The sequence below is a fragment of the Garra rufa genome, chromosome 5 (genome assembly GCF_049309525.1).
Source record: "Garra rufa chromosome 5, GarRuf1.0, whole genome shotgun sequence".
Taxonomy (NCBI): Eukaryota; Metazoa; Chordata; class Actinopteri; order Cypriniformes; family Cyprinidae; genus Garra; species Garra rufa.
Genome location: NC_133365.1, coordinates 3,848,492 through 3,976,178, shown reverse-complemented (window position 1 = coordinate 3,976,178; position 127,687 = coordinate 3,848,492). Strand labels below are relative to the sequence as shown.

At 34.9% G+C, this 127,687-nt stretch overlaps 2 protein-coding genes across 3 annotated transcripts; one reads left to right on the top strand and one right to left on the bottom strand.

The window, feature by feature from the left end:
- The first annotated feature begins 56,155 nt into the window (after positions 1–56,155).
- On the top strand, positions 56,156–57,830 carry LOC141334350 (uncharacterized). Its single transcript, XM_073839403.1, has 5 exons — positions 56,156–56,237; positions 56,358–56,638; positions 56,721–56,835; positions 57,406–57,452; positions 57,558–57,830. The coding sequence occupies exons 1-5, from the start codon at positions 56,156–56,158 to the stop codon at positions 57,828–57,830; spliced, it is 798 nt and encodes a 265-aa protein (XP_073695504.1).
- A 15,909-nt stretch (positions 57,831–73,739) lies between these two features.
- Positions 73,740–127,435, bottom strand: ephb4a (eph receptor B4a). 2 transcript variants are annotated; one of them, XM_073841447.1, is made up of 17 exons: positions 126,491–127,435; positions 104,818–104,888; positions 104,453–104,734; positions 101,873–102,263; positions 91,001–91,156; positions 88,384–88,719; positions 88,169–88,293; positions 86,197–86,365; positions 85,874–85,973; positions 81,058–81,122; positions 80,843–80,956; positions 79,805–80,052; positions 79,503–79,718; positions 77,106–77,255; positions 75,913–76,106; positions 75,158–75,316; positions 73,740–73,954 (listed from the first exon to the last, which is right to left on the bottom strand). In XM_073841447.1, the coding sequence occupies exons 1-17, from the start codon at positions 126,567–126,569 to the stop codon at positions 73,846–73,848; spliced, it is 2,964 nt and encodes a 987-aa protein (XP_073697548.1). In that variant the 5' UTR covers positions 126,570–127,435; the 3' UTR covers positions 73,740–73,845. The 2 variants fall into 2 exon arrangements, with proteins under 2 accessions (XP_073697548.1, XP_073697549.1); XM_073841448.1 differs by having other exon boundaries at positions 85,874–85,970.
- Positions 127,436–127,687: the final 252 nt, after the last annotated feature.

Below are 127,687 nucleotides of genomic sequence, written 5' to 3'. Positions count from 1 at the left end.
CCTCATGCTATTAATTAAAATGTAATTTTTTTGATAACTATTTGATAGTGTTTCACATGTTGAATTTTCATCTCTCTACAGGCTGATTAGTTGTGGTGTCACAGATGAAGGTTGTGCTGCTCTGGCTTCAGCTCTGAGATCAAACCCCTCACACCTGAGAAAACTGAATCTGTCTGGGAATAAACTAGGAGATTCAGTGAAGATGCTTTCTGATATCTTACATAATCCTCACTGTAAACTGGAGACACTGAGGTAAGATCATACAGTATATGACTCATACTGTACATGCTATGTAGTGAATAGTGTCATCAATAAAGACATTTTGAATGAGAGACATTTTACATAAAATACAGTGCATATAAGAAATGTTATTTATCCTGTTTGAATGAGACTTCAGATGATTTATGATCATGTTTTGTGCTCTGTGACATACTGATTTGTGCTTTAAAGTGGAAGTTAATCAGTCATAAAAAACATAATTAATGTAACCATTTTAAAGCAAAAGGTTTGTAATAGCTTTTGGAGTAAAGGCACAGCCATCTTGCTGTACCACGGCATGTGACGTCACACGGTTTGTTTGCTCCATTGGCCAGTAAAGTAATATAAGCATTTTTTTATTTTTTTAACATACAAATGTTTTGGGTTTTCACCATAATTTGGATCAATATCATCAAACTGACTATATCACAAAGTTTTGATTGTGGTATCCCAACAATTGTTTTCATTACACAAGGTGCAAAATGATGGAAACAAATAACACTTCATACAATATAGTTCATGTTGCATCTTATTATGTAGGACCTTTCAGACATATTTGCATTACACTGGCTCGTTCACCAGTAGTGGTATATAAGATTAGTATATTAGCTGCTGCGGTTAACAGGACACTAAAACTATTCACAATATACAAACTATTCTTAACGATGTGCTGCTTCCTCAAGAAAGTTAATCATTCCCATGTGTTTTAAGTCTTGTCAGATTAAACAAAAAAGTGTTTTAAGCCATTCAAGCGTAAAACAGTGTGAAAGAGATTTCAATGCGGTACTCACTCGCTGTGATACATCATTAAGACTGCATGTGAGTACCAAATTGAGTTATCTTTTGCGTCTGCTCAAGCAAATGCACACAAAATGATGTCAGAATGACTGTCTTGATGAGTATCCACATAAACAATGGTATTGTTTCCAACCCGCTCTTCAACCTAATCCAACAGATTTATATGGCAAGCCGATTTAGCCTTAAAGGAGAACTCCGGTGTGATATTGACCTAAAGTGTATTGAATCATGATACCGAGTGTGAACGTACCTTACATATCTCATCTCGGTTTGTGTCCAGCTGTCCGAAATCTGGGGTCAGTTAGCCGATGCTCACAACAGGTTGTCAATGAAAGTCAACAGGGAATCGGAATAGCCATGTAAATAAATCACTGTTTTACGCCATTTACGAGGCACAAAGTAGCTCCACACTTCATTGGTAAACTTCCAAGGGCCCTGACATTTAAAACGAGACATTGAGAACTCAGAAAAAGCACCGGTAGTTTATTTACAAGAAGATTTATACAGACAGTACCTGGAAGATAAAATCCGGTCGCCGCCATCCTGGACTTAGTCACGATAAGTCGAGTGTAGAGCACCAAGGAATTTATCAGGTTATCAACGTATCAGGTTGTAGTTTCCTTGGTGCTCGACACTCGACTTATCGTGACTACATTTAAGATGGGGGCGACTGGTCTGTTCCTGGTGGAAAATGTCTGTATAAATCTACTTGTAAACAAAATACCGGTGCTTTTTCTGAGTTCTCAATGTCTCGTTTTAAATGTCAGGGCCCTTGGAAGTCTACCAATGAAGTGTGGAGCTACTTTGTGCCTCGTAAATGGCGTAAAACAGTGATTTATTTACATGGCTATTCCGATGCCCTGTTGACTCTCACTGACAACCTGTTGTGAGCATCGGCTAACTGACCCCAGATTTCGGACAGCTGGACACAAACCGAGATGAGATATGCAAGGTACGTTCACACTCGGTATCATGATTCAATACACTTTAGGTCAATATCACACCGGAGTTCTCCTTTAAATATACTAAGTGTTACTCATCGTAATTGCATTTTTACTAGTAAGAATTAAATTAGAGAGCTCTATAATTTCATTCCTACTAGTAACAATGCCAATTAGAGAGCTCTCTAATTAAATTCTTACTAGTAACAATTCCAATTAGAGAGCTCTACAAATTAATTTTTACTAGTCATATGTTTCCATTGACTTCCATTCAATTTTAATTACAGAGCTCTACAACAGAATTTTTACTAGTAGGAATTTCAATTAGAGAGCTCTACTATTGAATTCTTACTAGTAACAACTACAATTAGAGAGCTCTCTAAATCAATATTTACTAGGGATGGGACAAAAAAAACGATTCACCTAACTATCGCGATTTTTTTATTTACGATTTTAAAATCGATTTTTTTTTTACACCAGAATCGATATCAATTCATATTAAATACATTGCTTTATTTTAGCACTTACTTATAAACGGGGCGGATGAAAGTTACGTCTTTTATTTCAGCAGAGGGCGATGTGTTGTATCGGTTACATGATGTCACATCTCTTACTAGCAAACACGAAAAATTGAAAAAGGCGGAAGGAAAGACAGTAAGAGATATACAGCCTGTACCATCACTAGGGGTGATGATACGTGATCCGTACAGACCAGCCCCCACGGTTCGGCACGCATGTGATTCGCGGATTAACTGTTAAATTTATAACCATCATAGAGTAAAAGTTTATAATTTGCACGTTTTCTTTTATTTAGCTTCTGATTGGTCAGTTTAAAACCATTGCAGCAAAAGAAGACGCGCGCTGTTTTATTTTATTATTATTTTTTTTTACCGCTGCCGCTTCACACACCAGAAGCGAGCACGCGCACAGAGAGAGAGAGAGAGAGAGAGAGAGAGAGAGAGAGAGAGAGAGAGAGAGAGAGAGAGAGGCGATTCACACAGATTGATCCCTCTTTAACTTCTATTTGAACTTCTACCGAAACAGCTGAGAAAGAGACGCGTGCCAGTATTAGGTGCGTGCATTTGGCCTTAAAGAGACAGCATCCTATAAACACCTGCAGTGAGAAGCACTAGTTATTTTACAATTAAATATTACATTTCTGCACCTGAATACTAGGGTTATTTAATTAGTGTTAGTATTAGTAACTTGCTTTGGATCAGAAGTACTCAAAGTAAGCATTCAGTAATTAATAAAAAACTAACTTTTTTTTGTTTGTTTTGTTTGTTTTTTGCTGATCCGAAAAATGATCCGATCCGTGACTCAAAATCCGTGATATGATCCAAACTGTGGGTTTTGTGATCCGTTGCACCACTAACCATCACACTTTAAATCCAAAGTGTGGAAACATTTTGTGGCTGTTTGTTTATGCTGAAATATTTAGTTTGTTATAAACTGAAATAAAACAGGAAAAATGCTAAAATGTTTTTTTTTTATTGTGTATATATTGTGTACTATTCACATTTTTCCATATGGTCTAGAGCAGTGTTTCTCAACTCCAGTCCTCGGGACCCACTGCTCTGCACATTTTGTATGTCTTCCTCATTTAAGGCACCTGATTTTGATCATCAGCTCATTAGTAGAAAGATTCATGAACTGAACTGAGTGTGTCAGACTCAGAAACATACAAAATGTGCAGAGCAGTGGGTCCCGAGGACTGGAGTTGAGAAACACTGGTCTAGAGAGAAAGAAACAAAATCGCAACACATTACAATATCGAATCGCAATACTTGTAGACTCTGAATTCTTTAAAAGAAAATCGCAATAGATATCGTATCGGCACCCAAGTATCGGAATCCTATCGAATCGGGAGGTAGGTGTATCGTTAGTCTCGCGTAGCCAGACCTTCAGACTGACGTCTTAAGGTCTGGAATACATGGCAGCTTTAATTGGCCAAGGCCCGCCTATAAGGCCGTTTGACCGACATGTCAAACAACCAATCACAGTTCGTTTCGTTCAGCGTCACGTTTCGGGGCGTAGAAATGTCCCCACAACAACTGACTGGCATGCAACAAGTCAGTCATTGAAATAACCAGCATTGAAAGTTAACGAAGAAGAGGGAGAACAAGCAGTAAGTCAGTAATTTGTTCGCGAACGTTGCAAATGTGTATAACAACAACGGCGTCTGCATAAGCACCTTTTAGCAAAACGCCGAGTAAACCAGTCTGCGCTTTGTTTCCCGGCGGACCGAAAACAAACGCGACACTCGCGTGTTCCGGAAATCCGGTCAAATTCAACTAATCAGATGACGACTTCGACATTCCTGAAGTGTTTCCAGTTAAGTGTACCATATGCATCAGACGTTTAGCCAACCTTCCGTGGGCGTGACGTCTGAGGCTGAGACTAGTGTATCGTCCCATCCCTAATATTTACTAGTAATAATTTAAATTAAAGAGCTCTCTAATTCAGTTTTAACTAGTAACAAGTTCCGATTAGAGAGCTCTCTAATTTAAATATTACTAGTAAAATGCAATTACAGAACCCTATAATTCAATTTTTACTAGTAAAAAAACACATTAAAGATGTTTAATTGCAGAGCTCCATAATTGAATTAAAGAGCTCTCTAATTCAGTTCTTACTAGTAACAATTAAATTAGAGAGCTCTTTAATTGGAATTGTTACTAGTAAGAATTCAATAGTAGAGCTCTCTAATTGTAATTCTTACTAGTAAAAATTATGTTGTAGAGCTCTGTAATTAAAAATAAATGGAAGTCAATGGAGACATATGAATAGTAAAAATTCATTTGTAGAGCTTTCTAATTGTAATTGTTACTAGTAGTAATTGAATTAGAGAGCTCTAGTAACAATGCAATTACGACGAGTAACCCATAGTATATTTTAGGCTAAAACGGCTTGCCATAGATTTATGACTTCTTCCACTCAATACTATTCACCGTAATGACTCAAATGTATAAGCAATTGGACTAACTTCACCTTCTTCCATTTCAAAACAAGTGTGTGTTCATGTCCCGTGACATCACACACTGTAGTGTTGCAAGATGGTGGCGCCCTTGCTCCAAAACCTTAAACAAAACAACATTTTTTCTTTAAAATGGTTACATTAATCATGTTTGTTACATATGTTTTAATCAAAGTGGAAATCAATTTACTAAATAATGTCTGCTTCACTTCTACTTTAAGTTCTACTTTCTCTTTACTAAAAGATTCCGAGCTAAACTGATCTGATCTGAGAGAGTAAAGACTGTGTCATTGTTCTCTACAGGTTGATTAGTTGTGGTGTCACAGATAAAGGTTGTGCTGCTCTGGCTTCAGCTCTGAGATCAAACCCCTCTCACCTGAGAGAACTGAATCTGTCTGGGAATAAACTAGGAGAATCAGTGAAGCTGCTTTCTCAAGAACTACAGAATCCTCTCTGTAAACTGAAGACACTGTGGTAAGATCATATATGACACAATGTATACAATACTGTATTTAAGTGCAAAACAAATGACAATTTTCAAAACAAATGAACAAATCCAAAAAGAAAAGCAAAAAAAAAAAAAAAAACCTTTTTGAGTAAAAAAAAACACTAAAATCGCAAAATGTCTTACCTAGTTACTTATTACAAACATATGCTTATAAAAATAAACGTAACAGTTTTAAAATTTGTATTTTTTGTATGAGTGTGTGCAGTTTACTTTGTAGAAGAAAACATCAGAGTATTATCAAAGTATTGTATATTGAATACTTATCACTGATTGGACAAGCTTTGTGACCAACTTTGTTTATAAGGTCCCAATCAGGCAGCATCCATTTATGATTATAATAAGTATAATACACAACAAATATATTATTACATGGGGTGGATTAGTGGCTAGCGCTGTTGCCTCACAGCAAATAGCCTTTCTGTGTGGCATTTGCATGTTCTCCCTGTGTCTGTTTCCTATGAGTGCTCTGGTTTCCCCTGCAATCCAAACACAAGCAGCATAGGTGAATTGGACACCTCATAAATTGCCTGTGGTGTATAAATGCCCATGTGTGTGTGAGCCTTGTAATAGACTGGAGATCCATTCATGGTATCCCCTGTCTGTGGCCTGAGATAGGCTCCAACTCCCCACAAACCTGCAGAGGATAAAGTGGTTTAGAAAATGAATGACTGTTATTATATACTGTATTGTAATGGACTGAACTACACTGAGGTGCAAATATTTGCCAAAGTATCTCACAGTCCAGGTGATCTTAGGTTTTACTATCTTAGGTGATAAAGGGGAAACCTGTACACACACACACACACACACACACACACACACACACACACACACACACACACACAAATAACTACTCCAGAACATTATTAATACAGATCTGAATACCATAGTAAAAATTGTGTAGAAATCTAAATGATATGAATTGAATGGTGTCATTTACAAAACAAATGAAAAAGATGACTCTGGAAGTTTCTGTCTCTTTAATGAGTGATTCACTGATCTGAGAGAGTGAAGAGTGTGTCATTGTTCTCTACAGGTTGAATAATTGTGGCGTCACAGATGAAGGTTGTGCTGCTCTGGCTTCAGCTCTGAGATCAAACCCCTCACACCTAATACTTCTGGATCTGTCTGAGAATGAACTAGGAGATTCAGTGAATCAGCTTTTTGCTGTACTGAAGGATCCTCACTGTAAACTGAAGAAACTGTGGTAGGATCATCTCTCTGATAGTCACACGTTATCAGAAAATGTGCATTTTTGTTTTAAAACACATAACTTTTGCAATGGTTAAGCCTGACGTTTACACTACTCTGACGTTTACGACCCTTAAAACAGAAACCTTAGAAAATGCTGCAGACCCCATTTTAGTTTAAAAACTCCAGAGTTATGTGTTAGTGTAAAAGGACCAAAATGGAGACTTTTGTAAATGATGGCGTAGCTGCCCACATTTGTTCTGTGTATCCTTGATGACTGTAAACAATAACATGATGCTCTTTGTACCTGCTAGTGAATAGCAACCAACTTGGCAACTGGTCATGTGACATGCGTTTTCGGTTGTAGTTGGTTTTAGCTAGTGGTAAGTGGCCAAAACCCCTCTAAAACCAGCCTGCTGACCAGCTATGACCAGGTAAAACCGGCCAACCAGCCCAGGCTGGTTTTAGCTGTTTTTTTTCAGCAGGGAAATTTCTACTGAGGTAAACACATTCCTATTCAGATTGGAAGAGTTAATAAATGAGATGTAATGGGGAAGACTTGCCTACTGTAAAGCAAATGTCCTCCTGTAGGTGTTTATTAGAGGAGCAAGTAACTGTTTCTCCAGACAGATCCGTCCTTATATCACTATGAAACAATATCACACATTCAGCTCTGTATGTCTGTTCAGTCCTGAAGCACATGACAGTTTCAAACAGCACCATTGAGCATCAAAATTAATACCAACACTTTAACTACAATTCACATTGTGTCATTGTTCTCTACAGGTTGAGAGATTGTGGTGTCACATATAAAGGTTGTGCTGCTCTGGCTTCAGCTCTGAGATCAAACCCCTCACACCTGATAGAACTGGATTTGTTGGGAAATAATCTAGGAGAATCAGGAGTGAAGTTACTGTCTGATCTGAAGAAGGATCCACATTATAAACTGGAAATTTTCAACTGTTGTGAGTATATTATTATTTAAATATTTTAAATTGACCCACATTTAGTAGAGTTGGGGTACTCAGACTCGAGTACAATTTTAGCGGACTCGGACTTGTCTCAGACTCGGATGCATTTTGAATTGGACTCGAGCTTCTCGTACTCGGGAATTATCGCCGACTCCAGCCGAGTCCAGGGACAGTTGACGGAAATTTTACTGACTCGATGCATTATTACGAAAGTGACATTCAGTATTCACACGTGTTTAAAAGTCTTGCCAGTATTTTACTCTTTTATGCCATGCCAGACTGCTACTTAAAAACTGTCATTAACCCTTACAGCCTCATTTTCATCCAAGAAAAAAAATGTTCAATGCCATCTACCCTTTCTAAGGTCTTACCGTTCATCATATAAAACCCAAAACACAGCCACAATCAGAGATAAGAGGTGTATTCTCTGCTCCTCAGGTCTTATTCACTAAGCTTCCACCCTATTGAATTTATACATTTACTATATAACAACAAATAAAGTCCTGTCCTATAATTTGTCACCATTTAAAAGCTTCACTCTGAAATATGTCACAATAAGCTATAACTTCTGTTACATGACTTTAAGTTTGCTGAGCAGGACACTAATTATGAGATGGTGTGAAATCAAAAATCAAAATGGCAATATGCAATAGAGGCTTTTGTCACATTTAAATTGTCATTGCTTTATTCTAGTTGTAAAGGTTAAAACAAGGTTAAGATACTGACAAACTGTAGTGTTCAGTTGGACTCGGACTCGACTCGGACTTGACCCATTTGGACTCGGACTTGAGTCTGACTCGCCCCATTTTGGACTTGGACTTGACCCGGACTCGAATGGTTAAAGACTAGGACTCGACTCAAACCTAACACTAACATTTAGTAAAAAACCTCCCTTGTGTATAATTGGAGAATATAAGACAATGATTAAGCATTTTCATATCTTCCAGTGTCTCTTTGTGTTAATAAAGAGACAGTTGTTGATAATTTACTGTTATTAATGTATGATCAGTTTTTCATCTATATGTCGCTGATATATGAATATACTAATATCACTGGCTGTACTTTTTCTAAAATGAATCTGCTGATGTGATGTGACAGCAGTAATGTCTCATACTAATATGTGTCTGTCTGCGTGTTTTATTGTAGGACTCTTAGGATCAGCTGATGGTGAATAAGGAGCTGTTACAGAGGCGTCACAGTCAGACACAGAGACACACAGCATCACTGTCACGTGTGCATGACTTCACATCACTTTTTTTTTTTCCCTTACAAGTCTGATAGATTCTGTAGCTTCCTCCCACTCTACTGAACCATCCTTCTCTCTGGTGGTATATACTAAAGCTGGCTTCCGGTTCCCACACAGAGGTGTGAAATCTCATTTCATTTGGCGGCATCCGAATTGAGCTGCCAGCCCTATTTAGGACTACTCTACTACTTCTACTACTACTACTATTTATACTATCCACAGGATAAGAAATCTATTGAGATTTCTATTGAGAGATGAAGGAAGTTGTCCAAAACAGGGATTCACAAGACAACAAATTATTTTAGATTGTGTTTTTAAAATCTCTTAAATGGTTCAAAAGATTAACTATGCAAAACATTCGTTATAGTTTCATAAAGTTTAATAAAAGCTAAAACAATGTAAAAAAAAAAGTTTCCAAAGAAATGTGTTCTCCAAAATACCTTCATATTTATTGATATATCGTAATTTCAGAAAATATTTGTCAAATTCTTCCAGTGGTAATTGGGTGAAAATAAGAAGCTAATTCCACACTGAAATGGTTTTTATGCAGTTTTTCTTAACTGGTGGGTCGCAAGACCATTCTGAGTGGGTTGTAGAGTGTACAGTCAAAGAAACAACATCAACAACAAAACCGTGCTGTCCCGGTCTGCAGTCATATGAGAGGTCGAAAGACTTAATGTCAGTGTCATTATTCTATTGCTATTTTTGTAACTTGTTATAAAATAAAATAATCACTCTCCTCAGGAAAATGAACTATCCTGTCCTGTCAGACTTTACTCTTCAGTTGTGTCGTTGCACGCTGTATATCACTTCACCAAAGCACATAAGAATCTATGAGCATGCAATGTGTGAAATTAAAGTACCAACCGAGACTTCACAATTCCCCCTCCCAAGAAAAAAACAAAAACAAATCTGAGATTTGCATTAATCAACAAGCATCATCAACATAAACTTTTGAACATGGAGCACCTTTGTAATCCCCTCAAGCTGACCTGTTTAACAACACTGTTAAATTGGGATCTACAATACTAATGCCAACCCGGGATGTGTTTCCCAAAAGCATTGTTAACCAAAGATATGTCCATATTTAATGTAGTCATCAGCTGCCATGTTCGTTACAGCAGCATTTCGGAGATCTCCAATCGATGAATTAGTAAAAAATTATTGCTCCCCCACCTGCATGTGATGTCATTTATGACCGACCTATATTGATGAACCAACGTGGTTCAAATGACTGAAATGCGACCATGATTGGGAAACAGTCATGACTTGTACATGATGGCCATTACCATTCATATTTCAACAAAGCCCTGGTTGTGCAAAAAAATCAGACCCCTAAGTTCCTCACCCAAGCTCTTGTCATTTCAAGCTCTAGCTAAACTGCTGCAATGCTCTATTGGCTTGCCTTACAGCCAACGTGACTAAACCTCTTCAGATGATTCGCTCAGAAAAAAACAAATGTGCAAAAATTGTATCCTTAGGGTTACAACAGCTTGTCACTAGGGCAGTATCTCAAAGAGACACCTTTGTACCTTCTTTACCCCTAAAGGGAACATTTAAGTATTATAAGAGTACATACCTTAAGGGTATATATTACTACTCTAAAGTACTAATAGTTAAGAAGGTACAAATGTATCCTTTCGAAGGATAACAGTGACAAGCTGTTGTACCCCTAAAGGTTAAATTTTTGCACATTTTGTGTTCTTACTCCACTGGCTCTAAATGAACACAAAAGATTAATTTTTTTGTGCTTCGACACTGAATTTCAGAGTTGCCACTGGACCCACACCACCCTTAATTAATACACTTTTACAAGTGTATGCCATCAGTTACAATCACTGAATGAGTGCCTCCTTGCTGTTCCTTTACATCAAGGCACAAAGTCACTCTTCAAAACCTTTCTGGTGAAATGAGCTTCCAACCTCCACCCAATCTGCTCAAACCATCACAACTATAAAGAAGCAGCTGAAGACACACCTCTTCTGCAACCACTTAAAAACTCCACAACCTTAAACCAATGCACATTTTAATCTTCTTTTCTGAATTTCACTTCTGCTATAGATAGTTTTATTTTAAGGGTAGACACTGCAGGCAAAAACACTGTTTGTTCACGCACCTGTTAAGTTGGAGATTTTGGGCTTTTTGTTTTTTCATCAAGTTTTTTTTCAGACTAGTGGAAAGAAAACATCCAAAAGACACTGTTAAGTATTTCTTTTATAGCACTTTATCTATTTGTGTCAATAGATTTCAATTACAATACAGATTTTTAAAGACCGTTTTCTCAAAATGAGTTTTTTCTCCTACACTGAGCCATAAATCTCCACTTCAGTAGCACTTACACCACACTTTACATTTTTATTCCTGTCTATATCCTGAAGGTTTTTCCAGAAGGACTTGTTCAAATATAATTTATATTTGAACAAGTCCCCCCCCCCCCCCCCCCAAAAAAAAAATTGCTAAAATATATTGTTTTCTGTCTAAGTATTTTCTGGAAAAAAAATGACAAAATGAGATACCCAATACCAATACTCAATTCCTTCTGTAAAAACATTTGACTCTATGTTCAAAATATAAAACAAGAATTTTGAAACTGAATTCATCCAGGGTTTAGATTTTTGTACTAAAAATGTATTCAAATTAGCACATATTTCATTAAATAATACCTCATTTGCATTTTAGAAAACTTGTAATACAAAAAATGTTTGCAATTATCAATGTTATCAATCAACTGGGAAAGTAAGGTGAGAACGATAGTTAATTTTTTTGCCGTATTTACCTGAAGTGTCTCACCTTAAATAAACCTGACATTGTATAGTCTATGAAAACTTGCTTATGTCTCTCTGTTGTAAGTCGCTTTGGATGAACATATGTGACCCTGGACCACAAAACCAGTCTTAAGTCGCTGGGGTATGTTTGTAGCAATAGCCAAAAATACATTGCATGGGTCAAAATTATAGATTTTTCTTTTATGCCAAAAATCATTAAGAAATTAAGTAAATTTCATGTTCCATGAAGATTTTTTGTAAAATTCCTACTGTAAACATATCAAAATGTAATTTTTGATTTGTAATATGCATTGCTAAGAACCTAATTTGGACAACTTTAAAGGTGATTTTCTCAGTCTTTTTGATTTTTTTGCATCCTCAGATTTCTGATTTCAAATAGATGTATCTCAGCCAAATATTGTCCTATCCTAACAAACCATACATCAATAGAAAGCTTATTTATTGAGCTTTTATATGATGTATACATCTCAGTTTTGTCAAATTTAACCTTATGACTGGTTTTGTGGTCCAGGGTCACATATTTGCTCAATGCATAAATGTCAATGCAAATGTTTTATGTTAACACTATGTCCTACCTGACATTAGCTATATAATCAGCCATTAAAGGCATTATGCATATTTTACACAATTCACTACGCTGAAGAAAAATCACGAAACAGCTTGTCTAGAGGGTCAAACCTCTCAAGTCCAAGTAAAAAAAACCTATCCAGCCATGTTAAACAAGATACCATAAGAAACTAGTTGTAGATGGGGTTTCCAGCAAGACATGGGAAATGGAAAACCCTGTGGAGATTTTCATATATACAGTTATTTAAAACAGATCTCAATTCATGGTTGATAGATTTCGAAGCCAAAGATGACAGTGCCTGCAGGGGTGATCTCTGCTCAGTTTTACAGAACATCATATTTCATGTAGCAACAGTGATGTTTGCAATTACGCATGTGTAAGACAGGCTTGCTTCTTGTAGGGTAATGTATGTTTTCAGCTACAGTTTGTGACTTCAAATGTTAATCATGGAGACATGACAGGCTCCCAGGGCAGCTGGAAAAGTAAATGATACAGTAGGCACAAAGATCACTCCTCTCTATTCTCACAGATCATTCCTGTAGCCCCCATTTCCCACTCTTTTCCTCTACTGGGATGTTTTCTAGGTCAACAACAACTAGACAGAAACAATACATTCTTTAATAACTGTCCATTAAACTTCACGCACACAATGGGAGGTCCACAGGTCCCCAGAGACCTTTGACTATGTGTGTGACGTCTATTCCATATTTGAGCTTATTTTGGCCAAAGAACTGCAAACTTGCATGTCATTACTTTTACTCATTTAGCAGATGCTTTTATCCAAAGTGACTTTTGAATAGTCAATTATTATAAGAGGCAACAATGATTGTCAAACACAATGGCAGGTTTCAGGTATACTGAACAACTAAAAAATAGGAAAGTATACTCTTATTCTACTTATTTACTTCACAGAAATTTGCTTTATATACTTCTCAGAAAAATACTTAATATGACATTTAAGTATACTTGACTTATACTTAGAAAAAGTCTGAGAATCAGTGTTTTCATTGTTATATGCTAGGGGCGCTATTACACATCTTCTGAACAGAATTTCCAAAACACAAGTGAAGAAGAAACCGAAACAACAGATGCTTCCACATGTAATCTAACACAATCCTCAGACATAAAACAGCATCAAAACCATAGATATGCAAAACTGTGTAATGTTATGGAATAAAATGTTGACTCATGAAGAGGTAATAATGACTGTCAAGCTTCGGGGCGTTGATCAACTCCATCTACGTTTTGATTATCATCAATAGTCTTTTTTTGTTTTCGCTTTTTGTTCAAAATGTTGTTTATATATACAGTATATTTTTTATTTATGAAACTTACCCACGTTCAAGTGTTTATAAAAAAAAGAATGCATGAAGCTATAATAAAAGGTTTTTGTTTACAAGTTTTTGTTCAGATACTCATATAACAAAATATATACAAATTAATCCCTAAATAGGGACATACAGTAGTAGTATACTTACCCCCGGTTTCACAGACAAGGCTTAAGCCTAGTCCTGGACTAAAATGTAAGTCTGAGCGGTTTCAACTGAAACAAAATTGCACTGATTGATCTGAAAATATATCAGTGCCTTTGTTTTGTCTCAAGATGCACACCAGTAATGTATTTTTTCTAAGCATGTTTATAAAAATGACTTAAATGTCCTAATTGAACTATGGCCTAATCCTGGCTTAGTCTAAGCCCTGTCTGGGAAACTGGGCCATTAAGTATTATATAAAGTTCACTTAAAGAAAACATGCGAGTATACTTGCGGTATAAAACTACTAACTTCGTAGTTTACTGAGACTATACTTCAAAGTGTACTAAAAGTGCATAAAAAGTATTTAATTAGTAAACTATCAGTATACCTAGTAAACTAGTCTTAAAAGTATACTTTTATATACTGGAAAGTGGGACAATTTAGTCCCAAGGAGTATTGAAATAGTACACTTAAAGTATACTACTAGTACACTGGTATTTGTATATTTACTACATAGAGTATACTTATAAATATACCTGATCTTTACTTATACCTAATAAAATAAACTTGAAGTATACTTTTTTTTTGGTAAGGGTATTCTAGAACAGAAGCAAAATGTAAAGAAAAAAGACAACAAATTATTATAGGAAGTGGCTTTGCTTATGATTGTGAGTCAGATCAGTGGAAGTGGTATATCTCAGCTGTTTCTTGAATGTAATGGTCTAAGCAGATCAGATGGAAGTTAAAAACAGGAACAGTGTAAAGATTCACATTGTGTAATCAGATTGCTTTCATCAAGATACTAGTAAAGTAACACATTGCTTTTTAATTTACAAGGTTGCTTTAGTTTAGAGAAAACTCTTGCCATTTTTTGTTTGCAGTTGACTGACTAAAGCTGGAAGTCAATAACACAGAGAAACAGAACTGAAGACAATAGAAGGGTATCTTCAGTTCATTATAAGTAACAATGCAGTCACTACAGCTGACTGTGACACACAGTGGCTCTTAGAGCAATATTTACAGGAGCAATTCAGCTGTGTTCAAGAAGAGCAGTTAGGGAACCATCACAGGGATGTGGATGTGTTTGCAACAGCACTGCAATTCGGCAATTTGTGTTCAGGTATTTCTTGTGTCTGACTTCTGAATGAAAAAAGGATTTTCCAGAGCACAGCCACACATTACACAATCGTCATAGACCAACAGCGGTTCAAAGGTGTTTAACAGCTGACGCAAAGTTTTCCATAAAGTTTGGGGGGCCCGAATCCTCTGCTGACCCTACTAATTAAGAGCTTGAAAAATAGGCGTCCACCCCCGCCACCCAAACACAGTCACAACAAAGATGTGGAGGTCTAAAAAAGGCTGTATACGAAACGGTTATAATTCTACATAATGCATGAGGAATGTTTCGACAGTGTTTCCAAACAATCTTTTAGTAACCACAAACGTTAGATCGTAGGTTGGACAAATAGACTTTAAATGAAAACCCTAAACCGTAAGGTAAAATGATTTACATTCAAAATGATTTTATTCACTATTTCACAGTTTGTAGCAACAGAAAATAGGTCATTAAATATGGACTTAAAAAAAAAAAAACTAAATCCAACAGTTTTTAATAATTTATGCAATTTTAAATAAAGGATTACTCCACTTTTAAAATAAAAGAAATCTGATTATTTACTCACCCCCATGTTGCAGTGTTGGATTTCATGATGCTTAATGGATTTAGGGTTAAAAATGCAGCTTCAAAGGGCTCAAACGATCCCAGCCGAGGAATAAGGGACTTATCGAGCATAACAGTTGGTCATTTTCTAAAAAAATTACAATTTAAATACTTTTTAACCTCAAATGCGCATCTTGTCTAGCTCTGCGATTCACATGCGTTAGGGTATATCTAAACGCCCAACTAATTTTCTCCTCCAACTTCAAAATCGTCCTACATTCCTGTAGAAGTACCGACAAAGATAGGTCAAACACGCTTTACAAAAAAGAAAAAAAAAAAAGGGTAAAACAGTGATGAGGGATGATTTTGAAGTTGGGAGAGAAAATGAGATGGGAGATTTTCACAGAGCTAGACAAGATGAGCATTTGTGGTTAAAAATGTATAAATATAAATGTGTGTGTGTGTGTGTGTGTGTGTGTGTGTGTGTGTGTGTTAATATATATTATTTATTTTTTATTTTAAGAAATTGACTGATTGTTTCGCTAGAAAAGACCCTTATTCTTTGTCTGGCAGCCCTTTGAAGCTGCATTTAAACTGTATTTTTAACCTTTAATCGGTTGGAGTCCACTATATGGAGAAAAATCCTGGAATGTTTTCCTCAAAAATCTGAATTTCTTTGCGACTAAATAAAGCATGAGTTGGGGTGAATTTTTTATTCTGAAAGTGAAGTAACCCTTTAAGGTAAGACTTGCATATTCTCCCCAAATTATTACCACCAGAATCATATTTGTAATCATATACTCTACTCAAAAATGAACATTTTGTCATCCCACTTAGCTTCACAATCATTAAAGTACTTTGCACAATGTTATTTTTTTATTTTTGCATGCACTTTTTTTTTACCCTGTGGTTCCGGTTTTAAAAAAGTAACATAAATCCAACATAGTTTTGAATAATTTATGCAATTTTAAATAATTAAAGGATTACTCCAATTACAAAATAAAAAAAAAATACTGATAATTTACTCACCCCCATGTGTCGGACTTCATTGTGCTCAACGGATTTATGGTTAAAAATACAGTTTCAATGCAGCTTCAAAGGGCTCTAAACGATCCCAGCCGAGGATATAGGGTCTTATCCAGCATAATAGTTGGTCATTTTCTAAAAAGAAAAATACAATTTAAATACTTTTAAACCTCAAATGCTCATCTCGTCTTATTTGTCATATTTGTAATTATATACTTTACTCAAAAATAAAAATTGTTATCCCACTTAACATTGGCTTCATAACCATTAAAGTACTTACATTAAAGTACATATTTTTTGCACTATATATATATATATATATTTTGCATGCACTTTTTTACCCATGTGGTTCTAGTTTTAAAAAGTAACATACATCCAACATAGTTTTCATAACTGACGCGATTTGAAATAATTAAAGGTTTACTCCACTTCCAAAATAAAAAAAAAAAAACCCTGATAATTTAAATGTTGCAGTGTTGAGCTAGACAAGATGAGCATTTATGGTTAAAAAATGTATAAATATAAATTTATAAAAAAAAAAAAAATTAAGAAAATGACAATGTTTCGCTAGAAAAGACCCTTATTTCTTGACTAGAAGCTCTTTGAAGCTGCATTTATACTGCATTTTTAACCTTCAATCCATTAAGGACCATTGAAGTCCACTATATGGAGAAAAATCCAGGAATGTTTTCCTCAAAAAACTTAATTTATTTGCGACTGAAGAAAGAAAGACATGAATATCTTGGATGACTTGGGGTAGTAATCCTTTAAGGTAAAACATTTCGCTGACAAATGGCATATTTTCCCCAAATTATTATAACCAAAAATTAAAATCGTGTCATCCCACTTAAAGTTAGCTTCATAACCATTAAAGTAATTACAAAATATGAGCATATTTTTTGCACAACATTATTTTATTATTATTTTTTTTTTTTGCATGCAGTTTTTTACTGAAATTTTGTTTGCTTTGAGGAAATAATCATACCGGTTACAGTACACCACATGAGTGCTTTCTGTTAAGATCAGTATCAGATGATACATTGACAAACAATAAATACTGTCATTGTTTAATTAGACTGACATATCTTTGAGTCTTTTGAAAGTATGTTTTATCTTTAAAAGTGTTGACGTTTATGCAATTGTTAGAAACAAATCTCACCAATTACTCCACAAAGTTAGAGATAGAAATCGCTTTAAACAATCCACCCAGAAGAACACCCTTGTAAAATTTGCACGTTATTACACATGAAGAACTGCACTGAAATGTACAAAGAAAAGCACACACACTTTGAGTGTTTGGCAGTAGCCCAGTCTCCTATTGTTTGTGGTTTCCTGGTTTGCTGTACGGTAGAGGTTGATTGGCTGCAGATGTGACATTGTAATCACACACACACACACACACACACACACACACACACACACACACACTGGATAATCCTTACAGGCAAACAAATACTTAACGCATTTTTGCACACACAAATACTCAGATTTCTCATTACTGAAATCTCCAGCACTTCTCTCCTCAGCAAAATCCCCAATAATCCTCTCACTTTCCTTTTCTTGCTGTCTCTGTTACGCTTTACTAACACTGCAACACAGGCATTTTCTCTCACTCGCTCTACATTTCTGTCTCTATAACTGAAATCCATCCACGTTTTTGTAGAAGCCAAATCTGTTAATGACTCTATGAAAGCAAAATTGGGGTTTTAGCCCAATAGTTTTAAGACCATGTATATGCAGTGTGTGAATCATATGGGTTTGGGCGATTAAGTCTGTTATATAGACAACACTAAGCACAAATTGAATGTTTTCAAACACTTGTAAATGCATGTTAATTGCAATTAAATGACAATGCATTAAAGTTTACATTATATTTAATGCACATTTATAGTGCTTTTTTGACCCACTTAAAGGGGTCGAATGTCATTTCTGTAGAAACTTGTATGTTATGTACTCTAAGTAAACTGAAGCGGCCTTTTATTTAATCAGTATTATTTTAACTGTAAGTTCAGTTTTTTGAAAATACTTATATATACTTAAAAAAAAAACCTACAAGTGCATGTTCGACACAGTTAAGCACACTTATTTTTTACAAGGACATGCACATGTAAATGGATCAGTTATAGGTGGGTCACTTCCGTATTTCTGTAATAAACTAAAAAAACTGCAATTCAAGTGATTGTATCTAAAACAGATATAACTCATCTGTAGTAATACTTACTTATAAAGACAATTTAAAACTTTTATAACGAGAGACTGTGCTGTTTTGTGTGTTTAAGATGTGTTTAAAAGTTTTAGACAGGAACTGAATTGGTTTTGGACAGTGTTTCAGTAAGTTACTCTAAAAAGTAATTAAAAAGTAAAGTGTTACCAATGTTCTTATTAATTCACAAAACGTATTTAAAAGTGAGAAGGGTACATAAAAAGCATGCATTTTAAAGTTAAACTCTAGATTTTGATGTTAAATCCACTATTGCAGTGTATATAAATGTATATATACCATATTAAGTTCAACTAGATAAAGTTTGTCAAGACAAACTTTAGGTTGGCTATAGAAAGCCTATCTTGAAAGTTTAAAGCAGCTGTAAAAGCTTAAAGTTTTGAACTTTATATAGATAGATTAGATGATTAGCATGCTGCTAGCATGTTTAGAATGTAGTTAGCATGGTTCTAACATTTTTCTAGCATGTTTAGCATGTTTCTAGCATGATTAACAAGTTATTAGCATGTCATTAGCAAGTTTCTATCACGATTACGAAGTTGCTAGCATGTTTCTAGCATGATTAGCAAGTTGCTAGTGTGTTTCTAGGCTGACTAGCAAATTGCTAGCACATTTTTAACATGTTTCTAGCATGATTAACAAGTTGCTAGCATGTTTCTAGCATGATTAGCAAGTTGTTAGCATGTTGCTAGCATGCTTCTAGCATTATTAACATTACTTGCATTATTAGCATGTCATTAGCAAGTTGCTAGCATGTTTCTAACATGATTAGCAAGTTACTAGCATGTCATTAGCATGTTTCTAACATGATTAGCAAGTTGCTAACATGTTTCCAACATTAGTAACAAGTTGTTAGCATGTTTCTAGCATGATTAGCAAGTTGCTAGTATGTTTCTAGGCTGACTAGCAAGTTGCTAGCACATTTTTAACGTTTCTAGCATGATTAACAAGTTGCTAACATGTTTCTAGCATGATTAGCAAGTTGCTAATATGTTTATAGCATGATTATCAAGTTGTTAGCACGTTTCTAACGTTTATATCATGAATGGTAAGTTGCTAGCATGTTTCCAACATGATTAACAATTTTCTAGCATGTTTTTAATATGTTTCTAGCCTGACTAGCAAGTTGCTAGCATGTTTCAAGTATGATTAACAAGTTACTAGCATGTTTCTAGCATGACTGACAAGTTACTAGCATGTTTCTAGCATGATTAGCAAGCTACTAGCATGTTGCTAGCATGAATAACATGTTTTTTAACAATTTGCTAGCATGTTTTTAATATTTTTCTAGCCTGACTAGCATGTATATAGCATGATTAGCAAGTTTCTAGCATGTTTCTAACATGATTAGCAAGTTTGCTAGCATGTTTCAAGTATGATTAGTTACTAGCATGACATTACCATGACTGACAAGTTACTAGCATGTTTCAAGTATGATTAACAAGTTACTAGCATGTTTCTAGCATGACTGACAAGTTACTAGCATGTTTCTAGCATGATTAACAAGTTACTAGCATGACATTAACATGACTGACAAGTTACTAGCATGTTTCTAACATGATTAGCAAGCTACTAGCATGTTGCTAGCATGAATAACATGTTTTTTATATCATTAGCATGACTGACAAGTTACTAGCATGTTTCTAGCATGATTACAAGTTGCTAGCATTTTTTTAACATGATTAACAATTTGCTAGCATGTTTTTAACATGTTTCTAGCCTGACTAGCAAGTTGCTAGCATGTATCTAGCATGATTAGCAAGTTTCTAGCATGTTTCTAACATAACTCATTTGAACATTCCGTCAATATAAGTCTATGGGATTTTTATGATTTTTAATCTTCAATTTGATGAAAACTATAGGAGGAGTAGCGTTCAGAAATTTTGTCTAAATTTAACCAACCTAATTACATAAGTAACTGTAATAAAATTATGGAACATTTAATTTAATTTTTAATTAATTTTTTTTTTTGTTATCAGTCCACCTTGGGACCATGATTTGACTGTTAGCAGATTTGGCAGACACTTTAAAAGTTATTGACTGATTTATCTCGCGCTGAAGAGCTTTTGAAGTTTTTTTGCGACCAAGCTGTAAACTCCATGTGATTGATCACTCAGAAACTCCAGAAAAATGATGCTTTGAGATGCTGGCACAAACTGCTTGAAGCAACTTCCTGTTTCAGTAGGAAATACTGAAACACAAGAAAGCAAACCGCACTCATCAAGCGTCATTTAAACAGTCTTTATAACCTACTAGGATAATGAGATTGTGAGATAAAACAACACACGCAAAACAAAAACTCTGCCATTTCTTCATTTTCATGTTTGGAATTCTCAAAATCGCATTCGCGATCTCTTTGTTCTTCCTTTATCGTGATCTTCCTTCATCCATCACTGAAGTCCAGGGCCGGCGGACCACCCGCTGCGAGCAATGCCCATTAAAATCCCTGCGTAATGAGAATGAGATGGGCTGTTATCTGGCAAAGGCTCTGCCATAAACACTGGGCTGCAGTGCGTGCGGCTGGAGCTGTAATCTGGCTTCGGGATCAGTGAGGAATGCATCTGTGCTGCTTTAGTTGATGTAAAAATTAAATGGCTCAAATGAGTGTGTCTGAATTTAATGAGGCTTACTGGTATTTTTGTAATAGGAAAGTGGATAATCTAATGGCATTTAGATCTCTGGAGTGAGAAAGGGAGATTTTTGTCTCTAGAGATCCCATGAAATGGTTTGATGATTGTGGGTTTCTTTGCTGTATTGACTTATTGACAGTCGCATCACTTTTATTTCATTACCCAACAGCCTTTTTTTAATAATGCTATCTCTGTATCATTAAAATGAAGTGATTGGAATTTAATTAGAGTTCTTCAAAACAGTGGACACAACAGTGGGTACAAAATCTACAATAGCATAATATTTTCAGTGTATTTGAACAAAACGACAAATACAAATAGCTCCTTTTTTTAATAAATGTAAAAAACTACACTACCAGTCAAACATTTTTGAACAGTAAGATTTTTAATGTCTTCTGCTCACCAAGTCTGCATTTATTTGATGCAAAGTAAAATTGGAAAACTGGTAAAAGTGTAACAAATTTTGGAAATATTTTTAATATTAAAAATAACTGTTTCTATTTGAATATATTGTAAAATGTAATTTATTCCTGTAATTTCAAAGCTGAATTTTTAGCATCATTACTCCAGTCTTTAGTGTAACACAATCCTTCAGAAATCATTCTAATATTCTGATTTGCTGCTTAAAAAAACATTTATTATTATTATTATTAAGGTGCGAAGGCACCTATTGTATCCATTAGCGTTCTTATTATTGTTCCATTTCTTTTCCCGCTCTTCAGTGAAAGTTGTGAAATTTGGCACACTGATAGAGGACAGTCTCAACATTAACCATTGTTAACCATAGCAAGTTTCTAACTCTCTAGCGCCACCACTTGTCCAAAGTTTCATTTTCTTTATGCTAATAACTTTTGAACAGCAAGGCACAGAATTAAAATTCTTTTTTCTCTGAATCCCTGGCTCATGCTGAGTCAAATGAAGTTTAAAAATTAAAAAATCGTAACCGTTTAGTTTTTTTTTTTCCTATTTTTAATTGTTTGAAAAACCTACTTTTTCAAACTTGTCCTAGACGGTTTGTCTGATTTTCACCAAAATTGGCTCAGATCATCTTCAGACCATGCTGGAAAAAAGTTATGGAATTCAAGTTGATTAGTCAAACCGTTCTTGAATAACATGCAAACGAATTCTACGAAAAGCACGCAAAAATGGATGTGAGGCTATATCTCCACAACGGTTTGGCGTATTGAGACCAAACTTGGTGTGTGTTATAACAAGCATGACCCGAGGCTACCTGCAATGTTTCAGCGCAGTGCCACCTAGTGATCAGGAGATACAAAAACTGGCTATTTTTGATTATAACTTCTCAATGGTTTGGCCAAAAATCTCGAAATTGGTCTCTTGGTTACAAGTCCAACCATACCCAATTTTCCTATGTCAGCTATTTTGGGTGTCGGCCATTTTGAATATGGTCAAAAAATTCTATATTTTATGAACACATAACCATATCACTACAAGGTGTCTTCGGTACAATGCCCTGACAGTACTCTAAAAGTTCTTGTGGTCAAAAGTTATAAAGAATTTTTTAAAAACGCTAATAACTTCTGATAAAAATGGTTTATTGTAATGAAAGTGATATCAAAATATTCCTTGGGTTATGCTGAGAACAATGATACCAATTATGCCATAAGTGGATGAACTTCCTGTCCGCTATTTTTTGAAAACCTACTTTTTTTAACTCCTCCTAGACCGTTGGTCCAATTTTCACCAAATTTGACTCGGATCATCGGATTTTATGTTGATATATGAAACGGTTTTCAATAAATGCATCAACAAATTTGCTGGAAAGATGCCAATCTGCATCTGAGGCTGTATCTCTGCAAAGCTTAAACATATTTGCACCAAATTTTGAATGTGGCATTGTCACGTCAAACTGATTACACCACATCAATTTGGTAACAGCGCCACCTATTGGTCAAGAGTAATAAACCATTAATTACCCATTGGTTATGAAATTTCCAAAAATGCTAATAACTGTTAACTGCATTAGCCTATTGTAATTAATGTGGTCTCAAAATATTCCTTGGGTCATGCCAACAACATAGACACCAATTATACCATAGTTGGCCAAACCTCCTGTCCGCTATATTGATTTATCTTGAAAACCTACTTTTTCGAACTCGCCCTAGACCGTTGGTCTGATTTGTGTGATTTCACAATATTACTGATTTTGCTGTATTTTGGATCAAATAAATGCAGGCTTGGTGAGCAGAAGAGACTTTTTGAAAAAACATTAACTGACTGGTAGTATATAATTCAAATACAAAACTGAAAATATAAAAATAAAATTAAATATTAAAAATTAAATTTAACTAAAACATTAAATAATGAAAAATAGTATTAAAAGAATACTATTAAAACAAATCAAGTTTATTTTGTTCCTAGAACAAAGATGATCGTACACCTAAAGGCATCAAAACTGCTATTTCAGTATCTGTGATACCAATGTCATGGTATCAGTAATGAGAGAGATAGAAAAGTGTGGGCGAGAGAGGATCAATGACGCAAACCAGATTCGAACCTGCATCCCACATGAGCACACAACCGCATGCTGTGCAAAAAGTTCATTGTTTATTTTCATATGATTGATTGCGTACACCCGATTGCTGCCCCATCATGACAAAACATGACATTTTTGGCCTCCTACGTAGATGTCACTGCCAGAGGTGCATGAGGCGGGTTATTGTTTCCTTTCAATCTCCGAACAGGAAATGTTCTCATTGTAACTTCACAGAGCGTCATTTGCAATTTTGTTTACAATTTGAGGAGAGCCGAGGAAGTTTATGCATTTTTGTAAGCAAGTAACACGACGCCCAGCAGCGTGCGCTCAGGGTTTATGAGTAAACACACAAACCAGCTCAGTTTGACAGATAATCTATAGTTAGAAACTGTCTACATAGCCATCACACACACACACACACACACACACACACACACACACACACACACACACTGGGCTGGGTTTGTGTGTGTGTGTTCAACGACCTCTGTTCCACACCAGCAGCCACAGCTCTCGATTTGGCTACATCTTAAACATCTCCTCTCAATTTTATTTCAATCTTACTCTACGCAGGGAACACAGGCTCAATTATCGGATGTAATTTGCTGTAAAAACAACAAGAGGCCGAGGGGATGAGGAGAAGTGTAATAAGAAGTGGGACTGGTGGAGACGAGCGAAATGAAAGTCTCTCTCCAAGAGCTCCTCGCTGAGTTTCAGGCTTGTGTTTTGATGTGTCTGTAATTATTAATTTGGGTACTGTAAGCAGATGCGAAACTGTAGAAGAGTTAAGTGGAAAAAATAACAGCATATATCTTTATTATACTATTTTTTGGTTCTCGATGCTGGAGAGAAGATAATTAAGGCCAGACACTGCAGGTGAATAGGGTAAAAAAATCAACTAATAGTTGTCACCTTACTTACTCAGTTGATTGATTACATTGATAATTGCAAACATTTTTTGTATTACAAGTTTTCTGAAATGTTACGTTTAAATATGCAAACGAGCCATTATTTAATGCAATATGTGCTCATTTGCATACATTTCTAGTACAAAAATCTAAACACTGGATCAGTTTCAAAATTCTTGTTTAATTTTTGACATATTAGAGTCAAATGTTTTTACAGAGAGAATTTTGGGTCTCATTTTTTCATAATTCTGAAAAAATTTGGACAGGAAACATATTTTTTACCATTTTTTGAGACATAAAATGTTGTGTAAAATCAAGCAAATTATATGTATGAACAAATCCCTCTGTAAAAGCCTTCAGGATATAGACGAGAATAAAAAAAAGTAAAGTTTAGTGTGTGTTAGTGCTACTGAAGTGGAGATTTATGGCTCAGTGTAGGAGAAAAAACTCTTGGGCTTTAAAATTTGGATTGTAATGAAAATCTATTGACACAAATAGATAAAGTGCTATAAAAGAAACACTTAACAGTGTCTTTGGGATATTTTCTTTCTGCTAGTCCAAAAAAAACACTTCATGAAAAACCAAAAAGCCCAAAATCTCAAATTTGACAGGTGCATGAAAAAACAGCATTTTCGCCTGCAGTTTCTCCCCTTAAACAAAGACAAAGAACAGTGAAATCATGTAAACCAGGCTATGGATGTAAACTTGGACATATGCTGTTGACAGCTGTTTATAATTATAGTTCTGCTATTTACTATTTTTTAGTATATATAGTTTTATATATAGTATATATAGTATATATATATTTTTTATATATATAGTTTTCTACCTGTTCTAAGTTTTTTTCTGAATCATGGAGTGACTATGAGATACCCAAAATCCCCTCTGTAAAAACATTTGACTCTAATACGTAAAAAATAAAATAAAAATAAACAAGAATTAAAACTGACTTCATCCAATTTTTAGATTTTTGTACTAAAAATGCATGCAAATTTGTGCATATTTCATTAAATAATGCCTCATTTGCATATTTAAACCTAACATTTTAGAAAACTTGTAATACAAAATTTTTTGGGAATTATCAATGTAATCAATCAGTTGAGTAAAAAAAAGCCTTTTTGAGGTAACACAGTATGAAATAAAAAAGTGGGTGAAGATAAAAATCTTCGTCATTATTTTATCATTGTTATTTAAAAATAAGAGCAAAGATCTTGACATTACAAATGAACATAATACAAATAAAACAAACAGTGCTTTATTTTTCAGGTACAGTAGATATATGTAGCAGTAGCATTCAAGAAACTGAATTAACAAATATAGAAATAAAACACTATATACTTATACACGATACACATCAATTGAACATTGATTCTTATTAAAGTTTTTGTTTTATTAACATTAAAATAATAGTTACCCAAAAATTAAAATTCTGTAATCTCTTTGTCAATTCTGTCATGGTGTTTTATTTTATAACATCCTTTATTCACTCTCAGGTTGTTTTGAACCTGACAGAATTCAGTTCTGTTGAACATTGTCTATTTGATAACTTCTATTATTAAATTCAATGGGGACCAGCAACTGTTTGGTTACCTGCGTTCTTCAAAATATCATATTTTGTGTTTAGTAAAGGTTTTTGGGACAATATGTAAATAAGTAAATAATGAAAGAATTATAACTTTCGGGTGAACTATCCATTTAATGACAAGCGGCAGCATGTTAATACTGTCACTTTAAGAGCTGCACGCATCTAATATACATTTTTTTTAATAACAGCTATGTCCTAATTATTCAATCCCTAATTAAAATGGCTGTTTAAGTCACTTATTTATATGGTGGAGAACAAAATGGTCTCAAAACACAATTAAGCTTTTAGAAACTCTATTAAAAACAAAATTAGCTTGAGCTGTTACACATACATAAACTCAGCTCATGCATGTGCTGAAGTGGAGTAGCAAAAATGGAGCTCTCTCAAAAGCTATAGAGAAGATTAGTTTTAATACATTAAAAAGCCTAAGGCTACATGAACATTTCCAAGACTTTAAAAGTTCTTAGAGACACAGCTGGCAGCCTTATTCCTTAGCTTAAAATATGTTGCACCATGAAACCTCTGAGGCTGTTGAAGAAAAAGCACAATATCGTAATACATTTGATCAGAGCAACTGAGAAAAACCTGCAATGTACAGCCAAAGACTTGCTAGATGAGCCAATTAAAGGTGGAAAAACAGTTCAATACAGTGTATAAGATAAGTACACAAGACAAGTATGGTCTCATGTTGAGGAATCCCGCCGAATACCACTCTAGACCAAGAAGAACAAAAAGGCAGACTAAAACAAGCTCAGATTCATTTGGATAGATCTATGGAGTTCTGGAAGAATGTTTTATGGAGTGATTTGACCAATGGTCCAAAAAAAATTTATGAGCAGAAGAACACCATCTCCATTGTCAAACTTGGATGTGGGGCAGTCTGGTTATAGGGTTGTTTTACCGTAGAAGGAAGTGGAAATTATGGCTGGATGAAGGACATAATGGATTCCTTAAAGTATCAGGCCATTTTGGCAAGAATTGTGATGCCTTTGGTGCAAAGGCTGAAGCTGATGATCAATGGACTTTCCTGCAGGACAATCATCTCAAAGTATATAGCCAAATCTACTTATGCTTGGTTCAGGGATCAGTCACAGAAGTGATCTTGAGTGGCCTGATCAGTCTCCAGATTTAATTCTCATTGAAATATTTGGTTGAATTTGAAGAAAGCAGTGGCAATGTGAAAACCAAAAAAGTATACTTCAAGTTTATTTTATTAAGTATAGTTAAGTAAAGATCAAGTATATTTTAAGTATTCTTTATGTAGTAAGTATACAAAAACCAGGGTACTAGTAGTTAGTACAGCAGTAAAATACTAGTTTAGTAGATTTATACTACAAGTATGTTTTCTTTAAGTGAACTTTACATCATATAGCTTCATGCATTCTTTTTTATAAACACTTGAACGTGGGTAAGTTTCATAAATAAAACATAAATAAATTACATTTTGAACAAAAAGCTAAAAAAAAAAAAAAAAGACTTTTGATGATAATCCAAACATACACCTCAAAGCTTGACAGTCATTATTACCTCTTTATGGGTCGACATTTTATTCCATAACGTTACACAGTTTTCCATATCTATGGTTTTGAAGCTGTATTTAAGAGTGCATTCAGAATTTACAGTTAAAAACACTTTCTGTTCACAATGCCAAATACACAGCCAGAATGCTAATTGACTATATGGACTACAGGAGCAAAGCGTAAGCAAAGGATCACATTTGTTTACCATAGTGAATACATTGTTAGAGAAGCAACAACAGTGTTGACGAATAGACAGGCACTTTTGTTGCAGATGGAGTTAATAAACATCTGTAGGAGTTTCCTTTTAAATCTGTCATGGTAGGACAGGATAAACAAATACATTACAGAGGTTTTTTTGTGTTTTCTTTGGATCACTAAATTCACTTACGGTTTATTGTTTGTGTAACCAGCCTCACCACTTTCATTAGAAGCTTCAAGCAATCAGGCTCTATTACGTTTATTCCCAACGGATGTGAAGCTACCACATACTTTCCTTTCTTTTCTTTTTTTCCCTTCTTTTTTATCATCCTGGGGCTACATAGCGGACCAATCACAACTGTTGTTTGTATAACTGAGATACTGAGGTTTGTTATCACCACAGTTATGCAAGCCCTTACGAAAAAGAAGCTTACTCAAGTGTGCTATTAGTATACTTCTTTGAAACTATAAAATAAGAACGTATACTTTCAGCATACTTTTAATGTACTTCTCAGAAATGTGCTTTATAGACTTCTTAGAAATATACTTAAAATGACATTTAAGGATACTTAACTTATACTTCTAAGTATATTTGAGCTATAATTGTGCTCTGAGAATGCATGTTTTCATTGTGATACGCTATAGGAGCGCTATTACACATCTTCTTTACAGAATTTCCAAAACACAAGTGAAGAAGAAACCGAAACAACAGATGCTTCCACATGTAATCTAACACAATCCTCAGACATAAAACAGCATCAAAACCATAGATATGGAAAACTGAGTAACGTTATGGAATAAAATGTGAACCCATGAAGAGGTAATAATGACTGTCAAGCTTTGGGGTGTTGATCAACTCCATCTACGTTTTGATTATCATCAATAGTCTTTTATTTGAGCTTTTTGTTCAAAACGTTTTTTTATTTATTTATTATTTTTGAAACTTAGCCACATTCAAGTGTTTATATAAAAGAATGCATGAAGCTAGAATAAAATGTTTTTGTTTACAAGCAGATACCGTTGTTTCTTTTGATGTTTTGTTCAGATATTCATATAACAAAATATATATGATGTAAAGTTCACTTAAAGAAAACTTACGAGTATACTTGTATAAAACTACTAAACTAGTAGTTAACTAGGGCTATACTTCAAAGTGCACTAAAAAAAGCATTTAATTAGTAAACTATCAGTATATCTATAAGTTCACTTTTAGTATACTTGTAGTTCAAACTGAAAACACAGATGTAAACTAGTTGTGAACTCAAAGTTACACTGTTATGCTTAAAGGTATACTTTTATATACTAGAAAGTGAGACAATGTAGTCCCAAGGAGTACTGAAATAGTACACTTAATAGTATACTACTAGTACACTGATATTTGTATACTTACTCCATAAAGTATACTTTATTTAACCCCTTAAATGTCACTCTCATTTTTGAATATAGACGTGAAAATGCAGCATTCAAACTTACATTTTTATAATTCATGAATGAAAACATTTTGTAATTTTCAAAGGAAGAATTTTGAGATTTTAAGTTTTCAAGTGATATATAATTTCTAAAGCAGGCTAGGGAAAAAGGCAACAATGAAGTCTGTGACAAAGTAGATTTTTGAGGTGCACTCCTGTCATAAATGAATCTATTACATTTCCTAAATAATTTGTAACACAAAAAATGTAAAATATCTATTTAGGAGCCTTAGATCTTTCCAACCATATCTAATTTAACAAGATTAGATTAGGATTTATTTGTAAAATGGTGAACTTAGGACGGTTGACGGTTAAGGGGTTAAGTACACTCTTAAAAGTAAAGGTGCTTCATGATGCCATAGAAGAACCTTGAATGTCTAAATGGTTCCATAAAGAATCTTTAACATCTAAAGAACGTTTTGTGAAAAGGTAAGAAAGAGATGGTTCTTTAAAGAACCTTTGACTGAATGGTTCTTTGTGGAACCAAAAAGGGTTCTTCTATGGCATCGCTGTAAAGCACCTTTATTTTTAAGAGTGTATACTTAATAAAATAAACTTGAAGTATACTTAGTGTTGGCTAAGAGTTTTCATTGGCATACTGTCCTAAAATATATGTTTCTGCCCCAAATTGTAAACAGCATTTCATTCATTCTCATTTGTTGTGTTTGTTCGGAGGATGTGACCAAGAAGGGTAAAAACAAACATGCTTTCACCACAGGCTCACAGCAGCAGGGCGAGACACGGTGAGCGAAGATTCAACTAAAAACACACACAAACACACATTCATTAAAGAGACAAAACAACCTGAAGACACCGCAAACACTCTTCCTCTTTCCCTCTCAGTCTTCAGTCCTTCCCCCTCGAGTGTGTCCGTTTCCTGAACTTTGTCCTCGACCTTTTCACAAACTCTTCAAACTGCCTCTGAGGAATGTGTTTTCTCATATTTGGTTTGAAGTTCCCTGTTTCCCCTTTCACCCTCCGACAGAGAGCACGGAGGTGGCGGAAAAGAAATCGCACACACGCGGTAACACTGGACATGGGTTCCCTGTGGAGAAGCCCAGCATTTTTAGTTTACGATGGGTCAGTTGGCAGTGAGAGACTGCTGAGATGCAGGACGACTCCTGCAGGTCTTGCGAGCTCAAGGGCCGTGTGGATGAGTGACCTTTTCCTACTACGTGTGCAAACATTTCAATGCAACATTTTATAGATCTGTGCTGGAGACAACCCTCAGCCCTTTGTGTCGGGTGAATAATATTAGCGCTGTGATAATGCCGCCGGGGTTTTGCGTTTCAATATATGCGGCGTTCCTCTTTAATAAACCGCTATCAGAATGCCAACATGCTGTTTTAATCAAGTGCGTTAAATAAATTGATTTTGGAGTGCAATGTCTGGGTGACCTGGTGACTCACACCAATCACAGGCCTTTTGTTCTAAGGACATTTCAGACGGCTGCAGTGCTCTGTGTTTATGCATTGTTGGTTCACATTTACATTTGTTCATTTAGCAAACGCTTTTATCCGAAGCCGCTTGCAAATGAGGCAAAATGCAAGCCATTTATCTTAAAGGAGCCGACGATGTTAGCGGTACTGCGTTATTACAGTTCAAGACAATAGCTCAGAAATAGCAGAAGGAAAAAATAACATTTGCGAACATGTAATTGGACAAGGCACGGCGGACTGTAAAGGTTCAACCGCACACCAGCACGCACTGGAAGGTCAGTGCCAATCAGAGCTGTTTCTAGACTGACTGATTGGTTGATCTTTCTCAGATTGGGTTTAAATTTGTATTTAAAGAAAGTAAATAGCAGCTGATCATTTCAAAAGGAAAATGGACTCAGGTGAAAACCTTTATTAAAGCGTGGAAGAAAGGTAAACGTTGACTGAGAAGCACTGTTGGATCTCTCCAAGATGAAAGATGAGGGAAGTATTGGCTGTAGAGCTTAAAGGCAATGTAAAACATGGATCGGAACCCATATTGCTTTGATAATCTGGCATATTTCAATGGAAAATGTGTAGGGCGTGACCTAATTGTATCCATCTGGAATTGAGTTCCTGTAGGGATGATGTATTTTTGCAGGTCTGAAGACGGAAACAAGTTTGCAGTACATCAGTAAGACTCCTTCTCCGGTTTCACAGACAAGTCCTAGACTAAAATGTTAGTCTGAGCTGTTTTAACTAGAGGTCGACCGATATTGGATTTTACCGATACCGATTAATCGACCGATAGTTTTTAAAGTGGATACTAAAAGGAAACTAAAATAGTGGTCTATTATTTAAAATAAGGGACTGAATCATACTTTGTAAGAAAATGTATTAATATTAATAACATATTAAGCATTAAAGTTAGTTCATACACTGCAAAAAAAACACTTTTTTTTTAGATTTGTCTTGTTTCCAGCCAAAATATCTACGAATTCTTACATCAATAAGGATTTTCTAGATGAGTAAAAATTTTTGTCTTGTTTTCAGCAAAAACAAGTCAAAATTAAGTGAGTTTTTGCTTGGAACAAGCTAAATAATCTGTAATAACGGACTGAATCATACTTTGTAAGAAAATGTATTAATTATATATTGAGCATTAAAGTTAGTTCATACATGGCAAAAAATGCTTACTTAGATTTTTGTCTTGTTTCCAGCCAAAATATCGACAAATTCTTAAATTAAGAAGGATTTTCTAGATGAGTTTGTCTTGTTTTCAGAAAAAACAAGTCAAAATTAAGTGTGTTTTTGCTTGAGACATACTAAATAATCTGTAATAAGGGACTGAATCATACTTTGTAAGAAAATGTATTAATATTAATTATATATTGAGTATTAAAGTTAGTTCATACACGGCAAAAAATGCTTTTCTTACTTGGATTTTTTGTCTTGTTTTTAGCCAAAATATCTACAAATTCCTAAATCAAGAAGGATTTTCTAGAGCAGTAAAAATTGTCTCGTTTTCAGAAAAAAACAAGTCAAAAAAGTGTGTTTTTGCTTGAAACAAGCAAAATAATCTGCCAATGGGGTAATTTTGGCTAAAAACAAGACAAAAAAATCTAAGTAAGAAAATAATTTTTTGCAGTGTAGCTTGTTAATGTTAACAAAAGCAACTTAAACATTTAAAAATATCAGTAAATATTAAAATGAACATTAACCATGATCGATCTTAGTTAATGCTACAAATGGACTCTTATTGTGAAGCGTTACCATTTCATATAAACATTCAAGCTAAATATCTAACAGTCTTTGAACATCTACACAAAAGCCATAGTATTGACATTACATCATATTTGTATCATATTCTTCTATTCTACGCAAAGTACAGACTTAAGTTTGCTTAACAGATTATTTTTCTAGTAAAAAAAGTAAATATATATACATATATATAAGCAAATTTTTATATAAAATATATATTTTATAAAACACACTGAACTCAAACATTGTTAGAAAATAAAAGCCATAAATCTAAACAAGTTGCACTCTATTGATTAGATAATGAAAACTGGGTGTTACATAGCACCAGAATGGAACTAAGTCTTTGAAAGGGGTTAAAATATAAGAGATTTGTGCCATCAGCTGAAAAGGAAATGCAGATCAAGTCATTGTTGTGAATAACACGCACCTATGAGCATAATAATACCTAGAATATGCATCAAGAAAGCAATCTTTAATCCATGTTTATTTCATATCCAGTGTCTGAGCAAAGACAGATGTCTATAAGAGCTCTAGATTATAGCTATTTTCTCCATTCAATTCCATGCTAATGCTCAGTGAATATTGTGGTGCAAAGATGAATTGCAATACAGTATCCTTTACATGCTAAAACCAAAATTCCATAAAAATGTCTACATCCATACATATGCACTACATTCCAAGTCTTCTAAAGCCACACCATAGCTCTTATGGAGGAAACAGACCAAAATTATGTTTTTATTTCCTGAAAATGCCATGAAATCTTATTTGGATTCAAGACCAGATTCATATTTGTTGAGGGTGAGTATGATGACAATATTTTACTTTCCATGTGAACTATCCCCTTAAGTTTAAACTCACAATTTTGTGAATAAGATGACTCCTGACTCCTGAGTTTTTATATGCCCACACACAATCGTATGCAGCACATGCAGCTTGTAGTGATCAGAGCAGTATTGTTCTGGTGTGCTTGTAGGGTTTGCTAAGAGTGTGTGTTTAATGAGCCATGAACTGCTTATCTGACATCAGACATGAGGCTGGAAAAAGCTCAGCGCACGGCCTATGTGCCCTAGAGACTCTGGCTTTCTTTTTCTCCAAATGTTGGCAAAAGGCAGAGATCCTTGAGGGCCATCGCCCACATCGCAAAAATATGTGGATGTATCAAATTTCAAGACCAAACTGAACTTCAAGGAAAAGTTCTTCAGAATGTCATGGTCAAAGGTAAGACACCATAACCTGCCCATAACCCAACCAATCAGATAAAACCGTAAGGCCTAGAGACCTGAAACTTGGTCAGAAGGTAGAGCTCCCTGGGGGGACATTCTGACAAAGGCTCTCCACAATCGGCCTAACGGGGGCGCTACAGCGCAAAAAAACAAAATTTTAGACATTTTTGCCCATAGCTTGTACACCGTTCTTCGTAGACTTAAAAACTTTACATTGTTGCATTCCTTGAGTCAGCACGAACAAAATAAATTTGGACTCATATCTGAAACCTTTTGCGTACTAGTCCTAGGTTTGCCTCAAGAACCATTGCTGTCAATCAAATCGTTCATTAATGTTTCTTAATTATGTTAAAAACATACTTTTGCAAACTAGTCCTAACTTTTTCACTCAGTCTCGATCAAACCACTGCAGCGCAGTTCTCTGGACTCTCTAGATCAATAATTATGTCATTTACTTAGCTATAACAGGGTAATTTAAAAATGGGGCATGGTCACATATACCCAAAAGCCTATAAAACCTAAATAAAAACTCAAAACTTTACAAAAATTGGTAAAAACATGTGTCAGATGACTCTTAAGAAGCACACAAAGTTTAATTGAGATCGGACTATAAGTGGTGCTATAACTTAATTAAAATGGTGTCAAAACATGGTATTTATTGTAAAAGAACTAAAATCTCAATAAAAACATCCATATATTCATGTGTGTTGTATCATACATACACATTACCATATATTTTCCCATAATTTACAGAAGACACCCACTAAAGTGTCATTCAGTGTCAATCTTGTCAGGCATATTTACAACAAAAATCAATTTATGACATATTAAAAGATGAATTACTTTCACCCCAAATACTAATTAGTAGTAATTCTACATTTTTAATGTACATTTTTCAGTAAGAATTTTATACTCATTTAAAACACAATTAAATATGCTTCCTTATGTTAAATTTATATAGCTTTTCCATTGCGCTATTGTTGGCAAATTGCAAGAAAACTGTAGGTCAGTTTGAGCCAGACAAAAATGGTTAAAAGACGCATTTTCTATGAGTGCATGGATAAATGTCATAGACTATGAAACCAGAACATCAAGTCTATATCCTTTGACTTATCAACCATCTAACAACTTATTTTGCACCACTGGAATTTGACATTAATATTTTCTATAACTGGGAGCGGTGAACTCAGGAACAAGTGACACTCTTCAGGTTTCTGAACTGCTGCCAGGCACCAATAATCAATGAAATCACTTCACAGCATCTGTGTGATTGTATCTTCAGCTCCAGCTCACAAAAAGACCGAGTCTGGAAGGACAGTTTCACTGAACCTGTCCTCAAAACCAGATTGCCACTTAAAAGTGAAAAGTGTGCTTTTTCCTGCCACTCAGAGACATTTCTAAACATTTCTATTTTTAGCCGCTGGCTCTTTGATTGGGCATAGTGATGCGTGTGTTGCATACATAAAAGGAAGAGGGTTTTTTCTTTTTTTAAAGAAAGTGAGAAAGCCAGACGTGTAGATAGAAGTAAGATTCTAGGGTATCTTCACAGATGACTAGGCCAGAAAGTGCTGAAGAGTGGCAAACATTAGCTGCAGGCAGCAGCGGGAGGGTAATGGTATCTAGACTACCTGTGATGTGTCATTCTCACAGAAGCTTCACATTTTCCCTCTTTTTTGCTTTTTCTCTTGCTGAAATGGCTCTCTGTGATATTAACCCAATTAAGTGAGGTGTAGGGGTGCATTCTGGCTTCTTAAGAGTTGTAGGTTCATGTAGTACATCCAGTATTCAGTGCAAAGTAGTGCAGCCGTTTATCTACACTGACATTAAGTTAAAACATCACTGTTTAACAGTGTGCTAACCTAATAGGCTTAGTGGTTTATAATGCCTCTGAAATTATTTTGTGAGTTTTGTGACAGATTACCCACAAATCAACATTGGCTAATGCCAAAAAAACTCCAAAAATGCACCTATGCATGCATTTCATTGCAGTTTGCATCTGAAATGAACAGGGGCAGTAAAACACCACCAACAATCTTTATTCCTTTTCACATTAGTTACGTTTACAGGACTTGTAGAAGCAAGCTAACATTTTGTGTTCACTTCAGCAAATGCATTTTTATCTCATGCTTAGGTTTAGTATAGATGGTAATTTATCTTCAAATGCCATTAACCTTTTAGCGCCACTCACTGGACGTTTAACTTTGAAAGTGTGACGAAATGTACAAAAAGCCACATAATATTATTTTGCAGAAATGTCGCCGCAGGCACCTTTTCCATTGAGCCTCAGGTTGACAGAAATGAATGGGTAACATCATTAACCAAACTATAGGTGTTTCAAATCTTTGAATACTGTTATGAAAAGCTGTTTTTGGTTGCAGACTCCAATATACCTCACTATAAAATAATTGTATATAACAGCACAACTTGAATGGAAGACCAAAGAGTAGGCATACTAGATGCCTGAATAAACTGCTTTTATCTGGAAAAGTCCATGCATCATATAATAAATAAAGATCTTTTATTGAACTTTTTAAATATTCATTGGTTTATAAAAGCATTTACGGCAATCTTGAGACGGGTAGGATTTATTTGCAACATCTACTTACAGTCTTCAGTTACTGACTCTCATAAAACTCCATGTTCACATCAGATTGGCTAACTACATTTCAATTACAAAAACTGCACTGTTATTTTTTTTTTATATCTATTTAATTTATACTACTCAGGTAATAATTTATGTAATTATCCATCTGCAGCACTGATCCCACCTCTTTTAATAAACACATATTAGAATTTGATTGTAATATTTCACACACAAAAATGAGGTCACTTCAATGCCTCAAGCTACTTTTCCCATGTGACTTGTACTGTACACTCTTTAAAATAAAGGTTCTTTATTGGCATCGATGGTTCCATGAAGAACCCATGTCAAATCAAACAAATTTCAAAAACTTCCCCAGCTCAATTTTTTTGATTTAGTTCATATTTATTCTGAGGAAAGATAGACATGTATAGTGATGAAAGCCAGAATATTAAATGTCATGGATGAATATTTAATGAGTAATCCACTATTTTGTAGAGGGAGGTCAAAATGGCAATTTTCACTTTTGATTCAGAGACAAGTTACAGGGGCGTAAAAAGGAGTTCAGAAAGATGGCAGCAGCATTATCTTATTTTTACTCAGAGATTGGTAGTTATATTAGTAAAATCTGTTGACTTTAGCAATCTTTGTTGCATTATGTGCCAATGGTGTCCATTCAAAAATGGGGAAACAGCACTTTTCAAATTTTCCTCCAAAGTTTGCATGCCTGTAACTCAAGACGTATTAAAGATATTTGAATGCCCTTTTAGATATTGGGTCTTAATAAACTTTCCTTTTGGCATCTTTAATTGTAATGCCCTATGAGATTTGGTTTCAGAAATACTGGAATTTCAATATGGCTCCGGGAGTAAATAATTAAAATATACACATTTGGATTTCGACCACTGGAAATGGGTAACATTCAACAATCTGGAGATTAAGCCTCATTGAGATCCTCTTATCTCAGGGACTGAATGGTGTAGGGCCTTGACAATTAAGATTCCGAAAGAAACGTTTATTAACAACTAGAATCTAAAAACATATTCCAATATAATTAATACTTCTTAATTTATAGGCATGCAAACTTTGGAAAAAGAATATTTATGGCACTCAGACTGGTATGTTCAATCGAGTCATCTTGAAAGAAAGAAATGAAATAAATCTCCAGTTTGAACATTATTTGTTCTTCAGACATTCCTTTTTAAAATAAAATAAGTATCATATTTTTGACCCACATTTGGCTTTTGACCACTGAAAATGTGTACATTTTTATGATTTACTTCTGGAGCCATATTGAACTTCCAAAATCTCTGGAACTGAATCTCATAGGGCATTAAAAATATAGATGCCAAAAGGAAAGTTTGTTAAGACCCAATATCTAAAAGGGCATTAAAATATCTTTAAGACATCTTGAGTTACAGCCATGCAAACTTTGGAGAAAAACCTTAAAAGTGCTGTTTCCCTATTTTTTAATGGTCACCATTGGCACATAATGCAACAAAGATGGCTAAAAGTCAACATATTTTATTAATATAACTACCAATCTCTGTGTAAAAATAAGATAATGATGCTGAAATGATGCTATGTTTGCTAAAAATCAAACTTTTTTTATAATAAAAACAAACAAGAAAGCCCTGGCCAGATTTAAAAAGTAATGCAAAAGTAATGTAACACATTACTTTCTATAAAACTAAGTAACATAATTAGTTACTTTTTTAGGGAGTAACGCAATTGCAATGCGACACTGTATATATGGATAGGTATGAACGTTTGACACAGAAATATCCACATAATGGACAGATGTGAAGACCTAAAAGGACTGATGTAGAGTGAAAGAAAGAACGAGAGACCTCCTGTTTCATTGGACTATAGGGTTTCGCTGCCAGCGAACGGCTGAGAAAATGTTTTCACTAGCAAAGAAAAATACCTCCTTAGACTAATAGAAAATAACGTCTGCATTAAACTCACAAGCTATTTCTGACTGGAGCTCAACAGCGGCAGTTTGAAGGTCGTTTCTCTGCAATATGTGTGAGGTTGGCCGTGAAATGAATGAGGTGACATTGAGGAGCATTAAATGGCTTCATTCATTTATCCGCTATTAGAGAAACACGGGTTGTTTTGTTTCATAAGCCTCACAATTTGAAACTGGCTGTTGATTCAGTGCTGTGGTAATGTGGGAAAAAGAAAAAGAGAACGAAAATTAATTAGGAGAAACAAAACGGGCAAGGGAAAAACACAAGAAAAGAAACAAGCTTCAAAAATAATGAATTGAACGGAGCAAATAAAGACGTCTGTTTACTTTTCCAAAAGCCACAGTAATCTGACATGTGTCTCCTTTAGATCTTCAGAATCAATCTCAGGAACGTCTCAAGCTGTGCTCAGATTTAGCTTTCAAAATGAGCATTTCTCACCAAATTCTTCCTGGAATCAGCATTAGTTTCTGTTTAATGACAATCGTAGCTTGGCAAGTGTTGCCATTCACCATATTCTCACAAACGGATACTTTTACATGACTTTTTTTTACATGAATATACTCTGTAAAAGGTTTTTTACCAGTTTCAACTTAAAAACTTAAGTTTATCAGCTGCCTTAAAATTTAAGTTAAATCAACTTAAGTCCTTTCAACTCAAGTTGAATCAACTCATTTTTATTGTAATAAGTTAAAATGACTTGTAGTTTTAAGCTGATTTAACTTAAAATTTTAAGGCAGCTGCTGAACTTAGGCTTTTAAGTTAAATCTGGTGAAAACTTTTTACAGTGTAGTTGTACAGAAAATGTGAACAATTGTCTCATTGAGTCTACTGTATTTGTATTTCTCCTAAGAGATTTTTTGAGAAATGTCTGAGATAAGTTGATACTTCAGTGAAGCATAACTGAGAATTCTGCATGTGAAAAATGCATCCTCTACACTAAATAAGCACAGTGTTCGCACACACACACAAATCCCAACAGGGATTGGGGTTTATTGGTATGAGGGGCTTCAATTAGACAAACAAAGATGAAGTCATTGCAGTCAATTACTGTAATCATCTACTGGAGCGTTCCGGAGGGAACACATGAGGCTCGAGCGGGAGGAGGAAACGACAGAATCACAGGAAACCGGGAAGAAAGCACGGAGAGGGAAATCTGCAAGAATAATACACGTCATGTTTTTAGAGCAAATTGCAGATGAAATGTTGACGATATATAAAGCTGAGAGTTTTTAAATTAAATTAATATTTTCATTTAGTGACAGTACATTTATGTATATTTAATATAAATGCTGTTCTTTTGAACTTTCTGTTCATCAAAGAATCCTGGAAAAAAACTTTACAACTGCAAAAGTTTCAAAATTGATAATCTAAATTTTTCTTAAGCAGAAAATCAGCATATTAGAATGATTTCTGAAGGATCATGTGACACTCAAGACTGGAGTAATGATGCTGATAATCCAGCTTTGATCGCAGCAATCAATTACATTTTAACAGATATTCACATAGAAAATAGAATTTTTACATTGTAATAATATTTCACAGTATTACTGTTTTTGATTCAATAAATGCAGTCTTGTTGAGCTAAAACTTTTCTACGGTACATCCTAAAATATTCTAATATTTTCTCTTAGGAACCCTGCTGGGGGTAAAAAAAACACTGTTTCCGCCACTGAATAAAAATGTAAAAAAAGTGAATGCAACATTTAAATTAATTCCCAAAAATTACATTTTTTTTCAATTGTAAAAAAGTTTACATCTTACAATTCTGACTTTGTAACTCACAATTGCGAGTATATATCTATACCGACTTTTTTATATCAGACTTTATACTTTTTAGTTCATATCAGAGATGAAAAGTATAAAATAACATTTTATTTTATTCATTTAATTTATTTATTTTTTATTCAGTAGTGGAACCGGGCTTACATACACACCGGCTTAAATTGATAGTTTACAACAAAATGGAAATTCTGACATGGAAGCTTTTATATTTTTTTTATGGTAATATATCTGATTTCATTTGCAAAAACAAATTGTGCATTCCAATTAATCTCAAGCAAACTGCAGTTGGATTATTTTGATATAAAGTAAAAATAAAAAAATGCATTAACTAATACAATAAAACATGATAACATAATTAAAAAAAAACATGATTTGAACATTTTAATATTTATATTTAATCATTAACTGGTCCAAGATTTTTTTTTTTTTAATTCATCCAATAATTTATGTATTTGTGAATTACTCATTCTGACTTTGTTCCAAACCCACTATATATAAAGTCAGAATGAGTAATTCACAAATACATAAATTATTGGATGAATTAAAAAAAAAAAAATCTTGGACCAGTTAATGATTAAATATTATAAATATTAAAATGTTCAAATCATGTTTTTTTTTTTATTAAATTTTTTTTTAATTAATTTTCAATTAATTTAATTAATTGAATCCAAAAAAGGAATATATATATATATATATATATATATATATATATATATATATATATAATTTTTATTATTTTTTGTTATATATATTTTTTTTACTTTTTTGATTCATCCAAAAATGTATGTATTTGTGAATTCTTATTGCAGCTCTTTTTCATACAGTGGCAACTCAAGACTGAATTACTGAAATTGTTTTTAATTGTTTTTCTTATATTAAATCTGACAGATCATAATAAACTGTTGGTGCATGCTGAATTCCTCATTTATGTTCAAAACAATAAAAAAAAGGGTTTGGAACAAACCGAAATGAGTAGAAAAGGACAAAACCAGGTATCTCAACCATCAAGCTTGGACCACTTAATGACCATGTCTAGAAACTATGTAAAACCATCTAAAATCTAAATCTGGTTTAGATTATTTTTCCAGCAGGGAAAATAGGAACAGAGGATATTATTTGAGGAAAAAAAGCTAAATCCATAGTAAAAAGTATAGTAGACAGCTGAGGAAGTCATCCAGGCACTAATGCTAACATGATGATGATATTGCCAGAATATGTGAATGTAAGTCTCCATGAGGAAATGACTCCTAATGTGAGCTGAATGCAGAATGACGATTGTCAGAACAATCAAGTGAACACACACACAGAAACACACAGCTGCTGATGGAAGGGAAGGGCTTATAAAATCTTTGGGAGTGAACCAAAGCCTCATACATAAATAACTGCACAATATTTATCTTGGCTTATTATTCATGAGAAAGAAGTGATTGAAGTGAAACCATTAACACACTCTCACATTCTCTCTCCCAAACACAAACAAACACAATCACTTTCTGTGCCATATGGCCATACATGCATGTACACACACACTTTGCGGACAGCGGCACATCTCCACATTATTCCACCAAACTGAGAATGACATTCATGCATTTGCCAGAAAATAAACATTTTATAAATAAATGATCCAGCGACTTTGAGATGTGTTGATTTAGCTGTATTTGACTTATTTTTCCATTGACAGTAAATATGCACAATTTCGTCACTCCAATTTCGTCAAGCCAAACTTATAAGGCAATATCATTTATTTTTGAAACACAAATTAAGGTATTTTTAATATCTTAATTTTCAAAATTAATTCTGTCCCTTCATAACCAAAACTTAGAAGGTCTACAAAAGTCTCAAAGGCATAATAAAATGAATATGCATGAATCAAATGGTTTAATTGTGTTGGTTTAGCTGTATTTGACTTATTTTTCCATTGACAATAAATATGCACTATTTTGTCACTCTAATAAAGGCCTTATAAGGAAATTGTCATCATTTATTTTTGAATAATAAATAAGTCAAATTTATGATGCAATTTAACCCAAAAATGAAATTGTCATCATTTATTTGTGAAACACAAGTTAAGGTATTTTTATTATCCTATTTTCACAATCCATTCTGTCCCTTCGTAACCAAAACTTAGATCTACAAAAAAAATTTTTTTTTTTTCATAGTGTTTTTTCAGACTAGTGGAAAGAAAAAATGCAAAAGACACTGTTAGGTGTTTCTTTCATAGCACTTTATCTATTTGTGTCAATAGATTTTATTTACAATACATACTTTTTATAGGCCAAGAATTGTTTCTCCTACACTGAGCCATAAATCTCCACTTCAGTAGCACTTACACACACCACACTTTACATTTTTATTCCTGTCTATACCCTGAATATTTTTTACAGTCATTTACAGACATTTATGCATTTATCAGAAAATAAACATTTTATAAATAAATGATCCAGCGATTTGTTGATTTAGCTGTATTTGACTGATTTTTCCATTGACAATAAATATGCACAATTTCGTCTAGCCAAACTTACAAGGCAATGTCATCTTTCATTTTTGAAACACAAATTAAGGTATTTTAAAATCTTAATTTTCAAAATCTGTCCCTCCATAACCAAAACTTAGATCTACAAAAGTCACAAAGGCATTATAAAATGAATATGCATGAATCAAAAGGTTTAATTAAGTGTTTATCACATAAAGCGACCAAATCTTTTCACAAGACTTGGATTAAACCATTCGATAAATATAAATAATTACCTTTTCATATCTCCTAAGTTTTGCTTACCTGCACTTTAAAAAATAAAGGTGCTTTAAAAGGTTCTTCACAGCGATGCCATAGAAGAACCATTTTTGGTTCTCAGTTAAAGGTTCTTTAAAGAACCATCTCTTTCTTACCTTTTTATAATCTGAAGAACCTTCCATTGCCACAAAGAACCTTTTGTGAAACAGAAAGGTTCTTCAAATGTTAAAGGTTCTTTATAGAACCACTTAGACAAAAAAGTTCTTCTATGGCATCGTGAAGCACCTTTATTTTTAAGACTGTGGACTTTCAATGGAGCATCAGAAATTAATTTGTGTTTTAAAGATTAACCAAAGTCTTAGTTTGGAATTGCATGCAGGTGAGTAAATGATGACAGCATTTTCATTTATGGATGAATTGAACTATCCCATTAATGTGATCTTTAGAGAGGAAAAAGCGGTCAAAGAAAACAATGTTACAGGCCCGGTAAGGATTTGAGCCCCCTAGTGAGAGACAAAAAGGTCAACTATGTGCCATAATGCAGATATGAGGGTGAATGAGATTGTTAAGGGAGTGTGTGTGTGTCAGGGGCCATAGACTGGATCCAGTGACATATTAACATTTGGAGATGAAAGAGGGAAAGGTCCTCAGAGGAAGCGGCTGCATCATAATGGCGCAGTGGAGAAAAAGAGAAATTCTTCCTCATTCTTCCAGGAGCTCTAGTCTCAACAGGGGAAGAATGCAATTACTGCGGCGAGCTGCCGTCCCCACTGTGGACCGGTGTCCTCTGGGATTCACACACACACACACACAAAACTACAGATACAGAGGCATTAGAGGAATGCAGGTGTAGAAAAGCAATGGCAGCTAAAGCATTTGCTGCTCTTTCTGCCCCAGTGTGTGAATGTGTCAACCCAATCCTTTAGTCCCTCGACCTCTCGGCTGCAAAGGCCACTACAGCTGCTCACCAGGACATGCTGTTGTGGATGCTATTCCCCAGCGGGGGATTCTGCTGGTCCCAATAGGTTTCTCAGTTATTTTTATAGGATGTTTGCCTTTAATTGAAACTGTAAGACAGCAGCGCTGTGGAAAAAAAAGGAAAGAAAAAGTTGCACAAGTTTGACCAAAATGTCATTTTTTATGCATCTGTCCAGTTTGAGATTTTGTGCTTTTTGGTTTAATAGTGTTTTATTAGACTAGTGGAAAGAAAACATCCAAAAGAGTCTGTTAAGTGTTTCTTTTATAGCACTTTATCTATTTGTGTCAATAGATTTCAACTGCAATAAGGCCAAGAGTTTTTTCTCCCACTTTGAGCCATAAATCTCCACTTCAGTAGCACTTACACACACCGAACTTAAATTTTTTTATCCCTGTCTATATCCTGAAGGTTTTTAACAGAAGGATTTGTTCATATATAATTTGCTTGAATTTATACAAAATTTTAATTCCCCATTTTTTTTAAAATACATTGTTCTGTCAGTTTTTTTTCTGAATTATGGAGTGACAAAATGAAATACCCCAAATCCTCTCTGTAAAAACATTTAACTCTAATATGTAAAAAAATTAATAAATAAATAAAGAATTTTGAAACTGACTTCATCCAGTGTTTAGATTTTTGTACTAGAAATGCATGCAAATTAGCACATATTTAATTAAATAATGCCTTATTTGCATATTTACACCTTTTTAGAAAACTTTTAATACAAAAAATGCTTGCAATTATCAATGTAATCGATCAACTGGGGAAGTAAGGTGATAACCATTGGTTATTTTTTTTACCCTATTCACCTGCAGTTTAACTAATAAAGTTCCTGAAAACTTAAATTGCTTTTTTTCCATTTGAGTAACATAAGAATTGTGACCCTGGAGCACAAATCTAGTCTTAAGTAGCACGGGTATATTTGCAGCAATAGCCAAAAATACATTGTATGGGTCAAAATTATAAAGATACTCGAAGATATTTTGTAAATTTCCTACTGTAAATACATCAAAACTTAATTTTTGATTAGTAATATGTATAAGAACTTAATTTGGACAACTTTAAAGGTGATTTTCTCTATATTTAAATTTTTTTGCACCCTCAGATTCCAGATTTTTAAATAGTTGTCTCTTGGCCAAACATTGTCCTATCCTGCTGACAATAACTTATACATCGATGGAAAGCTCATTTATTCAGCTTTCAGATGATGTATACATCTCAATTTAAAAAAAAAAAAAGACCCTGGTTTTGGTTTTGTGGTTTAATTGTGCAGAAGTAGTGGAACTATTGCAAGTACACTTTAAATATTTAGTAAATTATAAAGTGCAAACTAGAAATATTTATTTATATCTGTAAGTCTCAAGCAATATGTCAGTAAATACAGTATTCACTATTAGTTTGTCACCAAATGGTTTGAAAAATTAATAAATAAATACAAATATATGTTCTATAATGTTTTCTTACTATAACTTTGGTAACAGGGTTGAGTGTTTGAGCTTGTAATGGGACAACAAACCGTACCTTATTGTAAAGCAGCATTTAGATTTATCTTTAGCAGATGCGTTCTTTCCAAAACAACTTATATTAAAGTGTACAAATCACTGTAGTGGCCAATACAAAGACAAGCAGCTGAATAAACACAACGCCCTGAAGAAGCATGTTAATCACAGAGAAGAAGCTCTTCACTAAAGCACATACAACAAAAAGTGAAATGAAAGTAATTTGCTAAGTGTACATTCTTACAAATCTGTTTCAAAAGAAGGTTTTTACACTGATGCCAATAAAGAATAATTTTTGGAACCAAAATGCCAACAAAGAGCCTTCAATTTAAAATTAGATAAAAAAAGTTTGTCAAGACAAACTTATGTTGGCTCGAGAAAGCCTAGCTTGAAAGTTTAAAGCAGCTGTAAAAGCTTAAAGTTTTGAACGTTATACAGATTAGATGATTAGCATGTTGCTATCAAGATTCTAACATTTTTCTAGCATGTTTCTAGCATGATTAGCAAGTTACTAGCATGTCATTAGCAAGTTTCTAGGAGTTTCTAACATATTTCAAGCATGATTATCTAGACGCTAGCATGTTTCCAACATGATTGGTAAGTTGCTAGCATGTTTCTAGCATGATGGGCTAGTTGTTAGCATGTTTCTAGAATAATAACCATGTTACTTGCATTATTAGCATGTCATTAGCAAGTTGTTAGCATGTTTATAGCATGACTAGCAAGTTATTAGCATGTTTCTAGCATGATTAGCAAGTTACTAGAATGTCATTAGCATGTTTCTAATATGATTAACAAGATGCTAGAATGTTTCTAACATTCGCAAGTTGATAGCACGTTTCTGACATGTTTCTATCATGATTGGTAAGTTTCTAACATGTTTCCAACATGATTAACAAGTTGCTAGCATGTTTCCAGCATGTTTTTACCATGATTAGCAAGTTGCTAGCATGTTTCCAGCATGTTTTTACCATGATTAGCAAGTTGCTAGCATGTTTCTAGGCTGACTAGCAAGTTGCTAGCACGTTTCATGCTTATCATGTTTATAGCATTATTAGTAAGTTATTAGTAACAGGTTACTAGCATGTTTCTTACATGATTAGCATGTTTCTAGTAAGTTGCTAGCATGTTTTCAACATTAACAAGTTGCTAACATGTTTCTAACATTATTAGCAAGTTGCTAACATCTTTCTACCATGATCAGCAAGTTGCTAGCATGTTTCTAACGTTTCTATCCTGACTAGCAATTTGCTAACGTTTCTAACATAATTAGCAAGTTGCTAACATGTTTCTACCATGATCAGCAAGTTTCTAGCATGTTTCTAGCACGTTTCTAACATGTTTCTAGCCTGACTAGCAAGTTGCTTGCATGTTTCTAACGTTTCTAACCTGACTAGAAATTTGTTAGCATGTTTCTAACATAATTAGCAAGTTGTAAACATGTTTCTACCATGATCAGCAAGTTGCTAGCATGCTTCTAACATAATTAACAAGTTGCTTACATGTTTCTACCATGATCAGCAAGTTGCTAGCATGTTTCTAACGTTTCTAACCTGACTAGCAATTTGCTAACATGTTTCTAACATAATTAGCAAGTTTCTAGCATGTTTCTAGCACGTTTCTAACATGTTTCTAGCCTGAATAGCAAGTTGCTTGCATGTTTCTAATGTTTCTAACCTGACTAGAAATTTGTTAGCATGTTTCTAACATAATTAGCAAGTTGTAAACATGTTTCTACCATGATCAGCAAGTTGCTAGCATGCTTCTAACATAATTAACAAGTTGCTAACATGTTTCTACCATGATCAGCAAGTTGCTAGCATGTTTCTAACGTTTCTAACCTGACTAGCAATTTGCTAGAATGTTTCTTACATAATTAGCAAGTTGTTAACATGTTTGTACCATGATCAGCAATTTGCTAGCGTGTTTCTAACATGTTTCTAGCCTGACTAGCAAGTTGTTAACATGTTTCTAGCATGATTAGCATGTTATTTACATGTCATTGACATGACATATAAGTTACTAGCATGTTTATAGCATTATTAGCAAGTTACTTAGCATGACTGACAAGTTACTAGCATGTTATTAGCATGATTCAGATCAGTCTAGATAGCACACTAAGTCAGTCTGAAGAGCTGGGCTGAGTTTGATGAAAGCTCTAGGAGGAGTAGCGTTCAGAAATTTAGTTCAAGAAGAAGAAGAATAAAAAGCTTAAGTAGTAGATCAGTGTGTTGGCTTTCTCAAGCCAACCTAAATATACTAATCGAGGAAAAAAATATCAGCAGAATATGAGACTGTAATCTACACGAATACATCAGCAATCAAACTAGAAGATTACAATGAGACACTGGTTTTGTTAAAAGAGCATATTTAGTTGCTGTATACACAAACTGTGTGTGATTCATGCCATAGGGTTTATAAGCCCATGCTTTCAAAAAAAAAAATTACTTGCGTTTCTGGGCACTGAGCTGGTTTTGTGAGTTAAGATGAACCTGGTTTCTATTACTGTGGAAAAAGAGAGCGGGGTAAGGTAGAGGACACAATTACACACACACACACACACACACACACAAATGGTGTCTTGGGGCCCCAATAAGCCTGCAAAGGTCAAAATATCCATAATTCACTTTGCGCCAAACACATCTGTGAAGAAAATAGTAAGACTGTGACTTCCCCAGGCATTTCTGATCAGCGGCGCTCATTTATACTGTACGCCAGATAACGCCTGAGCTGGAACAATTCTAATAAATGTCTTCCCCAGCACAACACACTCCCTCTAGAAGTGTGCTTAAAGAAACACGGAACATGTGTATGGATATACTATGGAGACAAATTAGTCACCAGAAGTTAAAATAGCTAAACAATTGAGCTCCAATTGGGAGTGTCTTTGTTTAAAAGAAACAGTTCATAAATAAAATAAAGTGGTTGTGCATGCATATATATATATATATATATATATATATATATATATATTTTTTTTTTTTAACATTTATTATAAAATATAAACATTTAATTATAATAAAAACAGAAAAGGTACTGGTAATTCTCTGCCATGATCATCAGAGAATATTCTTGAACTCTAAAACACAACACAGTGCAATGCATAATTCAAAATGCGGGTAAAACACATGCAAAAAAAATTAAATAAAATAATAATAATAATAATAATAATAATAATAATAATATGCAAAATTCTGTCTTATTATGGATATACTATATGGAGACAAATTAGTAACCAGAAGTTAAAATAGCTAAACATGACAAAACCTCCAATTGGGAGCGTCTGTGTTTAACAGAAACAGTGCATAAATGAAATAAAGCGGTTGTGCATACATTATTAAAAATTCTTTTTTTTTTTTTTTACATTATAAAATATAAACATTTAATTATAATAAAAACAGAAAAGGTACTGGTAATTCTCTGCCATGATAATCAGAGAATATTCTTTAACTCTAAAAAACAACACAATGCAATGCATTGTAACAGTAAAATGACAATACAAACATTTATGAACGTTTTCTTTTATTTTGGCGGAAACCCGCAAGAAGAGCTCAGTCCTACTTTTTGCTGGCCGCAGCAGATTTCTGAATGATTATCATCTTTGGGCTTTGAACCCTGGCTAAGGAGCTGCTGCAGTTCTGTTAGAATAAATACAATTGGTGTCTGGTGTATTAGACAACAGAACGTTCTGGAGTTGATTGACTAATGGATGATTTCAGTCATCATACAGTAACCTTTCTCTTCTCATGAAGACATGTGATGCGCTTCTAAACAGTCTCTCGCTGACGCTGCTTGGAATGATTTTTGCGTCTTTCTCAAACAGTTTTAAATGCTTCCACATTGACCACAAGTTTTTAGTTGGAAATGGTGTAATGTTAACGCTGCCTAAACACCTGAGGATGACAATACTGCCCTTCAAAGTCAAAGTGCAGAATAGTGTTGTCAAAAATATTGATATTTCGATAAATATCTTTGTTTGATAAAGAACACAGCAGGAGTGCTATCTGGAAATATTTTGGATATGAAACAAATGAACATGGAAAGCCGAAGTACACAAGCAAGCCAATCTGATTGAGGAAACTTAGACGAGTAAATACTTTAACTGCGGTAAAATGTAAATGAACTGCGCTTATTTAACTTTTTTCAAAAAATCATTACTTAAATTCTACAATTTGTCTTAATGTCGATCCAGTAAGCAACTGAGCATTGTGTGTGATGCACGCTTGTTTGCTTGCGTGGATCGTTGATTATGAATCCGACATTAAAATCTTTTCAAATAATGTTAATGTATTAACCAGCATTTATGAACGATGAGCAATGCATTTGTTACAGAATATTTGAATCTTTGATAACAGTAGGTAATAAAAATACAACGGATCATGTTAGCTCTGGTCCAATAAAAAATATTAACAGATATAACTTTGGATTTAAATCAGTTAATGTAGTAGTAAATTATAGTTTAAATTGAAAGTTAACTAAGATTAATAAATGTTTTGGAAGTATTTTTCATTGTTTATTCATGTTAACTAATGTTAACAAATATCTTTTACCATTAACTTAAGTTCTAAGATTAGTTAGTTCAGTTAATTTTAAAAGTGTGGTCTGAAAAAAAAAAAAGTTTACGAACAGCAAAATAAAGCATGAAGCACAAACTCAAATGAAGTTAAGAAGCTGAACAGGGCTGTAGCAGTGTACATATGCATATACTTTATTGTCATGTTCTAGACTTTATTTATCTTTAAATTCAAAAAGAAATTTACCTCCTTAATATTGTGGCAGTTTTTTTCTCGAAGTATCGCCTGGGTCTCTACCCATGAACTCCAGCATTGAGAACATTGTTTGTGTACACAGAGTTTACTAAAAAGAAAGGTTTTGAACAACTCACTTTCACTGTTTGAGTTTCCGCTCGCAGCCGTCTTGCCAGTCAAGAAGTGTCGATCTCCGGAGTTCATGTGTAGAGACCCAGGCGATACTTCAAGCAAAGTTTCATGGTGTGTCGAGCCTTCTTAGTGTTGTCAAAATATTGATTTTGATGCGCTCAAAGTTATGCCCCTAGTTCTCCCATTCACCGGCCATTGACCACAAAACGAAATCACGGTCAATCTCAAAAACGGCTCGTTTGTCGTAATTATGCATTTACAGTAAAAAAAAAAAAAAAACAGCACAGGTTGAATTTGGGCAATAGTTATCCTTTAACTCCATTTTGACCAAATGTGTAATTACTGTGCTTTGCCTTTGGAGGGCAGAATACTGGACCTTCAAGTTGTTCCAGACACAACAATCTCATGCTGAAACGCATGAATTCGTGCTAGCAGAAACGTGACAACTCAAAACTATTTGTTTTATAAAATCAGATCAAAATACCAAATGTTTGGTCTGCAGCTGGATGGATTCATAGTCTGTGTCAACATGATTTTCTATGAAATCTATCAACTCAAATCTGCACTGGCTCTGATTTTGCAATGAGTGTCGACTTGTCCAGACCGTAAATCGTGGTAAAAATCTGGGCAGAAGTCATGTAGTGTATTCCAACCTTAAGTGCGTCTTGTATATGTTAGAATTTCAGCAGTACAGTTGAAAAACATGTGGTTCGAGAGAAAGAGAGAAAAATGGAGTGTTGTTAAAGCCCTGCTATGGATAACAGTAATCTCATCTCATGGGGAGTGTGACATGGCTCTCGTATAAATGGGTTAAAAAACAGCAACACATGCACGCATGCAATCTCACAATCCCTGTGATCTACACAACAAGCTTTAATCGTTATTTTGAAGAAAATCGTAAGTCGGGTCAGTCTGAAAAGATAAAGCACACTAAGTGAGATCAGTCTGAAGAGCTGGGCTGAGTTTGGTGGTTCTAGCTTGAAAGCGGTAGCGTTCAGAAATTTAAGGTCATTGAACACTAAGTCCGAAATATTGGTATGCGTTTTTTTTTTCCTTCGGTTTTCTCATCTTCGTCATCCTTTTCTTTCAAAATGCTTGTTACGGATGCGAAAACACAGAAAATCAAACCTAATCCATTTTTTTATGTTGGACGAAAGTTTCAGAGGCAGTATGTAAACTCGATTGACATACCGTGAGGCTGTATTTATTTTTTATAGTGCGAAAATTTCGGACAAAAATGACTCAGTGCTCAGTGTGCAATGGCCTTTAGTCTAAAAAGAAGAAGAATAAAAAGCTTAAGTAGCAGATCAGTAAATATACCAAACGAGAGAAGAAGAAAAACCAGCCCTTTCTCTTCTCATGGAAGACATGCGATGCGATACTAAACAGTCTCTCGCTGTCGGTGCTTGGAATGATTTTTGCATCTTTCTCAGACAGTTTTAAATGCTTCCACACTGCCCACGTTTGCTGCATTTACTGCACGCCTCTATTTGATCACATCATTGTTCGGTATCATTTATATGGCCTTTTCACTTTTTTTGCTATTTTTGGCCCAATAATTTTGGTTGCCGAACATTTGGTGCAACCCCAAATAAAATGTATGTTTTTAGTAGAAAATGGTGTCATTTTATCACACCCTAAATGACTGGGGATGACAATACCGGACCTTCAAGTTGTTCCGAACACAACAATCTCATGCTGAAGCGCGTGAATTCTTCCTAGCAGAAGCGTGACAACCCAAAACTATTTGTTTTATAAAATCAGATCAAAATACCAAATGTTTGGTCTGCATCTGGATGGATTCATAGTCTGTGTCTACATGACTATCAACCCAATCTATCAACCCAAATCTGCACTGGCTCTGATTTTGCAATGAGTGTCGACTTGTCCAGACCGTAAATCGTGGTAAAAATCTGGGCAGAAGTCATGTAGTGTATTCCAACCTTAAGTGCGACTTGTATATATTAGAACTTCAGCAGTACAGTTGAATAACATGTGGTTCGAGAGAAAGAGAGAAAAATGGAGTGTTGTTAAAGCCCTGCTATGGATAACAGTAATCTCATCTCATGGGGAGTGTGACATGGCTCTCGTATAAATGGGTTAAAAAACAGCAACACATGCACGCATGCAATCTCACAATCCCTGTGATCTACACAACACGTGTATATACGCTCACTGCACACACACTCACACAAACGCCACTTACTGAAACACAAACACTCACCTTGTAACCAGATGTTGGGAAAAATCAAAACCAAATGATCCGTCCTTGAATGCGTGCACAAGCGAATGGAAACGCACACATGTACAAGACACGGATCTACATGTCGTCAGTTATGAGTTAGCATGTGTTACTGCCTAATGAATAGTAAACAGACAGACAGATCGCATCACGATCAAGTTAACTCCTGAGACAAAGGCCAGTACACTTCAGCTCATTATAATATTAATCAGCATTTCCCTGATTACTCATCTATCACCAAATCCAATCCACTGTTTGGAATGGCACCATATTGCGGATTTAATTCCAAATGAAATGAAAAAGTGTCTCTTTCTTTCTACTTTTCTTCACATGACCCTTGGCAAAGTCAATTTGTCTTTGCTGAAGTAATTTTAAAGGACCAAAACAAGGTAGTAAATCAACTTTAATAAGACGTTCTGGCTGCATGGCGGTTATTTGCGTTAGGGTTGGCTTTTCAAAGAGCAGTTTAGGCGTTTGGTCAGCACTGGTCAATTTGCGGTCAGCGTTGAGGAGTTTAAGAATTTATGGTAAACTACTTTCTGACAAGAGTAATTGTAAACGGAGAACAGAAAGGATGAGGTGTTACAGAAAAAGAAAGAGAGAGAGAGAGAGAGAGAGAGAGAGAGAGAGAGAGAGAGAGAGAGAGAGAGAGAAAAGAGAAAACGGAGGGAAAAGCGGTGGCTTTTTTTCCAGATTCATTTTCTCCATAGGGATTTCTAAAAAAAATTCAATTAAAAAAAAAGCCTTGAACCAGTTAGCGCCAGGATGAATCATAACATTACAAACTTACTGGAAGGGAAAAGGCTTTTGGAAAGTACAAAATACAAAAGCATACATTGAACTTCTATGCTATGTAACTTTTATTATATATTTAAAAAAAAAAAATGCTTTTCTAGCTTAGATTTTTTGTCTTGTTTCCAGCCAAAATATCTAAAAATTCTTAAATCAAGAAGGACGAGTAAAAATTATTGTCTTGTTTTCAGAAAAAAAAAAGTCAAAATGCATTTTTGCTTGAAACAAGCAAAATAATCTGCCAATGGTGTAAGAAAAATAATCTTGTTTTCTGTTTGAAATAAGATTATTTGTCTTACCCTATTGGCAGATTATTTTGCTTGTTCTAAGATAAAACTTACTTAAGTTTGACTTGTTTTTTCTGAAAACAAGAAAATAATTTTTACTTGTCTAGAAAATCCCTCTTGATTTAAGAATTTTTGTTTTGGCTGGAAACAAGACAAAAAAAATATATATTTTTCCATGTAATGCAATGCTGAATTTTCTTCAGTGTCACATGATTCTTCAGAAATCATTTTAATATGCTGATTTATTATTAGAATTGTAAATGTTGGAAACATTTTTTATATTTTTTGGAACCTGTTTTCAGGATTCTTTGATGAATAAAAAGTTAAAAAGAACAGCATTTATTCCAAATATAAATCCTTCTAACAATATACGTATTTGCTATAACTTTTTATTAATTTAACACATCCTTGCTGAATAAAAGTATTAATTTCTTTCAAAAAAAGAAATAATAATAATGTACTGACCCCAAACTTTTGAACAGTAGTGTTTATTGTTAGAAAATGTTTCTATTTTAAATAAATGCTGTTCTTTTTACCTTTTTATTCATCAAAGAATCCTAAAACAAGTATCACACGTTCCAAAATATTAAGCAACACAACTGTTTCCAACACTGATAATAAAATCAGTATATTAGAATGATTTCTGAAGGATCATGGGACACTGAATACTGGAGTAATGATGCTAAAAAATTCAGATTTGATGACAGAAATAAATTCGATTTTGTATGTAGGCTATTAAAATAAGAGAGCGTTATTTTACATCATAATAATATTTCACAATATTAATTTTTTTCTGTATTTTCGATCAGATAAATGCAACCCTAAAGATTATAAGATATATATTTTTGTTTTTGTTTGAGAGAGAGCGAGAGCACAAAAACCCATGTTTTTACCCAAATACATTTGATAAACGTGTAATAATTTATATTTTAGAACTGTCAAGGACTGATTTTGCGGTAAATTGCTTGCTTTTTTTAATTATAGAACATGTAAACAACATAATTATAGAAAAACAGGCATCAAAACAGAAGTTCCTAAGATGGTTAAAGATCAAAATCAAAACAAAGAAACAAACAAAAAGGAAGACATTCACAAGTCGCCAAATACAGATTCCTAATATTTTAAAATTGACATAGTGTTTACATTTTTCACAACTTGAATAGACTTCATTAAAAAAGTGAGTTTGTTAGAGAAAATCTTGTGTAAAGGAGGGGATTTTGACAATCTACACTTATGAATGAAAAAATTGCGGGAAATTGCTTACATACCTCACTCGCCCGTGCGTGTTACGTCATTTCCGTACACAGAGAAAAGTAGCTCCTGTTGAATAAAAAAAAACAGCATTTATTTAAAATATAAATCTTTTTTTTTTTTTTTACAATATAAGTCTTTGCTATCACTTTTTATCAATTTAACACATCCTTGCTGAATAAAAGTAATATTTTCTTTTAAAAAAAAAAATGCGGGAAATTGCTTACATTCATCCCGTACGACGTCATTTCCGTAAAAGGAGAAAAGTAGCTCCTGTTGTGAGCAGCGTGAAGATTAAAGTTTGTTGTCACAACAACGAACTAGGAAAATTGGAAATGGATAATTCAAAACGACAAACCTCAAGAGAATTACCATTTGTAAGAAAAGACGAAGAAGAACCTGTTATTTATTTACCATGCGCTGCGATAAGATGGCCTGTATCAGTACACCGTTGTCTCGAACCACATTCATCCGCTCAGACGAGCAAAGCCGAAGCACAACCAAAACAATGTTCTTCCGCGAGACGCACGAATGCAGTTTTATTTTTAATCGCTAGAAGGCCAAAGGCTACATAGTACTTTAACATGAGAAAAAAAAAAAAAAAATTCTACTGCCAAACAGCTTATATTTCTAAAGGAATTTTTGTATTTTGCAAATGTATCAAAATTGTTATCAACTCTAAATCATAATCAAATTAGAATCCAAAAAGATACTGGACAAACTATGTATTATATAACATTTTTGTTTGTTTGTGTGTGTTTATGTTATAATTCCAGATGTTTCATTTGTTGTGACCTCAACTAAAATGAGGTATATGTTTTTACAACAGAGTTACCTGCAGTTAAAATACAATTATTTGTGCATTAACTAATGTTAACAAATGCAACTTTAATTAAATTACCTTTAACTATGATTAATAAATACTCTGACTGTATTGCTCTTTGCTAGTTCATGTTACCTATCTTTAGTTAACAAATAAAACCTAAAGTGTTAAATATTCCAGAGAAAACACCCATTAGAATCATTTGATACGGCTGTTAAAGCTCTTATAGAATACTTTTGACAAGGTACACAAACAGAACACTTGGAAAATGGAAACCGCAGACACATTCGCTTACGTTTTGAGCTAATTATTTCTCTGACAACTGGACCAATCAAGCTAATGTGGCTAATTAATTAGGGACAAACGACTTAATGAGGAACAGGTGACAGACAACAACGAAAGGTGCTCTGCAGTAATAAAAGGGACACACAAGCCTATTGGACTCATGCTGCAGTGACTTAAGTTTGTTTTAAGTTTATTGATCTCGCATTTGTGTTTTCAACATGCCTCCCAAAAAAGCCTCTGCAGAACCAACTGCTGCAATCCCAAAGGATGTTGAGAATGAAGCTGCTGAAACAAAACCAGGTTTGTAAGCTGTTATGAAGTTTGCCAAGTTCTAAATGAATGTTTGTACGTTCCTAATAGGATTTGATTTAGTATGATTCCTGTTCTGCTTTTTAATGGCTAGTTTAAATCTTGTTTCAGATGTTCCTGAAAGCTCAAACAGCAAAGCTGCTGGACGCAAAGTTTCTCCACACCCATCCACCATGGAGATGGTGAAAGAAGCTCTGAAAGAGCTGGACTCCAGAAAGGGTGTTTCTACTCAGGCCATCCGGGGCTACATCAAAGAGAAATACACAACCGTGGATGAGACGCGGCTAAAGTTTATGGTGCGACGAGCTCTGAACAAAGGCATTGACACTGGTGTGTTTGTGAGGCCTGCAAATTCTGGGTCAACAACAACTGGTGCCCAAGGGCGCTTTCGGGTAACTTCTAGCTTCTTACACCATTTTATGAGTCATTGTTAGGGATTACATATAATGTAATGGCTGCTGTGTCCTATTTCAGATTGCCAAGACCAAAGCAAAGGAAGCCAAGACACAGTCAAAGGAAAACTCTGATCCAAATGTAGAGAAAGCAACCAAACCTAAGAAAGTGAAGACAACTAAAGCCAAGGGTGAAGGTAAATTTACAGCTTCTAATTTGGTGTAGGATTTTCTCTTAAAGTGTCACTTTGTGTTCAAAACCTGTTTACACTTCGAGTTAACTTTGAAAACAATGGTGCAGTAAAACTAGAACTACAGATCAACATTTTGAAGTGGATCCAAAAAGTTGTCCTAAGACAAAAATTGGTGTTTTGGTTTTAGAACCACTTTAAAACATTGATCGGCTTCAAATGTTTTTCTTGCAACTATATTTCACTTAAATGGCTTTCTTCTCTAGTTAAAGATTTTACAGCTAGTCAAAACTCACCTGAATTTGAAGTGTGCACTGCGATTGTTGTTTGAAAGTCAGTGCTTATAATAAACTCTATCGTTGTGCTTGATAAAATTCATTGGTGTAAATGGGCCTTAAAACTCAAAGCCCTTGCCGTTCACCATTGTAACTCTATAGTCTGTAATTTTATAGTCGTTATGGCAGTTATTCATGAATGCTACCATCTTTTTAATGGAAGATGAGTTTTATAATGAGCGTAACCATGCGTTTTAGCATAAAATCTTATGATGGCTTTTTCTTCCCCTCTTCATTCAAGCAGCAAGCAAAGAAAAGAAGCCCGCGAAGAAAAAGGAGGCCGGAGACGTGAGTTCTATGTCTTATTTTCACCTTCTACATGAGCAGACACTCAGCTGTGAAGTCTGAACGCACTTCCACCCCCTTTTTCTATCTCTCCTCCCGTTCTCTTAGGATGCTAAGCCTAAGATGCCTGAGAGAGATGGCACTGCCTCAAAGGTGGCCCCTGCTAAGAAGCCAAAGGCGAAGAATGCTGCAGGGGAGGGTGGAACTGAGCCCAAACCGAGCAAAGCTAAAAAAGCCTCTAAAGCATCAAAAGAGGGAGTTGAGGAACCAGCAGCTAAGAAAGCCGGAAAGAAAACTGCAGCAAAGGCGGAGGAGGGCAAATCGGGAGAGAAAGGTGCTGCAGCCGCTGTGAAAGCCCCGGGGAAACGAGGAAAGAAGTGATGCAGGGACTTCAGCTGTTTTTATGCACTGCGTCAGTTTTTATTCATGCACTTGTGTACCAAATAAAGAATTTTTACATTTTTCAAGAGAACTGTGGAAGTGTTTCTTTGGGGTGGTAGTAGTTTGGTGGGAGAGGGGCAGTGGTTTAAAGTGCTTTAGAGGTGCATAAGACATGGTTAACTGTCAGCTTCTAAGTGTTTTGGAAGATCTGTCAGTGTTTTACTATAAATCTCTCAACCCTTGTGTGTCCAAAAAGTTACGCATGGGTGCAAACTGGACAAATGTCCAAAAACTTTAAGAAAAATGGAAACTAGTTTCCATATGGTTGCATATAGTGTTTTCTTTGCTTATTAGTGGGTGTGTCAGTGAAGAACAAAATAGTTGAGTTTATATTATGTAGTAAATCATGTATATGCCAAATTTGGGGAAAAAATGTAAAATCTGAAGCCTTGCCGATTGGAATGAATGGCTATTAGCAAATATTGCATTTTATAGTCAAATGGCCCTGGGTTAAATTGCAGTTTCAATGTGAACATTTTGTCCTGAGGTTTTTTTTTTTTTAAGGAAATGAGGGTGAAAAACATCCCTGGCTTGTCTATAGTCAACAGTGTTTTCATGACGCATCTTTAATCAGTCATATTGGTGGCACTGAACGTAAACAATGCCACTCAAACTTGTATTTTGCTGATTATTGCTGCTGAATTATTGTCATGTTTTGGGCTGTACTAATCGGTCAGATCAGGAAGAAGATTTGGAATACTATTGACTGCCAAAGGTTAGAACTAATCAAGAAACCCTGTTGAAAAAAACAGCATATGCTGGTTAGGTAGGTTTTTAAGATGGTATGCTGGTTTATGCTGGTCCTAAACCAATTTAAAATGGTCCTAAGATGGTTTATGCTGGTCCTTAGCTGATTTAAGATGGTTCTAAAATGGTTTATGCTGGTCATTAGCTGACTTAAAATGGTTTATGCTGGTCCTGAGGTGGTTTATGCTGGCTCTAAACTGGTTTATGTTGGTCCTAAGGTGGTTAATGCTGGTCCTAAACTGGTTTATGTTGGTCCTAAGGTGGTTAATGCTGGTCCTAAACTGGTTTATGCTGGTCGTAAGGTGGTTTGTGCTGGTCCTTAGCTGGTTTATGATGCTCCTTAGCTGATTTAAGATGGTCCTAAACTGATTTATGTTGGTCCTAAAATGGTTTATGCTGGTCCTAAGGTGGTTTATGCTGGTCCTAAACTGGTTTATGTTGGTCCTAAGGTGGTTTATGCTGGTCCTTAGCTGATTTAAGATGGTTCTAAAATGGTTTATGCTGGTCATTAGCTGACTTAAAATGGTTTATGCTGGTCTTAAGATTGTTTATGCTGGTTTTAAAATGGTTTATGCTGGTCCTTAGCTGGTTTATGATGATCCTTAGCTGATTTAAGATGGTCCTAAACTGATTTATGTTGGTCCTAAAATGGTTTATGCTGGTCCTAAGATGGTTTATGCTGGTCCTTAGGTGGTTTATGCTGGTCCTAAAGTGGTTTATGCTGGTCCTAAGGTGGTTTATGTTGGTCCTAAGGTGGTTTATGCTGGTCCTAAGGTGGTTTATGCTGGTCCTAAGGTGGTTTATGCTGGTCCTAAGGTGGTTTATGCTGGTCCTTAGGTGGTTTATGCTGGTCCTAAACTGGTTTATGTTGGTCCTAAGCTGGTTTATGCTGGTCCTAAACTGGTTTATGCTGGTCCTAAAATGGTTGATGCTGGTCCTTAGGTGGTTTATGCTGGTCCTAAAATGGTTTATGCTGGTCCTTAGCTGGTTTATGATGATCCTTAGCTGATTTAAGATGGTCCTAAACTGATTTATGTTGGTCCTAAAATGGTTTATGCTGGTCCTAAGATGGTTTATGCTGGTCCTAAACTGGTTTATGCTGGTCCTTAGGTGGTTTATGCTGGTCCTAAAGTGGTTTATGCTGGTCCTAAGGTGGTTTATGTTGGTCCTAAGGTGGTTTATGCTGGTCCTAAGGTGGTTTATGCTGGTCCTAAGGTGGTTTATGCTGGTCCTAAGGTGGTTTATGCTGGTCCTTAGGTGGTTTATGCTGGTCCTAAACTGGTTTATGTTGGTCCTAAGCTGGTTTATGCTGGTCCTAAACTGGTTTATGCTGGTCCTAAAATGGTTGATGCTGGTCCTTAGGTGGTTTATGCTGGTCCTAAAATGGTTTATGCTGGTCCTTAGCTGGTTTATGGTGGTCTTAAACTGGCTTATGCTGGTCCTTAGCTGGTCCAAAACTGGTTTATGCTGGTCCTTATCTGGTTTATGCTGGTCCTTAGCTGATTTAAGATGGTCCTTAGCTGGTCATGTGCTAGTCCTGAGATGGTCCTGAGCAGGAAGCACCAGTATAAACCAGCTAAAAACCAGCATAACCATCTTAAGACCAGCTTAAACCAGCCTAAACCAGCATCCCAGCATCAAAACCTACCTAACCAGCAGATGTTGTTTTTTTCAACAGGGAAAAGAGTGCAAACTGTCTGAGGAACAAAAGGCATTTGTGAACAAACTGAACCAGGATTTCCAGGACAAGAATCTTGACAACATTCATGTTTGTTCTTATTATTTCCAGTCAGGTAGGTGAAATGTTAGGCTAATATCGTAATTAATACAGCTTGTACGTATCTTTATCATCTATTAACTCTAGTTTAAAAAAGCTGCGTCCTTGCTTACTAAGTCCCTCTCTATATGATTTAGCAGCATTCACATGTTTTTTCTGTGGTTTAGACAGCATAAATAGTACATTAAAGTTCACACTTTCAGGTGCACGTTTCAGAGTTTTTGTCATAAACTCAAAATCAAACGCTGAGGTAATTTATAGCAAACATTGAACCTGCATTTGATTCATCTGTTTCATAAGACAGGCCTCTCTGCAGCACTACTGCGGGTTTTACTCAACAGGGATGTATGCTGATATCTTTATGCTATCTTTACAAGGATAAAAAGTATTTAGACTGGCTAAAGCTGATCCCATATCAGAGTTTAAAACCAACCCCCCACCCAGGTTAAGCTGGGCAGGGCCCTGGGCCGAGCCTGAGCAGTCAAGACAATCACATTAAGACTTGCTGATCCGCAGGAAAGACGGCCGGATCAGAGGTCAGCTGACAATGGCATTCTTCACTCTGGGACTGAGAGCGTGTGTGAAGCTCTGGCCCCTTGAGGGAAGTTTAATAAGACAGTCTTAACTGTGCAGTTTCCACCGAGCTCAGGTCCCGAGGGCCCGCGGGAGCCCGGGGCCACAACGGGCCGATTCAGGCAGCAGGGCACCCGAAATCCCTCTGATTACCCTCTCATTAGCGTACGGCTCCCAGCCAGGTGAAATCACTGAAGAAGAGTGGGACGGTGGGGTAGTAGGGGAAAAACAGGCCGAATTACCGCAGGTGGACAGAGGGAGGACAGGAAGACAGATTGATGAGGTGGATGTGTGGACAAGGAAGACGGATTGAGGAAGTGAAAACAAATGGAGTGATATGAAAGAGGACAAATAGACCGGGCTTTAAAGCAAAGACTGACTGATTGAAAGAATGATAGAGGTTGGCAAACACTAAACCGTACACAGGCTGAGGGAGGTATGGACAGATTGATGGAGAGAAGGAAAGATAACCTGAGGCTCAGAGTGAAGCGAAACAGCTGAGAGTGGCCTGATGTTTCTGAGGGGGTTCGTCCTGGTTATGATGGGCTACTGTGAGCTGTGACAAGACCGTAACCACCATAGACAAGAGAGGGCAGTAGGTCCTCAACATCTGTTAGATGTGGTCAAATTGTCCCCTATTATATGGTTTTCTTGATGCTGCTCTGCTGCACTAAGTTAAGCAAAAATCTGTTGTTAGGATGACAAAAAGTAGGCTGACTGAGATAGTCAATCTAATCAAAGAAGGAGGCTTTACTGTTAAAGTTTAAGGTGAATTTTAGCATGACACTTCAGTTTTAATGGTGAAAGATTACAGTGTAAGAAGCTAAAGCTGATAAACAACTGTTTGGCAGTAGCTTTGGTCCCTTTTTACAGACTGTAATGACACATAATGTCATAAATAAAATGCAAAAATGCATATTTTTACTTTTTGTCATATTTCTTAATTAAAACATTAAATTACATAAAACTAGTAATACTGTGTGAGTGTTTCTAATACAACAGCTGAGGAAGGGATGGCAAATTTGACATCTTTTCATTCTGGCCAACGTAATCAATCTTTCATTTTTTTGCTGGAGCAAGTAGGAACGCAAAAATTACATTTGTTGTAGTTTTTGTTCTCTAATACAATTTAGAATCCCAGAAGTATATATACACTGCTATTCAAAAGTTTGGGATCAGTAAGATTATTAATGTTTTTTTAAAGAAGCTCATCAACATTTCATTTATTTGATAAAAAAATACATGGAAAAAAACTAATAATATGAAATATTATTGCAATTTAAAATAACAGTTTTCTATTTTAATACACTTTAAAATCGAATTTATTTCTGTGATGCAAAGCTGAATTTTCAGCATCATTTCTTCAGTGTCACATGATCTTTCAGAAATCAATCTAATATGCTGATTTATTATTAGTGTTGCAAACAGTCGTGCTGCTTTTTTTGAACCTGTGATACTTTTTAAGGAGTATTTTATAAATAAAAAGTAAAAAGAATAGCATTTATTCAAAATAGAAATCTTTTCTAACAATATAAGTATTTACTATCACTTTTTATCAATTTAATACATCCATGCTATATTCAAATATTAATTTCTTTCAAAAAAAAAAAAAAAAAAAAAAAGAAAAAGAAAAATGTACTGACCCCAAACACTGAACAGTAGTGTACATTCTTACAAAATATTTCTATTTTAAATAAATGCTGTTCTTTTTAATGTTTTATTTATCAAAAAATCCTGAAAAAGTATCAAAAATAGCAAGCACAACTGTTTCCAACATTGATAATAAATTAGTATATTAGAATGATTTCTGAAGGATCATTTGACACTGAACTCTTGAGAAATGATGCTGAAAATTCAGCTTTGGATCACAGAAAAAAAAAATTATATTTCAAAGTATATTAAAATAGAAAACCACTATTTAAAATTGCAATAATATTTCACAATATTAACGTTTTTTCTGTATTTTTAATCAAATAAATGCAGCATTGATGAGCAGACAATCTTCTTCAACTTCTTTTAAAACTTTTTTAAAAACATAAATAAATTCCATAATTGGTTTGAATTGAATTGATAATAAATCAGCATATTAGAATGATTTCTGAAGGATCATTTGACACTGAACTCTTGAGAAATGATGCTGAAAATTCAGCGTTGGATCACAGAAAAAAAAATTATATTTCAAAGTATATTAAAATAGAAAACCACTATTTAAAATTGCAATAATATTTCACAATATTAATGTTTTTCTGTATTTTTAATCAAATAAATGCAGCCTTGATGAGCAGACAATCTTCTTCAATTTCTTTTAAAACATTTTTAAAAACATAAATAAATTCCATAATTGGTTTGAATTGAATACTTTTCAATAAACTTTAGTTTTTATTATTATTATTGCTGTTTAAATCCTTTAAATACTTGTTTTGGTCATGTTCAAGACATGGTTACTGCCTTGAGTTGTGTATATGACACATGTACTGAAAATAATTTCAGCTCAACTCTCAGTTTGGGAAAAGTCAAAATAATGTACTTTCAGCAAATTATCTGCCAAGTGTACAATGGGGTTTAAAAGCAGAAATGTGTAACATATAATAATGTGAGCAGTTTGAAAGTTGTCTAGATTGCAGGGCCCCTGAGCATACGTCCAACCAAACCAATTTTGAGGACAGTTAGAAAATGAGAGTCTCTCACTTTTCAGCCCACGGTATGTCTTTCTTGCCTTCCTCATCCCAAAATCATCAAGTAGTATGCTGACGTTTACATGCTGTGGGGGACCTCAGGGCCCTAGTACTCAGCTCACACTCTCTTATAGCTGAGGGCCCTTTTGTTCAACGGTCTTTGGCAGAAGACCTGTACCAGACCATAACTGCGACTTCATCTTTTTTCCATAAGTAGGCCTACTTTTCTTGCTGGATTAATTTGGGACAATGCATTAGCAACATGCTGGATTTTCCTCTTCGATTTTCACAAATCAGTTTCGTGTGTCAATCAGATGCCGTCCACAAAGCTTAACTTGTATTCAACCCGGAACATTCTTTTAACCCTTATAATGACCAATGAATGCCCCTAAAGATTGGAATGTTAATAATGTACAGGCCACTCACACACACACACCTTATGAAGAGTCTGGCTTTATATCGCTCTTATCTACGTCCCCTCTCCAGTCAGGTCTACCCATATGCTTCAGTGCACACAAGAATGAAGGCTAGACATAAAGAGCCGAGTGTTCTCACACACACACACACACACACCGCTCTCTAATAGGATAGACCTCTGTCCTTATCTTCCCCGTCGTTTTATAATGGATGGCCATTCACACAAAGGTCACATACACACTCTGTCAACACTCAGGCACCAGAGACGTCCCTCTGACAAGCGTGTCACACACAGAAGTATACACTAAAAACACACTAAAACACAAGGGAATGACCTCCTGTAAAACAGACCAATAAAACAAAGAGACTTCAAAAACTAAATTACGCCGCTTCAGATTGTTTGTCAGCGAGAGCGCTTTTCCAGTCGCACAAATTACATGTCATTACCCACATTTTGATTGGAAAATAAAACGGACCGGCTAAGTTTGGAGTAGCCATATAAAAGGCTTAAAAGTGGAAGACAGAGCTATCTGTCATTGCATAAAGACCATGGTGTCTGCTCAAATTTGGTGAAACAACTTTGTTTTTGAAAACCCTTCATTAGGGATTTTATACAAAAGTAACTTACTAAACTGCTTGACCAAAGACTTTTGTTAGTTCCCAATCACCAACATTTTGAGAAAGGAATTGTTAGAAATTATTACTGACCTGTTAGCTTTCTAGCTTGAGCTATAACACTCATATGAAACACTGCAAAAAATGCTTTTCTTACTTAGATTTTTTTGTCTTGTTTCCAGCAAAAATTTCAAAAAATTCTTGAATCAGGAAGAATTTTCTAGACAAGTAAAAATTATAGTTTTGTTTTTAGTAAAAACAAGTCAAAATTAGGTGATTTTTTGCTTAAAACAAGCTAAATAATCTGCCAATGGGGTAAGAACAACAATCTAGTTGTCTGCTTGAAATAAGATTTTTTTTTAAGTGAGTTTTTGCTTAGAACAAGCTAAATAATCTACTAATGGGGTAAGCAAAAAAAATCTTATTTCAAACAGAAAACAAGATAATTTTTCTTGTTTCAAGCAAAAATGCACTTAATTTTGAAAATCATTTACTTGATTTAAGAATTTTGTCTGGAAACAAGACATTAAATCTAGGTAAAAAAAAGCATTTTTTGCAGTTTATCACTCTAAAAACAACCCACATTGGGTTAAATACACTGCAAAAAAGGGCTAATCTTACTTAGTATTTTTGTCTTTTTTCTAGTCAAAATATCTAAAAATTCTTAAATTAAGATGAATTTACTAGATAAGCAAAACAACACAAGATATTTAGTCTTGTTTTAAGCAAAATGCACTTAATTTAGTTTTTCTCCCCTGGAAACAAGTAAAAATTATCTGCCTATATACATATAAGATAAGCCATTTTTTGCAGAGTATAGACAAAACAGCAATTGGGTGGTTTTGACCAAGTGGTTGGGTTTAAAAGTTTGACTAACCTGCTGGATAGTTTGCTTAAAACCTAAAATAGGTTAGAAATGTACATTTATTAATATGATTGAAATAAAAAACATGTATTAAATTGCTTATTATAGATGCTTCTATTAATTAAGTTTCTGATTGTTAATTTCCAATCTATTTTGGTTTCATTTCAAGTGAGCCATATAGTAATTTTTAAACAATAGTTGAGTAGTTGAGTTAAATAAAACTGCCCAGCAGGTTGGTTAAACATTAAACCCAACCTCTGGGTCAAAACAACCCAAACCCAATCACTGGGTTTGTGCATATTTTACCCAACTTGGATTGTTTCCAACCCAAATCTTTTTAGAGTAAGCTTCATTAGCACTATAATTTGAAGGTAACTGCTAAATTCACTGACAGCGCCACCTACAGGTCATGAAATCCTAAAATTTTTGCTTATAACTTGTGAAATGATATTTTAATTCTATGGATTGAGTCCTGCTGAATGCATTTATAGCAAGATTGCCAGATGTGGACAAATCACCCATGCACCATTTGAGACTTTGTTGTAAATATCAGTCCCCTGGTTTCATAGACAAGGCTTAAGTTTTAAGCCTAAGCTGTTTCAACTGAAAGAAACTTGCACTGTCTGATCCTAAAATATATCAGTGCCTTAGTTTTTTCTCAAGATGGACACCAGTAATGTTTTTTTTTTTTTTTTCTAAGGCACTTTTATAAAAATAACCAAAATTTCCTATGAACTATGGCCTAATCCTGGTTTGGCCTAAGCCGTGTCTGTGAAACCAGGACAATATCATTGAAACACTTTAACATATTGGCACAAAAATTGGTACAGATCATTGACAGCTTAACCTGAAGGTATATGAGAAGTTGGAGGGCAGCAACACTTAGCGTTCCAAAGATATGCGGTTTTTAACCTCAATACTTAACTTTTTGAGAATATCATCCATAACTTGGAGTTCTAATTTGGAATCTTGGAGTTGTTACGTTCCTTAGTTCCTGTATCAAATACATCTACCTAACTATTCAATGACTTGTACTAAACGTAGCTGACTAGCACTATTCACAATGAATAGCCTGTTAACAGATATGTACTAAAAGCCACATAATTCAAATTTTAATACTGAAGGCCATTCTGGCTTTTAAAACCGTGTCTTTTTTCTTAAATTAAATATGTGAAATATGTTTCCTTTTTAAAAAAAAGTAGTTTGGCACACACTATTTTTTATTCCTTTTCATATACATCGTCTACATTTTGCTTTGTGACAAGCCTAACAACAACAACAGCCCTTAACTGTGTTCAAATCACCGAAACGCATGGCCTCTTGTGGCTTATTACTTTAGTACAAAGTTGAGAGCACAGCCTTAAGCACAGACACTTCATCTGTTAAAGATGGGATGTTCAGATTTTTGGCTTGAGTAATGACTGAGGAAAATGATAAATCCATATGTGAAGGAAGAGAGGAGTGTGCTGACTGCTATCTTTTGTCCTGTAAAGGGATGCATGGTAAGAGGAAAGGCTGGCAGGCATTGTTTTAAAGACAAAGATTGGAGAAGGGGGTGGGGTGGGACACTTGAGGAATGTGCATTGTGTTCTTCCTCAAAAGATAAAGCCTCCTGGAGCAAACAGACACGCAGCTAGCACAGACAATCACAGACCCTGAAAACTTCATGCAGAAACGTCTAATTTACCGGAGCATTCAGAAGAGCTTACCACAATAAGGAGAGTCATAATCTCTTGTTCAGTCTCCCGCCCAAATAACAGGGACACACCAAACAAACTATTTGAAAATGGTTTCTAATGCACGCTTCTTGTTTCAGTTTCTTACAGATAAACAACTTGGATCATACAGGTTTCAAATGCAGCCTCAAAAACGCTATTAAATGTCAAAACGGCTGTCAATTTTTCAAAATCAAACAAAAATACATCTTCTCCTTTTAATTTTTTGACTGAAATTTTGACCTCTTTTTTGACATTTAAAAAGCATCATAGTGTTGCATTTGATTCTGATTTAAGAATTAAAAATAAAGAAAATAGCACATTTTATGTGACAACACCCTACCCCTGAAATCTTATTACTGTAATATTAAATTAAATTAAATTCAAATTAATATATATTTTTTCTCTTTTAGATCAATTATTGTGTCCAGACTAGAGATCAACCAGTATTATTTTTATTGCACGACCTATACAAATTCAGTTTGGTTATTACTGTATATACAAGTTTATGATAATTGATATGCAAAATGTTTATTTTCGATTTTTTACTTTCTTGTTTCCAGCCAAAATATCTAAAAATTCTTAAATCAAGAAGGATTTTCTAGACAAGTAAAAATGATTTTCTTGTTTTCAGAAAAAACAATTCAAAATTAAGTGCGTTTTTGCTTGAAACAAGAAAAATAATCTGCCACTGGGTTAAGAAAAATAATCTTGTTTTCTGTTTGAAATAAGATTTTTTTGCTTATACCACTGGCAGATTATTTAGCTTGATCTTTCTGAAAACAAAAAAATATTTTTTTCTTGTCTAGTAATTTTTTTTAGATATTTTAGCTGAAAACACCACATAATATCTTAAGTCAAGTAAATGCTGAAATACTACTTGTTTGTCAGTTTAGAATAAATAATAACTGCTTGATCAGAAAAGTGAATATCTTTTAAGAAAAAAAGGTTAAACTAATTATTGGTGCATTTCTAGTTGGGACAGTGATTTTCATCCATTTACTTCGTTTCAGCAATGAAAGTCTAAGGATAGTTATCTTTGAGAACATATTATAAATAATTAGCTATGAGAATTAGAAACAAACTTACAAGTAAACCATCAAGGCGCATTACATTAACGAATTTCAAGGGAAATGCTGATAATTGCCATTAGACGAATGTAAACAATCTTAATTGATCTAAATTACTTTGCCTCTTTATGCAAAATATATATTTTTTTCCCTTTAGATTTTGGGACGAAAGTTGGACAAACCAGGACACGTTTTCATGAGATTCATCAAATACAACTAAGTGCCAGATGTGTTTGCAAAAACTAGATAAATAAACTTAGCAAGCAAGGAAGCTGCAGGCTGAGAGGGAAAAAAAGAGAAGCAGTCATAAGGAGATGGAAGGTTTAAGTCAAGGACATTTTCAAGGAGTCTTGGGGAAAGAACTGGTTCTTCTGAAGGGATTGGGGACGAGAGATCCATTGGTGTGGAGGCACGAACGGGGGGAGGGCAACTCTAAGCCCCATTCCCAAATCTCTCTCGCACCTCTGCCGAGCAGAGAAGGTCATTGTATCTTCAGGGAGGAATGCTTAAAACAAGAATGTCCAAGAAATCGGATCACCCCGCAACAATTATGGAAATATGCATCCGTCAGGTGCGGCGTGTGCGTATGTGTGTGCATACGCCGGCGTATTCAGTCACAGATAAAAGGATCAGGGAACAACTCAAGAGAAAGAGTTTGTGAAACGGGAAGAAAGCCAGAATTAAAAGGGTCATATCTATTTTTTATTTATTTAGATTTTTCTCTGAGGTCGGCTTAGAATGTTTGTGAAGGATTTTATGTGCCGAGAACAGGCCTGATTTAGTTTTCGTGACCATTTTCATACTCTCTCTGACCCTTAGAATTAAACAGACATCTTAATTCAGCAGTTTATCTTTTCTGCTCTGCCGTGAAAGCTTATGTAAATGTGCTCTTTAGCTTCTCCTTTGCTGTGCCTACAGGTTGCTGTTCATTTGCTTTAGAGTCCCCATCTTTCGGTATATCATTCTCTTTGAAAATATGCATGCACTCTTAATAAAAAAAGGTTCTTTTTTGGCATCAGTGGCTTCATGAAGAACCTTGAACATCCATGGAACCTTTCAAATGCACTATTAAAAATAAACGTTTCATGATTCCATAGAAGAAACTTTTCTGTCTAAATGGTTCCATAAAGAACCTTTAACATCTAAAGAACTTTTCTGTACTTTGTGGCTAGAAGGTTATGAAAAGGTAGGAAAAATGGTTCTTCTATGGCATCGCTTGAAGAACCTTTTAAAGCACCGTTATTTTTAAGAGTGTGCAGGAAAGGTTCTTTATAGTGTTCTTCAAAATGGTTCTTTTGGGAACTGTTCACTGAAAGGTAACTTTGGGGAACCAAAAATGGTTCTTCTATGGCATCACCAAAAACAGGCCTTTGGAGCCTTTAAGTCTGAAATGTTCTAGTCAAAATGACCATGAACCTAAATCTCAAAAGTAAACTTTATCCACCAATTTTCAACATTTTGGATCCTTCAAAAGGTTCTGCACTGCAAAAAATGCTTTTCTTACTTAGATTTTTTGTATTGTTTCCAGCCAAAATATCGAAAAATTCTTAAATCAAGAAGGATTTTCTAGACAAGTAAAAATTATTTTCTTGTTTTCCGAAAAAAAAGTCAAAATTAAGTGAGTTTTTGCTTAAAACAAGCAAAATAATCTGTCAATGGGGTAAGAAAAATAATCTTATTTCAAGCAGAAAACTAGATTATTTTTCTTACCCCATTGGCAGATTATTTTGCTTGTTCTAAGCAAAAACACACTTAATTTTCACTTGTTTGTTTCTTATCTAGACAATCCTTCTTGATTTAAGAATTTTTAGATATTTTGGCTGGAAACAAGACAAAAAAATCTAAGTAAGAAAAGCATTTTTTGCAGTGTGTCTTCTAAAGACATATCTCATGCTCATCAAGGCTGCATTTATTTGATCAAAAATACAGAAAAACAATTCAAAATAAAAGTTTTCGAGGTTAATATATTTTAAAATTATATATTTTTCCTTGGATGAATTTTCAGCATCATTACTCCAGTCTTCAGTGTCACATGATTCTTCAGAAATCATTCTAATATGCTGATTTATGGTTACTATTAGAACCAGTTGTGCTGCTATATTTTTGCTTATATTTTACTGTTTTATGTAAAAATAAAAAGTTTCAAAGAACAGCATTTATTTAAAATATCAATTCATCAATTTAACACATCCTTGCTGAATAAAAGTATTAATTTCTTGCAAAAAAAAATTACTGACCCTAAACTTTTGAACGGTAATGTACAGTATATTGTTACTAATGATTTCTATTTTGAATAAATGCTTTTCTTTTTAACTTTTTTAATAACTGTTTCTAATATTAACCATAAATCGAAATATGAATGATTTCCGAGGGATCATGTGACACTGAAGACTGGAGTAACGATGCTGAAAATTCAGCTTTGCATCACAGGAATAAATTATATTTAAGTATATTTAAATAAAAGAAAGTTATTTTAAATTGCAATAATGTTTCTTCTGTATTTTTAATCCAATAAATGTCTTGATGAACATGAGAGACTTCTTTAAAAATATTACAAATCTTACTGATCCCAAACTTTTCAAACGACAGTGTATGTGGTTTTACATTGTAAAAATACCTTTCTGTGATTATATCTGTCATTTTTCTGTTGTTACATCTATATTTACACTGTTATCCCTACACCTTAAACCTTATACTACACGTAAAGGAGAAGTTCACTTACAGATCATGTACTCACCCCCTTATCATCAAAGATGTTCATGTCTCTCTTTCTTCAGTCACAAAGAAATGGTTTTTTGACAAAAATATTTCAAGATTTTTCTCCGTATAGTTTGCCCCGAGTTTGAACTTCCAAAATGAAGTTTAAATGCGGCTTCAAACGATCCCAAATGAGGTTGAAAAACGACCCAGCTAAAGAAAGAAGAGTCTTATCTAGTGAAACAACTGGTTATTTCCTAAAAAAATACAATTGAAATACCTTTTAACTTCAAACGCTCATCGTGTCTTGCTCTCCCTGAACCCTGTGCATTCTGGGTTAAGAAAGTTAAGGTATGTCTAAAAATTCCCATCATATTTTCTCCCTCAACTTCAATATAAGTTCAAAAATCATACTACATCGCTACAGAAGCACCGACACGGTCTTTGCAAAGTGAACATGCAAAAAAAAATCAAACACCATTAACAAAAAAGTTAAAACAGCAATGTAGGACCATTTCGAAGTTGAGGGAAAACATTAGATGGGAGTTTTTTGACATACCCTAACTGTCTTGAACCAGGAAAAAAAAAAAAAAAAAAAAAAGAGTTCAAGGAGAGCCAGACAAGAGGAGTGTTTTATGAAAACAACCAGTCGTTTCACTAGATAAGACCCTTCTTCCTCGTCTGGGATTGTTTACAACCGCATCTGGGATCTTTTGAAGCCGCATTTAAACTGCATTTTGGAAGTTCAAACTCGGGGCACCATTGAAGTCCACTATATGAAGAAAAATGCTAAAATGTCTTCCTCAAAAAACTATTTCTTCATGACTGAACTGAGAAAGAAACCTGTGAATATCTTGGATGACAAGGGGAGAGTAAATTATCTGTAATTTTTTGTTCTGTAAGTGAACTTCTATTTTTAAGAAGTACATAAATTGTCAATTTATTTAGAAAATAACAGATCGTTTTGCTAGATACACTGCAAAAAATGCTTTTCTACCTTAGATTTCTTGTCTTGATTCCAGCCAAAATATCTAAAAATTCTTAAATCAAGAAGGATTTTCTAGACGAGTAAAAATTATTTTCTTGTTTTCAGAAAAACAACTCAAAATTAAGTGAGCTTTTGCTTAGAACAAGCCAAAAAATCTGCCAATGGGGTAAGAAAAAAAATCTTATTTCAAACAGAAAACAAGATTATTTTTCTTACCCCATTGGCAGATTATTTTGCTGGTTTCAAGCAAAAATGTACTCAATTTTGACTTTTTTTTCTGAAAACAAGACAATAATTTTTACTCATCTAGAAAATCCTTCTTGATTTAAGATCTTTTAGATATTTTGGCTGGAAACAAGACAAAAAAGCTAAGCTAGAAAAGCATTTTTTGCAGTGTAAGACCCTTCTTGCTCGGCTGGGATCGTTTAGAGCCCTATAAAGCTGCATTTAAACTGCATTTTGGAAGTTCAAACTCGGGGGCACCATAGAAGTCCACTATATGGAGAGAAATCTTGAAATGTTTCCCTCAAAAAACGGGTCTTTACGACTGAAGAACAAAAGACATGAACATCTTGGATGAAAAGAACATTATCTGTACATTTTTGTTTTGGAAGTGAACTACTTTACTTACATGTATCCCACCTCAAAAGCAACAAACGTGTTTTGCGATTCAAGATGAACATCTACTTTTTTTGACATGAATAAACGGTGGTGTAATACATCTAAGCGGGACCCAAGAATAATGTGATTCCTCGCTAAGAAAACCATTCAAAACGAGACTAAATGTATACTTTTTATTGTAACAGAAACACAGATTACACTGACAAAGAAAATGAATCTTTTTACATAAATCAAGATATATTTATACAAAAAAAAAAAAGAAAGAGGCAACCGAATAAAAGTCCCTGGTTTGTTATAGTGGCTCTCCAATGTGAAGACCAAATCCTCCTACCCATAAACCCATGTGTGGTACGAAAGGGTGGCTTTTGAGTCTTGTGGTTAGTTGATGATGGACACCAGCTTCAAGTTGGTGAGTCAAACCAGCACAACATTCCCGTAAAAAAACAAAACAGTATGGCACGCGTTCAAAGGTCTCCAGTCTTTTATTTGGTCTCTTTTTAGTGCCAGTCAAGTGTTGCAGATCTAAACATATGTGTGTGTGTGTGTGTGTGTTTTCGCATATTTAGTCCACCAATTGAACCTCTGCTTCATTCTCTTCCATAAAAAAGTGCTAAGACTTTTGTGCTCGTTTTTCTTATTGCTGTTCACACTCACACTCACACACCGAGTGCATCATTTAAAAACAAAATACCAATTACTTGGCACTTAGCGTGTGTGAGTATGCGACCGTTCGCACACAGCTCATCCTTAACGCGAAGGATGAAGTCGTCGTCATTAATAATCTGATACTTGTATCCAAATGCTCGCATTATAAAGGTCACGTTTCTCATCTTTTTGCTGTATATCCTCCATCAGCCTCTTCAGTACGAAAGTCTCCTTTAGAAAAATACTCTGCAAAAATGGAAATACTTCATCATTGTCTTTGCATTGAGACGTCAAGTCTTTCCTTTTGGGTTACTCCCCATAAAAATGTTGAAATGGTGGAGGTAACATCCCGACGAGACCCGTTTGATATCACAAATGATGCTTTAGTGGTATTACAGTGATAGTTCCCACAGGTTCCTGGAGTGGTTTCCTTTAGGTAGTCTTGGAAGCAAGTACATGATCTTGATCCTGAAGCGACCCGGTAAAAAAAGGAAGTACAAATGTTCCTGAATGTAAGTGTGCAGGTTACATGAACTCCACAAGCGTTCACTCAGTAGAGCACATTCCCTGGAGTTTTGTTTTGAATCCCAAGAGCCTCGATGCTGGATAGAATCTTCTTCTGATGACCGGCCAGAGTTACTCCCAAACGCAGCAGATCCCTGAAAGACGCAAAGAAGAGAGAAATAGAATTAGATAACGAGATGGATCTTGACATATGATGGTGTTTACATATCTAAAATGATTAATAAATCAAGAAATTAACAATTGTATTCATCAAGGACGCATTACATTGACAGTCCAGCCTTTGAATTGATTCGGAAATATTTTGTGACAATTCAAAGCAGCAAATCAGCATATTAGAATGATTTCTGAAGACTGGGGTAATGATGCTGAAAATTCGTTTTGCTCACAGAATATAAATTACGTCTTAAAATATTTTACAGTAGTATTTCATTTAAAATTGTTATTAAATAGATTTTTAATCAAATGCAGTCTCTGAACGTAAGAGACTTCTTTCAAAAACACAAAAAATGTATAATTAGAATATAATATTTTTCAGCATTTTTGTGCATTTGCACCCTTTTCCAACAATGACTGTATGATTTTGAGATCCATCTTTTCACACTGAGGACAACTGAGGAACTCATATACAACAATTGCAAAAGGTTCAATCGCTCACTAATGCTCCAGAAGGAAAAACAATGCGTAAAACAAAGCATTAAATGCAGGGGGGTGAAAACTTTTGAACAGAATGAAGATGTGTACATTTTTCTTATTTCGCCTAAATATAATATTTTATTTAGTACTGCCCTTCTGAAGCTACAGAAGATGTTTCCCAGAAGACAAAACAACTTAAATTTACCCTGATCTTTAAATTCCAAAAGTTTTCACCCCCCAGCTCTTAATGCATTGCGTTTCCTTCTGGAGCATCAGTGAGCGTTTGAACCTTCTGTAAAGGGTTCAAATACATAAAAATGCTGAAAAACCAAAGAATTTGTCAGACCTTAAGGTTTTTTCTGAACAACTATCACTAAACAAAAAAACACAGCTGTGGATCATTTAGGTAACAACACAGTATTAAGAATCAAGGGGATGGTAACTTTTGAACTTCTTGTGGACTATATGCATGTGAAATATCTTATTCACGTCAGTACTAAATAAAAAAAAAAAAAAAACATGCATTTTATTCGATCCCTTGTAAAAACAATTAACATTTTCCAGATTCTGCAAGGTGTGTGTAAACTTTTGAACTCAACTCTACCTTTCACCATAGATCATTTTTACTTTTCCTTGTAAATTCAGGTGTGTATGTCAGTATTTCTGGCAAATGAAAGCTGTTTATGAATGTTATCTTCACTCACTCTGTAGTGATGTGGGCGAGCAGCTGCATGGACGTGTACCCAGCCTGCAGAAAGCTCTCCTCGTAACGCTCCATCTTGATGGCCCTGAGCCAGTCGCCCACCGTCCCACAGGATGCAGGCGTCAGCGGGGAGCGCTGGTCTAACAGAGGGTGAGAGGGTCTGAGGAGCAAGAAAAGAGCCAAGTGTTAAAACGCATGTAATTGTCCGTATTAACATGTGGGCCTGCAGGAAGAAAGACCGCCATAGAGAGGAAGACTCTGACAGCTTTCCTTTGAGGAGAGGGGGAGGGCATGTGACGGACAGATATGTGCTCATACCGAGTCTTGATTGACAGACTGACAGGCAGACATGCTGAGAGAGGCGGGGCAAGACTAACATACAAGAGGCCATACTGTGTGTACGAGAGCCAATCTAATGAAGTGATGGACCTAAGCTAAACCTAAAACAGGAACCGCTATGTTCTTGATTGACAAGCATTGTTGGGTAAATGCATTACTGGAATTGCATTACTTCTCCTATGATGTTGTTTAGACTATTCTTCAGTAATTTCATTACTGTCTAACATTGATTTCGTTGGGGGTTGACATAGAAACCAATAGACAACAGAACTAAAACATGAAGTGTCTTAGAAATGATTTGATTCTAAGTAAAAAAAAAAAAATCAATGGGCAATCTGATGCATGCTTTCTATAGAAACAACAGTAAAAATGCTGAAATAATATGTGATATAGGACAGTAATGGATATGAAACGTACCCTGCCCCCTCCTGGGAGGTGATTTTAAGCGAGGCAGGATTGCGAATCAGCTTGTCGAGTGCTGAGACGATGTTGGAAAAGCGTGGCCGTGCCGTCCGCTCCTTCTGCCAGCAGTCCAACATCAGCTGGTGCAGATACGTGGGACAGTCAGGAGGAGGCGGCAGCCGGTAATCCTGCTCAATAGCATTAATCACCTGATTGGGTGAAACAGATTGTGTTAATGAAGGGAAGATATATTACTGAAAATACATGTCTAATGTCAATATTAGCTTTTTTTTTAAATATTTATTCTTTCTAATTAGGCTTGTTAGATAAAAAAAGTCTCTTTTGCTCACCGGGGCTGCATTTATTTGATCAAAAATTCAGGAAAAATTATATATTTTTTGAAATAATATTACAATTTAAAATAACTGTTTTCTATTTGAATAGCTTTTAAATTGTAATTTATTTTTGTGATGTAAAGCTGAATTTTCAGGGTCATTACTCCAGTCCTTAGAGTCACATGATCCTTCAGAAATCATTCTAATATACTGATTTGCTGCTCGATTAACTTTTTTGATTATTATCAATGTTGCAAATTAATTTTTAATTAGTAATATGCATTGCTAAGAACTTCATTCACTGCAAAAAATGGTTTTCTAGCTTAGATTTTTTTGTCTTGTTTCCAGACAAAATATCTAAAAATACTTAAATCAAGAAGGATTTTCTAGACGAGTAAAAATCATTTTCTTGTTTTCAGAAAAAACAAGTCAAAATTAAGTGAGTTTTTGCTTAAAACAAGCAAAATAATCTGCCAATGGGGTAAGAAAAATAATCTAGTTGTCTGCTTGAAATAAGATTTTTTTTTTTCTTACCCCATTGGCAGATTATTTTGCTTGTTTTAAGCAAAAACTCACTTAATTTTGACTTGTTTTTACTAAAAACAAGACAACAATTTTTACTTGTCTAGAAAATCCTTCCTGATTAAAGAATTTGTAGAAATTTTGTCTGGAAACAAGACAGAAAATCTAAGTAAGAAAAGCATTTTTTGCAGTGTTTGGACAACTTTAAAGGCGATATTCTCAATATATGGCTGTAACAAAAACAACCATCAACCATTGGTAGTGGACATTATTTCTATTGTTTCTCTGATTAAATCTAAAGTAAAACTTGATGTAGAACAAAAATGCAAACACAAAATCGCAAACACTCACATCCTGGTTGCTCATGTCCCAGTACGGCCGCTCTCCGAACGACATCACTTCCCACATGACGATTCCGTAACTCCACACATCTGATGCGGATGTGAATTTCCGGAATGCAATCGCCTCGGGTGCTGTCCAACGGATCGGAATTTTACCACCCTGAGAAAAAGCATTTTAGGATAAATCATCATTCTTGTATTTATGGAAGCCTGTTTCCCCCACTGAATAAAAAAAATAAAAAAGGTTTTTGCAGTTATCTCACAATTCTGACTTTTTTTCGCAGAATTGCGTGATACAAACTCACACTTCTGACCTTTTTTCTCCAAATTGTGAGATATAAACTAACAATTGCGAGTTATAAAGTCAGAATTGTAAGTTATAAACTCGCAATTCTGTGAACAGATCAGTCTTTTTTTTCTCCTCAGAACTGGACTTTATAACTTGCAATTTCGAGATTATATCTCGCTATATCTGTATATACAAAGTTGTAATTGTGAGAAAAAAGTCAGAATTGTGAGATACAAAGTCGCAATTGTGAAAAAAAGTCAGAATTGTGAGACACAAAGTTGCAATTGTGAGTAAAAAGTGAGAATGGTGAGATACAAAGTTGCAATTGTGAAAAAAAACCTCATAATTGTAAGATACAAAGTTGTAATTGTGAGAAAAGTCAGAATTGTGAGATACAAAGTCACAATTGTGAAAAAAAGTCAGAATTGTGAGATACAAAGTTGCAATTGTGAGTAAAAAGTGAGAATGGTGAGATACAAAGTCACAATTGTGAAAAAAAGTCAGAATTGTGAGACACAAAGTTGCAATTGTGAGTAAAAAGTGAGAATGGTGAGATACAAAGTTGCAATTGTGAAAAAAAAACTCATAATTGTGAGATACAAAGTTGCAATTGTGAGAAAAGTCAGAATTGTGAGATACAAAGTCGCAATTGTGAAAAAAAGTCAGAATTGTGAGACACAAAGTTGCAATTGTGAGAAAAGTCAGAATTGTGAGATACAAAGTCGCAATTGTGAAAAAAAGTCAGAATTGTGAGACACAAAGTTGCAATTGTGAGAAAAGTCAGAATTGTGAGATACAAAGTCGCAATTGTGAAAAAAAGTCAGAATTGTGAGACACAAAGTTGCAATTGTGAGAAAAGTCAGAATTGTGAGATACAAAGTCGCAATTGTGAAAAAAAGTCAGAATTGTGAGACACAAAGTTGCAATTGTGAGAAAAGTCAGAATTGTGAGATACAAAGTCGCAATTGTGAGAAAAAGTCAGAATTGTGAGATGCAAAGTTGCAATTGTGAGTAAAAAGTGAGAATGGTGAGATACAAAGTCACAATTGTGAAAAAAAGTCAGAATTGTGAGACACAAAGTCGCAATTGTGAAAAAAAGTCAGAATTGTGAGACACAAAGTCGCAATTGTGAAAAAAAGTCAGAATTGTGAGACACAAAGTCACAATTGTGAAAAAAAGTCAGAATTGTGAGATACAAAGTCGCAATTGTGAAAAAAAGTCAGAATTGTGAGACACAAAGTTGCAATTGTGAGAAAAAGTCAGAATTGTGAGACACAAAGTTGCAATTGTGAGTAAAAAGTGAGAATGGTGAGATACAAAGTTGCAATTGTGAAAAAAAAACTCAGAATTGTAAGATACAAAGTCGCAATTGTAAGAAAAAAGTGAGAGTGGTGAGATACAAAGTTGCAATTGTGAAAAAAATCAGAATTGTGAGTTTATATCTTGCAATTCTGACTTTATTTCATATAACTGTGAGTTTATACCCCACAATTCTGACTTTATAACTCGCAATTGTGCATTTATATATCACAGTTCTGAGACAAAAAGTCAGAATCGTAAGATAAAAAGTCACAATTAACTTTATTCAGTGACAGAAACCAGCTTTCATTTGTATTGCTAAACATGCCACTGCAAAAAATGTTTTTCTAGCTTAGATTTTTTTTGTCTTGTTTCCAGCCAAAATATCTACAAATTCTTAAATCAAGAAGGATTTTCTAGACAAGTAAAAATGATTGTCTTGTTTTCAGCAAAAAAAGTCAAAATGAAGTGAGTTTTTGCTTAGAACAAGCAAAATAATCTGCCAAAGGGGTAAGAAAAATAATCTTATTTCAAACAGAAAACAAGATTATTTTTCTTACCCCATGGGCAGATTATTTAGCTTGTTTCAAGCAAAAATGCACTTAATTTGGACTTTTTTTGCTGAAAACAAGACAATCATTTTTACTTGTCTAGAAAATCCTTCTTGATTTAAGAATTTGTTGATATTTTGGCTGGAAACAAGACAAAAAAATCTAAACTAGAAAAGCATTTTTTGTAGTGTGCTCAGTTACATTTTTTCTCCCATATAATACTGAGTTCATGCGAAGTGCTGAACATTGCATCAGCATTTCCTCTTACCAGTGAGCTGGTGTATGTAGGATCAGACGAATTCTCCTGCAGGAATCTCGACAGACCAAAGTCGGACACCTTGCAGACCAGGTTACTGTTGACGAGAATGTTCCGTGCGGCGAGATCACGGTGTACGTAGCTCATTTCAGAGAGATACTTCATTCCCGACGCGATGCCACGCAGCATCCCGACTAACTGTATTGGAGTGAACTGGCCATCGTTGAGCTGGAGAGAAAGAAAGACCCATGTCAAAAAGTCCTGGAGATGGTTTCGTCCACAAACATGCAACACTAGATCCAGAGCAAACTTACTCTCAGGAAGGAGTCCAGAGCTCCGTTCTCCATGAACTCGGTGAGGATCATGACCGGGCAGCTGGCTGTTATTATGCCCTCCAGGTGGATGATGTTGGGGTGCTGGAACTGGCCCATGATTGAGGCCTCAGACAGGAAGTCCCGCCTTTGCTTGTCTGTGTATCCACCCTTGAGGGTTTTAATGGCAACGTAGTTCTCCTTCTTACCCGGAATCCTCAGCCGCCCTCGACAGACTTCTCCAAACTCGCCTGAGAACGGCAAAACAAGTGACTCAGCTTTGGGAATTTTTTTTATCTTTTCATCCAAACCTTTTTTTAAGTCCTAACAGGTTGCGACTGTATTACACTGCAAAAAATGCTTTTCTAACTTAGTTTATTGTCTTGTTTCCAGCTAAAATATCAAAAATTCTTAAATCAAGAAGGATTTTCTAGATGAGTAAAAATGAAGCGCGTAAAAAAAAATCTGCCAATGGGGTAAGAAAAATTATCTTGTTTTCTGTTTGAAATAAGATTATTTTGCTTACCCCATTGGCAGATTATTTAGCTAGTTCTCACTAAAAACTCACTTAATTTTTACTTACTTAAATCCTTCTTGATTTAAGAATTTTTTGATATTTTGGCTGAAAACAAGACAAAAAAAATCTAAAAAAGCATTTTTTTGCAGTGTAAGCCATGAGCAACAGGTCAATACTTTTTATGGTTGCTTGGTGTCTATTTTTGTGAAATCCCATTTTAAACTTGTTTTATAATTGATTTGCAACATTGACAAAGTTGAACCGAAAGGAAAAAACACTGACTGTATTGTATTGCTGCACTTTTACAAAATGAACAATATTTTCTTGTTTATTACTGCATAAAACGTATTTTATAAAGCACTGCATGAATACTAATGTGACTTGACTGTGTTATAAATATCAAAAAGTTCAAAATAGCACTCTTTTGTTATGATTTTCAAATGACTGAAACCAATTATGCGACTTTAATGTCTGAAACTGAAGTATGTCCAAAAGGAGAAACTCTGTGAGGGTGTACATCTTACCTGCTCCAATAACCTCCTCGATTTTGACACACGAGACATCAATCTCTTTAGCAAACTCTCTCACGGCCTCATTAGGGTCTTCATAAGTGAATGGATCGATGTAAACTTTCACTCCTTGGAGAGAAAAAATGTCAGTTACTCCATTAATCAAAAACCCACAGCTTAACCAGAATGCATAATTATAAAATGATGTTTTGTGTATGTGCTCTGCTCACCTTGACCCATGAGATACTGGCCATTTTTGTCACTCATTTCTGGATCTTTAAAATGATTTTGCTTCCTGTGAACACACAAAATGTTACAAAATGTATCTTCTTTCAATATCAATCAACACAATGTGTGCCAGAACATCTTAATTTGCATATTCAAATACAAAACACATTTTAGGTTTTTAGATATAAATGGCCAGCCAAACTGGAAATGCTTTTTCAGGATTGGCGAAAAAACCAATAGCAGAGGCTTCAAGCTGTTAGTCATTTCACAGCCGAGTGAGTTAAAATTTTGACTTAATGTGTCAAGCATTTCAGTTCCATCCCCAAATTCCTAATTCTCTTATATGTCAAAAATATTAAACAAAAATTTTGAAACTGACTTCATCCAGTGTTTAGATTTTTGTACTAGAAATACATGCAAAAAAGTGCATATTTCATATAAATAATGGCTCATTTGCATATTTAAGCCTAACATTTTAGAAAACTTTTTGCAATTATCAATGTAATCAATCAACTGGGTAAGCAAAGCGAAAACTCTAAGTTAATTAAGTTATACGCTATTCACATAGCCTTAAAGGTTACAAAAACATTTCTTTCAACACTCTACTCACTTTATTTTCACCTAAAATGTAATTTTAACATTTATTCTTAATATTCTAAGAACGTTTTCTGAAAAAGTTTTAGATTTTTTTTTGAGGTTTTTAGAAGTTTTGATTTTCTCTCTGCATTATGAGAACGTATATAAAATATTAATACATTTATAAGAACATTATTTTAAAAATATTTTGTTTTCACATTTATATAACATGCAAAAATGTTATATTTGTGTAAACGTTCCTATTCCCTTTTGGCTGCATGGATCCCTGTTGAAAAAAACAGCATAGCATTAGGTAAGTTTTGATGCTTGTATGCTGGTTTAAGATGGTCTTTTGATGGTTTATGCTGGTCCTTAGCTGGTTTATGCTGATCTTTAGCTGGTTTATGCTGGTCTTTAGCTGGTTTATGCTGGTCCTTAGCTGGTTTATTGCGGTTCTTTGCTGGTTTATGCCAGTCCTTGACCAGCAACCAGCTAAGGACCAGCTAAAACCAGCTAAGGACCAGCTAAAACCAGCATCCCAGCATCAAAACCTACCTAACCAGCATAAACTGTTTTTTTCAACAGGGATTGCATGTAAAAAACAATTCCTGAGGGCACAGTGAAAAGGCTAAATAAAAACTGTCCGATTAGTTAAGAAATGTTGATTATAAATGCATTTCATTCAAGTGTGTTCCATGTGAGTATTTTGTTGTTATCTTGTTATCAAACCGCATCACCTGGGATTCAGGTTTTCCAACCGTAACCCTAACTTTATGTGCAATCTGTAGTTTTTAGCAAGGATGTAAAAACACTTGACACTGGAAACTTGTTGTGTCACGCCTGGTTTGGGCACCGTGTGAGGCTTTGTGCTTGTTTTTGTTTTCTCACGTTTGTTTTTGTCTTGTGTTGTCGTTGTATTACTCTGAGCAAAGAATGAACTGAATGCACACAAAATCCCTTTCTCCACCCCATTCTTCCCCTTCCTGTGTCTCCGTTTCTCACCTCGGGCTCCGGTTCTTTATTCAGACCATTTCATAGTGTATTATACTCTAACGCTGACTTAAATTACTCAGCCTGTTCTCCTTGTTATTCTTGTTATGTTCTTTTCTCTAATTTCACTAAATGTCCTTCTCGTGCCTTCTTTGTGTTCTGGACTTGTGGACGCTTGTTTATGACCCAAACCCACACTGGTTTGGTTAAAAACATAAGAGCGGAGACTTAAAAACTCCCAAGTTGAGTCAGATTCACACCCGAAGGCATTTTAGAAGAAACATCTGAAACAAAAGCATTTAGATAAAACATAACTGAGAACCTCAGATTCGAAATAGCAACAAACTTTTTCCACATCTATCTTTCTCCCCGATTTCCCAGGACTAAAATAGCTGCGTTTGTCCCACCCAGAGCTGATGGCAGGTCTGGACCGGAGGCTCCCGGTGTGTGTGTGTGTGTGTGTGTGTGAGATTGATTGTAGGGACTCTCCGTTTAACTGGGTGTGAAAGTTTGTCTATGTAATGTGTGTAAATGTGAACAATATATGCAAACCCCTAAACAGGCATTCTCATGTAATCTTAACTGTGCATACGTGAGCATACATGCGTCCAGTTTATCAGCAATATCTAAGTTTGTGTGTCCACTGGAGTGTAAGAATGTAAAAAAGTTTGGTCATTGTGTAAGTACACTTACACTTAAAGACCTGTGTGTAAGTGTGTGCTACCCCAGGGTCACGACTATTGTTCTGCTGATTTGGCCTGTGGAGACTGGGGTGGGACAACTGCATCCTGTCTCCACTTCCCCTTTCTCCTCTCTTCTCTCTCTCTCTCTCTCAATTCCCACAAATTCATGTAGCTGAAATAACTGTTAGGACAGTCGGATCACTTTGGAAAGGTGCATTAGGTCTTTTGGCTCTAACAGGCTGGTGTACAAAAGGCTACAGGCAAATTAAGTCATTGTCACTTCTAGATATTCCATTTAATTAGGTCCACACAGAGATACCATTTTTTTTCTGCAAAGGCTGTGTGGAAAAAAAATCTGTGCAATTTTGCAGAAGTTAGGGAAAAATAAGATGTGTCATTTGCTGTGTTATAAAAAATAGCTCCTAGTAATGATATTATGTGCTTTTGCCATTTTTTTAGCTTTATAATATTTCTATTTAGCTTATTTTTATTTCAGTTTTTAGTAAGTTTAGTACTTCTACTTTATTTTAGTTAATTATAACAACAATTTTAAAGTTTGTAATAAATCAATTTTTTATATTTCATTTTATTTCAGCTTTATTTTAGTATCATTTATAAGCTATTATACTTTATGTTAATATTTCAGTTACATTTTATTTTAATAATTACTGTTTCCATTTTAATTTTAGTTCAAGTTTCAGTATATATTTATTTTATTAGGTTTTAGTTTATAATTATAATTTAATATGACGAGAAACTGAAATTATGTTTAAAATATGTTTAGGAAATCTTTAAGAAAATCAAGTGAAAAAAAGGAAGCCTTTTTTTGTTTTAGTTTAGTGAATGATAATAACTCAGGTTTTAGTTTTAGTAAACAATAACATCAATAACTGGTCATTTGTGCAAACATAATGACTATTTCCAAACAGGTTTCCCATATGCATGATTTACTCAATAAAACAGTTAGTCCTAAAACCATACTATTATTTGAGCCAGATGTCATCAAATGCAATGTTGTAAAAAGTCACAAAGTTAGTGTTCAGGTCATTAACCTACAAAAAGCTTACTTATAGTTCCCTTTCATTAACCCAGGATAAGAGAAAGTACTCTAGTAAAAAAAGTAATGGATTTAAAATGCATTAATTTTATAGTAAGAATGGTTCAAGTGTATTACCATATTTACTGACATATCGCTTGAGACTCACTGATATAAAAATAGTAATTAAACTTTATTTGAAATACTACTTGTGCACATAAGCCTAAAATATGCTTTAATGTCACTATTGATGAGCCTTAAATAACATCAGTCTTTAAATGCAAAATATTTAAAGTGTACCTAAAATATATTTGCAATAGTTTCACTTTAGCACAATCAAATACACTTGAGTCTATCTTTAGTTGGACTTCAGCACAGTTAAAGTGCATTAAGTAGACTTTATGTATACCAGCTTATATACTGGAAGTACAATTGCACTGTATTTTTACACGGCAAAAAAAAAAATGCTTTTCTTACTTAGATTTTTTGCCTTGTTTCCAGCCAAAATATCTACAAATTCTTGAATCAGAAAGGATTTTCTGGACAAGTAAAAATTATCTTGTTTTTAGTAAAAACAAGTCAAAACTAGGTGAGTTTTTGCTTAAAACAAGCAAAATAATCTGCCAATGGGGTAAGAAAAATAATCTAGTTGTCTGCTTGAAATAAGATTTTTTTTTCTTACCCCATTGGCAGATTATTTTGCTTGTTTTAAGCAAAAACTCACTTAATTTTGACTTGTTTTTACTAAAAACAAGACAATACTTTTTACTTGTCTAGGAAATCCTTTGGCTGGAAACAAGACAAAAAATCTAAGTAAGAAAAGCATTTTTTGCAGTGTATTAAATGCATACACTGCAAAAAATGTTTTTCTAGTTTAGATTTTTTTGTCTTGTTTCCAGCCAAAATATCTAAAAACTCTTAAATCAAAAAGGATTTTCTAGATGAGTAAAAATTATTGTCTTGTTTTCAGAAAAAAAAGCCAATATTAAGTGCATTTTTGCTTGAAACAAGCAAAATTATCTGCCAATGGGGTAAGAAAAATAATCTTGTTTTCTGTTTGAAATAAGCAAAAACTCAATTTTAACTTGTTTTTTTCTGAAAACAAGAAAATAATTTTTACTTGTCTAGAAAATCCTTCTTGATTTAAGAATTTTCAGATATTTTGGCTGGAAACTAGACAAAAAAATCTAAGATAGAAAAGCATTTTTTGCAGTGTAATATGTAAAAGTATTTTTAGTATGCTTAGGATGAAATACATTTTTTAAATACATTTTAGAAGATTTATTTTTCACTAGGGGTCTCTTTGTAAAATGCATTCAACACCGTTGAGATTTCTTGTTTTAGCGATTGCTGAAAGCATTATTAAAAATAGCCAAAATATTTAATAAGCAAACAAGCGGTGGACAGGGAACATGTGAATGACGGCTGTTGGATTCTGTGAAATCTCCTGAGCTTTGTGCGCTCGCAGTTTCCACACAGGCCCAATTATAACAAGCTCACACTTTTTTTTATCTTGTTGGCCTCTAGTTTTACCTTATACAGTAGATCGCAGCAGCAATGACGATGATGAGGAGCAGCATGCCCATGGCTATAAGGATCCCGGTAACAAGCAGCGGAGACGAGGAATCATCTTCTAGGGAAACAGAGCGAGGCAGACAGCCAGAGTGAGAGAGAGATGCTTTAAAAACAGAAAAAGGTGCGATACAATCTAAAAAAAAAATTGGCTTCGATCTACACGAGAAGGGGAAAAAAATCAATAAGACGCCTTCTCGAACAAAACTCCAGGGCACAGAAAGTTGAGCACTAATAAATTACCACAACACTGAGCTGACGCCTCGGACTAGAACTTTTCTTACCGTCAGGAAGAGTTCGAAAGACGACGGCCTGGCCGAAACTGCCGTAGCCGGCCAAGGTGCGAGCGCGGACCTGAACCTCGTACTGCGTCGCCCTTCGCAAATCACTCAACACGACCTCATTGACAGCGCTCTCCATAAAATGACAGGAGTTCTCCTCAGAGCCACGCTCCTGTTGAAAAAACACACACCAGTAGATTCCATTAAAATCATTTCGGCGATTCTTCGAGTTTGAATGCGTTAGTTGTTAATTAGTTTGGCAGGATTGTAGTGTAAACAGTGAGCAGCTGCATCACAGAGAGCCATCAATAAAACACAAGCGCTGAGGAAAAAGATGAAGCGAATGGGGAGGATGAAGAGAGGACATGAAAATAGAGGAGAGAGAAAAAAACCACTGGATTATAGTGATGAGAAATCACATTTTCCTCAGTAAATGCTGTGTGCTCTTTTTGTTTTACTGAAACCAATGTCGTGAGTGGAAGTAAAAGTACACTTTAGCAGTTTTGCTAAAAAACTAAAAACTATTAAATAATATTAAGTATGAATCGTTTTGAACACATTTTATTAATGAGAATTAAATTAAAATGTATTATAGTTTCCTATTCATATTAAATGCAATTAGCTGAACTTTAAAGTGTTTTTTAGTCGGACCACTGCAAAAAATGCTTTTGTTACTTAGATTTTTTTGTCTCGTTTCCAACCAAAATATCTAAAAGTTCTTAAAATCAAGAAGGATTTTCTAGACAAGTAAAAATTATTAGAACAAGCAAAATAATCTGCCAATGGGGTAAGAAAAATAATCTTGTTTTCTGTTTGAAATAAGATTGTTTTTCTTAACTCATTGGCAGATTACAAACTTACTTAATTTCTTTTTTTTTTCCTGAAAACAAGACAATTTTTACTCCTTGATTTAAGAATTTTTAGATATTTTGGCTGGAAACAAGACAAGAAAGTAAGAAAAGCATTTTCTGCAGTGACTTAAGTGCATCTTAATATGTTAATCTCATAGTTACAGTTATTGTCTTGAATGAACTGACAAGCATTTGTGGTAAACTAAAATTAATGTTATTTGCATTGACCCCAGTGAAAAATAAATATGCTAAAATGTTTTTAAAATACATTTATTTCATTCTAAGTACACTACAAATACATTTACATATTATATACTTAATAAAAATCCCCTGCAATTGTACTTCTAGCAGATTATTAAAGTTATTAAAGTATCAAATAGTTTAAGTTTAATCTCTGTAAAGAAAATGCACGGTACCAAATGCTTTTTTAATTTTATTTGATATAAAATATTTTACAGAATATTTTTGAATCCAAAAAGCCTCATGTCTAAATAAGTTATGTTCCAAATTTGATTCGCCATGTTTTGTAAATAAAATATACTTGTAATATCACACATCTGTAATAAAGAATTTGAAATTTAATACATTTAAAATACATTAACTTGCAATATACTAAGCCAGGATTAGGCCATAGTTCAATTAGGATATTTAAGTAATTTTTATAAACGTGCTTAGAAAAAAAAAACACTACTGGTGTGCATCTTAAGACAAAAGAAAGGCACTGATATCTTTTAAAACCAATCAGTGCAATTTTATTTCAGTTGAAACAGCTCAGACTTACATTTTAGTCTAGGACTAGGCTTAAGCCTTACCTGTGAAACAGCACGATAATGTAATATCGAACACATTAAGCTTAAAATGTAAGTAAGTGTAGTCAACACATCAAAAGTGCACGACAAAAGATTATTAAAACTATGTTTTCAAATGTACTTTTTTCAAGTAAGATTAATTTGACATTATTAAAAAGTGCACTAGAAACAGTCATGCATTGTCTCTCTTTAAGTGGTCTTTCATTTCATTAATCTTGCATGGTTTGATGGAACAGTTTTTTTTATAGTTTCAATATGTGAAATACACTAGAAGTGCACATTCAGTGTAGTATGGACTAGTGTGTAGAAGTTTACCTTCTCGCAGTAGCGCAGCTGGTACTGTAGGATCCTGTAGTGTGATTGTGTGGGTGTGTTCCAGAGCAGCGTCAGGCTGGATTCTGTGGCTGTGATCTTCCTCAAACCCGACACCAGTACAGGAACTACACGACACACACACAAGCAGCTATTAAAACACTAAACCAAAACAACACCTTTCATTCACATACACCTTTACGGTCTCTGCGTCTCACCGTTGGGGCTGGTGGTGATGTTGATGGTCTCCCCCGCGGGCCCCTGCTGACTCAGAGGAGAGACCCCGTTGAGGGCCATCACGGTGAAGCTGTAGGTGGTGTGAGGTCGGAGACCCCAAATGCTGACTCGCCGGCCCTGGATCCCAGTCTGCGATGGCCGGTAATTCACACCGTCCCCGCAGGGCGTGCAAGGGCCCCCGGGGGTCGGGCATATTCGACACTCTATGCTGTAGGTGAGGTCCGAACGGCCGCCGTTGTCTAACGGCTCGCTCCATTCCAGCGTCAAAGAGGTGTCATTCACCTGGGGAACGGGGCTGCGCGGGGACGAGGGCGGACCTGAACGAGACGACAAACAGGACTCACTTTTTGATTCACATGCATTCATCCGTAATACCCAGAAAGCCAGAAAAAGTCCACAAGAAAATGAAAAGAGGAGGGAAAGCAGACTAATGCTGATGATACAAGGGGCAACTTTTTGAGCAATTTTATCGGGCAACTTTTTTTTTGCAATATTGTTTGGGCACTTTCCCATTGAAAATGGGTAACAGATTTCTATCTGGATAATTTAGATCAATCGTGGGCCCCGTTTCTCACCTGGTTGCCCATTGACGGCAATATTTGCCAAAGTTGCCCGGCAACATTGCTCAAAAAGTTGCCCAGTGTATCATCAGCATAAGGGGCCGATCCCACCGAACGCGTCTTTTAGTTCTAAAAACGCGAGGCGCACAGCACTGCCTTTTTTGGTGACTTTAATAAAACAGCAGTGTGCTGCGGTTTTTTTATGTTGCTAAGCAACGACCAAAACAGCTGTCCTGTCAATCAAATCAAAGGATTAAAATCTTAGTTTTTTGCTGTTAAGTAAACTGTCATATTAGCAGAAACCTTACAAAATACAGCTCTGGGATATCCACGATAGACACCAAAGGTTTCTCCTCCATTTCTTGCAGTCTCCGGACTTTTTAAGCAACGGTAAACTTCCGTCACCACAACAGAAGACCCGCCTCTCCTTTCATTTGATTGGACAGTGGGAAAGAACGCGAATGACGTCGGGCGTTTTTCCGCTCAGAGTTGATTTTTTTTTCCAACTTCAGGCGCTCATAGCGCTCCTGCAAAAACGCGAGGCGCAGCAGGCGGCGAAAACACGATGCGCTGGGGGCGCATAAGCAGCGCGCAGAACGCTCACTGCCAACAGAAAACCATTCAAAAGAGGCGCCTCCAACTGCAAAAATGCGTTCGGTGTGATCGGGGCATAATATATGACCCTGGACCACAAAACCACACTGCAAGACATTTTTTGTCTTGTTTACAGCCAAAATATCTAAAAGTTCTTACATCAAAAAGGATTTTCTAGACATGTAAAAAATTATTGTCTTGTTTTCAGAAAAAAAAAAAAAAATAATAAGTGAGTTTTTGCTTGGGGTAAGCACATTGGAAGATTAGTTTAGTTTGTTTTTAATTTGTATTTGAAAAAATACAAATTTTACTTGTCTATAAAATCCTTGATTTAGGATTTTTTTTTATATTATGGCTGGAAACAAGCCAAAAAAGCAGTGCAGGCATATGGGTACATTTTTTTTACAATTTTTTTACAATTGAGATTTACACGGCAAAAAATGCTTTTCTTACTTTTTTTGTCTTTGTCTTAAATCAAGGAGGATTTTCTAGACGAGTAAAAAAAAAAATTCTTGCTTTCAGATAAAAACAAAATAATTTTTACTTGTCTAGAAAATACTTCTCGATTTAAGAATTTTTTGATATTTTGGCTGAAAACAAAGTAAGAAAGGCAACTTTTGCCGTGTAAATGTGACCCTGGACCACAAAACCACACTGCAAGACACTTTTTGTTTCGTTTCCAGCAAAATTATAAAACAAATTCTTAAATCAAGAAGGATTTTCTAGACAAGTAAAAATTATTGTCTTGTTTTCAGAAAAAAGAAGATACAATTAAGTGAAACAAGCACATTGGCAGATTATTTTTTGCTTGTTTTATGCAAAAACTCAATTTCTACTTGTTTTTTCTGAAAACAAGATAATCATTTTTACTTGTCTAGAAAACCCTTCTTGATTTAATACTATTTAGATATGTTGGCTGGAAGCAAGACAAAAAAGCATTTAAGTAATAAATGCTTTATTGGTGTATTTTTTTTGGATAGGACAATATTTGGCTGAGATATTTGAAAATCTGGAATTCACAAAATATCTTCATGGAACATGATCTTTACTTAATATCCTAGTGATTGTTGGCATAAAGGAACAATTTTAACCCATACAATGTATTGTTGCCTATTGCTACAAATATACCCGTGCTACTTAAGACACTGGGGTTGAATGAAGACAGATATTTGAAGTTGGTCAATAAAAATCTACTTTTTTGACATGGAAGCATTTATTTGCTTTTTTTAATATCGTTTAATAAATCAGGCTTTCGTGGCTCATATAGTATGATACAGAGAGAATATGGAGCTCATTTTTATTCAGAGATGCACAGTTTGGAGCAGTTGCTTATATTTAACATTTTAGGAAGGTTAATAATTTATAGGCTTCAGATATGATCCCGCAGGCTTCATAGAGTTAAGGGACGGAAGTGTTTGAGACTCATGAGAGAAGCGTTACTCACGTGTGCAGGGTGTGTCTGGACTGTCGACAGCGGCACGGTAAAAACCAGAGCGACACATACACGAGGCAGATCCCGTCTCTCCTGTGTGACTGGAGTCAGGACACAGCGAACACGGGCCGGGACCGGATCCCATCTTAAACTGACCCACCGGACAAGCTGGACAGAGAGAACCAGACACAGAGATGCATAAAAAATACTGTTGTTTTTAAATCAGCCACTGTTTATAGGAAAGGAAAGTACATGCAAATGCATACACACATGAATCCAAGACTTTTAGGCTGGTCAAAAATACAGCAAATTTGTGAAATATTATTACAATTTTACATAACTGTTTTCTATGTGAATATCGGTTCAAATGTAATTTATTTCTTTGATGCAACGCTGAATTTTCAGCATCATTACTCTAGTCTTTCATTCTCACATGATCCTTCAGAAATCATTCTAATATACTGATTTGCTGCTTTATGATTATTATCAATGTTGAAAACAGCTGTGCTGCTCAATATTTTTATGGAATCCAAGATACATTTTGTTTTGATAAAAACAGAAAGTTAAAAAAAACAGCATTTATTTGACATTTGTAACATTATGAAAGTCGTTGTCGCTTTTGATCAATTTAATGCTTCCCTGCACTGCAAAAAAGCTTTTCTTACTTAGATTTCCTGTCTTGTTTCCAGCCAAAATATCTACAAATCTTTAAATCAAGAAATATTTTCTAAAAGTAAAAATCGTTTTCTTGTTTTCAGAAAAAAACAAGTCAAAATTAAGTGCGTTTTTGCTTGAAACCAGCAAAACAATCTGCCAATGGGGTAAGAAAAAAAATAATCTTGTTTTTAGTTTGAAATAAGATTTTTTTTGCTTACGCTATTGGCAGATTGTTTGGCTTGTTCTAAGCAAAAACACACTTAATTTTCACTTGTTTGGTCTAGTTTTTTCTGATAACAAGAAAATAATTTATACTTGTCTACAAAATCCTTCTTGATTTAAGAATTTTTTGATATTTTGGCTGAAAATCTAAAAATCTAAGAAATTAATTTTTTTTAATTAATTTTTTTAATTAATCCACAGTGTGCGGATTAAATGTATTAATTTCTTTAAAGAAAAACCCACAATTTTTGTCTTGTTTCCAGCCAAAATATCTCAAAATTCCTAAATCAAGAAAGATTTTCTAGACAAGTAAAATTTCAGAAAAAAAAAAAAAAAACAAGTCAAAAAAAGTGAGTTTTTGCTTAGAACAAGAAAATAATCTGCCAATGCGGTATGCGAAAAAAATCTTATTTCAAACAGAAAACAAGATTATTTTGTTTCCCCCATTGGCAGATTATTTAGCTTGTATCAAGCAAAAATGCACTTAATTTTGACTTGTTTTTGACTTAATTTTTACTCGGCGAGAAAATTCTTCTTGATTTAAGAATTTTTAAATATTTTGTCTGGAAACAAGACAAAAAATCTAAGTAAGAAAAGCATTTTTGCAGTGCGGTTTGCTAACTAAACCAGCATTAACCGGTCTGGACCTCCATAGTCTTTTCAGTACAACAAAGAAACAACAGGTTTAGTAGGTATGAGAGCTGTTTTATCATTAAACACACTTTTTCTCCATCAAACAAACACACACACACACTCAAAAACTTGCTGTCTTAAGCACGAAGCGCATTTGTCCTTTTGCATCAACATTTAAACAATCATTTAAACAAATCCAAACATGTGCTGGTGTCTATTTCAGTTGATGCTGGTTTGATTTAGTCTTTAAAGCGCCTCCGAATCTCTGTGTGGCAAAGTCCGGCGTATGATATGAAATACGATCATGTTCTTCTGCATGTTTAGCCACTCAATCACGTAATTATAGTCTCGCAACTGACACAAACACACACTTTCAGCAGAAAAACCCACACGCATTCAGAAACTTTAGTAGCTGACATGACACACACACACACACACACACACACACACACACACACACACACACACACACACACACACACACACACATGCACAAGTATGGAGCAATGCTGAGTCTCATGAGACAGGAACAGACGAGTTTGCCTGACTAGTTTCATTTCATAATCAGTTCTCCACAACCCTCGTATTGATGGAAACACATCTGGATTTGATTAACATCAGTTTCACTCCGACCAAAACATGTGGTCTGAATTATCCTCCTAGTTCAAGAGGCTTTACACTGGTTTGTGTGTGTCTCTGTGTGTGTGTCATTTGAAACGTTTCCATAATGAATGTCTGTGAATTTACCCGATGAAGGATAAAGATCTTCAGTCCCTCTGGTGGTTTTACAGACACAGAAATGCTATTACTGTTGACATCCATATCTAGTGTGGAGGAGGTGTACTACGGGTGGACAGATTTAGAAATGTATCATTTATGATTTTTTTTGTTTGTTTTAAAAGTCTTTTCTGCTCACCAAAGCTGCATTTCTTTGATCAAAAATACAGTAAAAATTCTAAAATTGTGAAATATTATTTCAATTCAAAATAACTATTTTCTATGTGAATATATAGTAAAATGTAATTTATATCCTGTGATCAATGCTGAATTTTCAGCATTATTACTCGTCTTCAGTGTCATGATTCTTCAGAAATTATTCTAACATGCTGATTTGCTGCTTTATATTTTTATGCATTTATTTTCACGATTCTTTGATGCATAGAAAGTTCAAAAGAACAGCGTTTATTTGAAAAGTAATGCTTTTTAATGCTTTTCTTACTTAGATTTTTTGTCTTGTTTCCAGCCAAAATATCAAAAAAATTCTTAAATCAAGAGGGATTTCCTAAATAAAATTATTTTCTTGTTTTCTGAAGAAAAAAAAAAAAAAAAACAAGTCAAAAATAAGTGTATTTTTGCTTGAAACATGCTAAATAATGTGCCAATGGGGTAAGAAAAATAATCTTGTTTTCTGTTTGAAATAACTTTTTTTTTGCTTACCCCATTGGCACATTATTTTTCTTATTCTAAACAGAAACTCTATTAATTTTTACTTGTTTTTTTCTGAAAACTTTTTTATTTGTCTAGACAATCCTTGATTTAAGAATGTTTTTGATATTTTGGCTGGAAACAAATTTTTTGCAGTGCAAAAGAACATCATTTATTTGAAAAGTAACATTGATACATTGCAAAAAATGCTTTTTTGCTTAGATTTTTTTTTGTCTTGTTTCCAGCCAAAATATCTAAAAAATCTTAAATCAAGAAGGATTTTCTAGACGAGACAAATAATTTTCTTGTTTTCAGAAAAAAAAAGAAAAAAAAAAAAAAGTCAAAATTAAGTGTGTTTTTGCTTGAAACAAGCTAAATAATCTACCAATTGGGTAAGAAAAATATTGGCTGGAAACAAGATAAAAAAATCAAAGTAGGAAAATATTTTTTGCAGTGTATCTAATTTTTAATTTTTTGCTAAACAAACAAACTAATCAATAAATAATCATTTGCTCAAGGCAAATTTGTGTTTCATAGTCACACACTGATTTTAATCCTATCCAAATTGAACATGTCTGTTTTTCTCGCACAACCTCAGGAAAAAAAATTACTGAGCAAATTACTTGCGTTTTTTTTCTTACTAGAGGGTCCTCAGAGAAAACTAATCTTGTTCAGATAGGAATGTCTGTGATTGCGGTATGTTATTGTTTTCACAGCTCTTCTCCTCATTTATTTTGAACCTTTGTTGAATACTATAACTAAAGATAATTTTCTTGTTAAACTGCCTGGAGAGCTATTTTTTTCCCCCAAACTTTCTGGGTTGGTGGTCCAGCGCTAAAAGACAATTACATCGTTACAGCAAGTGTGGTCTCAGAAACCGCTCTGGTATGATCCTTATCTTAATGCATTCCTTCCCTTAATTATATACATAATATGTTAACTATATAATTAATTAATTGGGTTTAGAGACAGAAACAAACACATTCAGAGCACGTGATCTTCTAGAAGACACTCCCATTGTGTTAACAACCACAAAGTCCAATTCCATGCAAATCTGCACATTGAATGACAAGATTCAAAATGTCATTTAGAAAGCAAATTCTGTATCATAAACTATAGGAAATGTACTCTGAAAAAAAAAAGCCTTTTTATTTAATGCATTAAATGTAGTTATTAATGCACTGTGTGATCTCATGAACCACAGTTATAATACATTACATTACTTGTCTATTCATTATTGCACTTTTAGAAAGTATAATGCATTAACACTTGACAACCAAACCTTCCAGTATCATAATGCATTTTAACTCCGGTTACACTTATTTGTGAAAAGATATAATGCATTACGATGTGCATTATGAACAAGCTACTTTTAAAAGTAATGCATTGCAATATTGTGTTACTCCCTAAAAAAGTAACTAATTACATGGTTACTTTTTATGCAAAGTAATGCGTTGCATTGCTTTTGCGTTACTTTTTAAATCTGTCCAGCGCTTGCTTGTTTGTTTTTAATATAAAAAGTTGGATTTTTAGCAAATGTAAAAGCCCCTTCACAGCAAAAAGTGAAATGAATATGCCTAAGGATGAAGAAAAGGTCAAATAAATTCCGGTCGGTACAGAAGAGCTATAGAAAAGGAAGTTCAACACTCTTTCAGCAATGAGAAAAATTGCAAATGTTAGTTAATCTAAAGTAAGTTTTGCTTATTAGTATGGTTGAATTGGATCAACACTGCAAAAAATGCTTTTCCTACTTTCCAGCCAAAATATCTAAAAAATCTTAGTAAAAGTCATTTTCTTGTTTTCAGAAAAAACAAGTCAAAATTAATTGCATTTATGCTTGAAGCAAGCAAAATAATCTGCCAATGGGGTAAAAAAAATAATCTTTTTTTCTGTTCGAAGTAAGAAACTTTGTCTAGAAAATCCCCTTTGATTTAAAATGTTTTAGATATTTTGGCTTAAAAAAAAGAAATATGAAAAAAAGTGTTACTTTCAAATAAATGCTGTTCTTTTGAACTTTCTACTCATCAAATAATCATAAAAAAGTAAAAAATATAAAGCGGCAAATAAGCAGAAGAATCATGTGACACTAAAACGAGTAATGATGCTGAAAATTCAGCTTTGATCACAGGATATAAATGACATTAACACATATTCACATAGAAAGGAGGTATTTTAAATGATAAAAGTATTTTACATTATTACAGTTTTTTCTGCATTTTTTAATCAATAAATGCAGCCTTGATGAGCATAAGAGGAGTCTTTCAAAAACATTTAAGCAGCATCACTGTTTCTACCGCAGTATTTTCACAATTAACAAGAGGAGATTGTACATGTGCGAATCTGCATGTGGTTAATTATGAGTCATTAGTACCGCTCACCACTCCCACACACACACACACACACACACACACACACACACACACACACACACACACACACACACACACACACACACACACACACACACACACACACACACACACACACACACGTCTGGCCTCACAGCCCTTCACCTGTGACCCCTGTGACCACACACTCTCCGTTCAGCCTTTCACCTGCCCACTAAACTGCAGCATTCTCTCTTTTATTCCTCTCTTTCTTTCTCTATTTCTCTCTGCCCATGCCTAATTGGTCATGTCATTAGAGTGCCTTTGTACTGGACACATCCCTGCCCACAGGCGCCACTATTATGGCTTTGCGCTGGCTTTGTGTGTGTGGGTGTGTGAAAGAAAGGGATGAACAGCAGATGTAGTGTGTTTGAGTGGATGAATGCTGAGTAAGTCTTTGAGTGTGTGTGTGTGTGTGTGTGTGTGTGTGTGTGAACTCCAGGGGTTGACACCCACAGAAAGCACAGCTGCAGTGTTTAACAGACGAGGACAGCCTTTAACACCGCACCCATCGCATGGAACTTCATTAAAGAGCCCAAGTCATATTTGAAAACTGGGAGGATTTGGACTGATCCACTCCGCTGAGAGACGGCGATTACTTGAATTAAAAGAGATCAGTCGTGTCCTTAAATGAATTTTCCAGACTAAACCCTTTTCCCGGTCAACTTAAACTAGACCTACACGCACGCAACATGTGCTGGCCATTACCTTTAGACCATCATTGTGAATTGCTGAACGGTGTGAAAATGAACACTACAAAAAATGCTTTTCTACCTTAGATTTTTTGTCTTGATTCCAGCCAAAATATCAAAAAATTCTTAAATCAAGAAGGATTTTCTAGACGAGTAAAAATTATTTTCTTGTTTTCAGAAAAACAACTCAAAATTAAGTGAGCTTTTGCTTAGAACAAACCAAAAAATCTGCCAATGGGGTAAGAAAAAACATCTTATTTCAAACAGAAAACTATATTATTTTTCTTACCCCATTGGCAGATTATTTTGCAAGTTTCAAGCAAAAATGTACTTAATTTTGACTTTTTTTTTCTGAAAACAAGACAATAATTTTTACTCATCTAGAAAATCCTTCTTGATTTAAGAATTTTTAGATATTTTGGCTGGAAACAAGACAAAAAGCTAAGCTAGAAAAGCATTTTTTGCAGTGAAGGAAAAACATGTTTGCTGTAATTATTTACAGTGAAAGTCGAACCTAGGGGTTTAAAATATGTTTTATGCTTTATTTGCATGAAGTTGTGTTGTCGTTTTAGGTAGATGAACTCCTGTTATTGTTTGTGTGAATATTTGTGTTTTACATCCCTCTTTCAGAATCTGCAACACTGCAAAAAATGCTTTTCTAGCTTAGATTTTTTGTCTTGTTTTCAGCCGAAATATCTGCAAATTCTTAAATCAAGAGTGATTTTCTAGACAAGTAAAAAAACATTTCTTGTTTTCTGAAAAAACAAGTCAAAATTAAGTGAGTTTTTGCTTAGAACAAGCAAAATAATCTGCCAATGGGATGAGATTTTTTTTTTTTTTATTTCAAACAGAAAACTAGATTATTTTTCTTACCCCATTGGCAGATTATTTTGCTTGTTTCAAGCAAAAATGCACTTAATTTTGACCTTTTTTTCTTAAAACAAGAAAATTTTTACTCGTCTAGAAAATCCTTCTTGATTTAAGAGTTTTTAGATATTTTGGCTGGAAACAAGACAAAAAAATCTAAGCTAGAAAAGAATTTTTTGCAGTGAACACTGCAAAAAAAAGATTTTCTTACACTTTTTGTCTTGTTTCCAGCCAAAATATCTAAAAACTCTTAAATTGAGAAGGATTTTCTAGACGAGTAAAAATGGTTTTCTCAAAAGCCAAAATGAAGTGAGTTTTTGCTTAGAACAGCAAAAATAATCTGCCAATGGGGTAAGAAAAATAATCTTATTTCAAACAGAAAACAGTTTATTTTGCTTGTTTCAAACAAAAACACACTTTTTTGACAGCTTTTTTCTGAAAACTAAAAATAAGTTTTACTTGTCTATAAAATGCTTCTTGATTTAAGAATTTTTAGATATTTTGGCTGGAAACAAGACAAAAAAATAAGTAAGAAAAGCATTTTTTGCAGTGAAAACGTTAATTATTTTACTAAAAATTAGGGATCATACAAAATGCATATTGTTTTTTTATTTAGTACTGACCTGAATACGATATTTCACATATAAGATGTTTACGTATAGTCCTTAACTTAATACCATGTTGTTACCTGAATGATCCACAGCTGTGTGTTTTTTGTTTAGTGATAGTTGTTCATGAGTCCCTTGTTGGTCCTGAACAGTTAAACTGTCTGCTGTTCTTTCAGAAAAATCCTTCATGTCCCACAGATTCTTTGGTTTTCCAGCATTTTTGTGTATTTGAACCCTTTACAGAATGTTCAAAAGCTCACTGATGCTTCAGAAGGAAACATGATGCATTAAGAGCCGGGGGTGAAAACTTTTGAAATTTGAAGATCAGAGTAAATTTGACTTATTTTGTCTTCTGGCAAACATGTAACTATCTTCTGTAGCGTCTGAATGGCAGTACTAAATGAAAAAATATATATATTGAGGCAAAAAAAAAAACAATTTTGTTCAAAAGTTTTTGCCCCCCCGGATCTTAATGCATGTTTTTCTTCTTCTGGAGCATCAGTGAGTGTTTGAACCTTCTGTAATAGTTGCATATGAGTCCCCCAGTTGTCCTCAGTGTGAAAAATGGATCTCAAAATCATACAGTCATTGTTGGAAAGGGTTCAAATACACAAAAATGCTGAGAAGTCTAAATATTTGTTGAATTGTTCTGAAGAACAGCGGGCAAACAAGCGACTCATGAACAACTATCACTAAACAAAAACAGACAGCTGTGGATCATTCAGGTAACAACACAGTATTAAGAAACTTTCTAAATGTCTTATCTGTGTCGCTGTGGTCTTCATTCTTCAGAAGACGGCAGTCATAAATGCAATCTCACTGGAGGTCTAATATTGCACACATTGACGACTAACATTTATCAGAAAGGCAATTAATCTGTCATCCGTGAGAAGTCGTATTAACCGATCAAAGAAGGCTGATTTTGCCCTTTGATAAAAGAATCCATCTCAAATGGCAATACCGTGTTCAGACGTGCACTGGCTTAAGCCGCCTCGGATAAACGAGTGTGTCATATGCAGAAATGTAAATCCACCCCGGATGCACAGAACTGTAATGTAATAGCGAAGGAAAACGTGTCCAGCCGTAGGACACTGATGAAATACGGCGTAATCCCCTCTCCTGATCTCGTCTATTCTGTGAGACCTTCGTCTCACCTCTCTCACTGTTTTCCCTTCTTCTCAAGTGTCACAGTCTTTGTCTAATTCAGTCCCATCTGTCCTTTACTGTCTCTCAGGCCTCTTATCAGCACTGAAGTTGCAGCCGTTGTCAGTACAAATGTCCTCAAGACTTACTCTTAAGGTAGACAAGCGGAAAGTTTGTGTGAAAGTTTCTGTACTCGACAGTCTCTCAGGTTCATACATTTGTAATAGTAGTTATAAAGATGGAAGTTTATGTTCAGAACAGCAAGCTGCTTTTTGCCGCATACGGTGCACAGTGAGAAATTGTTTTATATGCATGGAAAACCCGCTTGACCAGCTACATCTGTCAAAATGTGTATCATTCAACCAGAGCACACTGTGTGTGTGATACTGTATCCACAATGTGCTCAACCTGACCTTCTATCTCCTATGGGACGATCTGGAAGAAACGTTTTATTTTATATCTTCTTTCTTTTTTGTCAGATTGTGTTAAAAATGTAAAACAACACTGTTTATTTGCAGCATAATTAATGCAGCTGTTAATTAACTGATTATATTAAACTGTAAATGCTCCAATGTACATATTTTTTAGATATTTAAAATATTTAAAAAAAAATTTTTAAAGATATTTTTGACCCAGGACCTCAAAACCAGTAATAAGGATCAATTTGTAGATTTTGTAACTATATGAAAATCGGCAATCTGAGGGTGCAAAAAAAATCTAAATATTGAGAAAATCACTTTTAAAGTTGTCCAAATGAAGTTCTTAGCAATGCATATTACAAATCAAAAAAAAAATATATATATATATATATTTACAAAATATCTTCATTGGAACATGATCTTTACTTAATTTCTTAATTATTTTTGGCGTAAAAGAAAAATCTTTTAAACGTTCTGTTCATCAAAGAATCCTAAAAAATACATATTGTGGTTTCCATAAAAAAACTGTTTTCAACATTGCTAATAATCAGAAATGTTTCTTCAGCAGCAAATCAGCATTTTAGAACGCTTTCTGAAGAATCGTGTGACACCAAAGACTGAAGTAATGATCCTGAAAATTCAGCTTTACATTTCAGGAATAAATTATATTTAAAAATGCATTCAAATAGAACACAGTTATTTTATAATGTAAATATATTTTACAATATTACTGTTTGTACTGTATTTTTCTGATCATATCAATGCAGCTTTGGTGAGCAGAAGAAATTTACTCGAAAACATAACTTAAACCAAAATGTACATCAAAGAATACAATTTTTGTTAGTGACATTTCATCTTGAGCAGATAAGAATCAGCCGTAGTGAGTGTAATTATATTCCATCATATGTGACTCTGGAGCACAAAACCATCATAAAAGTACATTTTTGGAAATTGAGGTTTATACATCATCTAAATGCGGATATAAGCTTTCCATTGATGCATGGTTTGTTATGATAACACAACTCTTTGAAAATCTCAAATCTGAGGGTGCAAAAAAAAATTAAATCTAAACATTGAGAAAATTGCCTTTAAAGTTGTCCAAATGAAGTTCTTAGCAATGCATATTACTAATCAAAAATTAGGTTTTCACATATTTACGATATGAAATTTACAAAATATTTTCATGAAACATGATCTTTATTTAATATCCTAATGATATTTAGCATAAAAGATAAAATCGACAATTTTGACCCATGCAATATATTTTTGGCTATTGCTACAAATATATCCGTGCTACTTCAGACTGGTTTTGTGCTCCAGGGTCACATGTAGTGTGGCTTTAAAAAATCTATTAAACGTTCTGTTCATTAAAGAATCCTTAAAAATACATTTTGTGTATTGTGTCATGTGACACTAAAGACTGAAGCAATGATGCTAAAAATGTAGCTTTACATCTGAGGAATAAATTATATTTAAAAATGCATTCAAATATCCAAATATTGAGAAAAATCACCTTTAAATTTGTCCAAATGATGTTCTTAGCCATGCATGTTATTTTATTGAAAATCAAGTTTTGATTTATTTACGATAAGAAATGTACTAAATGGAACATGGTCTGTACTTAATTTCCTAATGATTTTTGGCCTAAAAGAAAAATCAATAATTTTGACTCAATGTATTTTTGGCTATTGCTACAAATATACCCGAGCTGGTTTTGTGGTCCAGTGTCATATTTAAACAGCACTGTAAGATGCATCAAAGAATTGTTTAATTGAACAGAAATCTGGCAACATTTTTGGCTCCAATTGTAGCCCGTTGTGTTCTCACTCACCTCTACACTCCAGCTCTCCAAGGCTGGACTCGAAGCCCGGCAGGCAAGTGCAGGTGGTGGTGGGCTGGTCCACCCACTGTCCATCTTCTCCACAGAACATCTTGGGCATCCTGGGATTGGGTCCAGGCTGCGCTGCGTTGGCCACACACTGGCCCACTGCCTCCTGGACCAGCGAGCGTGGAACTGTCTCCGGGAAGACGGATAGCGAGCGCGTGAGAGCCGGACACTTCTTAAAGAAGACGCGTACAGATAGAAGGGCCATGCAGGCGCCCTGAGCCTGGAACGCCAAGTAGAATCCACGCTTGGTCAAAGGGCCCAAACGCAGCGTCTTGACATTGAACTTCTTCTCTCCTCCTTTACGCAGCAGGAAATCCGCAGCCACTGTGTCAACCTGATAGAGACAGAGATATGATGAGATCAAGTGAGATCTAAGGTATCTACATTCATTTCAAGTTATACTTGCTCTAAAGAAGAAGTGCACTTTATTGTACTGAATGCGCACTTGCAATGTGCTTCAAATATTTAGATTAATGAAATAAAGGCCACCTAAGTGCATTTATATTTTTAAGTGAAAAATGTCTATTTTAAATCACCTTTTTATTAATCTAAAAAGTTTTTAATAGCATCCAGTGGCTGTTCGTGGTATAACACCCTTAGTATATATATTTTTTGATATCAACTTCAAATTTGAAACATAACTTATTTAAACTTAAGACTTTAATGTTTTTGCTATTTTTGGATTTAAATCACTTTATTAATCTTTTGTCATTTTTTTTAAGCTCGGCACTCTTTTTTTTCAATGTCTTTTTTCTTTATCGAATTTTTTAGTAATATCAAAAATTATATATCATTTAAAAGATTATTTTAAAGAGACCATTTTGAAATCAGATTATTCTTTAAAATCTTTTAGTGGTCTCCACCCCCTTAGTGGGCGGTGCCAAGTGTCATATTACAAAAGGCATTACGACTTTTAGAATCAAAACTTTTTATAAACTTGACATATATTTAGAAAGGTCTGAGTTTCAAGATTCTGTTTTTGTTGGTTATTTTGTGATAGAAATAATATTAACAGAAAAATGCAAAAAAAATGCATAGCAACCGGTGGTTGATATAAAAAACCTTATTTTTTTATATCAACTTCAAATTTGAAACTTAACTTATTTAGACATAAGGCTTTCATTTTATTGCAATTTTGGATTAAAAAAATATTTTGTAAAATGTGTATATATATATATATATATATAAACAGTTTGGTACAGTTTATTTTCTTTGCAGTAAATTTAAACTTTTATAATTTTGATATTTCTGAAATGATTCTACTTCTGAAATAATCTGCAGATTGCATTCTATTCTTCAAAAATGAGGGGTGACCTTTAAGGGGTTAAATAAGTGCACTTATTTTGATGTGAGGACTAACATAATAAAGCACATTAAGGTACTTGATTATAATTGTAGTGTGCTTTTCAATATTACATTTTAAGTTATTTTATTTTTAAATGTACTAAATTGCAACTTAATTACAAATATATTTAAAGCCTTCACATACAAGTTTCAACAGAAATGACATTAAAGCATATTTTAGTTCACAGTAGATTCTTGTCAGTACATTCAGCTGTCCACTTCAATCACATTTCGAAGACAATAGAAGCAATTGCGAAATTACATCCACCTTATTTTCCCCATCAGACAGGGTGTGACTATTTGTAAATATAATGGGTCTGGCTTTCGGTGTCATTTGCTTCCAGCTATTTTTAGTTGAACACACTAGTCTGTAGCGCAGCTTTACTGTTTACTGCAGTTTGTTTACTTTAGCTTAAAAAATAAGGCGGATAAAGAGATGTACTTAAGTCTTTAAGAAGGGAGTCAAAAGTTCAGCTAATTGCATTTAATACAACTTTTATAACCTTTTCATACAATTATGTGCAATTAAGTGTCTGAAAACATCATGGTTTGCACATGAGTGTATTTTTTAACAGATATTATTTCCGCAAACTCTTTTTAAAGCATGCTAAGTATGATAATAGTGTTTTTGATTTCTCCAAATGAATTGAAAGGGGTCACCGGGTGCAAAACTAACTTTGCCATATTGTTTGAACATTAATGTGTGTTGGTAGTTTGTGAACACAACCACCCTACAATGATAAAAATCCACCCAGTGGTATTTTTTTAATCTTTAAAGTGAAAGTATAAGGGATTTTTTATGCATCTTTGCAAATGGTCTTTCTTAATAATGTGCTTGTTGGCAAGTTTTGCTGATAAACATAGCTACAGTAAACATAATCCCAGAGAGGGGCGGGCCAAGCAGAGCTTGTGGCATTTAAAGGGGCCATGTCTTAAAATGAGTTGAGTTTTTGCAGAGCTGATTTTGCCAAGATAAAAGGCTGTTTTTTTTCACTACTATTGAGAATTTTTAACCAAAGTGTATTAGAGACTTTTCATTAAGAATCATATGAACTTGTGGAAAATGGTCATCCGATGACCTCTTTAAAGAAAAACATTTGACAAATGGTCCTTTCAGTAACATTAGTAACAATTCTTTCATGTGCATTCGAGTGTGCATGATCATTTGCAAGTGTGCACCTTGGTATAGGGGTTCTCCATCCATGCGGGGTGGTTTGCCGTCGCGTCATCCGTGTCGCTCTGGTAGTAGTAAAGGTTAAAGGTCTCTTTGCAGGATCTGTGGTGCGTGCTCCGGGATGAGCATTCGATCATGGTGAAGAGCAGCTCCACATATACCTGAGACGCCCCACGCCGCTCGATGAGCTTACTGCGCAGCCAGTGACTGGACGAACCGTCGGCCTGACAGATCTGATACGTCCTCACGCTGTTGTTCTCCTCATCCAGACCGCTGACCTCCTCCCACTGCGCAAAAGAAGGAGATCAGTTGTAATAATATATAGTTGACACTGAGTTGTAGGGTCATACACTAGAGCTGCGGGTCTTACCTCAGGTTTAGAGCGAGAGTATGTCGTCCACTTCAGATCTGACGTCTCTGTTTTTGTATTCATTAGGACCTCTGTCAAACACAAGATTAAGATCTGTTAAATAAATAAATAAATATGACATTGCGATCTTTAATCTTGCCAGCTGTGAAAAAGGACTGTGCTTAATTGTATTCAATGTGTACTTCAATTTTTAAACTATATTTAAAAAAAACTGGATTAAAGTTTTTTTCTTCTGCTGAATACAAAAAATGATGTTTTGAAGAATGTTGGAAGCCAAACAGTTGCACTGCAAAAAAATGCTTTTCTTACTTTGTCTTGTTTTGTCCAGCCAAAATATCTACAAATTCTTAAATCAAGAAGGATTTTTTAGACAAGTCAAAAATAGGCTTGTTTTTAGAAAAAACAAGTCAAAATTAAGCGTGTTTTTGCTTGAAACAAGCAAAGTAATATGCCAATGGGGTAAGAAAAATAATCTTGTTTTCAGTTTGAAATAAGATTTTCGAAACAAAAACGCATTTCATTTTGAGTTGTTTTTTTCTGAAAACAATATTATATATATATATACACTGAGTTGTAGGCCAAACCCATATACATTTATTATTTGGGTAAAAAAAAAAAAATAATAATAATAAATGTATATGGGTTTGGCATTTTTTATTTTTTTTTATCGTACTGAATATGCACTTGTAGTATAATCTTAAAAGTACACACATAAAAGCATATAAAACAAAAATCCACTTACAGATAATAAAATATTAATACAGTGAAAGGCTACTTAAGAGTACTTAAAGAGAGATCACTTTCAAGCATAGTTCACCCTTAAAAATGAGGATGTTTTGAAGAATGTCGGTAACCAAACAGTTGACGCTAACAGGGTTTGGAATAAGTTTTTAATTGGTTTGTATATGCACATAAGTATAAACTTAAAAGTACACACATAAAAGTGTATACAAAAAACTCCACTTACAGATAAAAAAATATTAATACAGTAAAAGGTTAATTAAGAGTATCACTTTCAATAATAGTTCACCCTAAAAATGAAGATAGATTGAAGTATGTAGGTAAATAATCAGCTATTGGTCCTCATTTACTAGAAAAAAAAAAATACTATGGAAGTCAATGGGTGCCGTCAGCTGTTTGGTTACCAACATTCTTTGAAATACATCATTATTTGTGTTTAACAGAAACAAAGACACTCATACAGGTTTGGAACAACTTAAAACTGTGCAAATGACAAAATGTAATTTTTGGGTACACGGTCTCTCTAATCTTCTATGTTTTCATAACCATTTGTCATGCTTTGAAGCACACTTATTTTGATGTGTTGACCTAACATACTAAAATGCATGTAAAATACAGGGTTATAGTTTTAGCTGCAGTGTTTTTGAATATCACATAGTTCTCATGGTGCTTTTTAACAAGTGTGGCTACACCAGCAAGATTTCCTCAGCTAACCAACTTCACCAGAGTATTTGTTTTTGCCGGTCCACTAGCAAAAGCAGCAGCGCCCATTAAAAACCCCAATGGAAATTCATGCAGATCTGCTGTGTTTTCAGCACATCTGAGCAATGACATTTTTCCTCCGAGCGCACAGAGGGCAAGGGAAGTTCCCTGAGGTTCGATGGTTTGGTTATCAAATCATAGCCAGCAGAAGCTTAAGCAAAAACAAATCCAGCAACGCTGGGCGTTTTTCTCTCTCACAGCGACTTGCATAGCTGCAGTATCCCACAGGGAAACCGGCGGACATGGGAACAAGGGCACAGCCTAATTTTACACTCGCGCACATATACAGTGACAACACCGAATCACTATATAGAGTTTCAACTCGGCGGTGAATGATGGTCATTTAATTTCCAGCGAACATCCTTCCTTTCATCCATTTCCACTCTCAATCCTGATTGCGTTTTTGCTTGAACTGGCTGTTGGTCATTACTTATTGATGCCGGTGATGGGTTTTAATCAGGCATTCATTCAGTCACCCCCTCCAGACTTCCGCGCACATATCTGGCCCTGGGGTTCTATGGGAGCCGCGCTGGTCACATGACCAACCCAGAGCCGCCGCACGGTTCAAACCGGCTCCAATCACAAAGATCCTTTGATCTAAAAATACTACCACAGAATATATTTCCCTCTCTCTCTCCCCCTCTCTCTCCCTCTCTCTCTCCCTCTCTCTCTTTCCCTCTCTCTCTCTCTCTCTCTCTCTCTCTCTCTCTCTCTCCTGCCGTATTTGTTCAAACTCCTTTCTTATCCGTGTCTCTAAGGAGGAACACCTTTATTGCTCTTTTTTTTTTTGCATGTGCTTTTCCCATGAGTGTTGGAGTTTAGCATACAGAGATGGAATCAATGTGTTTCTGTCTGTATGTATCTGGGTCGAGACTTGTCTTGGGGACTGGAAGCTTTCTGTTGGTTTAAAAATCAGCATCAATGACGTGAAGGAAAAGACGTTGTTTAAGCCCTATGCGGCCGCAGGGAGAACACTGGCTATATTCTGAATTGATCTTAGACGCCGTGTAGTATATACTTTATAATGTCCAAAGAGGTAAAAAAAAAAAAAAAAAGTCGGCAGTCTCCATTTAAATGTAGTTAAATGTTTAATTGTGTGAGTAAAATTATTTTTTTACCAAGAATATATTAACCTAGAAAACAGTTTTGCATTGCAACAATATATAATGAAACTAATTTTTTAAGTATTTTTGATCAAATAAATGCAGCCTTGATGAGCATGAGAGATGTCTTTAGAAGACACTGCAAAAAATGCTTTTCTTATATTTTGTGTTGTTTCCAGCCAAAATATCTAACATTTCTTAAATCAAGAAGGATTTTCTAGACGAGTAAAAATGATTTTTTTGAACAAGCAAAATAATCTGCCAATGGGGTAAGCAAAAAAAATCTTATTACAAACAGAAAACGAGATTATTTTTCTTAACAAATTATGTTAACTTTTAAGTTTGAGCAAACAATTAGTAAAACTAAAGAAAAAGGTGGCAAACTAAAATCATAAAAAGCATTTCATTGCTTAAAATATAAATAAACACTATCTGAAATATAATAAAATATATTTAATTTTTTTTTAAATCTATTTCATCAACTCATTTTAGAATTACTAAAATTGTACAATTATTAATAATATAAATAATAATAAATTGATTTTAGTTTAAATTTTCAAACTAAAACTTAATTTAAAAATGTATTATTTAAGACATTATCTATTAGACATTATCTAAAATCAAATAAATGTAATTTAAAATGGAAAAAACTATTTCATAATTGTATTTCTCATTTTTTAACTAAAATAAATAAAAAAACATTATAAAAAAAATTAGATTAACGTAAAAAAAAAAAAAAAAAACGAATACAAATGATAAAAACTTGATAAAACCCTGGACCACAAAACCAGTCTTAAGGAGAACTTAAGAATCAAACGTTCTTTTATCTTTAGGATATTGAGTAAAGATCCAAAAAGATATTTTGTAAATTTCCTTCCATAAATATCAAAATGTAATTCTTGATTAGTAATATGCATTGCTAAGAACTTCATTTGCACAACTTTAAAGGTGATTTTCTCAATGTTTAGATTTTTTTTGCACCCTCAGATTCCAGTTTTTCCAAATATCGTCCTATCCTAACAAACCAAACATCAATGGAAAGTTTATATATTCAGCTTTCAGATTATATATAAATCTCGATTTCAAAAAATTGACCCTTATGACTTTTATGGTTTTGTGGTCCAGGGTCACATATAATAGTAATGGTTGGCTCTGTTTGTATATATGTGACCCTGGAGCACAAAACCAGTCTTAAGTCGCTGGGGTATATTTGTAGCAATAGCCAAAAATACATTGCATGGGTCAAAAATTTTTATTTTTATTTTATGCCAAAAATCATTAAGAAATTAAGTAAAGTTCAAGTTCCATGAAGATTTTTTGTAAAATTTCTACTGTAAACATATCAAAATGTAATTTTTGATTAGTAATATGCATTGTTAAGAACCTAATTTGGACAACTTTAAAGGTGATTTTCTCAGTCTTTTTGATTTTTTTGCACCCTCAGATTTCTGATTTCAAATAGATGTATCTCAGCCAAATATTGTCCTATCCTAACAAACCATACATCAATAGAAAGCTTATTTATTGAGTATTCATATGATGTATAAATCTCAGTTTTGTCAAATTTAACCTTATGACTGGTTTTGTGGTCCAGGGTCACATATAGCAAGTGTAGATTTTTGTGTGTCCAGAAAACTGCACAAAGCATGCATACTGCAAAACTAGTATGAGTAGTACAGTATCACTCTAACACCGCAGACGATGAGCCTCTATCTGTATGTATCTGGGTCGGAACTTGTCTTGAGGACTGGAAGCTTCCTGTTGTTGGTTTTCACCTCAGAATCGCATCAATATTCAAAATAATAATCAAAAGCCCATATTTGAGCTTGCAGGGCCCTGCGGGAGAACACTGGCATGTGCTCTTTCTCCCGCAGTGACACCTCCACACGCTCCTCCCTCACGCCATCCGTCTTCCAGACATTTCTCCCTCTCGCCTTCATTATTCTCCCCATCACTTTTGCTTTCCCCGCTTTTAAATTTCACATTCCTTTCTTGCCATCCGTCCGTTTCCATTTCTCTGCTCAATAACTCCATATGTCCCCGTCACACTCTTTATCTCTCCGCGCTTCCCTCTATCCCTCTCCCGCCTCTGATGTGGAGAGGCTGCGGCCGGCTGATAACCGCCGTCCAGCTCCGAGAATCAAAGCGAGCGGCGCCCGGGAGGCCGGACGGGAGGATGAAAGAGGGATGAGAGGGGAAGAGTGCCGGCCGAGGGAGGACACGGGGCGGGAGCTTTTGGAGGAGAGGGCAAAAAAAGAGCAAGAGGGAGAGAGGGATGAGACAGGATGGATATCTGACGGTGATTTCCCACTGTGAGTTTTGCTCCGAGTTCAGAGGAAAAACAAATTACAGGCTCGTTTACGTTAAAATGCACACGCACACATACAGGTGAGTCTCATGAAACCTGTCCAGAACATGCCTGGCTCAGATTTCACCCCACAAATAATAAAAATGCATTAGAAAAAGTGAAGCATGCTTTTAGTTAATTTTTTTTTTTTTTTTTTTGCATTGTGACATTTCAAAAAATTTATTACTTTCACCTCAAACTCTCATTTGCATAACGCATAAAAAATATATATGTAAGATTAAAATGATTAAAATGTTAATTTAAGATAAAATTACATTTTTTAAAATTAATTTTAGTCTTTTTTTATTCATTTCAGTGATTACATTTTGAGTTTAAGCACTAAAGTTTCTAACAGCTGAACAAAAAACTAACTTAACTTAAAAAGAGTAAAAACTTAAAAACAAAATTAATAAAATTAAACAAAAAACTGTAAATATTAAAATAATGGTTAATTTAAAATATTAATAGAAATCATAATAGTACAGAAGTACTATAAAAGTAACACTGATGTGAATAAATAATTAATTATTGTTGATTATTTATAGTTAATGGTACTTTTTTTGGCACTAATAGTACTATTACAGTATCATAGTACTATTTTTGTTTTGAAATACATTTTTATACAGATTTCTGTAACAATGTGCTAACTTTTGGCAGTTTGATCAAATAATTATTTATAACATTTTCATAGCTTGAAATAAAATTTAAATTAAAATAATAAAAATATTTTTTCATCTAGTTGCCAAATTTGTTCATTTTAGTTTAGTCAACAGCTAGAACTAACAACACAACTTTAAAACTAAAACTTAATTTAAAAATGCATTATTATTTAAATTTAAAAACTGCCATATATTTATTTATTTTTGTCTAGGTTAGAAGTGGTAAATTAACTAAAATTAAAAAAACGTAATAAAAACTGCATATACATAAAAAAAAAAACTTAATAAAATTACAAAACAATAATAAATTGTACTATTTTTGGTCCTAATAGCACTTTTTTGTTTTGAAATATATTTTTTATAATTAACAATTTAAAATTAGTTTTTACTGTATAATTGAAATGAAAAAAAAAAATGACCAAAATCAAAAACTGAATGAATAAATAAAATAAAGGTAACATTTTCAAAATATAATTTTTTAGTTTGTTTGTTTGTTTTGGTTTTGTTTTGTTCTTTTTCTTGTTGGTATAAAACATGTGGTGAAGATTCATCCGTGAAGTTTGCGTGTATGAACACCAGGTTAGTGAGGACCACGGTGTGTGATGTGATAGATTATGGTCTGTTCCGGTGTGTGTGTGCTCCTGTATGTAATTACAGTGGTCTGTATCCTGCAGTCTACTCTATCATTACTTATAATGGGGCAGGAAAAGTGTATGTGTTTGTGTGAGCGAGTGTGGTGTGTTTCTCCTTATGCCTCGCCTCAAAAAATAGGTTAGACACAGCGAGACTCCAAAGTTGACACCAGGATTATCACTCACCTGACACACACACACACACACACACACACACACACACACACACACACACACCTGCACATCTGTCCGTGAGTCTCAGGCCTGATATCATCAGTAGCTGCCGCTGTTCTGATGGATTAGGCTCCAGAGTCCCGGTGGGCAATTTCTGTCCGAGCCTGTTTTTCTGACCCGTTTAATGCAGTGGTCCCGTTTAGACACACCGGCTCTAACACTAAATCTCACCTCAGTGCGCTTCAGTGATAAACCTGCAGCAAATGCACAAGTGAGACTCTTTTATATCTCAGCCGCGGCTCATAGAAACCAGTGCAATTAAATGGAGAGCTAATGGTGACTTCAAACCGGTTTGTGTGAAAAACAGCCTGATTATCTCTGTGTTGAGTCTTAATGTCTCAAATTACACTCCGATTTGCCAATGTGCCAAGGTATGCAATCAAAACTGTCCACAAAACCAGTCTTAAGTAGCACGTTTGTAGCAATAGCCAAAAATGCATTGTATGGGTCAAAATTATGCCAAAAATCATTAGATCATGTTCCATGAAGATTTTTTGTACATTTTCTTCTCTAAATATGTCAAAACTTAATTTCTGATTAGTAATATGCATTGCTAAGAATTTATTTGGACAACGTTGGTGTTTTGATTTTTTTGCACCCTCAGATTCCAGATTCTCAAATAGTTGTATCTCGGCCAAATATTGTCCTATCCTAACAAACCGTACATCAATGGAAAGCTTATTTATTCAGTTAGATTATGTATACATCTCAGAAAATTGACTGGTTTTGTGGTCCAGAGTCACAAATCAGAATGTCTAAGTTATCTGAGCCATGTTATTCAGACAACTGTCTCTTATTTAAGAGAAAGGTCTGAGAAACCATGCACTCCATTATCTCTCCCCAGCTCTGAAAGAACAACATCTGAGCAATATAATGTTCCAGTGGGTTAGGAAATGAAAGCTAACATGAGGCCTTTGTGACGAACGAGAGTAGGTTTGACCGGGTGTGTTCGCTACTATTCAATAGTACTTTTCAAAATGTTTCTTTTGTTCACCAAGGCTGCATTTGTTTGATCAAAAATACAATTTTATTTGTTTTGTGATAGTTGTTCATGAGTCACTTGTTTGTCCTGAACAGTTAAACCGCTTGCCGTTCTTCAGAAAAGTCCCACAAATTCTTTGGTTTCCAAGCATTTTTGTGCATTTGAACTATTACAGAAGGTTCAAAAACTCATTGAAAGCATTAAAAGCCGGGGGTGAAAACTTTTGGAATTTGAAGATCAGAGTAAATGTAACTTATTTTCTCTGCTGGGACACATGTAAGTACCTCTGTAGCTTCTGTAGAGCAGTACTAACTGAAAAAAAAAAAGATATTTAGGCAAAATCAGAAAAATGTACACATTTCCATTTGTGTTCAAAAGTTTTCACCCCCAGCTCTTAATGCACGGTTTTTCCTTCTGGAGCATCAGTGAGTGTTCGAACCTTCTGTAATAGTTGCATATGAGTCCCTCAGTTGTCCTCAGTGTGAAAAGATGGATCTCAAAATCATACAGTCACTGTTGGAAAGGGTTCAAATGCACAAAAACACTGAAAAACCAAAAACATTTGTGGGACCTGAAGATTTATTGAAGACAGTATTAAGAATCAAGTGTATGTAAACTTTTGGACAGGGTTATTTTCAAAAATTCAACTATTATTTTCTCTTGTGGACTTTATGTAAACATATTTTTTGTAAAATATCTTATTCAGGTCAGTACTAAATAAAAAAACAACATGCATTTTGTATGTTTCCTCTTATTTGAGTCAAATAATTAACATTTTGCAGATTCTGAAAGAGGGACGTGCTGCTTTGCTGCTCAAGAAAGATTTCAGATTAGTAAAAAACAGTTGTGCTAACCAATATATTTGTGGAAATCATGATACATTTTATACCAGATTATTTGATAAACATAAAATTGAAAAAAAGCAGAAACATGTCCCCACAAGGACAGTTATACCAATACATTTTGACCTTGTGAGGACATTTTGAAAGTTTTTGAAAATTTAAAAATGCAGAAAGCAAACAATAAACCAAGGAAACTTAAGGTGGGTTTTCAATAGTGCAATATCTCCTGATTTTTATTGCATGAATAATGGCAAACGTGACTCTGCATTTGTGCCTGAGCATGTCGGCGTGTTTAGACGTGTGCATGAGCGTCTATTTTGTTTCTCAGCTAAGCAAATAAAGTATGAGTGTTCGTCTGCCTCACGTTTCTGTCTGATGTCTACGTCTATTTTCTATATGAGTGTGTGTCTAGAGAAGCTCACCGGAAAATTGTATTGCCCAGAGGTTGCTTTTTCAACGTACCGGAAAGTTGATTCTCAAAATGATTCATCAAAATAACAATTTTTATAATCGAATGAAACAACCGTTGATACGTTGGAGACGATATTGTGAAATGACTACGATTTTTCCGAAGACTTAAGCAAGTCTTCATTTGTTCTACTGAATCTTATAGCTATCTTAAAAAAAACAGTTGAGATGTTCAGCAGAGGGGTTCACAGGAATCTTGTACGTGACCTTGAGCTGATATCATGCCTTGAGTGTTTCCTGTGTGCACTCCAGACCTCTTTAATTATAGACACATCCTCACTTTCTCTCAAAGGTAAATGACAGAAGACCAGCACTGGGCTACAATTAGTCTTTCACTTTAATTAAGGAAAAGAGACAGTGCCAATTACTGAAAGAGAGCGAGAGAGAGAGCGAGAGAGAGAGAGAGAGAGAGAGAGAGAGAGAGAGAGAGAGAGAGAGAGAGAGAGAGAGAGAGAGAGAGAGAGAGAGAGCGAGAGAGAGAGAGAGAGAGAGAGAGAGCGAGAGAGAGAGAGAGAGAGAGAGAGAGAGAGAGCGAGAGAGAGAGAGAGAGAGATTTCTTTTTTTTTTTTGAGATTTCAACAGACCTTTATTACAAAAACATAAACACGTTATCCAGACAATCTAGTCAGAAAAAAGCATAAAAAATAGGAAAATAAGAACCAAAACTTAAACAAAAATAGGGGCAAAGACCAGGTTGTTTTCAAAAACCTTGCACAAAACTCCACCATAGCACCAAACCAAGTCAAAGGTAATAAGATCATCCATAGCTTTATAATAACGAAAATCAATAACTATTCTAGATTTTACTGAGTTAAAAAAAAAACTGCCAATAAACTATAACTCACATTTCGTTCAATTTTGTGTTTCCTAGTAATATAGACAGCCATTTTAGCTTGACCTAATAAAAAGTTCAAAAGTTGACATTTAAAACGTTTCCTCTGAGCATATTTGACACCACAAATAAAAGTCTTAGTAGAAAAAGTCACACCAAAACACAAAAATACATTTTGTAAGGCAGTAAACAAAGGCTCAAGTCTAGAACATTGCATGAAAGCATGAAATACAGTTTCTCTCTGCAGACAGAAAGGACAATCGTGATCAACATCAGGATTTAAAACTGAAATGAAGGAGAGAGAGAGAGAGAGAGAGAGAGAGAGAGAGAGAGAGAAAGGAGGGGGAGGGATAGAAAATGAAAAAAAAGGAGGCCAAGGAGAAAGAGAGTGGCAGAGGGGAGATGAAAGGGAAAACAGGGATTAGGACGAGATGGATGGAGATGAACAGATAGCAAAGAGAGATGAGCATTTAATACGAGTACTGTAGCGTGACGGGGTGTTTGTGTGTCTAATGGTTTATTACTGACGCACACCTGGACTACAGATGCTTCCACTAGGAATGAACCAAACCACACTGTCTGAACGATTAGCCGGAGATCAAAATGGGCCATATTTACTTTCTCAGTACACATTCTGTGAGCAACTCATCTGTACGCGTTATTCCAAAGAAAACAAAAGTTCGTCTTTGTAATCTTTCATCAAGCGCGATAACTTATTCAGCCTCTCAAATGACTTTCTGTTCCGGCTAATATCATCAAGGCCTCTTATTTTTCATTCCCCTCCAACCACCAGACTGCACTCATATGTAATTCCCATTTTTCATGTGTCAATTAATTTATGATGCATAAAGTCTTGGCCACAGCTTTTCTTGTTGAATATCTTGTTTAACTGTCAGATACGCTGAAGTACCCTTGTAAGGAAGTACAATTTTATGCTTTTTATTAGCAGAGTTATTATGACTTAAAATAAACTTAATTGCAATTAAATTTATTGCAGTTTAAATTTACATCAAATCCAATTATCTGAACTTCCGAGTGCTTTTGTGACCTACTTTTAAAGTAAATTTTTAAAGCACTGCTGAATGCACTAAAATTTACTTTAAATGTTTTATTGAAAGCTGTACTTTATATTTTTAATCATGTAGATGCAATTTTGTACATTTAAAATGTATTAACTTTAATTGTAAAATCAAACAACACACCCCTAGTGAAAAACAAAAATACAAATATGTATTTTAAATATATTTATTTAATGCCAAGTATGCTAGAAATACATTTACATAGTATGTACTTAATAAAAACATGCTGCAATCGCACTTTTAGTAGTCTATAAGTAGTCTAACTAAAGATATACTTAAGTATTTTTGATTGTGATGAAGTGGAACTATTTTAAGTATATTTTAGGTACACTTTAAATATTTAGCATTAAAAAAATGTATCAATAGTGACATTGAAATATAAATTTGGGCTTAATATTAAGCAATGTGCATTGTGCACAAGTAGTACTCTAAATAAATTTAAATTATTATTCTATATAAATAAATGCATTTTAAATCTATTACATTTTTACTAGGGACTAGAGTTAAAATTATAATCAAATACTTTGCATGTGCATTTAGTATGTTTGCCAACACCTCAAAATAATTCTTTAAAACATTAAAGAATAATGATGCAAAATGTACTTTAGAGCAGACCTTTTAACATTATTACAAAGTGCACTTTCAAAAGTGTGTAAAGAAACAGTTTACAGAGTAATAATTTTATAAGATGAATTTAGACAAATATTTTTCTCAGGTTTTAGCATGTTAAAGGACAGTATGCATATTTAGTTCCACCTAAGACAAAGAAAAATCGATATTTTCAGTAGTCAACTTTACTAATCAATTAGCCAGGAACACTCTCAAAAATAAAGGTGCTTCACGATGCCATAGAAGAACCTTTTTGTCTAAATGGTTCCATAAAGAAGCTTTAACATGTGTTTGTTTCACAAAAGGGTCTTTGTGGCGAATACGGTTCTTCAGATTATAAAAAGGTAAGCAAAAGATGGTTCTTTAAAGAACCTTTGACTATATGTTTCTTTGTGGAACTGAAAATTGTTCTTCTATGGCATACTGTGTACTGGACAGAAAGTTAGCTTCCACATGAGAAAGCTCAAATAAGATATGTTTAATATCTCAGCTACTAAGCTTTAAAAGAACAGATGGTGAGGATTTGATCACTTTTACCAAAACACACATCTTTTACAACATAAGCAGATAAGCCGACCTGCCTAACTCGCTGAAAGCACTGAAACATCTGCAGCTTGTACAGACAAAAATCCAACTTCTCAAGCTGTCATATAAAAACAAGGCTTTGTCTCTAAAAGAGACCACCATGAGAAATAATTTGCTCCTGTTACTACGCTGTCGATGGATGGGGACATGTGAAAGGAAAGCGGATCGCTCCTAAGCCCACGCTAAACAAATGAACAACACTTCTCTCGTCTCAACTTGTTTACATACTTCATTTAGTCTGACGCATCTTTGAGTGCGGATTGGTTTCCTAGCAGTCAGCCTATGAGCAAACGCACACTAGACGGTGTTTGCACTTGCATCGCTGCTGGGAGAAAATGACAAAGAGAAAAAGACTGAAATTGTTTGCATTTGGACACGAAAAAACTGTACGGCCAGAAACATACTCCAAGTATGCAAAAGCAAATGTTTGCCAAGTGCATTGAAAGCGTATGCTTTGTGGTGCTTATTTACTGTGGCAGTAGCAAACTTCAGTACTTTAGAGGCAATAGTTTTTCATAGGCCAACATGCAAGTTTCATCACCCTGGCTCCCTTGACAAAAACCCAGCAGGATTTTTCCACTGCCTTTTGGATTAGTGGAGAAAACAAGCTCTGCGATCAGTGAAAGTTTTGCTCATCGTTGTAATCCGCATAAATAAAGAACTTTTATGCATTTTGAAGTAGAAATCAAAATGGTTAATTTGCAGATTCTGGCCTAGAAAAATAAATCATCCGTGCAGCACACTATTGAGTTTGAATGCATTGCGTTAAGAGTTCCATTTGGAAGAAAAATGCTTCAGAAGGAAAGGCAATGCATTAAAACTTTTTGAATTTGAGGATCAGGGTAAATTAAACTTAATTTGTTTTCTGTGGAGCATTTAAGTATCTTCTGTAGCTTCTGAAGGGCAGTGCTAAATGGAAAAATATATTAGGCAAAATAAGACAAATTCACACATTTTCATTCTGTTCAAAACTTCTTAATGCATGGTTTTTCCTTCTGAAGCATCAGTGAACCTTCTGTAATAGTTGCATATGAGTCCCTCAGTTGTCCTCAGTGTGAAAAGATGGATCTCAAAACCATACAGTCATTGTTCAAATACACAAAAATGCTAAAAAACCAAAGAATTTGTGGGATCTGAAGGACTTTTCTGAAGAACAGCAGGCAAATAATGGACTCATGAATACCTATCACTGAACTTTGGACTTTTTATGTAATCTTTTATGTGAAATATCTTATTCAAGTCAGTACTTAATTAAAAATACCATGCATTTTGTATGATCCCTCTTATTTGGCTAAGATAATTCACATTTTGCAGATTCTTGACCTTGCATTTATTTTGATTAATTAACCAAACGTAATATCAATTGATTTATTAATTGGAAAGCTTGTATAAGTGGAACGTGTTTACACTGAATTGGATAAAAAGCAAAAACTACTCATTCAAGTGTACTTTGTAGGATATAGTAGCTAATCTTTCATTCCCAGCATAGCCAAGGACTTCCTTTGCAATCTGTTGAACTCTTAAACTCTATTGATGTGCAGGCCATCAGCTACCATCACAGCTTTTATCATCATTACATCCCCATATGGCTACTCACACGGTACCTCATGAACACACACACAAACTGACCCTTAATCATATCCACTCCAACACACACACACTCATTGAGTAAGTGTCAGTGGGAGCCAGGAGGCGTGCTGGTTTGATCGGTGTGTGAACAGAGAAAGCAGACTGTTCCTGTCTGTTGCGCGCACACACACACGCACATTGGCCCAGCATAACCCCAGCAGATATCTGATACGTAATACACTCTCTGCATGACTCTCCTCTTTCAATCTTTTGTTTCCTCCATCTCCTTTCTTCCCTGATCCCTCAATTTCTAACCAAGCTTTCACTGAAGATCAGAGAGCGAGAGCAGGATGAAAACGTTTGTGCTTACGCAGAGCAATTTCATAAAAATACATTATAATGAAGTATTATTTGACCTCTGCATTCACGTCTGTTTATTTAGCTGTTCTTTAGGGACAAATTTGTCCCCAGAAGCGAGCGTAATATGACAAAAGCTTTCCCTGTGGGGACGCCCTAATGCGTCATATATTAAATGTTTTTCTTTTAATTAAATGGAAATGGGATATACTTTGGGTGTGAGCTATTCTGTAGCATTTATAATTAAGTGAATATAAAAAAAAATGTGACACGTCCTCATTCAGCTAAATAAATGTGTGTCCATGTGATTGCTATTCTGCATTGTTAACAAAGCAACTACATATTTTCTAGTTTACAAGACTTTTTGGGTCACAAACAGTGAGAAATTAATTTACTTTAACCATTTTGCTGTACTGAAAATCCTTCCTAATTTGGTGGAAAAAAACACTTTAAAAACTTAAATCTTTTGGTCAACTTGTTTTCTTTCAATCAGTACAGGTTTTGTGATCATAGGCCTCACTGGCCACTCGGTATTGAGTGAAAAAACATTATTTGTGAATGATTTTGGCAATATTCACTCATAATAAATTCACAGCATCAAGAAAAATCAATAAACATTCTTTGTAGATCAAAAGTCATTTTTGAGCACCACAAGTGTAACAAGGTGGGGACAAAATCACAAAAAAGTACAAAAAACTATTTTGGGAAGTTTAGTAGGTTGCAGTCCAATGTGATAACTAAAATGTGATTTTAAGGAAAATAAATGCATCTCTGGAACACAAAACAAGGGTTAAAGTACATAAAAACCCAACAGAATTCTCCCATATGCCATCAAACCCAGTAGTTTGAACACTGAAATGCATTTGTGAGTGAAACTTTTGCTGTTGTTTTGTCATTATTAGTTATTGTGTTGTGATGTTAAGAGCTCATCTTTTAACATTTTTTAACCAGGTCTGTGTGTCAAATGTTTGTCTTTGTACAAATATCTAAAACTATATGTGACCCTGGACCACAAAACCAATCATATGAGTCAATATTTTTGAAATTGAGATTTATACATGATAACTGTATAATAAACAAGCTTTCCATTGACAATATTTGGCCGAGATACAACTACTTGAAAATCTGGACGCAAGGTGCAAAAAGAAAATCTAAATATTGAGAAATCGCCTTTAAAGTTGTCCAAATAAAGTTCTTAGCAATGCATATTACTAATCAAAAATTAACTTTTGATATATTTACGGTAGGAAATTTACAAAATATGTTCATAGAACAAGATCTTTACTTAATATCCTAATGATTTTTGGCATTTTATAAAATAGTTTAATTTTTGGCTATTGCTACAAATATACCTGTGCTACTTCCACATATATTAGATATCTAATTAGATTAGATAGTTAATTTAACATATTAAGTGTGTTACTAACTGGAAAAATTGCTGAACACAATATCTGTAGTTGCCTTGATGAATGAGTTATTTTGCATTGAGTGAACAAACTAATTCTATTTTGCAAAAGGAGTGGAACAATTAGGACAATAGTTTAAAATCTGAATGCATCATAAGTGCATTTAAAAGCAAACCAAGCCTCACCCAAAATGCTTGTGGACACAGCAGCTTATGTGTGTAAAAACAAGCGTCCATGTTTTCATCAATGCCCACACTTCATCCGCTGAACACACACACCTGACCTATTTTAAGAGCACCCAGAGACCTTAGTGCAGATCTTTTAATAATACGTGTCTCATCTATCTTACATTATCCATCTAAACAAAGGATCTTCATGAGTGAATTATCCTTCTGGATTATCTGTAAATGCATTAATGAGAGTTATTAATTCACAAGGGAATATGTTCACAGTGTTTAATGTGATTTATCAAAGTAGAATGTGTACAACATCCCTATCAAACCAATCAAATTTTAGTCTAAGGTTTACAGCCGGTTATGGATTTAATTAAGAAACAACAAAAACGCAACCAGGGAAGGAAATGGAGGGGGTCGTGCAGGTATACAGGATGGAGACAGAGAATAAGCGCAGAAGCAGGAGGCACGTGCTGTGAACTGCAGTGAAGACGAATGGCTTTGAATGTGGAGTCGCCAACGGGGGGCAAGTGGGGGAGTGCAAGCTCAGGAGAGGCACAGAACGAGGCTCGGTTTTTTTGGGATAAGAGAGATCTCACACTGAGCCCTAATGGGGGAACTAACACGCGATTCAGACGAGAAAGCTTGCGCTCTGTTTGAAAAGCATAACGTGATATATGACAAGATTAGAAGGTTCTTGTACCTTATTTGGAAATGCATTGCTCTGTTTATCTCTTCACAAAACTTCCTGCGAAGCATGACGGGATTGCAGATTTGTTGATGTACGTGATACAATTCTTCGAGAAAACTGGTCAATTTGTTCAACTGAGAGATTAATAGAGTTGAAAGAGGTTGAAATGTTTCAAGAACTCTTTAGAGGTCTAGACAGAAACTGTACATGTGGATATAAAATATACTAAACAGCTTTTATGGTTTGTGTTTAAAGTGTGTTGGCCAATTAAGGCTTGTCTTGGAAAAGAATGAATTCAGGTGCTGATGTCTTTGTATGAGCACCTAATCAATACACAAACAATCTAATTGTGGTGGAATATTACACAAGCTGAGCGTTTTGCAAAAAGTATATTTCAGGATCTGCTCGATAAACTGAAAACAAGGGAGTGATTTCAGACACTCCTTAGGGTGAAACTACAAACAGTGTGGCATCTAACTCTTAAAAAGGTGCAATGCGTTTCACAAAAGCTGGACAAGTCTTTTGTTGGTTGAGGAACAATATTTTCAAACGCTCTTAGTTTCAACCCCAATCACGACCCTAGTCCTACCACAAACCATACAGGCGGTTGTTCAAGCCTCTAACCGCAGACTAATGTCTAGCCCCCAAATCCCTGATTAATAAGAAAGCCGTTCCAGGATCAACAAGAATACTGGAACTTATTCTTCTCGAGTAAACTGTGTTAAAGGATTGGTTCACACAAAAATAAAAAATCTGTCATCTTTTACCCACCCTTGCGTTACTTCAAACCCATAAGACGTTCATTCCTCTTCAAAACACAAATGAATATATTTTTAACTAAATCGAGGGTTCTGGTTAACTTAAATGGGCTTTTAGTGGAAAAACAGAAATCTCAGAGGGTTCATTTAAAGTATCTTCAATTGTGTTTCAAAGATAAACAAAAGTCTAATGGGTTTGGTGAATGGTATGATGTGACAGAATTTTCTGGAAATGTTTCAGTGAACTGAACTTTTAAGCCTGGCACATTGCATTGCTTGACACAGCTAGTTGAAATAGACATGAAGCGTTGACTAGAGGCAGAACTAATCGCTATCATCCCACTAACTTCCTAGGGATGTGCATTGTGACTACTTTCACTGATGTTTAAATGAAAATTTTGTAGTCAACTAGTCTAAAAGTACAAAGCCCTCAGAGGACAGTCAAAAACATTGTGTATGCTGTCCATTTAAAATACTTTTTACTTTACCGTTTACTTTTTCCATTAAAGAGTCAAATAATTCAAATTGCTCTTATTTTCCATCAAATGGTTAAGATTTACAACAATGACGGCAACACAAGCAGCAGATGGGATGAATGAAAATGCTAATTAACTTTCTGACTGCAGGTGGCGCTTTTGGACAAGCAGAAATACAGAAATATGCTCCCACACCTTGCCCGTTTTCCTAGTTTTTCACATTTTCTCTTAACTTCCTACCACTAAATAGTTTCCACTAGGGCTGTGCAATTAATCGAAATTCAGTTTTGATTTCGGCGATTATGAAAAATATGCAATAATACACACAAATATATGTAAAAATGTGGCATTTGGTGATTATTTGTGTAAACCTTTGTCAGCTATGTCTCAAATTAATGGAAACAGTTGAGAATGAAAAAACGTGTGTAACAGTATATTGGATCCGTGCAGCTCTTAAAGAGGCCACAAGTAATTAATAATATTCCTTCTGCTGTCTCTGTGCTTAATGTTAATCAAATCAAAGATCATGTTTTTTTTTAATGTATTGCGACCTTTAAATTAATCAATCATATAAAGTCTTAGACCCACTTATAATCGTGTTAAATAATGGTGATTACAATATTGACCAAAATAATCATGATCATGAATTTTGCCAAAATCAAGCAGCCCTAGTTTCCACATATATCTAAACATCCTTAAAGCAAGGAACAAAACTCAATTCAGGTTTCTCAAAAAAAAAAAAAAAATTGATTACATTACATGATTTTGCTGCTCAGCTAAAGTTTTAGACATTTTTATTGGAAACAAGACTGAAAATATAATTTTTGCACTGCATGAGGGTTGCCAAGAATCCAATCAGGGCTGTAAAGTGTCTCTAAACGGCTCTATAAGTTGGTCGCAATCAATCCTGGACAACTGCTGGGCGAACTAAGATGTAATTGGCTGGATTACATGAGCACACTCCTTCCAAACCTTTCTTTGCGACTCTATTATGAAATGTGTCTCCACACAAATGGCTGTCCACTTACGAAAATGACCCTCTACATTATTGGCGTTCCTCCATCACCTGATCGTTTCTCTTCCTTCTGCCCTGATTGTGTCTGCCTCTGTAAGGTCAAAGGTTTCCTCTCATGCTAAATGGCGATTCTCAACCGCTTTTAGAGGTGTGTAGGAGGGAACGATGGAGACAGAGAGAAAAAAGATAAAACGAGAGACTCTTAGGCTGTCAGCCCCTCATCCATCAGGGCGGTATTGACACTGATGCACTGGCTGAAGAGACGTGAAAGCGAGAGAGAGAGGGAGGGAGGAAGAGGGAGTCCAATCCCAACAAGAGCTGCTCGAGCGCTGTTATCATCCTATCAATCTGCACAGTGTTTGGATCTGCAACCGGGGCAATGCAGAGTCAGACCACACACTCAAACACAAAAAACACACATGAAAGAATGAAAGTTGAAAAAGGGTTCCTTCCACATGAGATCCACCATGCATACGCAACTGGAAGCTCTCTGGGTTCGAGACAAACGTACTGTGGTAACTCTGTAGAGAGTAAAGGTGCGGGATTGATGATTAGAGATGAGACGCCGAGCTGCAGTTTAAATCTTCAAGCGGCTAATCACAGGATTAACAACCACAGAGAGAGTGAGGAGCGGGGGAGAGAGGAGAGCGCTGCTTTAAATGCAAATCCCTGTCTTATAAAAATCAGTTCCATTTAATAGGATTTCTGAGGAGGGATGTGCATTTCTGCAGCGGGAGAGAAGTAGAGGAAACTTCGACACAGCCAAGTCAACTACAAAAAGAAGAGAAGAATAAAATGCACCATGTGGCAATATCAATTCTTTGCAACATGTTTGTTCAAAATACATAATCACACAACTATTATGAATACTTTGCACAGCAAGCAAGTTTCTTACAAGGATGACTTGCTACTTTTGAAACAGAAGCAAAATCAACTGATTTTTAATATTTGGAAACCTGAAGTCTGGCCATGTGATACCGCATGAAAACTTCATTGCATTCTGCTTCACATGCTGTTTAAAAAAACTAGCCTACAGTATACCCCACATGTATTCCATTCCTAACATAGCCAATCCATGACTGTAAGAGTAAATGCATGTAGAGAAGCACAGATGAGAAGAGAGAGAAATAAGTGAATAAGTGACAGAAGGTGCAATGGATAAGCTTTTTTTGCTCCAGGCTAACAGAAGACGGAAGACAGAAGAGTTCCTGAGCTCTGACCTCACATGAAAGCCATTGTTACCTCTCTCTTTTTTAGCTGATATTTCCTCACAAAGGGAATTAGAGATCAGTGCAGTGATCCTCACAGATCTGGCATTAGTTTAATCTCACGCAGGGGTTTGAGTTACTACAGAATCAAATCCAATCTCCCCCCTGCTGCTTCTGTTACTGACTTCACCATATTAGTCTTTACAAGACTCCCCCCAGTCCCCATCTCCCATCTCTGTGAATTATCAGGTACAGTTACCCAATCGGGTTGTATTGATTTTAGCAATATTCTATGAAACGAGGGCCAAAATTAACACTTGCCAAAGGCGAGCAAAAATGAAAAATCTAAAAGAAATGACACATACAAGACAGGCAAGGCCTAAAAACAGTCAAAACATGAGTGACTAAGTTTTCACACTACTTTCAAAACTACTATCCAGCAGCGTTTCAGTACATTTTCCAAAAAACTACCCACCTAAAACACACTGCTGCATAGAAATCCAAATGGAAAGTGGTTAGAACTATAACGTATAACAATAAAGAGTTATCCTAGTCAAGAGTTCCAGTCTAGTAAGCTCAAAAAGTTTTTCTTTTAGAACCAATTGTTAATAATTCTACCCTTACGAAAATTAACTATGGTTTTACTACAAATAAAACTAAAAAAACATGGTATGGTAATTACAAATTAGTCATGGTTTTGCCACATAAACCATGGTGTTTGTAGTAAAACCAGGGTTACTACAGTTTTGCTATAGGTTAATAAAATAATGGTTAATTTTCGTTAGGAATGTAGAACCGACTTCACAATTTTTCCACATAAAATTAAAAAATAATTTGTTGAATTATATTAAATTACATCTACCCTGTGTCTTATGTAAGTAGCCTACTGCAAAATACTGCTTCGGTTCTTAAACAGCATAAACTGATCTTTTCTACAGATCGAGACAGCCTCTCCGTTCCGGATTAAACGCTTTATCGCCTTCTCACTTGAGAGCACAAGCTATGGGATTTCTGACACTCATCAGCTAATTACCGCGACAGAAATGCGTCAATAACTCATTAATTGGACCCAGTGTTGCTGTTGGAGGAGCATCACCTGCGTGTGTCTGTCACACAGGTCGGTTAATTGATTTCGGCAAGCGGGGAGCAGGTGTGTGCACCGCGCCATATAATGCGGAACTAATCCGAATCGTCCGTCCGCCATCGATTAAGCCGCCTGCGGCAAACTGATAGACTTACTACAGGTACGTAGTCACCTTTAGCCAAAACCGCCAGACTGAAATCTCCATGAAGAGACATTCATCACTCTATTGATCCAAATGACTACTTATTGAGGTTACTGGATGGAATGTCCCCTGACAATACACGACTCAAATTTCTATCGACCCGAGACATCCATACTTCGCCCATCCTCTTTGTAATTTAACATTTGCGTGTTACTTGAGATGCACTTATTGTGCCTCTGTTTGATCCACCCAAGGGCGATTTTCAAAAAGGAAAGACGACAAAAGAATGCCTTAAGAATGAAATCAATGTTATTAAGTGCATAGTCTATAGTGATTACAGGGCCACAGTAATTATATTGATTATTAAAGAGCACTTTAAATTGAAAGCATGGGCGTAGCAAGCATTAGAAGTGCACTTTTATAAAAAAAAAAATCCACACTTTCACGGAGATAATTATTAGTTTTAAAGCAACACCCCACTCGTTCCGTTTGGAGGAGTTGCTTTGTAAAAACTGATTCGTTTAGGAAAAAACAATCCAACAAATCTAGGCTATTCAATTGTGTCTTGCATCAATAAAGCTCAACAATTACGCCAACGACAATAAACAGAAGCCTTCTTCAAACACTCAATCTCGCGGTGCCTCTGGTCACAAAGTATTAGACCAATCTTTACCAGAGTACTGTTAACTAGTCATCTGATTTATAAAAGCTTTCTCAGGGAATCGTATAAGCTTGTACAAACACAAAGCAGTGGGCATAACGCCCAGTCAAAGCAATGCATAGTGAATAAAATAACATTGCTTCTGCTGTATATAAAGATCATACGTTAACACCCAATGCTACAACACTTTTATATGTAACAGGTTTTCCTCCATGAGGAGCCAACAGGTAGTTGCCTTTAATAAAATGATTGAGTTACCTTCCTCCGCCACTGTTTGGAGCAGGAACTCCAGCAGGATAATCCAGAGCGCGGCCACATTCCTGGAGAAGAGCTCCATGGTGGAATCACGAGTGTTTTACTGGTGAATGTTTACAAAGATGGGCAAACAGTGCAAAGGTTCAAGAATCGTCAGCTGGGTCTTGTACCCATCAGGAACGAACAATTGCACGGTGGGAGTCGTCACAGGACTGAGAAAAGCCAGCAATTCATAAGAAAATAACTTTTTAACTTCTAAGAAAAAAAGTTGAATTCAATGAGGAGAAACAAAAACTACTGTATCGGTTAAGTTTGGTATGAAAAACAGATTTAGTAGCTCAATACATGGAGTGGTAGTGTGGAAAAACGAATTGATAACTGTATGCACTAACACAATGGTAAAATATTGTCAAAATAACAAAAATCTCCCAAACGACCTCTTTATCTACGCGCAAACATGTGCCAGTTTTGCCAAAAACATAAGGAGCAACAACATGCCGTGCGCTCGGCTGCGTGGAACCCCTTTGTGAGGGGTGTAGGTCGACTTGTCCTAATTTCCCACTCTGAAACGGGATGGCTTTTTAAAATCCACCTAATGTAACAAATCCGACAGGCCACTTGGTTTACTGACAGTGCGAAAACAAATGTTCGTGTTCGGCTGGGGTTTAAATCGCATCGACGTCCTCCTCCTGCGACCGAATTCTGATTTCCGTCAGTGAATCCACCGCGTCCCTTTGTATCTTTAAAAACATGAATATCCTGCGAAATAAAAGCGATGCTTGGACGCGATCGTACGCCAACTCAACGAGCGAACACCTTGCTGTTTATCCGATGGCCAATGCAGGCAAATCGCAAAGCAGTTCGTCAAAATAATAACGAAACATGCGCGGTCGAGACGGGGGAAAAAATCTCGGCAAATCCTAGAAGTTGGTGCGAGGCGTTGAGTCTTGAAGCGCTCGCAGTAGATGTGAGGTGGTCAATGCGACTGAGGAGCAGTCTCCTCCTCTCAAAGCACCTCCTCCATGAGCACCCCTTCCACTATAGGCCAATTCATCACGCCGGTCAAAAAAGCCAATCTGGATAAAAACTAGATGCGTGTATGATAATAATTTATCCGTCTAGTTAGTCAGGTCTTTGTTTGTTGGTTGTGTAAAGTTTTTACATTCGTTCCTCTTGAAGTTATGCCTGCACTCTTAAGTC

Bases quoted from the DNA above. Each gene is read 5' to 3' on its own strand.
- LOC141334350 (XM_073839403.1), top strand. From the start codon at position 56,156: ATGCCTCCCAAAAAAGCCTCTGCAGAACCAACTGCTGCAATCCCAAAG. The intron at 56,639-56,720 runs GTAACTTCTAGC...GTCCTATTTCAG, and splicing joins GTGCCCAAGGGCGCTTTCGG to ATTGCCAAGACCAAAGCAAA. The intron at 57,453-57,557 runs GTGAGTTCTATG...CCGTTCTCTTAG, and splicing joins AGAAAAAGGAGGCCGGAGAC to GATGCTAAGCCTAAGATGCC.
- ephb4a (XM_073841447.1), bottom strand. From the start codon at position 126,569: ATGGAGCTCTTCTCCAGGAATGTGGCCGCGCTCTGGATTATCCTGCTG. The intron at 88,720-91,000 runs GTGAGTAACGCT...CGTCTCGTTCAG, and splicing joins TCCAGACACACCCTGCACAC to GTCCGCCCTCGTCCCCGCGC. The intron at 79,719-79,804 runs GTAAGTTTGCTC...CTTTCTCTCCAG, and splicing joins CTCTGGACTCCTTCCTGAGA to CTCAACGATGGCCAGTTCAC.